The sequence below is a fragment of the Hevea brasiliensis genome, chromosome 15 (genome assembly GCF_030052815.1).
Source record: "Hevea brasiliensis isolate MT/VB/25A 57/8 chromosome 15, ASM3005281v1, whole genome shotgun sequence".
NCBI classification, from domain to species: domain Eukaryota; kingdom Viridiplantae; phylum Streptophyta; class Magnoliopsida; order Malpighiales; family Euphorbiaceae; genus Hevea; species Hevea brasiliensis.
The window spans coordinates 46,370,155-46,514,333 of NC_079507.1; the positions used below are offsets into that span (position 1 = coordinate 46,370,155).

General features: G+C 33.3%; 4 protein-coding genes and 1 long non-coding RNA gene across 5 annotated transcripts; 3 read left to right on the forward strand and 2 right to left on the reverse strand.

Moving 5' to 3' along the window:
* Positions 1-35,835: 35,835 nt before the first annotated feature.
* LOC110643579 (uncharacterized) lies at positions 35,836-38,153 on the forward strand. The gene has a single exon (XM_021796029.2). It carries the CDS (start codon positions 35,851-35,853, stop codon positions 38,044-38,046), a length of 2,196 nt encoding a protein of 731 aa, XP_021651721.2. The 5' UTR covers positions 35,836-35,850; the 3' UTR covers positions 38,047-38,153.
* Positions 38,154-41,516: 3,363 nt separating this feature from the next.
* Positions 41,517-43,574, reverse strand: LOC110643572 (AP2-like ethylene-responsive transcription factor At1g79700). Its single transcript, XM_021796017.2, has 8 exons — positions 43,162-43,574; positions 43,006-43,088; positions 42,866-42,874; positions 42,687-42,775; positions 42,510-42,583; positions 42,370-42,420; positions 42,197-42,273; positions 41,517-42,070 (listed from the first exon to the last, which is right to left on the reverse strand). Exons 1-8 carry the CDS (start codon positions 43,398-43,400, stop codon positions 41,517-41,519), a joined length of 1,176 nt encoding a protein of 391 aa, XP_021651709.2. The 5' UTR covers positions 43,401-43,574.
* LOC110643573 (uncharacterized) lies at positions 42,067-43,678 on the forward strand. The gene is made up of 3 exons (XR_002492660.2): positions 42,067-42,482; positions 43,199-43,355; positions 43,570-43,678. It is a non-coding gene; the product is annotated as an uncharacterized LOC110643573 (long non-coding RNA).
* Positions 43,679-61,341: 17,663 nt separating this feature from the next.
* LOC110672958 (FACT complex subunit SSRP1) lies at positions 61,342-71,002 on the forward strand. Its single transcript, XM_021835901.2, has 16 exons — positions 61,342-61,493; positions 62,695-62,880; positions 63,364-63,469; positions 63,655-63,791; positions 67,705-67,788; positions 67,974-68,068; positions 68,236-68,344; positions 68,760-68,846; positions 68,930-69,022; positions 69,156-69,353; positions 69,482-69,627; positions 69,707-69,851; positions 70,061-70,159; positions 70,256-70,435; positions 70,534-70,612; positions 70,765-71,002. The coding sequence occupies exons 1-16, from the start codon at positions 61,440-61,442 to the stop codon at positions 70,890-70,892; spliced, it is 1,926 nt and encodes a 641-aa protein (XP_021691593.1). The 5' UTR covers positions 61,342-61,439; the 3' UTR covers positions 70,893-71,002.
* Positions 71,003-78,568: 7,566 nt separating this feature from the next.
* Positions 78,569-81,042, reverse strand: LOC110672983 (pectate lyase-like). Its single transcript, XM_021835942.2, has 4 exons — positions 80,817-81,042; positions 79,548-80,349; positions 79,137-79,379; positions 78,569-79,036 (listed from the first exon to the last, which is right to left on the reverse strand). Exons 1-4 carry the CDS (start codon positions 81,011-81,013, stop codon positions 78,812-78,814), a joined length of 1,467 nt encoding a protein of 488 aa, XP_021691634.2. The 5' UTR covers positions 81,014-81,042; the 3' UTR covers positions 78,569-78,811.
* Between the last annotated feature and the right edge of the window lie 63,137 nt (positions 81,043-144,179).

The window sequence follows — 144,179 nt, forward strand, 5'->3', positions numbered from 1 at the left end:
GACTCTAGCTATCTTATAACTATAACCTTTTGATATTCTAACTTTAGAGTTTTAAATCCCTAAGTAGGATTTTCAAACTCATTTTCAATAATAAAATTCTGTCCTAGCATAACTATACCAAAATAGATGTCGTTTACAAATATCCTTATCTTAGTACACTATCGGGTAATACGTAGCTCTACACAATAATCCTAAGTCGGTACTGTAATCTGCAGCTTACAGTACAAACATTAAAAACATTGCTTAGTTACTACAATACATTCCAATAGATCAAACTTTCCTATATTTTATCCTTTTCGAATCACTAATATCCTAAACTTATTCTGATTACAATATCCATTGACAATTACTAGCAGTAACATCTTTGCCCTCATCTAGAGCAATTATATTACCATTATTCATCTTTAGGTCTTCTAACTTGCACTAAATAAACACGCTAATTAATCTAGAAGTTATTATATTCTAGAAAAATATCTTTAAAAGGGCTAGTCACTAACAAATCTAAATTTATTTCCATGCAAGGAAATAACAATAGAACACCTAATTCTAAAAAGCAAATATGTTGAATCGAAATCCCATAGTACATAATTATTCCTTTTAAAAACTGAGAACGTATCAGTAGCTACATCTGAAGTCTCTACTTCTTCCCCCTGGTGCTTGGAGTACATCCTGGCTGGTTCATTACTCTGTTCAGGTTGATTCATTGTGCTATGATTACTAGTAGCACTGCCTCTATCTCTAACTCTGCCCATATTAACCATTTGTGGACCTCTAGAGATAGGACCTCAGGCTGATCTCTTTGGTGCAATATGTGGCATATGTTGACGTGCTCTAGTACAATCCCTAGCGAAATGTCCATGTTCACTACAATTGTAGCAGGCTCTAGTGGCCATACGACAAATGCCCCCATGCACTTTGCCACAAGAGTTGCAGATACGAGGAGGATAGGAACTTCTGATTGTTCGACGACTGGAACTTGGTGGCCTCTGTCCTGAAGATCCGTCTCTATCATATCCATGAGCTCGGGGTCCTTCAAATTCTTTTCTCTTCTCCAAATTACTATTCAAACTCTGACCCATAGGTTTCTCACTCTTCTCTATTTCATGTTGTCCTTGTGGGGGTTGGATCTGTACTTAGACTTGGGCTGACAGATTATCGGCTATTTGTTGAAAGAAAGTGGCCAATTGCTGGGTCATTTGTGTGGTAATTTGTGCAGGTGGGGCTGGTACAATTAGGCCTTCGACACTCTGAGGAGCGGGGGCCTCACCTTGTACTTCTGCTATCACAAACTGTTCTATTGTCTCATCCTTCCCTTCAATATCTTTTCATAGAATTTTCTATTTCCTGTACAACCAACACAAGGAGATTTCTCCCCGTCAGTTCATATTTATGATGTAAATGTACTATATGTATCAAACATTCGAGTAGTTGTACTTATCGAAAAATTATTTCAAATTCACAATTCAAAATTTACGTTAACACTTGCTCTAATACCACTAAACATGTCACACTTTACCTCTTCGTAAGGCATAACATGCTTCCGTAGTATACCTAATGAATTACCGTACTTTGCCTACCGGTAACCCATTAAATATACTACAAGGGATATTAAAATAATTTCCGATCTTTTTTATAGTGGTGGGAACATTGAATATTTATTAAAAAGCCTTTAATTGAAATTTTGGTCATGGATCAAATCCTCGATTAAAATTTAGTGTTATGAAATTTTTTCAAAATTTCGGCAGAGTGCCATCTGTATTTTGAGAAAATAGTTCTTCAAAACTTGAAAGAAAAATACTTCTAATATGTTTTCTCAACCACAACTCCAATAAACTCAATTTCATCTCCCAATTCAATACAAGCAACTCAATTCAATTTTTAAGTCAAACTCATCATAAAGGAAACAATTCATTCATTACCAACTTAGAAAGAATTTTGAATATTACATTCATTAAGGTAATAAAATTAATATTACAAAACTATACAGGTAAATAAAAATCTTAAATTTACATTAAAATAATTTACATTTAATTACATACCAAAATATTTTACAAGAGCTTTTGTACAACTGCTCAAATAAAATTACATACATATAATTACATGAATACATCAAAATCTAATACACTAGGGTATACCTATGATATACCTGGAGCTAGTCCCAATGTGTCTTTAAGGAATCTTACTTAGCTGCTCTATATTCTTTTCACCTGCGACAGTATATAAAGCTATCGCTGAGCGGTGAACTCAGTAGTGCACAACTATAATTTAAAACATAATACACTATACATTGATAAAATTATAACAAAGAATTTGGACATCTTGAAATTCATCAAATCAAGGTCAATATTTTCAATGATACAAATCAAGTATTTAAATGAAACTGATTAAGAAATTCAATTTAGCAATCATAACTGAACATTTAAAATAATTACATCAATTTATGGAAATAAAGAGAAAATTTCACTAAAATCAATTATGTACAATTCTCATTTTGAAAATCACCATTGTTATTTTCCAAAAACCATTCTTAATCTCACTAACTCTATGCAAGACTAATCCATAAGGGTCATCTTCAAAGTGATTCTCACTCCCTATGGTTGGGGAGATCGAATCATCGTGCACATTTCACCCACACAACAAGTTACTTCTAAAAAGGGCCAAGTTAAACTTATATCTAACCTCTGATAAGAGGAGGATCTAAGCATGTGCACGTATCATAGTAATCAAAACAAAGCTAACTCCAATGTCTCCTCAACAAATGAGGGACGGGTAATAACTAAGTCAAGCATCTATAGTGAGATATAAAATAACCTCGTAAATTCCATTATTCTTTTTGTGAGCATAAAATTCACAATACAATTCAATTCAATGTCAATTCCAATATCTAATAATTTTTATGCCCATCACAATTCAAAACATATTTTATCCCTTTCCCATGTAACCATATTCCAATCATAATTTTCCAAAGCAAAATTCTTTTCAATCCATAATAACAATAAAGTCATAATTTAACCATTTCCCAAAACTAAACTCATTCATAATGTAACACATTTTCATAATTGTTGAAATAAGTTCAATACTTGAGAAACATAATACATAAAGAAAATAAACTCATTTAATCAAAGGAAATATGCAAAACATTATAAATGGAAAACTAGTTGTGCACAAACCTCTTTTGTTGACTTAATTTACTCTAATTTTCGTTTTTCCTTCGAAGATTCATTTACAACTTAAACACATAAATTTAAAGTGCTTTAGCATCCATTCAATCCATTTTTAATAATTAATCCCAATAATTTCTTTGCAGACTTATCCTACTCATTACGGTTTTTTTACCTTTTTTGTGTATGGTGACACTACTCATGGCACTATTCAAGTCAAAATGTTGACTTTTTCCTTCTAAATTGGTTTAGTAACTCTAATTGCACCCACATACCACATTTTGGGTGTCAAATTTGTTGGCATTGATTGCTAATTAAATTTCTAAACTATCTAAGTAAAATCCAAAAAATTCAGTTTTGGGTCACAAGTTTCTACTGTTCTATTGGTCTGTCTACAGTGAAATTTTGGCTAACTTTTCTTCATCAAAGTTGTTTCTTAATGTGTCTTCTTTAATTTTCTTTTTGAATTACTTCATTTGGAGTTTTGTAGCTCAAGTGATGGCCATTTTTCTAAGGCTGGCCGGATTGGTCCAAACCCAGATTCTGGGTACCAAATTTGGTTATGGCAATTTTAAGCAACCAAATTTGGTTGACCATTTGACTTAGTTATGGGCAGAATTTGGGTTTGTATTCTTCATAAAAGTTGTAGTACTATGTCATAGCTTTCTAATGGTTCAAAAATCAGGTTATTTGGACCTGCCTAGACTAAGTTATGGCCAAATGAACAAACACTGTTCATTTGATTATTTCTGTATAGTGACAGTGTGCCTTACTCGGATTTGACCTAATTTTACACCCCTTTGTATTCAGTTTTAGGGCAAGGTTTCTTTACCAAAATTGTTGCATTATGTCTTAATTTTCATCCCCAATTAGCCTCACACCAATTGGAGCAACCAATTTCCAGTTATACCTATTTGAATGGGTAAGGGTCAAGCTGTCCAGAATTGAACATCACACATTCACAATCCCATTTCAATTTTAACCATTCAAACACATTCTAAATTACACCAATTAACCATTTTAAACCTCACTTAGGTCAAAGTACATCAATTTACCAAATTCTCAACTTTTCTCCCCAAAACCCTAAGGGTCAAGAACTCTAATTATCTCATGCAATCAAAGTATATAAATCTCATTTACACGTTCCATCAAGCTTGCTAACACTTTTAGTTTTATCAAAATCCATCCAATCCTACCTTTCCCTATCATGGCTGAAATTCATGGGATCTCTTTACTTGTATGACTCTTTCAATTTTTCATCAAATTTCAACTTAATTCAAGTGTAAAAGCATGAATTTAAAGAGAAAATAAGTGATCTAAAACTAAACTCTTTGGAACTCCTTGATTCCTCAATTTCTTCTTCTTCTTCTTCTTCCTTCAATCTTCTTCTTAAGGTCCAATTTGAAGGTTTCTACAAGTCTTGTAAGAATTTTATGGGGGTAATTTAGGGTTGTAAAAGCTCAAAGTGAGAGACAAAGAAAAAAATGAGAAAGAGAATGGAGAGAGAAGGTGGTGGCACCACTTGAGGAAGAAGACCAAAATTGGTTTTTCTTTTTTTATTTTTATGTATTTATCCTATTTTTGACTTGGTCAAAAATATAATTAAATGGAAATTATTTTTATGGTCATGCATGATGTCATGGGAGTGATGTCATTAATCCTTATTTTCTTTTCTTTTCTTTTTCCTTTCTTTTTCCTCACTCCTTCAATTTAATTATATATTTCACAATTTTACTTTCTCACATTTTATTGGATAGTTAGGTCATGAGTTACCTCTAGGGGTGAATTGACCACTTTGCCCTTCGCCGGACTAATCTGTTTTACCATTAATTCTGTATTTCTTTCAAAACCCTGATCTAATTATTTGATCTAGTTCTCTACCTTTTCCTGTGATTTTTACATTTTCCCTAGCTTCGCAATTTTTCCTAGGTTTGCGGTGTCCCAATGTCCCATCACTTTTCGGTGTGGTCACCCATCGCTGTGATCCCCGACTCATTTAACCCATAATGCTTTGTTTCCTTTATTTCCTTTTTACCTTCATGTAATTGCTATTTATTTTTGTTCAGGGCTTTTTTAGATGGCTTCAATATAGTTCTAATCCTCTTAATTTTCTGGACTGACACCGGTCACTGGAACAGTGAGATGCACAGAACTATGCATATAGGGTGTTACAGTTTCTCTCTATTTTTGGACTCTTTTCATGAGCAAGAATCAAGGCAAGTACACTCAATCAACTTTTTCTTGGAATTTTAGAACCAATTACAAGAGAATCATACTTAAATCCATTCAAGTTTCACTCAAGATATTAATTGTTTTCTCTAAACAATAGCAAATGAATGTGCATCAGTGTTTAGGTCTCTGTTAACTGAATAAATATACAAGAATTTGATCTATAAATAATGGAGAAAAGATATGCCAATAGACCTCATAAACATTAGTTGTGAGGATGAAAGCTTTTCAAGAGAAACTTCAAATTTAATGTATTATGATGGTAGCTTTCATACCATAATGTTTTGCATATTATGAGTTATGTAATAAATGCCAAACTAGTTGTTACTTACTAGAGGCAAACACAGAATTGAATATTGAGACTAGAAACTGACATTGATTTTTGGTGCATTCTTGTTTTATAGGCTTTTAGGACATGTTTTGTACATTTTTTGCCCATGTAGATAGCTATTCTATATATTTTTAGTATGTCTTAACTTAGTTTATTCTATTTTTGTAATTTTTCATTTAATTGTTTTCTTGCCTTTTTAGGTTGAATTGAGGTACAAAAGATGTTGGAAGTAGTTAAAGAAAAAATATGTGCTCATATGGAAGTTCAGAGATCCAGAAAGCGGTAGAGAAATCTTCAATTTTAGAGAAGTAGAAGGTTACATGAGCTTCGACACAACCCATGCTTTCAAGTTGTATTAATGCAAATTTGCCAAAACACAAGCTAAACTTCTAATTACACAAGTAGTGTACTCTTTAATTTTGCTCGAACAAAAAGAGCCATGCAAAAGCATGAGGAAAAGCACTACTAATATTTTCATCCGTATAAAGACATTTCATGCAGTTACACCAGCCTTGAGCAAAGTTCACATGACTTATGTTTCTCTAAGTTTGAAGAGTGACAGAGCCAAACAAGTCACATGGGTTGCGTAAAGTGAGCCTTGCAATTGCACGAGTTGTGTAAATTAACCCTGATGCTAAAATGGAATGCATGAATTCTATTCTTCTAAATTATTCTTGTACTGTTTCTTCTGCACCAAGTTGTTTCAGTTTGGATTTTGCCATCAAGACATTCCTGATCTGGGTTCTTCAATCTTTAGCTTATTTTCATGATTATTGTTATTTTGTACAAAGTTTTCTTTGTAAAATTGAACATTAGTGAGTTGTTCTTTTAGATTTCAGAGTTGAGATGTAATACTCTGTTTTAAACTATGGTATTAATCCAATTTTGTTTAATGAAATGAATAGTTGTGTTGATTCTTTTCCTTGTGACTTATTTACATGCTTTATGTTAGGCCTCTCAAGGTTATGTTTTAAATAATTAATTGATGAACTGAAAGGTAAAGATTAGCAGTGAAAAATCAAGGTTTAAAACTAGTGATTTTGGATCTAAAGATAGACTAAAATTATGAGAGGGTCTAATTATAGAATTTAATAGGTTTTAATTAAATTAAAAGCCACGAAAGTAAAAATTAGTTTTGTTAAACTACATTGTAACAACCCAAATTTTAAATAATTATTATATATATAAATTATAATATTTTATTTTTATTTTATTATATATTATGGAAATTAAATTGAAATTTTTTGAATTTTTAATATCGGGTTTAATTTTCTTGAGACAATAAATTTTATTGATTTTTAAAAATTAATTTAAAGACCATGTGGTAAATTTAAAAATATATTTGGACTCTACAATTTTTTTTGAATTTTTTGTAATTTTTAAAGAATTTTGAGACCTCGTTTTTAGGTCCGAGAGCAGAGTAAAAATCAAATTTCAGGTATTCTGAATCGAATAGGCCTAATTGAACCGGACCAAATCAGATCAGTCGAATTGGACCGATCTCTTTTTCCCTTCCCTTTTCTCCTCCCACGCGTCACTTCCCCCTCCCATTCTTATTCTCTTTCCTCTCTCCTCTCCAATCCCCACTGCCGGCGAACCACGCCCTCCCCTCCCCCACACGCCGGCACTCCTCCGGCAAGCTTCCCCGCCACCAGCCGCCCTCCAGATGCCCAAAAAATGCGCCCAAAAGAGCTCTTTCGCTGCTCACACTATTTCAACTTCTCGGACCTATTTCGACCACTTCGGCCACTAATTGGACTTGGTCCAGCCCTAAATGTGTTCTACTCCTCGAGAGCTTTTCAAAGACACCTAGAACACAAATTTTCATTGAGCGGTTTGTCCGAATTGAGCTCAAAAAAGTTTAGCCTATCTTGATTTTTGGGCTAGATTTCTCATAAACTAGGAACCCCACGGAAAATTCCAAGACCATCAACATGCTACACTTAGCGAGATATTCTCAACGATAAAAATTTCAAATTTTTTTGACATTAAAATTTTGATGGGTCGCATGAACTTTGTAGTATTTTTTTGAGCCTCTATTGAGATTGTTTAATTAAATAAAAATTATATTCTAACTCTTAGTACTATGGGCTTCACGTAGGTATTCTCGTTTTGCAAAAAATCCACTAGTGATTGGTACCGCGTTTTTGGGCCAAACGGATGAGTTGCTAAACCCACTTCAGTAGTGGTCCATCCTATCATTTTCAGATGCCCGAGATGCTTTCCAAGAGTTAGAATTGGTGTAGGTAAAGCTAAACTCCAAATTGCTTTATTTACCTAATGGCGTGTTTAGGATAAAAATTCATAAAATATTCATGGGTAGCTAGAAAATTATAATTTCTTTTGCAATAGTTTAATAGCATCGTTAAGAACTGTGAGGCATGTTTATAGAATTTTTGAAGTTAGTTTAACGGGTTTTTGCAAATTGTTAGTTTTAAACTTTATAACTGAATTGTGTAACTACTTGAGATTTGTCTGGTTTGGTGGGCCTAGAAGGGGTTGTGTGATATTATTGAGATGTAGGCTTGAGGCCTTTGGTTATAGAAATGTTGTTTGAGCTACTTTGCAGGTTGGGTAGGTCCTAGATACAGAGAAAACTTCGTCAGATTTCCGACATAAAGTAAGGTGTCTTTTGACTCTTTAAATCCTGGCTCTGTGTTAAAGCTAATAAATTCATAATATAATTATTTAGGTAATTAGGGTCAACCTTCTTTCTTTGCCCAGCTACCATAGTAATTACAGATTGATCAATGAGTAGATATTAATTTTATTTATAATTTCAATATTATTATATAGTCAAGGCATGCCCATGCATTCACTTATAAATATATGTATATAGCTAAATATTAGGCACGATTTGTATTGCATTTTTATTTGATGAAATTATTGTGGGTGTCGACCTAAGGTAATTTGGAGCTCTGTGTGTGTGTGTCGACGTGTATATGGTGTGATGTTGGATATGGGTAGGACAGGTAGATAGGCTAGAGCTTGACTCATTGGGACCGATCCTTTTTGTGGATAAGTCGGGGTGAGTACAGCTTTGAGTTGATCTTGCTAACCCCCGCATTTAGATTATTAAGAGAAAGTCCGGCTCGAGTTGATCTCACTGACAAATATTGGATTAAGAGAGCTTTATAGGAGATCAGCTCCCATATTTATATACAATGATGTGACACACGAGTGTGTGAGTGTTCCAAATTATCTTTTATGCGAGTATTATTTGAATTTGGTTGAATATGTTTGTATATGTTGGATTTCATACTTAGGGATGCATTAGCCTTAGATAGTTATAGAAATTGTATTTAAAATCAATCTCTTACTCTATGAGTCGAACTCTAACTCCTGTTCAACTATTTTTCCCAGGTGACAGTAGGGCTCTTTGAGATTAACCTGCTTTCTTTCTCACAAATTTACCATCAAAAGCTTTATTGTGATTTTATTTTCTTGTTCTCTAGTTTAGAACTCTGCATGTGCTAGTAGTGTTCTAATTTTGATTTGGGACTGTAATAATTGATTTCTTTGAAGTTATAAATATATTATATGGTTATGTTACTATGTGTGGAATGAGTATTTGCTTGGACTAGGGAGCTGAGCTCCCATTGGATTATATATGTTTGTTTGAGGATTGTGAGGGTGAGCTGAGCTTCCCAAATATGGATATATTGTTATTACAGGTTGGGTGAGCTAAAACTCCCCGTTGGGTAGTTTAATTTATGGCCGGACTCTGTCTATTTGTTTTCTTGAAGTTGGACTACAGTGATGGGCCTTATGTTTGGACTAGGAATAGTTTGGCTTACTACGGGCTTTGGGGGCTTTATACTAACCCAAGTCTTAATACTGGTCCAGCCCAAAATTTGGGTCATGACAAAGTTGGTATCAGAGCTTAGGCTTTAGATTCATGGGAATTATTATCTTGAGTTAGTCACATGCAGAGTATAGGATCCTGTCTTATCTTTTTCTATAATTCCTTGCTTTTAGTTTCAGCGTTTCCCCTTAGTGGAATTCCTTGGAGTGTGTCCAATGTGTCAGTTCTCATGGGAGTGTAAGTGATCTAATTTGGGTTAGCAGATGTGCCGATATTTGCCATAGTGATAAGTACCCCAAGAGATAATGTGATTAGTTAGTATAAGGTCATGTGGCATAATTAGTGCAAGGCACAAGTGCATAAAAGGAGTCATGATAGTGTGGCTACCCTAAGAGTGTGTGTGAGTACTACTGTGACTGCTGTCAATGGGCTGCCTAGTTAGGTAAGTTTATGGTATTAATCGAGTGTTTTATCATGATAGCTTTCAATATGATTTTTTTATTAATTGAGGTGCAAGGGGTTAGAGATAACAATCTTTTGGGATGTACCATAATAACATATGCAATGCTCTCATTGTTTGTGCTATAATCTACAGATTACAGTACGGATATGAGATTATTGTGTAGAGTTGTGTGCATCCCCATGGCATTACATGATGAGGTTTTACAGACATTCTCTGTTTTGGTATAGTTGCGCTATAACAGAATTCTATTCTTGCAGAAGAGTTAGGAACTTCTGGCTATAGTTTAGAACCCTTGGGATAGAGTATCAGATGTTGCTTTTGGGCGATAACTAGAGTTGGTGATTTGGTTATCCTATCTTGAGCATAGAGTTATAGCATGAGTTGTCATGGGATTAGAGGTTTAGTATTGTAATTTTTTTTAGGAAAGACAGAATAGTACTATCAATGTTGGTGACCTACTAAATGGCATCTTAGATGGGATTGTAGTGTGATAGAGAGTTGTTGGCTCAGGTATCCTAAGGAGAGTACAAGCTCCATTATAGGAATCATAAGTGATCAAATCAAGATAAACATGGTCCTTTTAAAGCTTAGTGATGGGAATTGGATACTCAGTACCTTAAGTTCAACTGAATAAGTAGCAATGGAAGAAGGGAACCCTACGGATTCCCCTCTTTGAGGTTGTATAATGTAGTCTATAGTTTAGCAAATAGGAATAGAGATCATGCAATGAATGAGTGAATGTTGTTTCCTGAGTTCCCTCCCAGCTTTTTATTGCCAAAATAAGAGTATACTCTAAACAAAATAATATTAAGAATAGTAAATAGCAGAGATAAATCATAGAATACCAGTAGGTAGTGGAAGTGAAAAAATGAAATTTAGGATGGTTAGCTGTAGATGTAGTATAACCGAAATGCTAATGGAAGTGTTAGGCAGAGTGGTCAGAAGATAAGTCCAATTAGTATAGAGGGGTGATGACTGGCAGAGACTCTGAAAGATATAGTTAGTTGGTATAGCTATTAGGTCAAGAAAAAGAATAGAGCTAGGGATAGAATAGTTAAAGTTCTGTTCGGGAAAAGATGAAAGATAAACGGAAGGACAATCTGAAAGGCACAAAATAGAAAAAACAAAGTTAAGATATAGAGTAAGCTAGGTGTAGTTCTTCGTAAGGTAAACGATAAGGATGAAGAACCCAGAATGGGACCACATTAGTGAGAATAGTGATGGAGGTATGGAACCTAGCAGTGTGAGACTTATAGCATGATGTAGTTAGGGTAACGCCAGGGACCAGAATATGGAGCTTGGAGTTGTAGGATTGGATCATACTCTATTTGTTCCCTCTTCCTAAGGTGAAGTGGGTAGCAAGGGGGCAAGATTCATTTAATCTATTAACAGTATCATAAAGGTTAGGTGAAGAATACAACAATAATGAGCAAAAGCTAGAATGTCTACAATGGTGTTCTGAACTATCTTATTAGACAGGGCAAAGAAATTACTAAGTAGTAAGTGAAATAAAAGTCAATCTAATGGATCAAATAAGCATGATGAGATAAAAGAATGATAGATAATGACACATAGGCTTTAGTTTACACTTTTGAGATGGTGACAAGATAGTTAAGGGTTCATTATGAATGCCAGATGAACGTCTTCAATGTGATCAATAGAATCACTTTGCAGTAAAGCAATAATGACAGCAGGTATGATTGAAGTTAGGTCTTGAAGAATTTGTAATAAGAGGTATCTTCCAAAATACAATAGAAGGTAAGGGACAAGATAAAAATGGTATGCCAGGTTGGACAGTGGTATAACAGATGGTTGGTGTGGCTAATATCTTATAAGTAGAGCAAAAATAATTGCTAAGAGATGATGAAATTTTAAGAGGAAGACCAAAAGACATAGGTTAAATATTATTATATAGACAATCGTTTATTATTAGCTAAAGGAGGAGAATTCTTCTTCTCTTGAAGTTTAACTCATGCTTTTGGCTCTAGAAGGCCATATATGGAAGGGAGACTGTGTTGAGATAATCTAGTTAATTGAGAATTTGGTAGGCACCAGTTCATACGCAATCTCCCGAGAAGGGAATGACGGTAAGTGCATACTTAAGGTCAAGGATGAAAGGACAATCAGGGTAGTGACAGGAGTTAGATTAAGTTAGTTACTAAGGCTTACAACATTTCTAAACTATAAGCTAGATGGAGTGCTACTTGTGGATAATATTCGATGGATGTAACCTTGCTGATGGGTAAATTTCAGACTAAAGTTTGGAAAGCTGTAGGCAGTAGATGTGGCTATATCAAGGAGAGTGAATATGTGAAATATCTTGTCTGGGATTGTATACAACACACATTTCCCACTGCTATGTTAGTTCCAATGGAACTTATAGGTTAAGGAGCCCCTAACTAACAATGATGAGCAACTTACTATAAAGGGTAGTAGGGAATAATAATGTTCTAATGGTCAAGCTGGGGAAGGAGGAACAATAGAAACCTTCCATGGTGAATTACATGTGTTATAGAGCATGAGCAGTAGGTCGACACTAAAGTGTTATGTAACATGAAGAATGTGTTAGTAAGAACAAATTTCAGCACTAAAATTCTAAAAGTATTGAAGCTAACAATCAAGTTAGACTAAAAAATAAATAAAGGCTCAAATTTGATGATGGCATGAACATCTTCAAAGAAAGAGACACAAGGAGAAAAAGAAAAAGTTATGAAAAATGATAGGTTAAGAGAGTAGTGGAGCCTCGATCTAAGTGCCAATTTGTTAGAAAGTACGTTAAATAATAAGAAATTTCAGGTTGAAGTCAAACAACTCTCATTCTAGAGGAGTGAGAAATGATAAATTCATGCTAACTAAGTTGTTCTGGAATACATAGACTTTTGTCAGGTCAGAAAAGAGACCCCCTCTACTTTCAAATATTGATAGATAGAATATGGATGTTCGGCATTTGAGTAGAGCTCTGCATAATTAGTTACATAAGATAGGCAGGAGTTAGTATAAGGATCTCATGGTAAAAAGTAGGCTAGAAGCTCATAATATCATTGAGTTAGGAAATATAGGTGCTTTAAACATGGAGGAAGTCTTGCTAAAGCTTTAATGACCAACAGGATTAGCATTGTTCTCTGGTAAGGTGTGTATAGAAGTAGTTACTTCAGAAGGGCACTTCATAAGACATGGCAAACCAGGTCATATGAGTAAGGTCTTAGAGACACAGATATTAGTAATAAAAGAAAACAAAGGCTAGAATTGCAAGATATCACAATAGGGTGCGGTGAGAGTGTTGTGGGTACTAGAGATGTAAGAAAAAGGTAAACGAGTAGTTAGATGTGATGGTTTTGTTTCAAAAGGAGGATGGTAGTTGGTGCACTATAGCAGAGGTAGATAGATGTAAAACATTTTTAACCATCCATGTAGATCCTAGGTAGAGGGATGCAGAGTTTGTCGTGGGTGACTATGTGTTCTTCAAGATCTCTCCTATGAAAGAGATAATGAAATTTGGGAAGAAAGGCAAGTTGGCACCTAGTTACATAGGACCTTTTGAGATCATGGACAGAGTGAGAGCAGTTACTTATTAGTTAAAGTTGCTACCAAACCTTTCTTATGTCTATCTAGTATTTCATATTTCCATGCTTAGGAAATATGTTCCTGACCCTTCTCATGTGTTGCAACCAGACAATGGTGTTAAATGCGGACTTGACTTTTGAGGAACAACTAGTGGCCATAGTAGATTATCAGATGAGGCAGTTTCGATCAAAACAGGTCTCTATGGTTAAAGTCCTGTGGAGAAGTTAATCAGTGGAGAAGTGCACTTGGGAGTTAGAGCAAGACATGCACAATAAGTACCCTTATTTATTTAAAATGTAATCCTAATTTATTACTCTGTCTTGTGTAAAATTCGAAGATGAATTTTCTGTAAGGGAAAAAGAATGTAATAGCCCAAACTTTTAAATAATTATTTTATATGTAAATTATAATATTTTATTTTTATTTTATTATATATTATGAAAATTAAATTGAAATTTTCTGAATTTTTAAAATCGGATTTGATTTTCTTGAGATAATAAATTTTATCGATTTTTAAAAATTAATTTAAAGACCACGTGACAAATTAAAAAATATATTTGGACTCTATAATTTTTTTTTAATTTTTTGTAATTTTTTCAGAATTTTCGGGCCTCGTTTTGGGTCCCAGAGCAGAGTAAAAATCAAATTTTAGGTATCCAAAATCGAATCGGTCGAATCGAATCAAACCGAATAGGATCGGTCTCTTTTTCCCTTCCCTTTTCTCCTTCCACGCATCACTTCCCCCTCCCATTCTTCTACTCTTTTCTCTTTCCTCTCCTCTCCCAATCGTCAGCCGACCACCCCCTTCCCTCCCCCACATGTCAGCACCTCTCTGGCAAGCTTCCTTGTTGTCGGCCGCCCTCCAGATTGCTGGAAAAATGTGTCCAAAAGAGCTCCTTCGTGCGTGTGCCATTTTAACTTCCCAGCCCAATTCTGACTGATCCAGCCACCAATTGGACTGGGTTCAGTCCCAAACGTGTTCTACTCCTAGAGAGCTTTCCAAAGACATATAGAACACAAAATTTTGTCGAGCTGTTTGGCCGAATCAAGCCCAGGAAGTTTCAGCCTATCTTAATTTTTGGGCTAAATCTCTCCTAAACCGGGAACCCTACGGAAATTTTGAGACCACCAACACGCTCTACTTAGCGAGAGCTTCTCAATGATATAAATTTCAAAATTTTTGGGCACCGAAATTTCGATCGGTTCCACGAACTTTACAGTATTTTTTTGAGCATTTATTGAGCTTGTTTAATTAAATAAAAATTATATTCTAACTCTTGGTGTTGTGGGCTTCACATAGGTGTTCTTGTTTTATGAAAATTTCATTGGTGATCGATACTATATTTTCGGGCCAGACAGATGAGCTGTCGGATCTATTTCAAAAGTAGGTCAAGATTACAGTCCATTCCATCATTTTCAGACATCCCAGATGCGTTCTAAGTGTCACAATTGGTGTAGGTAAACTCGAACTTGAAATTGCTTTATTTACTTAATGGCATATTTAGGATAAAAATTCATAAAATATTCATGGGCAGCTAGAAAATTATAATTCCTTTTGCAATAGTTTACAACATCATTAAGGATTGCGGAGGCATGTTTATAGAATTTTTGAAGTGAGTTTAGCTGGTTTTTGCAAAATATTAGTTTTAAACTTTATAACTGAATCATGTAACTACTTGAGACTTTTCTAGTTTGGAGGGCCCAAAAGGGGCTGTGTGATGTTGTTGAGATGTGGCTTAAGGCCTTTGGTTATAGAAGTGTTGTTTGAGCTACTTTACAAGTTGGTTAGGTCCTAGGTACAGGAGAAACTCTGTCGGATTTTCAGCATAAAGTAGGGTAACTTTTGACTCTTTAAATATTGGTTTCGTGTTAATGCTAATAAATTCATAATATAATTGTTTAGGTGATCAGGATCAGCCTTGTTCCTTTGCCCAGTCGCCACAGTAATTACTAGCTGATCTGTGAGTAGGTATTGATTTTATTTATAATTTCAATATTATTATATATTCAAGGCATACCCATGCATTTACTTATAAATATATGTATATAGCTAAATATTAGGCATGATTTGTATTGTATTTTTATTTGATGAAATTATTGTGGGTGTCGCCTTAAGGTAATTTAGAGTTGTGTGCATGTGTCGGCGTGCGTGTAGTGTGATATTGGATATTGGTAGAAAGGGTAGATCAACTGGAGCTTGACTCGCTGGGACCCAATCCTTTTTGTGGATAAGTCGAGGTGAGTATGGCTTTAAGTTGATCTCGCTGACCCTCGCATTTGGATTATTAAGAGAAAGTCTGGCTCGAATTGATCTCGCGGGCAGGTATTGGATTAAAAGAGTTGTATAGGGGATCGGCTCCCATATTTATATACAGTGATATAACACACAGGTGTGTGAGTGCTCTAAAATATTTTTTGTGCGAGTATTGTTTGAATTTGGTTGAATATGTTTGTATATGTTGCATTTCGTACTTAGGGATGTATTAGCCTTAGATAGTTATAGAAATTGTATTTAAAATCAATATCTTACTCTATGAGTTGAATGCTCACTTCTGTTCAACTATTTTTTCCAGGTGATAGGAAAGCTCTTTGATATTAACCTACTTTCTTTCTCACACATTTACCATCAGAAGCTTTATTGTGATTTTATTTCCTTGTTCTCTAGTTTAGAACTCCATATGTACTAGTAGTGTTCTAATTTTGATTTGGGACTATAATAATTAATTTCTTTGAAGTTGTAAACATATTATATGGTTGTGTTAGTATGTATGGAATGAGTATGTGCTTGGACTAGGGAGCTGAGCTCCCATTGGATTATATATGTTTGTTTGAGGATTGTGACAATGAGCTAAGCTTCCCAGATATTGATATATTGTGATTACAGGTCGGGTGAGCTAAAACTCCCTGTTGGGTAGTCCAATATATGGTCGAACTTTTTCTGTTTATTTTCTTGAAATTGGACTACGGTGATGGGCCTTATGGTTGGGCTAGGAATAGTTAGGCTTACTATGGACTTTGAAGACTTTATGCTGACCCAAGTCCTAGTACCGGTCTCGTCCAGGATTTGGGTCTTGACATACATCTTTGGCTACCAACAAGTGTTAAGTGTAGTGATAAGACCTACTGCACTCCCAAAGGAAGAACTCAAGGTTTATCCTTGGAGAAGACATTATTAGGAAGGGGTAACCATGAACTCAAAAGGATTAGTCTTCTATAGACCATAAAACAGACATAGAGGACACCCTGGTGTACCAAAAAAAAAACAATTCTTTGACTTCTTGAAAGAGACTCTTAGAGATTTTAGAATTAATTTCCTTCAAAGACGCAATTACCCATTTGCTGAATTAATTGGATAAATACCTAGTTAATAGGAGTGTAAACCCCAAACTTTGGAATCGCCTTTATATTAATTGATACTTGTTTATTTTAGCCTGCTATATGTAGTTACATCTTTATTAATTTTACTTTTCATAGCTCTTTATTAAATTATGATTTATATGTGTAAGCCTAAATAGTTTATATAATCATAGTTTGGTAATTAACATGATCCTTGTAGGAAGTGCACTTGCGGATTTTACAATAATAAGTTTTTAGCACCATTGTGGAAGATTGGTGCTTAATATCAAATAGTTGGTTATTTAATTAGTTTAGACACCTTTTTATTTCTTATTTGGTTATTTTACTTTGTTATTTTTGTTTGTTTTTTTTAGGTACTATTTGCATTTTATAACGAATTAACAATAGCAGGATTCTCAAAATAATAATAAAAAAATCTATTAATTCTTTTTGTAGGATACAAGATACTGAGGGTTGTTTTGATATGTGCACCTCTCTATTTTTTATTTACAGTATTTTGTTATTCATTAATTGGGAGATTATTTTTTAGAGAATTTTATTTAGGGTTTGAAATTTAAAGAGTTAAAGTATCATATAAAAACTATATTTAGGATTTAAGAGTTTAAATGCGCATAGAGATATTTTTAAATTAATTAATGTTTTAAAATAATAATTTATAATTATTATAATAAATAATAGAAAAATTACTATTTAATCCAGTATTTTACTGAAACCAACTATTTGCTCCCTGTACTTTGAAAAATATACTATTTTGTTCATATAATTTGCTTCTGCTAAACTATTTAGTCCCTCCATCAAATTTTCTGTTATTCATGCTATTCAAAAGTACTATTTAGTCCCTCCATCAAATTTTCTGTTATTCATGCTATTCAAAAGTACTATTTAGTCTTTCTATTTTAAGGATACTATTTAGTCTCTCTATTTTAGGGAAACTAATTAGTTGATCCCTTTATTTAAAAAAAAAAAATACTACTATTTAGTTCTTCTATTTTAGTGAAACTAATTAGTTGGTCTATATATTTTAAAAATATAAAATTTTGAAAAATATATGCTTGGATAAAAATAAAAATTTGCTATTTCGAGACTAAATTTGAATTAATTTTTTTTTATTTTCCAATTCCTTGGATATCATTTTGTGTTTTCTCTATTAGAAAATAGTTTTCCTTGATTATATAGAAATTTAAGGAAACCGATTAATTTTTTTTGAGTAGACGGTTTATATCATTCTTATGAACAGATGAAAATAGAATAAGGGGGAGAACGGTGTGGTGTAGAAGAGAAGAAATATTGAGAGAGAAAAATAAGGGAGGATTAGATATAAAAAATAATTATGGGATTAAATAGCTAACAGAGTCAAATTACAGAGACTAACTAATATATATTTTTTTAAAATATATGGACTAACTAATTATTTTCACTAAAATAGAGAGATTAAATAGTAATTTGACCAGTGTTAACTCATAAAAAAATTACGGAGAGACTAAATAGTTTAGTTGAAGCAAAATACAATGACTAAATAGTATATTTTTTCAAATACAACCACTAAATAATTAGTTTCGTTAAAAAATAGAGACTAAATAGTAATTTATTATTAAATAGTAACTAAAAATTTTAACTATATGGAGATAAAATAAATTGAGACAATTTTTTATGCCAAAAAAACTAAATTTTTTTACTTTAATATTTAATATATTTTCATAATTGGTGATAAATTTGATTTTCGATATTAAATTTAATAAAATTATTATTTCAACACACACACACACACACATATATATATATATATATAAATAATCGTCTTAGATTACTTTTTTCTTAGAAGTGTTTCTAGCAAAAAAAAAAGTAACATTAATTTCAAAAATAAAATGTCTACTTTGGCTTTTGTTCCAAAAAGTTCCATTTTTAAAATAATGCTTGATTTTTTTTTTTTTTTTGATGCCTTGGTATATCATACCTTATGTCCATAAACATATGTAAGCTTTTAAAACACAATTTTTTCAAAAAAGAAAAAGAAAAATAATAGCACAAACTTTCTATTCTTCTTACAAAATCCCTAAGCCTCGAGCGCAAAGAGATTTGACCTAATTTAGGCTATCCTTATGCAATTGATTAATCTCCTTTGAGTGCTTTATCATCCTTTAGCATGTGCCATAATACTTTTTGTTGCGTTGTCACCTTACTTTGCCTTTCCTTGTCAATTGCGAACATAAAATTAATAATTAAAAAAGTTAGATATACATAAATTTTGTTATCATCAAAAGTTATTCTCCTTTGAGCTCTAAGGCTAGCAATTGCTTTATGTTACTATTGGTTCCTCTGTTGAAAGAGTGAATTTGAGAACAATGCAAAAAGTCATCAATGCAACTATTTATCAACCTAAATTATGTTCATCTTCCATTGTCCTTTCAAAATCCTTGATATGCAATATTGGTGAAAATAGTAACTCTTTCAAGAAAGTTGGAATAATTTTGTTCTTGCAATTTAATTTTGTATATGTCTTTATGGTTAACAACCTACAGTGTATAATTATCCATGTCCCCTAAAAGAAAATAATGAGACAATTACAATAATCACATGGACTGTAGACCATAATGGATTGACTCAAGTTCTACACCTAGATAATCTTATTGCTATGCTGTTTATATGCAAATGAGATTTAAACATTACTATTTGGGGTAGAATTACAATGAACAACTATTTCTGCATAGGAACTTTTTGTGAAGTTCATTTGGCTTCTCTACTTATATGTTACTGATAAAAACATTTTAATATTATAAAGCTATGCTTTAGGATATAAGGAGAAACTAGGCGCATTGAAACCATAACCAATAGTAATTGCACTTGGATCCATATAAAATATTTATACATTAATGTTTGGGAGATTGACACTGGTATAAGAATAAATTCATTGATTTTTGCCCTTCTAAGTATGTAAGTCATTACTCTAGATGTTCAACTATGGCAGTGAATGGGACTCAAGTGGAATTGTATGCTTCGGTGATTCCATGAATGCTTTTTATCCTTATTTACAACATGAAGATGAGAATACTTCCAAATTCTGGGATCCATAGTCTTAAAGAGAGAATTATGTATTCCTTGTTCGATTTGATGTACTGTGTAGACATATAAAAATTTAAGGTGTACATTCAAATGTATTGATTAGCAAATGATTTTTCTATGAAGAAAATTCTACTTAGTTGAAGTTATCTATTGTCTCATGAAGATTTTCATGCTTGCTCCATTCATATATATGTTTTATTTGCAAGTTATGCTTTCTAAATAGAATTGAATTAGACATTAGACCTCCCATTCAATGATAATCGTCCTTCAGTTTGGGACTAGCTATCAAGTTGGATGGGAGTTAACTCTGGGGGTTGGTTGCTAGTTTTTATGGTGTTAGAATTTGTGTTCTAGGATTTTTCCTAAAGTAATTCAGTTATAAATTCTCGAGTTTTATCATTATTTGCTTCTTGATCTATTGTAACATCCACCATTTTCGACATCAAAATTTCTATCGTCGATAGAATATTCTGGCAAAATTTGAAGATTCCACAGATAAGAGAATGGTGGTGGAAAGTGTATGTATATGTATATGTATATGTATATATATGTACGATGAGTTAAAAATGTATTTAAGAATGAAAAAGTTTTAAAGGTTTTGATCAAGAAAAGTTTTTAGGTGTTTTTTTAGGCAGAAGAAACTTTGACAGCCAAAGTATGAACTTTCAGCAATTAAAGTCCCTTTTTTTGCTCAAATTTTTTTTTTTGGACAGAATGGACTCTGGTAGCTAGAAGTATGACCTCTAACAGTCGAAAGTCTCTCGACAATGAGGGCATAAAAAAGGCTAACTGCCTGTCTTTCTATCAAAAAGAAGTTTAAACTCTTACTTCTCTCTCTTACTGTTGTGACATACAAAAAGTTGTCTGAGGAGATTTTCTTAGCCATTTCATGCTTTGAAGCTTGATTATTTTTTTGGGAAGCTTGTGAAAGTGGATTAAAGCTAGGATCGCCAACTCACCTTTTTCTCAAATTCAAGGGAAAGAGGTAAATTCTTTTTTCTCTTGATCTTTTAAAACGATCTAAGTGTGTTTATGTATGTTAGGATGGTTGTGTTTTGTTTTCATGTGGGGTTGAGAAGATGAATTTTGATAGGGCTAAGTATAAGGTTTGCATGATGAGTTATTGATGCATGTTTGCTTAGAGGTATGCTTTTCTTATTGGGTTTTGGTATTTTTGATGCTAAATGAGGTATTGTTCTTGATTTTTGTCAAGTTTATGTGTTTATAGGCCTTAAATGATTAGTTTCCTTAGTTGAAACTAAGGATTTCTTATTTATGTGATGTTTGAAGTTTGATTGAACCTCAAATTCAGTTTTATATTAGTTGCATCTATATTTTGAGCATGGATTTAAGTTGCTTTAGGCCTTAAGGATGTGTTTGCTTTTTTGGATCATGTTTTAGGAGCTTGGAAAGTTTTTGGATGTTTTTGGGAGAGAAATTCTACAGGTTTTAGACTTGAGACTGAAAATTCCTAGGTTTGGCTATCGAAAACAATTATTTTGGCAATCGAAGCATGCAATTTATCAAGAAAATCTAGAAAATTTCTAGATTTAGCTGCCACAGTGGCTATTGAACTAAAAGGGACTTTTAAGCTTCAAGGGTTTGGTAGTCAAAGTCCAAGACTTTGACAGTCCTAGTAGCTATTGGACTAAAAGGCTAGCTAAAGCCTGACACTTCGGCAGCTGAAGTCCAAGACTTTGGAGCAGATGAAGTGGGTTCTGCCAAGCCATTCTCCCTTCTTTTCTAAGGTTCCAAAATATGATTCTTTTGTTCAAAAAGGGTCTAGAATAAGATGTATGATGTATGTATAGAGTTTTAAAGCTCTGAATAACTCTGTAAGATCTAATGTTTATAGGATAGGACTTGAGAGATTCGAAAAAGTAAGGATCCGAGGCTAGCTACCATTCGTGTTAGGTAGTTGATAAGCTACAAAACGTGAGTAACTCTAGCCTTAATAAATGTAAATTCTTTAAATTGAATTCATGATCATCCCCATACATTATTTCATTGTTTATTAGGGTGTATATATCTAGAGAGCGAATATGTTGCATTTTTGCATATTTGTTGATAATGCTCGATGGACATTGGATGACTCACTGGCCTCCCCCATGTTATGTATATGTTATGTTTATAATGAGATCATGTATGATTTGTGGTGGTAAGACTAGGTGAGGCCTAATAAGCCCCTGACACACTACTTCTAAACGAAAGTCCTGAGGAGCCTCTTTATAAGCCAAGCACATTAGATATGTTACTAATTTAAGCAGAAGTCTTGAGGAGCCAATGTATGAGCCAGGAATATTGAATCTGGGAGACCACTTGTGATAAGTCCATTATATGTAAAATGTTTATGTGGTGAAAGTTCATATGAACGACGCATTACATTGTATGAAATGAGAAAAATAAGTTATGTATGTTTAGTTAGTTACTCATTGAGCTTGTATAAACTTACCCTTTTCCCTTAAACCCCAAATGCAGGAGTGCAATAATAGAGGAGCCCTTTGGAGAGTGAGTAGTAGGAGTAGCTGTAGAATACTTTTATGTATGTTATATGTTTAGATGAACATGTAAACTATAAATGGATAGTTACTATGTTGGTATTCAAGATTTATGATAAATGCTTTACTTTAAATATGAGTGATGTAATGATGGATGCCTGAAATCTAAGCTAACTTTTCATTTGAGTATGTATGTTGAATCAATTACACTTTACTAACTTTCTATGTATGTAAAGGTTCAAATTTCAAACCAAATTTATGTTAAGAATGTTTAATTATGAATGAAAAGGCTCAAGTGCAATGGATTTGGAGTATGCTTGGATTGTGAGTTTATAGGGATATATTTATATTTAATAGGTTTAGGCTTGCTACGAGTTCTGGTAGCCTTAAGCTGACCCGATCCTTAGAGCTGGTAATGGCCTTTGGTTTAGATTGTTACATCTATAGATTTTTATAATTATATTAGTCCTTAATGTTCTATTTCATTTACAAACTAGTCTTTCCATTCATTTTCAAAAAATTTTTGTTGTTTGTCAATGATGTGAAAGATGATCTAATGAGAAATAATTTTTTTTTATTATCCTTGCTTCTCATATATATATATATATATATATATATATATGGACACCTCTCTCTCTCTCTCTCTCTCTCTCTCTCTCTCTCTCTCTCTCTCTCTCTCTTTCCCCCCTCTCACTCCATTTTTATTTCCGTAAAACAAATTCAAACTCGATAAAAAAAAAAATGCAACAAAGAAATGCAAAATCAGGATACCTAATATATCAATCATTCCCACTACCCTTCTACATTGTTCCATTGATGCCATCACTCATCCTATTGCACTGGATGAAGTTGATAAAGCTATGTCATTATCCTTTTTGTTAGAATTTTATATGGGCGAGAGTGTGGATTAATACTCAATTTACATATTTTATTAAATTGGGTTTAATGGGCCTCGCTTCTTGTTAAAATGACCAAAGCCATTTTAACTTTAATGGGCTCCACCTTTTATATTCATTTTTTTTTTTGTTTGCCCACCAATGTGGGACTTTCATTTCCAACACTCTCCCTTAAGTGCAAGTCCATCGGTCTTCCTGGACTAGGCTTGTCACTTGCAACACATCATGGGCTTTTTCAGTTTAGTTGTACCTCCCTCCTAACTCTAGCATTTTTTATTCTCATTTTTTTTTGGCATTTTTCTTTAAGTTTGGCTTTTCAATCTAGGTAACTTCCTCCTTATGGGCTCTTCAAGATCTTTTTTTTAGGGCTGTTAAGCCCTATAAGCCCTGATACCATGTTAAAATTTTATATGGGTGAGAGTATAGATTAATACTCAATTTATATATTTTATCAAATTGGGTTTAATGGGTCTCACTTCTTGTTAAAATGATCTAAGCCATTTCAACTTTAATGGTCTCCATCTTTTATATTCATTTTTATATTGTCTTTTGCCCACCAATGTGGGACTTTCATTTCCAACACTTTTCTAGACCATAAGCCTCTACCAAAATTTTGGGAGGGGATCGGGTTGAAGATATCTTAACTAAATATGCATTCGAGCCATCGTAGAAGATAGATGTAGAAGAAGCCCATAAAAAAGGTGATAATGGAATGCATTTGGAGCTTTGATATTATTGGGAGCATAAAAAATGATAGTTTAGGGGGGACTAGGGAGCTAGGTTGTGAGATAAAGGGAGAAGGGAGCCTATGTGTTGCTACTTTGAGAAAGTGATGGCCTTTAAGTTTGGATTTTCAGTCCAGAAAACTTCCCCCTATGGGCTGTTCAATATATTTTTTTAAGGCTATTAGGCCTTGTGAGCCCTGATACAATGTTAGAATTTTATATGGGCGAGAGTGTGGATTAATTATATATTTTATCAAATTGGGTTTGATGGGCCTCACTTCTTGTTAAAATGACCTAAGCCATTTTAACTTTAATGGACTCCATCTTTTATATTCATTTTTTTTTCTTTTGCCCACAGATGTGGGACTTTCATTTCCAACACTTTTCTAGACCATCAGCCTCCACCAAAATTTTGTGAGGCGACTATGTTAAAGATATCTTAACCAAATATGCATTCAAGCCATGGTAGGAGATAGATGTAGAAGAAGCCCATAAAAAAGGTGATAATGGAATGCATTTGGGGCTTTGCAACTGTTGGGAGTATAAAAAATGACAGTTGGCGGGGGGGGGGGGGGTGTTGGTGGGGCGCTTGGTTGTGAGATAAAGGGATAAAGAAGCCTATGGGTTACAACTCTGAGAAAATGATGGCCTTTAAAGAGATGAAGGGGAATGTAGAAAGGGATGGAGATTGGGTCATAAGAACAAAAGCATGGGTGGGTGTGTGAGAGAAGGAGATAGGGGTTAAGAGTGGAGGGAGGGAGATAAGAAAAAACATATGGTAGAGAGGCTAAGAGAAAGGGACATTAATAAGAAAAGGGAGAGGGTAGAGAGGTGAGTTGATTTTATTAATAGTGAAGGTATTTTAGTATTTTCATCCATAATTAATGGCTAAATATGAGAAAATAAATAGTATGATCGTTTTATTTCGCAGAATCAAATGGTAAGAATAGATAAATATAATTATAATAATTCAAAAATCAATTAGTGAATAATGAAAATTTTAAAGTAACTCACTTTTTTGTCCTATCTTAGTTTTGAGCTTGTTGCTGTGCAATTTCTTTGCATTTAGGTTATTTTTTTATTCGGCAATGTTGCTTTAATGTAATGAAATTCATATTACAAAAATAGTAATTACTTGTTTGAAAATTTTTTCTTTATCTTTTAAGAAATCTCTTATTTGGTTAAAATTAAATTTGAATACTGTTACACAAGTAATTAGGGAAAGTATAAAACAATTTCATAGCATAAACCAAAAGCCAAATTCTATAGGCATATTACAATATTTCTTGGATCTAGGAGTAGGAGTTATGCATTGATCACCTCTTTAGGCATATTGTGGTAAAAATGTTTGTTTGATTAATGTAACGATTAGGCTCCCACCACTAGAGGAATTGTCCGCTTTGGCCATAAGCCTCACGGTTTTGTCCCATAGGTGGAATGGAGAACTTCCCAGGATGTCACCCATCCTAGGATTTCTCTCAGCGAAGACGCAACCTGAGTTCTTCCAACTCTCCAGGCCATTCCACCAAAAGGCGCCTCTAGTGATTAGTTCCCCTATCTTATATATCATTACTTTTTGAGCCCAAGATCATCTCCGTGCTTTGCCAATGTGGGATTTGCCTAAGGAACCTTTTTGTGGGATTTGCTTTCAAAAAGGTCCCTTAGGCAAATCCCACATTGGCAAAGCACGGAGATGGTCTTTGGCTCAAAAAGTAATGATATATAAGATAGGGGAACTAATCACTAGATGCGCCTTTTGGTGGAATGGCCTGGAGAGTTGGAAGAACTCCAGGGTTAAGCGTGCTCGCTTGAGAGAAATCCTAGGATGGGTGACCTCCTGGGAAGTTCTCCATTCCACCTATGGGACAAAACCGTGAGGCTTATGGCCAAAGCGGACAATTCCTCTAGTGGTGGGAGCCCAATCGTTACAATTAATGTTTAGTGTTTTTCCTTTTCTTTTTTTTTTTTTTTGGGAAAAATCAAAGAGGAACAACAACCAATTAAGTCAGGATAGACTTGGGAAACATCATCATTGCTTTCAACAAAGCAAATACATTAGAGGGAGATTCACGTAATCTATGCATGCCCAAAGGCATAAGACAAGCATATCACACCAGCCAATCTGCACAATGGTTCGCTTCTTAAAACACATAATTATTCAAAATTTAGTAGCTTCCAGCTAGAAGTCCCCAGATGCAACCAATTAGCATCCCATTAATACTCATATCATTCTCATCAAACAACCATGCAAATAACTTGGTTATCAAGCTTAACATGAATGATATGGAAATTCAGATCCCAAGCAAGCTCCAAACCTCTTAAGATACCCCAATTCTCTTCACAAAAACATCATAAGAATCAAGGTTAAATAGGAACCCACCTAAACAATGACCTTGGGAATCACAAAGAAAATAAGTAGCAGAAGCCAGAGAATCTCGTGAAAAATATTCCTATCAATATTTAAAGTCACCAATGAAATGGGAGATGGGTTTCACCTCATTAGCAATTCCTATCTAGCCATCCTAATATGAGAGTAATTTATTAAGTCTAAAGCATGGGAAGTATCAGCAACCCGAAGCAAAATAAAACTAGTTGGATCAATGGAAAGAGAAGTCCCCTAAAAAATATAGAGATTCCTCTATTTCCAAATCCACTAGATAGCAGTGCAAAGGTTAGAACTCAATCTTAAGATTGTAACACCCCTATATTCGGTAGTGCGTTCTACTGTTCCGATGACAGTGTCTGTCCGGACAGCTATGATGCTTAGAATTATATTTAAATGTTAGTGAGGAGACATAAAATAATGAAATACAAGAAAGGAAAATATAAGAAAAATAAAGGAAAAATAATAGCAATGAAATGTAATTAAGTTAAACGAGCCAAAAACCGTAGTGATGGGTGACCGCACCAAGAAGTTGCGGCGTGGACCGTTGACTAGCCCTGGACCGCGGAAAACCCTGAAAAATATTTTTAAGACTTAAATAAATATCTATTAAAGTATAAATTTCATTAGAATTATCAAAAAAAAAAATCAATAAATTAGTATAAAGAAAAACGAAAAATCGAGAAACAGATAAAAATCGGTGTTATCGAAAAAATCGAGAATATAACCCCAAGTGGGGCATTTTGGTCATTTGACACATAGAGTTGCCTTTTGACCTCAATGTCCATTAAAAATAAATGATATTACACTTTAGAAATGACATGAAAAATTAAATTGAGATACGTTATGTAAATAGTAAAAGATTAGTGGCAAATGAGCAAAATTAAGGAAATTAAGATTAATGAATTGTTTAACCAAGTTAGTGCTCCACTAGTGACATCTTAAGGGACCCATATTAAGCATTAGTGGACTGAAACTACCATCTTCAACCTCAAAGATAAGAACCAGCCGAATGGAAAAACACTATGAATCCTCCATAGCCATCCATGGTGAGAGCTCCATGCAAGCATGTTCTAGCCACTTTTTCCACTAGGTTCCTTCATTAACTTTGCTCCTCACCTTGTAAGGAAGAGTTTGATAGCAATTTTAAGAAGTTTAGTGAGGTTTTGATCAAGCTTCAAAAGTGGTAAGTGAGTGTTTTCAATTCTTGTTTCATTAAAAGTGTAACCAAGGTTGTGGGTAGTTGATTTATGGAAGAATTTTTGAAGTTTGATGTTTTGATGGAGATGTACATTTTGGCAGCCATGGAAATTCAGTATATGTAGCTTGTTTTTACTTGTTTATGATTGTTTAAGATGTTGTTATTGATGGCAGCATGGATATGTGCATAATGGTTTGGAATTGGGTATGTAAATGGGGTATGTTCATGTGGTTAAATGGTGTAAATAGACTTGGGAAAATTCTGTGTTGTAGTGTGCATATTGAGAATGGTTACAAGTTGTCCAAAATGACCAAAATGTGTTGTTAAATGTGTTAATGGTAAGGTACAAACCAGGATTAGCATGAAGGAAGTAGTTTGATAAGTGTTGAATATGTAATTGATAAGTGATGAGAAGTGTGTAGTAGGGCAGTGAGTGTTTTGGCTTAGAACCTTAAGTGTGTGAGTCCAATTGGTATGAGACCAATTGGAGGTGAAACTAGGCACAAAATGTACTAACTTTCATGAAGGAAGCTTACCAAAATTCTGCCTAGAAGGTGACTTAAAAAATGACCAAATCCGGATTAGTGACTTAAAAGCCTGAAAATTGACCATTTGAGCAATAGTTAGTTTTTTGACCATAACTTACTCAAAACAGGTTCAAATGATCTGAAATTTTTACCATGAATAGTTTAGACATATATCTACAATTCTTATGAAGACACCAAAGCCTAGAAATGGCCAGAACCAAGCCAAATAGCTTGCACAACTTCAGGTACCAAAACTGGCCGAACCAAAAGTGACCTAAAAATGACCAAAAGTTACCATTTTGGTGCATTCTATCCAGCATTGGTAAATTGACCATAACTTAGTCTACACAACTCAGAATGACCTGAAATTTTGCCCCACGTGCAATAAGACATAGACCTACAAGTTTGTAGTTTGAACCGAAACCCGAAAACTAAGGGAACTAAGTCATCCGGCTAGGTTAAATTAGTATACTGAAATCTGGCAAATTGCAATAAAATGCAATATACTTGAAAATGAATTTAGTAACATGTACCAACACTAAAAGGCTATAAAATGTGACATATTGGTAACATTAAAGCTAATTCACTTAGAGTGCATCAAGGGTCAACATTATAGGTTGACTAATGAAATGAATTGAAGGGAATAGTACCAAGAAAATTTAAATATTGGATTTTATTGTTAGAAACAAATTCATTGAGTACTGAAACACTTTAAATTGTGTGTTTCAGTTGAAAAGGATATTGAGAAGCGTAAGGAACACTGAGTCAGGGCCAAGAGGCATATATCAAAGGTTTGTGCACAATAATTTTGATTTCTCATTTTCTACTTAAAAATTTAATTTAACATTATAGTTTTAAATTGTGTTTGTACACAATACTTTTTATATTTACTGCTTTTACTAGAAAATTTATTTGAACAAATGAGTTATGAATAATTTTTTATTGTTTTAGCTTTGGGAATATTATTTGAAAATTATTGTGTTGCCTACTTTGCAAATGGAAAATTTGAGAAAAAATGTGATTTGTGGTTTGTATGAAATATTGTGATTTGGAATTATTTTGATTCACACTTGGCATGACAATGTTACTATGTTCCTCCTTCATTTATGGGGTGAGTGTAATTATATTCCTCCCTCTTTTACTTGTCAGTCTGAGGTGAGTGTGGATGAGTACTCATTATCTAGCTAGCTTCCTCCCTCATTAATTTCGATTATTAGAGTAAGTGTGCCTTGTCTTGATGTACACACGGCATGTTCAGAAAAATTTGTGTCATAGCCTAAATTGTGTTATTGATTGGCAAACTGTGTTATTTAGTTATTTGATTAAATTGTGTTATTGATTGGCAAAACTGTATTATTCAGTTATTTGATCAAATTGTGTTATTGATTGGCAACACTGTGTTATTCAATTGTTTGATCAAATTTGTGTTATATGAGCTTTGAAAAATTCTGAATTGTTTGGATTGTAAATTATCAATAAAAGTTTTACATACTACATTTTAAATTGTTATTGTACACCACTGAGTAAATTTTACTCAGCGATAGCTTTTCATTGCTGTCGCAGGTAGACAGACTGACAGGGCAGCAGACTAGGCTGCTTGTACTATATTTTGAGATTTCACCGGGTATATTGAGTATACCATATTTTGTATTTTGTGCTATAATGTATGTTCACTGTATGTATATATTGTTCTTGGTTTTGAGCAGTTGTAAATTAAAATTGTACATTAAAGTTGTAAACTAAATTTGTAAATTATTTTGGTTTGTAAATATTGTGATATATTTCTTTTATCTCAGCTTTTGAAAATACTGAAAAATTATTGTGGATTTGAGTTGGTAAATGTTGAGAAACTTATTGTGTTGATTGGATATTGGAGTTTGGGGATTGAACAAAATATTAGAAGTGTTTTTTACAGGTTTTTGAAGAACTGTTTTATTCAAAATACAGATGGCACTCTGCCAAAATTTTTATAGAAATTATTAATACTTCAAATGTGTTATTTGGTTTCACTTCAGTCAAAAAAATTTTTAACACCTGTCTACAGTGCTCACCACTATGAAAAGAAGTAAGAAGAGTTTTAAAATCCCTTGTAGTGTATTTAATGGGTATATTGAGTATACCATATTTTGTATTTTGTGCTATAATGTATGTTCACTGTATGTATATATTGTTCTTGGTTTTGAGCAGTTGTAAATTAAAATTGTACATTAAAGTTGTAAATTAAATTTGTAAATTATTTTGGTTTGTAAATATTGTGATATATTTCTTTTATCTCAGCTTTTGAAAATACTGAAAAATTATTGTGGATTTGAGTTGGCAAATGTTGAGAAACTTATTGTGTTGATTGGATATTGGAGTTTGGGGATTGAACAAAATATTGGAAATGTTTTTTACAGGTTTTTGAAGAACTGTTTTATTCAAAATACAGATGGCACTCTGCCAAAATTTTTATAGAAATTATTAATACTTCAAATGTGTTATTTGGTTTCACTTCAGTCAAAAAAAATTTTAACACCTGTCAACAGTGCTCACCACTATGAAAAGAAGTAAGAAAAGTTTTAAAATCCCTTGTAGTGTATTTAATGGGTATATTGAGTATACCATATTTTGTATTTTGTGCTATAATATATGTTCACTGTATGTATATATTGTTCTTGGTTTTGAACAGTTGTAAATTAAAATTGTACATTAAAGTTGTAAACTAAATTTGTAAATTATTTTGGTTTGTAAATATTGTGATATATTTCTTTTATCTCAGCTTTTGAAAATACTGAAAAATTATTGTGGATTTGAGTTGGCAAATGTTGAGAAACTTATTGTGTTGATTGGAAATTGGAGTCTGGGGATTGAACAAAATATTGGAAGTGTTTTTTACAGGTTTTTGAAGAACTGTTTTATTCAAAATACAGATGGCACTCTGCCAAAATTTTTATAGAAATTATTAATACTTCAAATGTGTTATTTAGTTTCACTTCAGTTAAAAAAATTTTTAACACCTGTCAACAGTGCTCACCACTATGAAAAGAAGTAAGAAAAGTTTTAAAATCCCTTGTAGTGTATTTAATGGGTATATTGAGTATACCATATTTTATATTTTGTGCTATAATATATGTTCACTGTATGTATATATTGTTCTTGGTTTTGAGCAGTTGTAAATTAAAATTGTACATTAAAGTTGTAAACTAAATTTGTAAATTATTTTGGTTTGTAAATATTGTGATATATTTCTTTTATCTCAGCTTTTGAAAATAATGAAAAATTATTGTGGATTTGAGTTGGCAAATGTTGAGAAACTTATTGTGTTGATTGGATATTGGAGTTTGGGGATTGAACAAAATATTGGAAGTGTTTTTTACAGGTTTTTGAAGAACTGTTTTATTCAAAATACAGATGGCACTCTGCCAAAATTTTTATAGAAATTATTAATACTTCAAATGTGTTATTTGGTTTCACTTCAGTCAAAAAAAATTTTAACACCTGTCAACAGTGCTCACCACTATGAAAAGAAGTAAGAAAAGTTTTAAAATCCCTTATAGTGTATTTAATGGGTATATTGAGTATACCATATTTTGTATTTTGTGCTATAATGTATGTTCACTGTATGTATATATTGTTCTTGGTTTTGAGCAGTTGTAAATTAAAATTGTACATTAAAGTTGTAAACTAAATTTGTAAATTATTTTGGTTTGTAAATATTGTGATATATTTCTTTTATCTCAGCTTTTGAAAATACTGAAAAATTATTGTGGATTTGAGTTGGCAAATGTTGAGAAACTTATTGTGTTGATTGGATATTGGAGTTTGGGGATTGAACAAAATATTGGAAGTATTTTTTACAGGTTTTTGAAGAACTGTTTTATTCAAAATACAAATGGCACTCTGCCAAAATTTTTATAGAAATTATTAATACTTCAAATGTGTTATTTGGTTTCACTTCAGTCAAAAAAATTTTTAACACCTGTCAACAGTGCTCACCACTATAAAAAGAAGTAAGAAAAGTTTTAAAATCCCTTGTAGTGTATTTAATGGGTATATTGAGTATACCATATTTTGTATTTTGTGCTATAATGTATGTTCACTGTATGTATATATTGTTCTTGGTTTTGAGCAGTTGTAAATTAAAATTGTACATTAAAGTTGTAAACTAAATTTGTAAATTATTTTGGTTTGTAAATATTGTGATATATTTCTTTTATCTCAGCTTTTGAAAATACTGAAAATTTATTGTGGATTTGAGTTGGCAAATGTTGAGAAACTTATTGTGTTGATTGGATATTGGAGTTTGGGGATTGAACAAAATATTGGAAGTGTTTTTTACAGGTTTTTGAAGAACTGTTTTATTCAAAATACAGATGGCACTCTGCCAAAATTTTTATAGAAATTATTAATACTTCAAATGTGTTATTTGGTTTCACTTCAGTCAAAAAAATTTTTAACACCTGTCAACAGTGCTCACCACTATGAAAAGAAGTAAGAAAAGTTTTAAAATCCCTTGTAGTGTATTTAATGGGTATATTGAGTATACCATATTTTGTATTTTGTGCTATAATATATGTTCACTGTATGTATATATTGTTCTTGGTTTTGAGTAGTTGTAAATTAAAATTGTACATTAAAGTTGTAAACTAAATTTGTAAATTATTTTGGTTTGTAAATATTGTGATATATTTCTTTTATCTCAGCTTTTGAAAATACTGAAAAATTATTGTGGATTTGAGTTGGCAAATGTTGAGAAACTTATTGTGTTGATTGGATATTGGAGTTTGGGGATTGAACAAAATATTGGAAGTGTTTTTTACAGGTTTTTGAAGAACTGTTTTATTCAAAATACAGATAGCACTCTGCCAAAATTTTTATAAAAATTATTAATACTTCAAATGTGTTATTTGGTTTCACTTCAGTCAAAAAAATTTTTAACACCTGTCAACAGTGCTCACCACTATGAAAAGAAGTAAGAAAAGTTTTAAAATCTCTTGTAGTGTATTTAATGAGTATATTGAGTATACCATATTTTGTATTTTGTGCTATAATGTATGTTCACTGTATGTATATATTGTTCTTGGTTTTGAGCAGTTATAAATTAAAATTGTACATTAAAGTTGTAAACTAAATTTGTAAATTATTTTGGTTTGTAAATATTGTGATATATTTCTTTTATCTCAGCTTTTGAAAATACTGAAAAATTATTGTGAATTTGAGTTGGCAAATGTTGAGAAACTTATTGTGTTGATTGGATATTGGAGTTTGGGGATTGAACAAATTATTGGAAGTGTTTTTTACAGGTTTTTGAAGAACTATTTTATTCAAAATACAGATGGCACTCTGCCAAAATTTTTATAGAAATTATTAATACTTCAAATGTGTTATTTGGTTTCACTTCAGTCAAAAATTTTTTTAACACCTGTCAACAGTGCTCACCACTATGAAAAGAAGTAAGAAAAGTTTTAAAATCCCTTGTAGTGTATTTAATGGGTTATCAGTAGACGAAGTTGGTAATTCATTAAGTATACTACGAGATCATGTTATGACTTACGGAGGGGTAGGGTGTGACAAAGATAACCTCCCATAGGTTGCCTGAAAGTTCCAAAGAAGCCACTAGGAACAAGATCCAATGAAAAATTAGACCAAGAAGAAGCTTGAACTAGATCGCACTAGACCTGACGAGTAAACAAATAGTTCTTCAAAGTATACTTTACATCCATATAAGAAGCACTATGCAAAATATAGCTTGGGTCATCAGTCATACCATCTTTGCATGTTAAGAAGAATTTTGCCATGGGCAACAAGCAAAAAAACATCCTATACATTCCAGCCTCTTCTAAGACCATCTAAACCTTCAAACCATACCATCATTTGGGCTTTGAAGCCCAATAGAGAACCATAGGCAGATCGAACAAAAAATAGCCCATCTTTAATCAAAGACCAATAACGAAAATCCTCCCCATTGTTTTAACTAAGAGGTAGTAGGCTTATAATCATATGCATAGCACCCTTAGGAACAATTTGATGTAACAGGTTTTAATACCAAAGGGAGAATAAAAAACAAAGATAGTAACATCCTAATAATGAAGATTAGTACTTGTAATGACCAAAGAAGAAAGTACAAGGCCAAAAGGGATTCATTTATCCATCTAAAAATGGACAGATTAATCTTTTTTAACAACTTAAAACATTATTTCTAGATCTAGAGACCAATATCTTGCTATTGCAAACGAAAAGCGCACGGTTAAACCAACAAATAATACATTAATCTCCGTTTCGCTATATGTAATATTTAAACATAAATTTCTTAATATTATCAAATGTTATGAGTTTTATAAATAAATTAATAAGGGTGATGTTAAAATTCCAGATGAATTTATATTTTTAATAATATTTAATAATTTATATTTTATAAATTTTATTTTTTTGAAAAAATTAAGTCATTTTTAATAAAAATGTATGACATAAATACATATCATTAATTTAATTTTATAATCAAATAATAAAAAATATTTTTATGAAAAATATTTTTCATATACAATTTATTTTTCTAAACAATTGGAGGCTTAAATTGAAAACTACAATTGATATGTATTCAATGGCATAATGATCAGCATAATTAGGTTTTTTTTTTTTAGAAATAATTAGTAACATCATTTTTACAAGAACAAACAAAAAGTTGGGTATTTTGAACTACCATACATATAAATTTCAAGGTTATTCCTGGACTTAGGATTATAATAAAAATGTCATTAAACTTAAAAATATCCTTAAACATAAAAATATAACATAAAATTTCTCAAACTTTAAAATTTTATACAATAAACTTCTTCTGATATTTAATAATCGGTTTTATAATTAACACACTGATGTGGATAATCTAGAGTAGTAGTAACATGGATAATTGTTGTTATTTTTTGGAAGCAAAGTCTCTCTAATCACATTTAATGTTTCATTATCCTGTGTGGCTAAGATTTTTTTCATGGTTTATTTGCAAAGAAAATCATAACTGGTTTGCCATTGTCACATACATAAGAGAGAATTATTTAAGTCACAACCACTTTAAATTATCCACATCAAAGTGTTAACTGTAAACTAGTTATTGAGAGTTGGAAGAATTTCACTATACAAAATTTTAAAATTCAAGAGTTTTATATTATATTTTTTAAGTTTAAAAATAACTCTATTACGACCATAAAAATTCAAAAGTTCTGGTACAACGATTAAGATTTAGAGAAATTTATAATTTAATTCTTGAATTTTGTCTTATCTTATATTTTATTTCTTAAATTTTGATAAATTAATTATTTAGTCCATGTGTTTTACACTATATTATATTTTAATTTTTAAATTTTGAGAAATAAATTATTTAATCTCTATAATTTTAATATATAAAATAATTTAATCTTCTAATTTTAATGTTTACAATAATTTTATACATTGATAAAATGACTAAATTATTATATATATTAAAATTATAAAGACTGAAAAATAATATAGTGTAAAATTTAAAAATTAAATAATTAATTTAAAAAAAATTAAAAAAGTGTAATACATTACAAGACTTGAGGGCTGGGTAATTAATTTATCAAATTCAGAGATTAAAATGTAACATAGGACAAAACCCATGTATCAAATTGTAAATTTCTCTAACATTTACCCGCTAGCATGCGCATATGGCATACCGACCCGACCTCTGTTGACTTGAGGCTCCTTACCCTCTTTCTTCGCTCTTCCATCCAAATCTCAGGCCTCTCTCGACAGGCCACCGCCATCTCCTACCGGATCATCTCTCGCTCCTCTACTCCCTCAAACCCTAATTTCTTTAAAATGCCCACCACCACCACCACCACCACCATACTCCTCCTCCTACTCCTCACTTCCACGACCTCAGCTCCAATCCCAGGCCTAGACACCTTCCTTTCTCAGCAATCGCGCGTAGACCCAAAATCTACCAACGACTCCTTCCAATCTGTACCTTCCTCGCTCAAAAAATCTCTCTTTCTTTCCTCTCCTCATCCTCACATCCCTTCCCTCATCTCCTCCCTTCTCTCCATCTCACTCCCTCTTTCCCTTCATATCCGTCTCGTTGGCTCCTCTTTCGCTCCTGATTCCTCCTCTCTCCTCACTTCCTTCCTCTCCACCGCACACACCTCCGACCACTTCCATGTCATCACCACCGATCCTCCACCTCACCACCACTCCCACCGCCTCGCCATCAAGCATTCTCCCCACCTCGATATTTCCCACTCCGGCCCCTCCCTTTCCTCCCGTCTCTTCGAAGCCCTTAAATCGGCAATTTCTGCCACGCCTTCTTCGCTACGTTCTCCTCTCCTCTCCATTCCTTATGATACTATTGATCAAATCATCAGGCAAGAATTCGATAAGGAAAAACCCGTTCAAGGGATTTATATTTACTTGCTTTCTTTAGGTTCCCAATCGAGAAATTATGCTTATAGTTATACACCTGGAGATTCCTCTCCTGGATTCACGAAATGTTTGGGAACTATCTGGACTGGGAAAGAGAGATATCTCTGGATTGACCTCTCCGCTGGACCTGTGGATTATGGGCCTGCTTTATCCGGAGATGGGGTTTTGCCTAGAGGAGAATTTCACCCTCTAGCGGCAATGCACGGGGGACCCAAGTCACAAAAGGCGCTGCTTGCAGACTTGGCTTCTTTGATTTGGAGTGCTTATCAGGTTCTACTTGTGCCCTCCTTGAGAATTCCTGTTCATTTTGAGAGTTCTTTGATAGTTGAGTTTATACATGTTTATGGGTCTGAGGCTGAAAAGGATTCAAGTGGATTGGATTGGAAAGCTATTGAGAGGACCTTCAGGGATGAGGTTGACGAGGGTGGGTTGTTGTTAGGAGACCAGTCTTTGGTATTTAGGAATTATGGAATTAGATATGCTGATTGTCCGATTTGCTCATTTGCCATTTCGAGGTCTATTAATTCGTACACTTCAAGGTTTTTGTTTGATAACTATACTTTGATTGTGAGTGAGTATTTGGACTCAAAAAGGTTGCATCAAATATTGTCTGATTCTGCTGAGGAGTTTAGGAGGATGGCAGGAATCCCTGAGGAGGATTTTGGCAGAGTGCTTCCAGTTTATGTGTTTGATTTGGATTATAATACATTATTGTTGCTTGATCGGTATCATCAATCAGTTGCTTTCAGAGATATGGTTATTGCAGTGAGGACGAAGACTACTCAGACTGTGAGTGATTATAGCTGCAATGGACGTCATGTGTTTACGCATACAAGAGAGATTGAGCGACCGGTTGTTGGTTCAATTCTACAGAGCATGTGGGGAGTGTCACCAACACATTTGTTATGGAGTTCAAGGCATAATAATACTTTGGTGGATTATACTTGGAGTGTTGGGCAGACACCATTCGGGCCTTTCTCAGAGACTTCATCACTTTCTTTTGTGCAGAGGGATGCTGTAAGGAGAAATGTACTTTTGACGTCACTGAATTACAGCATAACAAGTGCTATTGATGTCCTTGAGTCTATAGCAGCACATGGTGGTGACAGGAATCTCCTTAAACAGAATCAACATGTTGAGTTTATACAAAGATGGAACTTGTTCAGGTACAAGCTGGACAAAGCAGTTTCAGCAATGTCTCATTTGGACTTTGAGATGGCTTTATATTACTTGAGGTCCTCAGACCATGATCTGTATGCCATTCATTCTCTTGTTTACCATGCATCCCAGGAATTGGAGGCATCACTGCTTTGTTTCAAGGATCCACCATTTCCCTGGGGCTCAGTTTCAATGTCTGCAATAGGGTTCTTTGCACTTTTTTATGTTTATGCCAAAAGAGACAAACTTTTTAGAAATAAAAGAAAGCAGTTTTGATGCCCTTTAGAGGAATAGACATTTGTATCATTTGAACGCTATGCAACGTGTGTATGTCTGTGAGGAAAATCGCAATTTCAAAATTCTAGTGTTCAGTTTGCTTAGAATTCTTACAGCAGTTTAACCTGATAATTTTCCCTGTTACTCTGTTATTTGAATTCTATGCTGTAATTGCATGACTTTCTAGATGGATACCAGTGGTAATGCAGTTTAATGGAATTTTTGGTGTTATGGACTTTGATTTGCTTGGTTCACTCACCTTTCCCTCCTAGTATATTTGCTTCCTTTCATGAAGTTTGGTAAGTGGGCATTATCTGTAACAGTTTTTGATGTTATTCAATTCTGATTTGTACACTGATTGAAGATGTAGGAATATTAAATCTTTGAGATGGGTAAGGAATTTAAGGCTCACCAGCAAATAACCTTGCTCCCCTGAAATTTAGGTGCATCTCCCATCAAAACTCGACCATGTGGGGAATGATACTGGTATTAGCTTGCCTTTTTTGTGAAAATTTTTAACACTCACAAGCTTTGTTTTCAAGTAGACCTCATCCAATTCCAAGTTGTTCCCCAATCTTGAGAGTTCAATTACTTACTATTTTGGTGAATGCTTGTTGGGTTTTAGAGCCATAATTCATAATGCTTAGGTGGCGTTCTGTTGAGGCTTGGCTTGCTACATTAAATTATTTGAGGATTTATCGTCTTGCATTTACATGTCATTGCCTATGCTCTACCTTTTTGGTGCCTTTTCAATAAGTGTTGCCTGTTGATTTTCTCATTATTGTCTAACTTTGTATTTTATATTACTTTTACCTGTTAAATGTTGATTTTATCTCTTTATGCCTTGGGTGGTCCATCAGGTACCTGTAGAAATAGTCCCTAATAGTAGGCATCTAATACTTTTTCTTTGGTACATAGGAAAATTTTCATTTCTTTAAAGGGTAGAGGTCTGTCAGATTTTGAATTCCTGGTCTCATGCATGGTTAAGGTAAACACTCGACCATTGGGCTACACTTATAATGCTTTGAATGATACTTATATCGATAACAATTCGTCTCTTGAAGTGTATTGCCAAATTTTTGAAACCACATTAGTTTATTGTTAGCAAGCTATGGGCGCCTGTCATTGTGGAGGCGGTAGATTTGTTGAGTATTTTTTAAAAGAGATGGAAGGGAGGAGCCTTCAACTAATCATAGAACATATCTTCAAGCATTGAAAAGGGCTTGAGGCAATAGCATAGCCTTCATAAAAAAATCAGTACTCAGTGTGGCACCTTAGCTTTTTGAAGTGTATTTAGGTTTTATAGCTTTGAAAATAATGCTCTGCTATTTTTTTTCTTTTTTAAGAAATCTTGATTTGTTAGTAATTGACATTATTAAAGGGTGAGTTGAATCAAAGATCAGGTAATGCAATGGTGACTATAGAGATCTTGATGAAAATGTGAGGGCAAGCTCTGAAAGTGATCTCATCAGTTTAACAGGTGGCATGGAAGCTTTATGATAGAGGTAAGACATGGTTGAAGGCACACCCCTTGTTCTGCTGTAATTCATGTAAGAGGCTCTTTGAAGTTAGAATAGCTAAGAGGATTGTTAAATTTATCTTGTCCTTGTATTGTGGATGCTTTCCTGATGTAATTCCAATCACCCAAACCTTGTGTGGCTAAAATGGGTTGAAATGATGTGTCTCTTGAGCCAGATTTCTTGTGGAAATTTCTGGTCCATTTTCTTTTCTTCTCCTCCTTCCCTTATTTCTATGCCTAATGCATCATGAGTCCTTAGCTAAAGTGATGATTAATAATGCAGAATCAGAAGAAACTAAGGGATAAAGGGAAATAAATTCTCAAGAAAGATAAATAAAGATGACTAATGATGCAGAATCAGAAGAAACTAAGGGACAGAGAAATAAATTCTCAAGAAAGATAAATAAATTCTCTAAAAAAACTTTAATTTTTAAAATTTTTATTAATTTTCATATCATGATAATAAGTTGTAATAAAATACATTCTACTAATATTAGGATTAGAAATATCAAAATAACTTAATTTCCTAAATAAAATAAAATAGTAAATTCCAATAGAATCTTACAAATAATAAGAGAAATCCTATAAACAATGTAATTCTAACCTTATACATTTTATAATGATTATTGTTCCTATAAATTGATTTTCTTTTAATACTACATTTTTCATTTGTTAAAGAAAATTTGACCTCGAGTCTTGATTTTGGAGAAAACGCAACTCTATAAAATGAACTTTAGAGCTTTCCTTTACATCCTTGAAAATATCTGAACATAGAAAATCAATTATAATTTCAACAGAAAAACTCTTCAATTTAGTAGGAAGAGAATTTGAAAAAAATATCCTTACCTTAATTTTCCCTTTGTTTAATTTACTCTTAGTTATAGTAAAATTATCAAAATGTCTTTAACTTTATATATTTTATAACTTAAATAATTTAGTTCTTGAAATTTTGTATGACAAATAAAATAGTTTAAATCAAGATATTATTTTGTTTATAAAGTTCAAATCAATGGACTATCTTATTTATAATATAAAACCTTAAAAACTAAATCGTTTCGGTTAGAAAATATTGAATTAAGGGCATTTTGATATTTTTGTTATAATTAATGGTCAATTAGATGGAAAATTAAATAAAGAAACTAAATTATATGTTCCACCATATCTTAGAGACTAAATTATAATTTATCTTTTTTATTTTCTTTTTTAAACAGTAAGATTAAAAAAATTTCAAAGGGAGATAGAAAGAAGGGGTAAGACTTTTTTCAAGGCTTTGATACCAAATTGAAACTAAAGCATCAAGAGAAACAAATTCTCTAGAGAAACTAATTCTCAAAATTGTTGTTAGTTCTCAATAATAATCATAATAGTAAGCCATAATAATCATAATAAGCTCTAGGATTAGGAATCAAAAAACAACTTAATTTAGTAAATATAATAAAATAATCCTTCCTAATATGTCTCTATAAATATTTTTAAATAATAATAGAATTTTTAAACAATGTAAATTTAAACTTTCTAATCTTATAATGAATATAATTCTTAAGTTGGTTCCTCTTCCAATACTGCATCAAATAAACTATACGTTTTTGGATCATGGAATCACTTATAGATAAGTTTTGATACAAAATAGAGATTGGGGGCTGAACTGTGGATGTTCTTGGAAGACATTCTGCCATCAATACCTATAAGGGCAGGAAGAAAAATTTTATTGCTTCATAAGCCAAACCCTTATTCATATTTCTGTATAAGCCAAAACCTTACTCACAAATGTGAACAAAGGCAAAGAGGAAAGGACAAAAAAAAAAAAAAAAAGTCTTGCATATTAACAGAAGGAACCTGTAATCCACAAATACAGAAAGCACGGCAGATTTTTAAGCACCTGCAATTACTGTCTAATTGACAAAATGGAGGAATTTACAGATTGCTGTACCAAGTCCACTTTCTTTTCTGATCAAAAAACGAAGTGAAGTTCTCTTTCTTGCAAATCTAAGCTTTCTTTGTTGGAGTATGCAAATGGGATGTCGCCAATTCCTTCGTAAAAGATCCCACCAAACTCATCATCGCTGCCTATTTGTGGTCGGTTCTTTGTCTCTTCCCCATCATTATCTTCCTCGGAGACATTGGAATTCTTCTCCACTAGTTCCTTAAATATGGAAGATCGAAGGAGGAGACTAAGGGCAGAGGGTGATGAAGCTTTGTTGCAAGGGCTAACAGGGATATTGTTTTGGAAAACCTCTTGTTTTTGAGGGGAGTCCAGGTAATCTGAACTGAACTGAGTAGTGCTGAGGAATGAAGGTTTAGATTCTTCTCTTGCAATGTAGCTATTAGTGGATGGCAATGTCTGAGGATCTATAACTGTCTCTGTTTCATTTGCTGCAACTTGGACAGCTACTCCTGGCTTCAGCCATCTGATGTAAGTGCTCAAGTCAAAGTTGGTCACTGCATTAATCCCTCTGTACTCAATTGCAGCGATGTCGTAGGCCCGAGCAGCCTCCTCTTGTGTGCCTGTGATGAAATATCAAGTTATTGTTTCTTCTATTTCTTTTTGGCTTTGGCTTATGTGTATCAAATTTCATCCAAGCACAAATATTAATCACAAGAAATTGGAAGAATGATTTAGGCGTAACACACTGTAGGTGCCGAGGTAAAGATATTTGTTTCCAAAAACTCTTCCTATTCTTGCTTCCCATCTCCCATTGTGGTGGTGCCTGCATATATATATTATCCCATAAAAGAACAGTTAGAATTTGCTATCCATTTGCGATAGCTGAGAAGTCAGCTTATCAAGTCAAGAAGAAACTCACCTTGCAACACCCCTGTACTTGGATACCCCTCTTGAAAAGCCACTGCTCTTTCTGTAGCAAGAAAATCCAGAGAATGTTAGAGAAAGTAGACATGGATTACTATCAGCAGAAAGGTACATACAAGGTTTATGAAGCCCTACCTCCTCAAAGAGGCCAAATATTCCTCTTTTGTTACTGTTTGCATTATCTCAATCTCTTTCTCATAATCTGATATCTGCAAAATTGCATCTAGGATGTCAAATTATGTCATTTATATTATGCAATTCTCTGAATATGCAAATATAGATATGAGTTTCACATATTTATGAGTTAAGTACCGGAAAATTGGTAAAAGTTGATGTTCCCCAATACTTCAATGCAGCTAAATCATATGCTCTTGCTGCAGATTCTTCTTCATCATAAGCTCCTGATAAATTCAAGATAATTTAGTCACTGTGTCCATGAAGTAGATATATAACTAAAGAGCCTAAACAAAGTACTTGTTAAGAGTACTCACCAAGGTAAACTGTTGAGTCCCGGAATCAGTTTCCAATCACAATCCAGTTCATGATTATAAATTAAACAAAATGTGAGCGTTTGGAAATGAAATTAAAATGGACAATTGCAAGAAAAGTAAAATAATCTAAAATTATCAACCTTGCTTTCCTTTCTTCTTCTGTGTAACATTCCAAGAGAGCTTATCCCACAGGTGAGCCTCAAATCTACCTGTCCATCTATGTCTGTTCAATTTTATCTATGTTAGTGACTCATTTAGAAGAGAGGTTATGTAATATAAAAGTTTCTTTAATTGACCTGCTAACGCCGCGAAATCTTGAACTTCTTTTCACAGTGGTAGAAGCAGAAGTTTGATCAGTTTGTTGCTGTGGCAGCTGCTGACTCTGATTTTCATCAACCCCAAGTGCAACTGCAGCTGAATCTCTGCGCCTTCTTTTGACATGAGTTGCCTTGGTTTCACCTTCTGCCATGCACATGCGGCGCCTTCCAAGGTTTTCTTCATTCTTCATCATTATCATTTCCATGTTTTGCTTCATTTCTTGGAATATATTTCTTCTTTCTTTCTTTCTTTCTGTGGTCTATCTTCCTGTGGTTGCTTATAACTGCAGATGATTGTAACAATGTGTGTGTATATATATATATAATATGTGTGAATCTTTTGGCCTTTATTTATTTATTTATTTTTTGTTCTTTTTGCTGCAACAGCTATTCTCCAAGGTCAAAAACAAGGGAGACGATGATTTCAAAGCAATGTGAGCCCAAAATTATGTCCATATTCTGTTTACCAGCGCTAAGGTCTTAAAAACAATGGTTCATATATATATATATATATATATATATATATATATATATATATATATATATATTCTTTCTTTGTTTTTTCCTGTTTTCTTGATTCACTTGCTGCAGCTGGTTGGATGTTTGTGGTAAGTGGTGAATGTGTGTGTGTGTTTTTTTTGGCAACTCCTAATGTGGTAATGGTTTCTAATTTCAATAGATCATTTCAATGACCAAATTGCAGCAAGGTACTATTGGATTTGGAATTTTATTTTTCAATTTGATGAATTTAATTTCAGTCATATATTTATTGATTTAGCAAGTAATTCCCATTGCTATCAGTGATCTAGGTCAGTAGTTCATATGAGTTTGGATCGCACAACATGATCAATATTCTGTCTATAGTTCTTAAGGGGTGCCCCACAAATTGTTGCAGCCAAAACTGTTCTTTGTGAAATCTCCTTCAATAGTAGACAATGCAAACAGATAAAAGTAAATTAAGAAAAAAGACATTTGAACATTGAATCACCGAGACATTCTGAAGTAAATCAAAATTTATTTGGTTTATTCTGGTGAGAATACTCCAGAATTCCCCATATCCTTTTGTTTTATTATGTGATAAGAGGAGCATATACATGACAGCTTGGTGTAAACAGTGCATACATATTTTAGCTTCAGCAAATTCTTGGATCCATCGCTTAGCATGTTCTTGGATTCATCGCTTGATCGAGTTCTTTCCATGGATTTCTGAACTCTTTACGGTGTTTCCTATGGAATCAGCTGATAAAATATTCCCTAAAGAAGTAATAACGCTCATGCAGCTTGTAGGAATCGCCTCCGACTGATTTCTTCTTCTTTGGATTCTTGTTATGCAAGTAGATTAAGGAAGCAAAACCAGAACCCTTATCACAGATTTATTAAAGAAATTGGATACTTAGCTTTCATTTTCCTGATGAAGCCTAAAGCTTATTTGCTTGATTCTGTCAATACACGGTTAGCCCATATGATATATCTTCACACTTCCATCAAAGAAAATGCTCTCTGTTGTCTTTATTTGATATTTTGCAGAAAGAAAAAGTGGACCAAAACTGCATGGTTCATGGTTTTGTTTTCGATTGGTTGATGTTGACATAGTTCTTTTATGGCAAGGTTTTTTCAGCCCACTGGACCATCGAAATTGCCATGTTTCCTCTTCAGAAAGTTTGTTTAGTCTGTATGATCAATATTAGTTTGTTGTTTATCAAATGGTAGCAGTTCAAGCTAAATTACTCCGTATGCACCGCATAAGCGTGTAAACTATAAATAATAATAATAATAATAATAATAATAATAATATTTAGGTAGTTTACTCTCTCCACATAGGGCATGTCCGTAAGCATGCCATCTTCCATAATAATCAAACATAATCATCCCTAAAATCTATTTCATCCATTAACCCAATTATACCCAAGAAAAACCAGCGTATCATAGCCCAACAAATATTGCTACCTTTACTACCTTATACATGGCATCTTTAAGTACAGTAGATAATAGTCTCTTCCCCTTGGACTATGCCCTTTCCACCTTAGGCCGAACCCTCTTTCTTCCATGGAATTGCAGCCTTAGGAATGCATGGGCAAGAGCGCCTCATTAATTGGCAAAGTCAATTCTCAACAATTGACAAAACATTTCTCTACAATGGGCAACAACCCCCACTCTATGAGCTGAAAGCTAAATAATAGTTCCACTCACCTCATTCCTAATTTAATTAGAAATCCCATTCAGTTTAGAAATAACACTAAAATAAAGGTTTATTTTATATAAAAAAATATTTCTCCATCCTATTAAGAATATTTCTCACACTCAAATTAAAAAAAGGTCTCTCTAAATTCTATTAAGATTTTGAGTCATAATTCTAATATATTCCTATACTCAACACAATTTACTTTTTTTTTTCTTTTTCTGAGTAAGGGACTAAGAGAATGGGTACTTAAACTTGGGTCTACCACGTGAGTTTTATGCTTCAGACACTAGACTGAGCCAGGCTAAGCAACCCAATTTAATTAGAATAAATTATCTTGAAAATTTTCCTTAATTTACATGGTTTAATGTTATTTTTCTAAAAAGTCAAGTTTTTTTTTTTATTTAATTTGGAACTTATTGGGCTTGGGTTACATGACTGGAGTAGCCCTCCTCTTACTGAACCACCCCTCATGGTTAAGTTTATGTAAGATGCAGCCCTTATCTTATATGGTGAGCTTTTGTTGTATTTATTTATTTATTTTTTTCATGAAATTTTGTACTCCGTCGATTAATGGGAATGAATTATCATTTTTGTTTAAAAAAAATATAGTATTGAGTATTAATCAAATAACATTTGAGAACATAAACACAATTTTATCAACTAAAGGAGAACTCTCAAGTCATATATATAGTAATTGCTTGCTAGAATAGGCAAGCATTAAGCTATTTGTACCCATTTGCAAGCTAGGAGGTGACGACAATGAGGCGTCAGTCCAATTCCAAATGCAATAAGCATGCATAAATATACCCTTAAATGGTAGCCATTTTTAATAACCATTTACTATCCTAATTTCAAGATCAAATTTCAACAAAATCCTAAGGTCAAATTTCAAGATCAACACAGTTATTGTTATGTTATCTTAAGAGGGAATGGGAGGGTCACCCCTATCATGCAACCCAATTAAACCTGGGTGCAACCCAACTCCAGTTCTAAGTTCAGAGACTCAAAATTGAACTGAAGGGTACCTCTTAATTTCAGGCAATATTTGGTATGATGTAATTAAAGTTGTAATGTAATCGCTATTACATTGTATATTTAATTACATTATTTAGTAAAATTAAAAAAAATTTATGTAATGGAATGACAATGATGATTACTTATTTTGATTTTTTTGTATTTATCATCAATACTATCACCAACACCATTGCTACTGCCACCATTGATACTACCACCACTACTCCTACTTTGTCACCACTACAACAACCACTACCACCACCATCCTATTACCACCATCGCTATTGCTATCACCATCACTTGTTCACTGTTATCACTACTTAGTTATTGTTAGCTCTACCACTACTTGGCCACTACCATAACCACTACCTCATCTTGTCACCACTACAATCACCACTTAGCCATCACTACCACTCAACTATCAATTGTCAAAGAACCACTCAATTTAAAAGCTATGCTGCTTTGATACCATGTCAAAGAACCACTTAATCTAAAAGTTTAAGCTTGTAGATGAAGGCTTCAAGAATAATTTTATATCTCTCTATTACCCATCACTGCAACAATACCACTTATTATTAATATTATAAATAAATTAAATATTAAAATAAAAATTATTATTACATTACACTACTTATATTTTTATTTTGCAACCAAATAGTAAAATATAATGACGGTATATTACATTACAATTTTGATTGCATTGCATTATGCTCAAACGTAACCTCATTTCAAATTTTGGTTTGGTTCATACAATTCAATCCAATTTGATTAAATCTAATAGTCAAAATTTTTTTAATAGTTTTAAAAGTGAAAATTTTGATTTTGACATGAAACCAAACTGGTCAATTTTAGTCTGTTTTAATATTGTTCTGGTCAAATTCGATTTTGACCATTTTTACTTTAACCAGTCAATTGCAGTTTGATTCAGACTTAAACCTTGACTAGGCTCTTGTTTAAGCCCAGGATAAAATTCCAAGGCTAATAAATCTTTTATTTATTTTAATAAGGAGGAAAGGGCAATAATTAGGAGTAAGCATTGATCAATTCAATTTGATTTTATTTGAAAAACTAGAAAAATAAAACTTAATATTTATTAAAAAGAACTAAATAACAAGAAAAATTAAATTGAACCAAACCAAATTGATTCGTTTTGATTCAGTTATGTGTTGAAAATGCTATAAAATCAATTAAACATGAATTCCAGTATGTCATCAATTAAACATCATAATGAAATGCAAACTACCAAATGATTTAATACCTTTTAGACCAAATCACATCACAAAAACACACTAACAAAAGAAGATAAATAGCATTAACTTCAATTAAACAAAACAAAATTTCTTAGAAGCAAAGAATGCGAAAACAAAAACAACCCAATCTAAAACAATTTCATGAACCAAAACTTTGCTAGATCCTTGTGCAAGCTTTAATTTCAAAAGTCGCATAAAATTCTAGAGGATTCCATACGACGATGTTGTTCTTATTCAAACTCCATGACATGATCTCATTGGTTGACGATTTATCTACCACGTCATATGTTTTCAACAAGAATAGCATTGGTCCTTTGCCTTCTCTAGCTAAGGAAGAAGAGAGATAGATCATATGTAGATGGAAGAAAGGAGAAGAAAGAAGTTGTGTCTTTAGGGGTTAATTGAGGCAAAAGGAGGCAAAATGAGAGTTAGGTTTCAGATTTTTGTGAGAAAAAAAAAAGAGAGTTAGAGATGGTAGAGACTAGAGAGAAAAAGAAGAGATAAGAGATGAGGATTGGGGAAGCTAAGGTTTCACTAAAAGTTATGGATATATATTAATGAGAGTAGTATTGAAGTTTTCTCCAAAATTGTGAGGTCTTGAATTCGAGTCTTAGTCAAAGTCAATTACACAAAAAAAATGCTATGAATATATAGTATAATTTAAATGATTAAGATCATCTGAAAAGAATGACTTGGATTTAATTGGAGTATTTAAGTCAATAGAAGAACAACATTTATGTTGGAGGTGAGTATCAAACTTAAGACCTTCAGGATTTTTCATATGTTGTTATTCATTAAGCTACATGGAGTTTGAATAAGAACAACATCGTCGTATGGAATCCTCTAGAATTTTATGCGACTTTTGAAATTATTTCGAGGGTTTTTTTGAAAAAAAAAAAATGCTTTGAAAATTGAACTAATTAAATTGATTTTATATATTAAAAATTTGAAACTAAACCAAAATGAATTATCTAATAAACAAAATTAAATTTCTAATTTAATTCGATTCAATTGGTTATTTTTCAATTTAAATAAATTCTACTCACCACTTCCAACAACTCATTTTAGGGAAAAGGATCAGGTCTAGTTCAACCTTAAAAGTTAGATCAGGGGGGATAATTACCTAAGTCTTTATATTTAGTACTCTTACTTTATACCCCAGTTGATGTGAGACAATAAACCTTTCATGCCTAGGCACGAATATCTGAAATATAAAATTTGCGGGATTAAATATTTATGAGTGGCCCAATATTAAAACAAGGTTAGCACTAATGTCATATTATAAAACTAATTGAGAGAGAAAATAACTTTCCCATTACTGCAAAAAAGAGTAGCTAAGCTACTTATACTAGCAATCGTTACAGAGAAGTGGGAAAAGAAAAATATGATGTAACTAAACTGCTAGCTTTCAACTGAAACTAAAATACAAAACTAGCTAACTTATTACAAGAACTAGCCACTTAATAGCTAAAAATAAATTAGTTGCTACAAAGAAAATTAACCATTTTCTTTATTGTCCAAGATTTTATAATTTTATATTGAGATTTGTGCAAATTAATTAAAGTGCGTGCAATGAGTGCAAGAATCTAGATCCAAATATTTAGTCTAATAATTATTAAGCTCATTCTCATATGATATTGAATTTATAGTAGCCACACCCTAGTAACTATAAGAAATCTAAAGTTAAACAGTCAAAAAAAAGAAACAACATGAGAACAACCACCTAAAAATAAAACTATATTTTTTTTTTGAATGGGGGATTTATTATTATTTTTTGTTAACTAATAGGGTGAGAAGAAAAATAGTTATCGAAGGTGTGTGAATTTTGCCATCTAACACTTTCTCAGCCAAAGTAGATAATTCGAATTGGAGGTCTGAGAAAAGTTGAGAATATGAATTCCAACTTGAGTGTAAACTAATAATTTTTAATGACATTGCTAACAGGAGAAAGTCTTTGCAAGTCGCAACTTATGATTGTGACTTGCAAATCATGGTGATTATGTTCAAAAGCAACTAGTTTTCAGCTCAAGATAATTTATTTATTGTAGAGCTAACGATTTGTCTTTTTTCAATTGGCAAAAAAAATATGTTTTTGTCATGAATTAGGCATGTTTGATTGGTCTACAAAACTAAATAAAAATGATAACATCTAAAATTTTATTTTAAAATATATTGATAATTTTATTTAAAAGTAAAAATTGTTTTAATTGAAGGCATAGTGGAAGCATTGGGGTTGGGATTACGCAATTTTAAATTTTAATTAACCTATGCATCATACATAACATGCAACTAGTTTCTCATTTCTATGTTAACAATTAACATGCCCAACCAATGGTTATAACTCTTGTAACCTCAATTGGCCTTTTAGCCTATTTTGCCATTAGGAAAATTAAGATTAAAAAAATCCTAATTAATCTAAACTTAAGTTTATGGATTTTACTCGATAGGGCGTTGAATCACAAGTCAACCACAAATCCAAGAAGCAAACCTCCAAGCGTAGGTCCTCTATCCACACGAAATACGTGATCTTGACTCAACTCTTGAACAAAATCCTCCCTTAGTGCACTCTCCTTTCTTCAACCAAGCTAGCACAGAAGAAGGGAATGGGCTTTCTTAGGTTTTCCTTTTAGATAATGAGAAAAACAATTTCTCTAACTTTGATTAAGGAGTAAAAACTTTTAATTTCTCTTAAATCTTTATGTAGAAAAAAAGGAGAAAAAGATTAGGCTTTTGGTTGAGAAAAAAAGGAAGAAGTAAAATAGTTTTCTATCTCATTACCTTTTCACATGTGAGTTAGCCTTTTATAATTTGGGATTCTCGTGTCCCTAAAGTAGGTGAAATTCTCTAAAATTTAGAGATTCACAATCCCTAAACATATTTAGTGAAGAATGAGTGTTCTCCACTAAGGAGACAACTTTTACAAGTGTCTTCCTCTCATTAAATTAAATTGATGAGTTTTCACCATCTTATGGTGTCACATGACATCTTATGTGATATCATTACTAAGCCATTAACCCACATTTCTCTCTTGGCTTTGTAAGCTATTTAAGCCATATTTGTTCTTCTCACAATATAATTTATATCTAATATAAATTATATCATAATTAAATACCTTTAATTAATTAAGCTTATATTTAAACATTTTAAATATTAGCTTATTTTCTTTTCATAAACCCAATTATTTGAATTTAGTTTCAAGCCATACTAGGGACTTTGCAATCTAATTGTACACTAAATTCATTAATTTAATTGATCAATTAAACCATTTAATCAACTAACCAAATTAATTATGTCTTGATCACATTAGTTGTTATGTGTTTGATTTCTTAGATCCATTAGTAATTGACAATGAGAATATGATATTAACTTTTAAAATTACTGGAACTCTTTCCTAAAGTAAAATTCCCTTTTCATAGTACTCTTGATTCTTATAAATCATGGTTGACATCTAGTATAGTGTTCCATGATTGCCCAACTAGAAATGAATAAAATTCATCCCATTCCTTAAAATCTTATCATACATACCATGAACTAAAATCTCTTCGTTATAAAGTTTTGAACTTCGCTAGGGTAATGGTATATGCCAAAACCCTAATTGCTTTGGATCATATGTCCTCATTTAAATTCCAATTCTTTATTAATAAGACTTACCATCAGAAATTCTTTTATGAATAAGTTAAACGGTCCTGGAAAAAACTTTGTTTATCAATAACAATGCAGATAGCATAGGGCTTTATTCTTATTTACTTAGGGTAATCAATCTCATCTTGACTGTGCATCTATTTTCATATATATAACTAATCAGACCTAACACACACTGGTATACCCATACATTGTACATGAAAGACTACTTATACATGAGATAACTATGTCATCTCAGGTCAAGGGACTATGTGCACTATTATGATCTAGATAACAATAATTGACAAGAGTGAACTCCATGTATATACCATCTATTCACCACTGGTTTGACTTACTTATCTTATAAGTGCCCGCTGTATTTGTCACAACATCACAATGTCATTAGATAGCATGAAACTTACCATTCCACTTTTGTTAGTATCTTATACTAATATATGGATACAGAAAGAGGTGATAGTCTTGTCGGATAAATTATGTCCAACAAAATATCATCGATTGTGAACCATTCTTCATAGCACTTATACCAAATAGTTCCTTTACTCATATTCTTAACTCTTTGAGAATGAAACTTCCAACAAGAAACTAAAGGATTGTTCTATTAACTTTAAGCATATTTGAGTTAAAAGAAACATTAAAGCCATTTGTTGGGAATTAGGTTTACAACACAACATTATGGTATTGTTTTAGGGCATACCACTAACATTAATATAAATTCATTGTATATTTTTTAAAGCAATAAATTCATAATATTTTTTAGGAAAAATAAATTCATTATATTTAAATGTAAGAAATGTGATTAAAAAAAATAAAATTATAGTTTTTTATACTTACCATGGACATTTTTTGAAAATAAGCATAGTCCATGATTAGGATAAGGTTAATTCCGAATCAACCTCAACATAGAATAAGAAACTATTAGGTATTGTGATTTAAATATACTTTTTAAAAGAATTATTTAAAATATGATTAAAAAAATTTAAAACTTATTTAATAATTTTTAAATTTTTATAATTAAAATATGTTAAATTTAATTTAAAATTAATAATTACTAAATAGTATATTAAAAATTATTTTTCCAAATAATAATAATAAATACGAGAGATACTTCAGTACTTCTAAAGTACATATTTCATCTCTTACAATATATGAGACTCATTTCCTAATATATATATATATATATATATATATATATATATATATATATATATATATATATATAATTATTGTGGAATCACTTGTCACAGGCTCTAGGTAAAGGGTAGGAATGAACCATCCCATATTAGAAAGGGAAGAGAGGGAAAGGTGAAAGTAGACATAGGGATGTGACTTACTTAATTACATACCGCATTTTTTGTCCCAGTGATGGCGAGGACCAAGAGAGAAATCTATGAGATCTAAAAGGCCAAAATGAACAATACCATGCAATGGCTAAGTTATGACATAATAGTATTATGTTAGAGCCCTAGTCTAATACCACTTATAAAGCCTCGGCCCAACTATAAAGTATTGTACGCTTTGGTCTACTAGACCTTACGAATTTGTCCCTTGAGTCTGGCCATCATTGGGTCTAAAAGCGTGTTATGCCTTGAGGCGAGTCATGTCGTTATGTATACTTTCATGTTTTCCTCCCTTTTTGATATGGGACAATGCATTCTTACCCCTTCACTTAAAAGGTTGCCAGCAAGGTCATGCTCTTATACCCACATACCAGCCCTCGGATGTTACACTAGCAGTGAATTTAGTGACAGACCCATGAATTCATTGCTAAAAGATTTTTTTTAGTATCCCTCTTTATACACTTGCAAACCACACAGTCTTCCACACCTACACCTTACCCTCCATTACTGTACCTTTGTTCCCATCTCTCTCTCTATATTTGGTAGATCATAATGCAATGTAATGCAATCATATTTTCTATTGAGATTCAATAAAAAGCATGATTGTATTATCTTACATTACGGCATACCAAATGTGGCATTAGATTGTCTAAAGCCATAATAAATAGAATTCAAAGCTTATTTTCCATAAATTCAGAAACTAAATTTGAAAATACCAAAAACCCTCATCCAAAAATAAAGAAATCCTCATAAATTCAAAGTCATTACTAACACATCCAAGCCAAAACTCGTCATCACACTAAAACCATTCTTAGTTGCCTTACCTCCTGATGCCTTACTCAAGCCATCAACTCTCAAATCCTCTAAGTCTAAATTTACTAAATCCTTTAAATCTTAGTAAATAAATATTAATATCCTATGAAATAAAAACCAGTTGAGATGAATAGTGAAATCAAAATTGATTTCATCAAATTAAATTACAATTCTGTACAAAGAACTGAGAGGAAGTTTAGCCCTTGGGGAGGGGACGGGGGGAGGAGGGGGTGTGAGGGGTTTGGGTATTTGGACTGCTTTTGTTCATAGATGCTGAGGAGTTCTAAATTCTTTTTACACTTGCTTGTTGTCCTTCTCCAAAATGATTATGTATTCCATTGTTTAGGTCTTGCTTGTTGAATGCTTTATTTATGAATTTACTTTCCTGCCCTTGCATTTCTTAAAAATGTTGTTGTTTTCTTCTGGTTTCTTCTTCATTTGCTTTTGCTTTACTGCCTTTTCATTTTCCTTCATCCTCCATATGTGAGTATACTCATTTGCACAAGAAACAAAGTGTGTCAATTTATTGTTAGGCAAAAAGGGGGAATTTTTTTTTTATTGGTTCATAGGCTCTCATGAGATCATAGCTTTGTTAGATATAATGAGTAGTGAAGTCGAAAAAATGGCATTTCACCTGTAAGAGAATAGTTATTGGTTCCATATATTTAGGTATTTTTCACTTTTTATTGCTATATCTCTGTGGTTTCTTCTTCTTTTGACTCATCTCTTTCTCCTCATTATTCTTTTGCCTTTTTTTTTTTCTTTTGATTTTTGAAAAGAGAGTGTTATGAGAGAAAGTTTTATATCTTCAATGGTTCTACATCTTTATGCTTTGTGAGGTCAATATTTTTTTCCTTTCTGTTCTTTTCCTTTTTTTTTATGTCCTCTATTACTTTTTTTTCATCTTTTCATTTTTATTTTTTTATATAGTTGCTCATCTCATGTTTCTTTTGTTGTTTAAGGTATTTTTTTGCTCTTGATGGATCTTTTTACACTTTTTACCATGTTCTTTGGTGATTTGATTAAAATCTACTGTTTTTTTTTTATTGTTCTTAGGGTTCAACATTCTCCTCTTATCTAACTTTTAACTGTTATTTTTATTTGCTTCCTTTTACATTTAAAACTTATATTTGTTGTGTTTTAAAGTTATTCTTTGTTTTTTGTTTAGTGACTTTATTAAAAAATGTTGTTCTTTTTATTTAGCTTTATCTAAAGCTACTCTTTGCATTTAAAATTCCTTCTTTTTACATTCCCTTGATTTAAATCTATTGTTTTAGAGTATTGAAGGTTGTTGCTTTATTAAAGTCTATGTTTGGTTTGCTTACTGCCTCTTCAAAGCCTTATGAGTTTTTTTTTTCTTCTCTTAAAGTTTCTTTTGGTTTTTATTATCAACTTTCAAAATTTGTTTTTATTTAATGGATTATTTTCCTGACATTATTTTTTTATTTGTAGCTTTAGTTTGTGGTGCAGTTTCTTGACTATTTTTTTTTGTCATTTGCAACTCAAGTTTGTGGTGCAATTTTTGAGGTATGTATTTTGGTAACTTCAACAAGTTTTTCTCTATACTTTTCTAGAATCCTTGTTTTAGAGTCTTTGTATATGTAGAGTTTTTATAGGGAGTTATGTCTTTATATATGATGCAATCCATGAAAATTTCTTACAGACATAGACTGGCAAAATAGACAACAAATAGGTGAGAGGTTCACCAGGGTGTTCTCGGTGAAGACTCTTCTCCGTGCTCAAGTTAAAGTTGATATGAAAGAATATTAGAGCATATTAATTAGGGAGAGAGGACCTACCTCCATAGATGATCTGATCTATTTCTATAGGATATAGATGATGGTTGGTTATGGTAAGTCAACTATATAATTATTAGTTAACATAATTGTAAGGATACATTTCTATTTACAGGGCATAATTATAGGCATCATTATCTTTCACAATCCCATCAAGATAGAGATTGATATCTTTTGATTGAGATTCTTTCCTTTTTAGTGAGTCATATAGTGGTTAAACCAACCGAATGACCCTTGTGGCTGAACCATTAAAAATTATTAGGCTTATAGGCTATTCAAAAACTCGAGTTACTAGGTTAAGTATACATATTTTAGTAAGCTATATTATTAATCCCCTCTCTCCCTTAAGTATGAATCCTTAGGTTCATTTAATAAGATGTTGATGTTTTGGCCATCACCTTAGAATTTTTAGAGTATAGATTATCGCCTTGATAAATTGTAAATGATAAATTATTGCTTTGATAATTTTCAAGTGGTGGACTATTGCCTTTAGATCAGTTGCCAAGGTCTGTCGTCTTGGCAAACTATTATTTTGAATTAGCCTCTTTAAGGCTTTTTGGGTGAAAATTGCCTAAGTGCCTCTCTAGGTCTTAAGTGGGCAGAGATCTCCTTAGGTGCCTTTTTCAGGTTTTTGGTGCCTTACTCAAGTCTTAGGTGCTTTTTTCAAGTCTTAGGTGCCCTATTCAAGTCTTAAAGTGCCTTATTCAAGTCTCAGGTGCCTTTTGAGGTCTTTGGGTGCTTTTTTCAAGTCGTAGGTACCTTTTATGGGTGAAGATTGCCTAAGTGAGCCTCTTTTGGGCTTGTAATGGAGGTGAAAGCTAAGACTCTAGGCATATCCTTAGTCTTCATGGCTTTAGAGCCTTTACTTTGAGGTTTTTGACCTTCGAGTGGAGGCCTTTGTTTTGAACATGTTTAGCTTTTGATATTTGCAAAATAATTTTTGCACAATCATATTTGTGAAAATAATTCACTTATTCATATTGTAAATTCATCCTAGATTTCTCAATAAAAAATATGATATATCAAAAGTATATTGCTTCACACTTTAAATGAGACTTGAAAATACCATATCATGCTTGTGTTGAAGTATTTGTGTAAGCATAAATTTTTAAATTTTGTAATATTTAGGCATGCATATATAATATTGGATTAGAGAGATAAAATCTGAAGTTTAAATACTTCCATTACCTGCCATTTTCTTTAGAAAATAATATTGGATCATATGAATTTAGTCCAATCAAACTTGTATAAGTGCCGCAAATTAATTCTAGAAATCAAATTTCTAGAATTGATATTGAGCTAACACCTTTAAATGGTATGCTAGCTAAAATTAAATCACAGATTATTTGTTAAAAGAATTAAATTTAACTTCAATAAAATAAAAGTTGTAATTAATAATTCAGCTAAAAAGGTAGTGCTTGGAAGGTAGAAGGGGTTAACATAGAATCATGGATATATGCTCTAATGACACACTTGCAAATTTACTGAAAACAAGAGCTATTTTAAGTTAGTAATTTGATGGCAATATTGTAATGCTGCATAGGATGAGGCAATTTAAATATCAAATGAATGATGGCATAAACCAATATTTTATACAGCTCACAAGCCATTTCTATCACCAACAATGACATTTTAGTAATTAGGATTTAAACCCCACACTGACCATGTGATGGCTCTTTAGTTCTATTATCAAATGAAAAGTTATTTAACAATTATTAAGCACATGGTAGATTTGTAAACTTTAACAAATTGATGGCAGTCACATGCATGGTGTAATAATAAGTAAAACTTAGGTAATTTACTTAAGCAAGGATACAATGATAAATTAGAAATAAAGATAAAAATCTGAGGCAATTTTAATAATGAAAATCAAGATGCCCAACTCATTGCTTACACAAAACCACATTAATCATTTAACAATGGCACTATTGTAAATTCTTACTAAAATTGAGAGTAGACTTACATAGGCTGTCTTCTTTCTCAGGCCACTTTGCATGCAAATAATTTTCTGCATACAGCTCGTCCTGATCATGAGCTTTAGTTGTCGACCATAGTCTGTCTTTCATGGCTGCTATAAAAAATTCGTAATTTTAACTTTTCCCAATTGCACCACATCATTTAAAAAATGATGCTTCCAGACAAAGGCAGAATTTATACGGCCATAATTGCGTAGCATGTGACAAATGACAATAGAGCCTAAGAAATCACAAAACAAGGGACACCGAGCTTAAAGATTCAAACTTTGGGGGAAGAGATTAATGATATAGTCTAGTCTAAAATCCGATCTATATTTGGGTCAGACTTGCTTGAGCCGACCCCCAATCGATTGGTTCATTGGTGGGACTTGTGAAGTCAACTTTGATAATTTCTTGATCTAGTGGAGATCAGACACAATCTTTACACTATGGACAAGTTAGATCACTTTAAGATGGTTTTCAGGAGATCGACATTAACAGGTTGGAGATCGAACAGGCACAAGACAAGTGCCGTTGAGAACAGATAGCATGATCCTCGCTGGGGATCATGATAACAGCACAACTTCGTAACATACGTCTACAGGAAAGCTTGGGATTGGCCAACAGATCTCGAGAATTACCTCTCTTACCACCATATAAATAGGCCTCCAGTGCCTATTCTGGTACATTTTTTGAGATATTGCAAATATATTATCTCGTTGCTGTCTCGATACTCTTACTGACTTAAGTGCAAGAGTGGCCACTGGACAGCTACTAGCCTCACTTTGTTCTTGATTTTAGGCAACTTGAAGGCCCATTATCAATCATTTGGTGACCCACATATTCACAACAACATTAATATACAAGGTTTTTTTTTTTTTTTTTTTTTTTCCAGAGAGTCTTTATATAAATGCTTATGCTTTTTAAGTTGGTTAATTTCTGCCACATATATATAGAGTGCTAGGATGCTTTTTAGAGAGCTTTTGCATGAAGACTTATGCTTATGTATTATGCTGAATTTTCTGATTTTCTAATTTATTATATGCTTCTATTATTTAATCATGTGATGTATATAATAAGCAAGCTATTTGACTTAGAAAAAAGGTTAATTAATCACCTGTTGCTTAAAGTTAGGCCTACTTAAATCGATTGAATTAAGCTTAATTTCCATCGTATTAGGAGGAGGATAGTAAACATCACCAGTCATAGTTTTTATTGTTTGATTAAAAAACGTAGTAGATTTATCTAAGCTAAAAAAAAAAAGGCATGGCAGGTTGAAATAGTTATGTAGTTTTAAGAAATTACCTTTGTAGTATACTTATTGAATGTGCCCCAATTTAGTTATTCCTTAATTGAAAATTTTGTGGCTTTTTGCGATTGGAGCAACCCTGAACAGGAAAAAAATTTAGTTAGAGAGGTCAACAAAGTTATAGAAACCAAATTGTTATTGTTAATCCAAATTATAGAAAAAATTAGTGTTCAGATATCAACATTCATTTTCCTGCTCTATTTGTTTTAGATTAGATTTTTTTTTTCTTTTCCTTGCTCCAAATATATTTTTAAACTCCTTTTTTATTTGGATGTATGATTAGAGTCTTGCATCAAGCAACTCACAATAAAAGGTGAAATGACCATTAATGGACAAGGTCAATAAAAGTGATAATTATGTATTAAAGCAACAGTTAATTGTGCCTAAAAGATTTAAACCCCACAAAGAGCCTAATTATCACCTTTATTGATGCATAGGTATACGACACCATTTATTAACATATTTTACAAGTAATTTAAACATCACCAACATGCATGGAAAAATAGCATATAGGATTCTTTGAGTTGGAATCCAGCATAAGGAATTCAAGTAAATTGTATTATTTATCAAGAGATTCCCAAATCAATTTAAACATCACGAACATGCATAGTAAAATGGTATATCTAAGTTTAAAAATCCTAATTTTTTCAGCATGCCAATTAAAGTGGGCAGCTATATAAAATCGAAGAAATTCATGTTTAAGAGAGTTAAAGAAAAAAAAAAAGTTTATTATCTTTTGAAGCTTCTAGTGACGCGTCAAAGCAATGATTAGTGTCAAAGGGCGGTGACCCATCGCAAAGCAGTTGCTTGAAGAACACGACCAACCCAAGAATAGTGTTCGATGTATACAAATTCGAAGGGAAAATGTCTTCATGAAGCGTGGAGGAGAGAATTGCAATTGGTCTCGAATCCACAAAGCAACCAATCGAAGAACTTGACCAAGATGATATGTGAACAGATTCGAAGGGAAAATATAACGCTACTGTGCTTGCTATATGTGCAATCGAAGCTAAGGAAGGAGAAAATTAAGGATCAACGGTAAACAAAGGAAAGAGAGTAGCTAAAAGTGGAAAAGGACGTGGATGTGGTGGGTGGGATGAAAGGCGCACAATGGAGAGAACAAGGAGTTAGGGTTTCAAAATTGAGGGAGTTGGGGATTGTTCAGAGTGAGTGGATGGGTAGAGCAAAAAGAGTCGGGTGAAAGAATTAAAATATGTGGGCTTGGTTATTTTAGTTACCTGGGCTAAAATGTAGGCCTAACAATTGGGTCAAGTAGTGTTCAAATTTATTTTTTTATATTATAATTATATATTTACTATTTGAAAATACAATCGGCATTGCTACATTCATCGTGTTTGGACACATGGCTTTAGAACTCATTGGACTCCCTACATTAACCTCAGTTCACGGTTCAAGAGATAAGAGTTCAATTCCTTCTGTCCTAATAAGAATATACAATGTGGAAAAGATATTCTAGGTTATCCTGAGTTCTAGATTTGAGCATGCGTTCAATATTTCTTTTAGAGTGGTTCATATCTACAAAGATGAAAATGCGTCAACAAAATCACAGTTGCGTCTTACATCATCTCCATCTTAAAGCTCAATATTTATTCAAAGTCCGCTTTCACAAAAATTGAAACGAAATATTCATACGAAACTTGATTTTCAGATGCTGAAGAAAATGAACCATTGGCCAAATTGCCAAGTGCAGCTTCTTCTCAAGTAGTGTCATTGTCAGACCAAGAGGATAGTGATAGTGAAAATTTAGCTTTAAGCCAGATGGAATCAACAATGAAGAAAGTACGATTAAAGTATGCACTAGATTAAAATTTCATATGTTCTTATTGTTAAATTAGCATGTATTTAATTTTCATTTTATGCAATTTATAATTTATGGTATAAATGAGTGAGAAACATACCCTAAATCAATGATAAAAAAGAGAAGAGATGAGATTGAAAGACCAAATCTCAGTCTCGATGAAGCAAAGAAAATGGGGGAAAGGCAATAGAATCAAATAATCAATGATTAATTGACTTATTTTTAATATAATTAAGCCAAACAGAAGTTGAAGTGTTCACTGTTAATATTTTTATATTTAGCGGTCTTAGATTCATTATTATTATGTTAAATTAAATTGTGTAGGAGATTGAAAACCTAAGCTAATCAAGTGAGAAAGTCAAGGAAATTATAAAATGAAAACTTTATTGGGATTTAAATTGACATTTTTAAGATTTCATTAACATTTTAAATGATAAAATTAATTCACATTATAATTGATCCATGTTTTAGATTTTTATTCATATTGGTGATAAATTTGAGTGAGATCAAATTTCATAAATATTTAATATTGCATGATATCTTTGTTTTTAAAAATTCAATTAATTGTTATACTAAATTTCTTTCTGTTTATTTCATGAAAAATATTTTTTACATTTTTTAATGTTTAGAGCATTTTAGAAAATTAACAGTGAAAAAAAAAATTAAGTTATTTTAAAAAAGAAAATTATTTTCAAATTTTTAAATTTTAATAATCTTATTAAAATATAAAAATATTTACATATGACATATACATATAAACTATTAGTTTAACATTATAATCAAATAACATAAATATTTTCATAAAAAATATTTTTTATATATAAGTTATTTTGAAGCCTAAATATTTATTAATTTCACATTGGTTTCATTTAAGCATACAACATGTTAAATTAAATTTTATTATACATATAATTAAAATATTTATTAATTTTATAAAAAATACAATTCAAAATAAATTACCATAAATGAATTTATTAGAAGTTGGATTATTAATTGTAAAAGCTTGCATGGCAACCGAACAATATTTTACCAAAACGCACCGTAGCATGTCATCTGCCTATTTCGCGCCACAAGGTAAATGCACATCTCAGTGCTTCTATTTCCACAAGCTCTTTCTGATTTTCGCTCGATATCTCAGAAATGACCGACGGTCATCTCTTCAACAATATCTCTCTCGGAGGCCGTGGAGGCACAGTAAGCTCTCTCTCTCTCTCTCTCTCGCCGCGTTTCTGTTTCTCAGCTAGCCATAGCATAGCTTTGTGTTTTTCGATGTTCTAGACGAGTTCAATTTTGGGACCCTAGTTTCTTCAAAAACTGATATTTATTTGTTTTGTCTGTAGAATTGTGGTTTTTATTGGTTTGGTTGCTACGAATAACTTGGCGCAATTGTTGAATGATTGGAATTTTGTGTTTTGTGCATTACGATTATGTGATTTGAAACCCTAGTTTTCTTCTTTATATGCATTAGTTAGGGTTTTTGGAGCGGGTTTTTGTCTGAAAAATTGTAGTAGATGGATGAGTGATGGTGATTCATTATTGTTGTCCAATGATTTATGCTTTTTGAAACCCTAATCATTTTCCTTCTGTGGCTTATGTACGGGTTTTCCCTGGGTTTGGTTGCTAAGTGTTAGTGGGATATCATATCAATGATTTGCAGTTTTTGTTTGACTTCTCATGATTGTGCTCTGTGAAACCTAAATTGTGTTTTTAGCAAAATTTTATCCAGTTGATTGAATTTAGGAAAAAAGAAAAGAGACAGAAATTAGGAATTAGGGTTGTTGATTACTAAGAAAATGTTGAGTTAATGTGAAATAGCAATATTATGGCTATCCTTTTGTCACTTAAAACCTAATTTATGGAATGTGATGCAATTTATCAATTTGACGGTGTAATTTTTTTTTCCTGGGGATTATGTTGGAATAAGTGACATTCTGTGAAGTGTTAATTGTGATTAGTGATAAAAATATATATTCAATCACTTATTGTCAGTTTTACCTGTTAACAAGTTTAATTGCCTGATAAAATACTACAATAGGAATGAAATCCTGGAATCATTTGTTTGTCGTCTCCTTTTTTTTTTTTTTATATATATTAACCTCTTATTTCTTTTTTCTTCTACATAATCTTTATATTATCTATAATTTGTTTGGTTTGTTTGACTGAGTTTCAAGTTTGGCCTATGTGATTCTTGACATCAAATGGAACACAGATAAGTTTTCTGTTTACATCCACCTTATCTACTTGTCTTGCTTCATACTGAAACCTAATGTATTGAATTTGTTGAATATTATCAATTCAAATTTTCTAGTTTTTAGCTCCCTTTAAATTTGGCAATTAAAATATAGCCCCAAAAGTGGAAAACTGGAATCTCAGACATGTGGTTTATGGAGTGCAGAACCCTGGGCAGCTTAAGCTACATTCAGGGGGAATTCTATGGAAGAAACAGGGTGGTGGTAAAGCAGTGGAAGTTGATAAAGCTGATGTTACAAAAGTGACATGGATGAAGGTACCAAGGACAAATCAACTTGGTGTTCGAATCAAAGATGGCTTGTACTACAAATTCACTGGCTTCCGGGACCAGGTCTCCTCTTTTCCCTCTCACATTTTGTTATTCTTATTATTGAGTTGAAAGTTGTATGACATCTCCTAAAATTGTTGGTCTCCTTGTTACTAGATGCACCTTCTATTGTATGGAAACTAGAAACACATGCAATTTATATCCCTTTTTTTTTCATATCTATGCCCCATATGAAGAGCTGCTTTAGAAGTTGCCTTAACAAGCTGATGGCAATTTATTTCTTGCTTTGTGGATTCATTAACTTCTCATCACGTTTAATTTCTTCATGTATTTATCTTTTGGATTCTCTTAGACACCACCTTAGAACTAATCCTTAACAATATAAAGGTTGTGTCTTATTGTCTCATTTCTCATGGACCTGATTTTCAGCTGATACAGTTTTCAGTTATCATTTTATGCAACTTTTTGGCGTTTCCTCTGATAAATCTTGGATGGATGTTCATAACTTCCCAATGCTGATTTTCTTTTCTCATTCTGACCTTGTAGGATCTCGCAAACTTAAACAATTTTTTCCAGAGCAATTGTGGAGTGACACCAGAAGAGAAGCAACTTTCAGTTAGTGGCCGTAATTGGGGAGAGGTTGATTTAAATGGTTGGTAAATTTGTGCCACATTAGCTTTCATTTAGTTAGATTTTTTTTTTCCCGCTCTTTTAGTTTCTTTATAACCTTTCTTCTATATGAAGGTTAGTAGCTTCTCCAATTTGAACAATTTCTTCCTTTTTCATGATGTGCTTTGACATGTCATATTGTAGTGATACTTGTACGGCTATTTACAGGAAATATGCTTACCTTTCTGGTTGGTTCAAAGCAAGCATTTGAGTTATCTTTAGCAGATGTCTCACAAACGCAGCTACAGGGAAAAAATGATGTTATCTTGGAGTTCCATGTGGATGATACAACTGGAGCTAATGAGGTTTGTTTGTACTATTTATGCTGTCATTCCTTTGGAACAGTCGGCACTCTGTATAGGTTGGTTCATGTTTACCTAGTGGAGCCCCTGATGTAGAATGAATAGAACGAAGAGGAAGAGAAACAAAATTTCAATTTTATTAATTCTCAATTTAATTATCAATCACAAGAAAATGGTCTACCAAAATACCTAGAGAACTTAGGTATATATGGTAGAATTGTTTATCCTGCTGCTACTATTAGGATTTGGAATTTCAAACAAGAAAATACTAATCAAATCCCTATTAGGAATACAAAATCAACTTAACTTGCTAAATAAAATAAAATACTACTTTCTAAATAATAATAAAATCCTAAATGATATAGACTTCCTAATTAATAGAAATATAAAGTTCTTAATTTTACGATGAAAAATTAAATCATAAATTCATAATAATAATAAAAGCTTCATTTCCTTGACTACATCATTCTCCCCTGGTTGGAGTATAGAAAATTCAGGAACTCAGTTGGGAGAACAAACAACTTGATCTTCTTAGTTGGCAGCAATAAGATTGAAACAAAGAACGCAATGCTTTCCTTCACATCTCCAAGAACATCTAAACAGATAATATCAATTACAATTTGAAAAGGAAGGCTCTTTGATTCACTAGGGACAAAAGAATTACATAAATCTTTAATTTCCATTGAAGTTTCCTTGGCTTGAGTTTCTTCTTTCCCCTAGGATAGATTCTTTAATCTTTTCTTACTCGGATTCATCAGCAACTTTCTATAGAATAGATTCCTCCAAAGTTTTCAACTCAATCTTATCATCTTGAATTTCAACATGGGAAGACTCAACAATCAAAGTTTTGAATTCTTCACGCTCGGATTATGTGCATCTTCAAGTTGCTCACCTTGTTCTTCATGTTCAAGTTGTTGCTTTGCTTTTATATTGTCAAGAGCTCTTGATATCATGTCCAACTCTTGTTTTAGTAATTCGTACTCCTTCCATTCTTCAAGTTCTCTCTTCCTAACTCATAGTTGAAATATATACTCATTCTTTCATGGTTCAAGTGCTTTCTCCTTAACTTGTAAAAGTTGCTTGATGGTTTGATGTGCAAAAAATAAGTCAGGTGGACAATATACAACATCATCATATGAATCCCTCAAATAACATATTTCATCTAGTTGAAGCTTGAAGTCATAAATCTCAGCTTGCAATCTTTCAATTTCAGCCTATATAAATAACGTATAGTCACTGAGTTTAGCTTGTAACCTTTCAATTTCTGTTTATTGAACTAGTCTTACTAAAAAAAAAAAAAATTTAAAACCAGCCTTAGATATTTGTTTCTGCCTAGAATAGATGTCAAAATTTGAATTAGCATGATGAATTATCTGGGAGGTTTTTGGCAAAATTTTGTTGACATTGCTACAAGCAAGCGGTTGTCATGGCAGTATGCTGTTGGATGCTCATGGGCTTACAGTGACTGCATGAGTTTGTTTGCAATTTTGGGCGGATCTGGACCCTTGGGTTTGGGCTACTGGTGCATTGGACATGACTTGCGACAGTGGGAAGGAGAAAATTGGCAGTCGGTGAGGTGCAGGGAAGGTCCATATGCATTGTAGACTGTCAAGTTCCAGTCGTTCACGATTCAGGTTGAAATCTGACCCGATTAGATATCAGCTTCTAGGGCACCTCAGTGATGTGCAAAATCCGCAAGTATACGTTCATGTTGTAGTATAGAAAATATCGTTTCCACGAGGATCGGGATAATTACGAAATTTATTGATTATATACATTATCTAGACGGTTAATTTGTATGTAAATGAAGCAATAAGGTAGACTAACCAATATGCAAATAAACTAGATGTAAATAAAAGCAAATATGGAAAGCTAATGCAGAAAATTAATCTAAAATAAGGTAATTAAAGTGCAATTATATCTAAAATAAGGCTAGCTATAACAAACAATTACCAATATATAAAAAGGCGATTCTAGAGTTTGGGAATGCACACTCCAATTAACCTGGTATTCCTCTAATTAATTTAATGAATGGGTCTCTGAAGGAAATTAATTCTGAAATATCTATGATTCTTTCTCAAGCATTCAAAGAAGTATTTTAAACAAGTCAATTCCTATTTTCGTGCTCATGACTTAGTTAAAACCCATTAAGCTTTGTAATTAATTTATAAAATCCTTTCACAAATTTCATTTTATCTTTAAATCTGAATTTGCAAGTTCTAAGCGTTGGTTTTCCACTATTAATTTTTACCTCTCGGTCCTTCAATTAATGATTTAAAACAATTCTTTGAGACGCCTAACACAAAGCATGTAAAAATAAATCACAAGGCAAGAATCAAAGCATGATATGCATTTCATTAAACCAAAATCAGATTAATATCATGGTTAAAATAGAGTGTTACATCCCAAACTCTGAAATCTAAGTTAATTTGCTCACTCATGTTCAAGATTACAAAGAAAACTATCAAGAAATTGACAAATAACATGAAAATAAACTAAGAAATGAAAAACCCTGGTGAAGATTTAGTCCAAAGTGATGGAATCTGAGTAGAATCCCACGCTGAGCAGAGAACCATGGGTCTGTGGTTGCTGTTTCTTTTTCTCCAAAGAGAATTGAAGTTTCTTCTTAGGTTCCTCTCTCTCTTCCCCTTCTTGGATAAAAACAGAATATGATGCTTTTATATTATATTGGCAGAATAAAAGCTCTAAAAGGGTAAAACGCAGCACTGCAGGTCTGGAGTAAGTCACGCTTAAATTTGTTGAGCTGGACAAATTTTAAATTTACATGACCTTATGTAACGGCAAGCTTAACACAGTCACGCTTCATTTCATGTGTGAAGCCTGCATTTACATGAGCTTATTTAACTGCAAATTCACCAGAACTCAAAACATTTTTCCCCTCATTCTCAATTTCAGGGACTTCCAATCAGCATGTATCCTTCTGAAAAAGTCTCCAGAAACCTTCTGTGCTTGGAATTAACCTAAAGGGAAGGAAAAACACAAATCAAAGGCAAGATTATAAAAATATAGAAAATTAAGTAAAAACATAGTTAACACAGTATAAAGTAAATATTTACAAGGCCAAAATGGATGCAAAATGATTCCTAAATGCCTGTAAAATGAGAATGCATCACTCGGGCGGCTAGACTTGCACTGTTGGAGTTGCATGTGGATTGGCAGTGGCAACACGGTTGTTTGAAGTTTAGAGAGTGGTGGCTTGTCACAAGGCTTTGTTTTCTCAAGGAAATATATATTTTTTTTAAATAACAACGAGGTGGTGGTCAAGGGGGAAGAAAAAAATGGATTTGTGGGTGGAAACTAGAGGGAAAAGCTAGATAGTGGGGAACTTGAGTGGATGATTGTATTTGGAAAGAAGCTAGGAAAACTTGGATTGGGTTCTAATTGCTCTCGTACAACATATATGATACCAAATTGATGTAGAACTAATATAGCAAGGGTGAAGGAAAACAAATTCTCAAGAGATAAATTCTCAATTTAATTGTCAATAATGAAAAAGGCCTACTAAAATACCTAGAGAACTTTGATGTATATGTTATAATTGTTAATCCTACTACTACTAGGATTTGGAATCACAAACAGGCAAATACTAATCAAATTCTAATTAGAAATCCAAAACCAACTTAATTTCCTAAATAAAATAAAATTCTACTTCCTAAATAATAATAGAATCCTAAGTAATATAAATTTTTTAATTAATTGAAACCTAAAGTTTCTAATTTTAGACAGTAGTAACAAAAGTTTGATTCCCTTGATTGCATCAATCCCTTCACCAAATCTTTGTTTGACTCTTTGTAATATTGTGCAAGTGACAAGTGCCAAATTATTTAGCAAATGTAGTATTCTCATTTAATTCTGAGGTTATTGTTTCCTATGCGTATTGGTGTGATGCTTACAGAAAGATTCATTGATGGAGATAAGTTTTCACATACCTGGTAACAACACCCAATATGTTGGTGATGAAAATCGACCTCCTGCTCAGGTAAGTTATTTATTTCTTATTTTTCTTGTTATATATGCTCTGTCTTTCATTCTATCCGTTTTGTTTCTTTTTCCTTTCTTTAATGGAAGAAAATTTTTGTTAACAGAATTGTTAGTTACAATCATATACGTGTGCTTTGTCTGTCCACTACTTCACTTATTTATTGACTCTTAACTTTGTGCAAGGTCTTCCGAGAAAAGATTTTGTCAATGGCAGATGTTGACCCTGGTGGTGAAGAAGCTGTTGTTACGTTTGATGGTGTTGCAATCCTGACACCAAGGTAGAAATTGTGGAAGTTGCATGCACACACATACACTTGCCAAGATAGCTACTTAGAAGACAAGCATGAGACATCCATATGTCTTTGAATTTTGTTGCATTTCACATGCTGATTGGTTGTTGCTTTCTAAATTTTTGTATGACATAAAAGCTATTTTCCTTATGTAGGGGTCGGTATAATGTTGAACTTCATTTGTCATTCCTGCGGCTCCAAGGACAAGCCAATGATTTCAAAATTCAGTACAGCAGTGTTGTTCGCCTCTTTTTGCTTCCAAAGGTTTTATTTTTTTATCATCTATAGGTTTGATTTGGTTATGTCCAACGTACAGCATCAAATGCTCTTGTGTATAAATGTGACTAAGTAAATGGTAGGAGTGAGAAAGAAAAGGGGGAGACCTAAAATGATATGAAGGGAAGTAGTATTAAAAGATCTACAATTTGTAGACATTGATGCAAAAACCAAACAGAGTTGAATGGTGAAAAAGAATCCATATAGCCGACTTCAAATGGTTTGAGATTGAGGTTTAACTGTTGTTGTGTATAAAGTTGCTGATGACCATTTTTAATCACATCTACATGTTATGATTCATATTGTGATTCTCTTGATGCTGTTGAGTCATTAACAATCTTGTTCATGGACAACCTGTTCTCTGTGAAATATCTCATGAGCTTCTTTTTTTTTTTTCCTACAGTCTAACCAGCCACATACTTTTGTTGTTGTTATGCTTGACCCCCCTATTCGCAAGGGGCAAACTTTGTATCCCCACATTGTGTTGCAGGTATCATTTGTTGTTTTGGATTTGTTTTTGTTTTGATTGTTTTTCTTTCATGCGCTTATTATGTGTTGTTCCATTTTCTATAGTTTGACACTGACAATGTGGTCCAAAATGCATTGTCAATCAATGAAGACCTTTTGAGCACAAAGTACAAGGACAAGTTAGAACCATCTTATAAGGTAATAATCACTCCTGTTTTTCTATTTTGGTCTAGATGGGTGCAAATACATTTGTATTTAAATCTACAAAAATATTTGCAAACTTTTTCACAAAATTGAAATGCCTTTCTATGATGGATTGTTCATCAAACAGGGACTCATTCATGATGTGTTCACAGCAGTATTGCGGGGCTTGTCTGGTGCAAAAGTAACTAAACCAGGAAAATTCCGTAGCTGTCAAGATGGTTATGCAGTGAAGTCATCACTGAAAGCTGAAGATGGCCTTCTATATCCACTTGAGAAAAGCTTCTTCTTCTTACCGAAACCTCCAACTCTTATTCTTCATGAGGAGGTACTCTTTTTTATTTAAGTTGTTTCACATCAAATGTGTCTAATTTGGTGCTTTAATATGAATGTAAACGATACTTGTTTATTTTGATTCGTGCCTAATTGTTTCCCCTTTTGATTCTTCCATACAAGATTGATTATGTTGAATTTGAGAGGCACGCAGCTGGTGGCTCAAATATGCATTACTTTGATCTTCTTATAAGACTAAAAACCGAGCAAGAACATCTGTTCCGGAACATCCAGAGAAATGAGTATCACAATCTTTTTGACTTCATCAGGTCTGTGGCTTTCTCACATGTGCATAGCATGGTTGTGCTTTCATTATTCCATTGCTTTGCCTTTCATTTATTTATACAGTGGGAAGGGTCTGAAGATTATGAACCTGGGTGACATGCAAACCACAAATGGAGTGGCTGCTGTTCTCCAAAATGAAGACGATGATGCTGTTGACCCACATCTTGAGCGCATCAAGAATGAAGCTGGAGATGAGAGTGATGAAGAGGTGAAATTTTTAATTAATATTTGAAGTTACTGAATTTTAATTGGTGGGAAGCATTTCATTTACATATAATGTATGTGTATTTGTTGTTATGCACACTCTCAATCCACTTGTTTCCACAGCACTTTGTATGGTTGCATGTGCATCCGCTAGCTTGTTTGAGATTAAGGGTCGTCTTTAAATGCTGATGGCATGAATCTATTGTTGTACAGGATGAAGATTTTGTTGCTGACAAGGATGATGAAGGCTCTCCTACTGATGATTCTGGGGAGGAAGAATCTGATGCTAGTGAAAGTGGAGATGAGAAAAAGGTCGGCCATTTTATATTAATTTCGCTTTTTAACTTTATTTAAGTTGTTGGATGATAATCTGTTGTAACTTAATATCAAATGAATTGCTATTTGTAGAAGCCTATGAAAAAGGAATCTAAAAAGGAGCCCTCATCTTCTAAGGGTGCATCGAAGAAGAGATCCAAAGAGGGAAATGAGGATGCATCTAAGAAGAAAAAACAAAAGAAGAAGAAGGATCCAAATGCACCTAAGAAGGCAATGTCTGGTTTCATGTTCTTCTCACAAATGGAAAGGGAGGTGGGTTTAATACTCTTCCTTTGGAACTGAATGGCAAAATATAATTTATTGTACTTTCTTGGATATGCTGTTAATCTTGTCATGTTGATTGATAACAGAATGTGAAGAAAAGTAATCCTGGCATTGCTTTTGGGGAGGTTGGAAAAGTTCTTGGAGACAGGTGGAAACAATTGTCAGGTAACATTTTTGGCTTCACTTTATTATTGTATCTTTTTTATTTCACTTTTTTCAGAGGATTTTTTTATTTCACGTATTAATGGTTCTTATTGCCGAGATGTTTTGACGGTGTTGAAGTGTATCATAATTTACTTTTGTGTGCTCATATGCAGCGGAGGAGAAAGAACCGTATGAAGCAAAGGCTCGAGCAGATAAAAAGCGTTATAAAGATGAAGTCAGTGGCTACAGGAACCCTCAGCCAGTGAATGTAGACTCAGGAAATGAATCTGACAGTGCATAGATAGTAATACTTTGTTTCTCAAATTTTGAGACTAGAGGAATCAATCCTATGCTTTTGTTTAACTATTAGTTTGAGATTTTATGTCAATGGATGGTCACTTGTTTATTCTATTTATATGTTTCTGTTTCCAGAATAAAAGGGGATTCCCAGAGTCTTAGCTTGTGACATTGCCTACAACGCAGCTTTAGCTTCTCCTGCCAAGGGGGAGGAGCAACTCACCTTCTTAGGACAATTTTACTAGTGTGATTTCTAACGACGCTAATAGTGGCTTGAATATTGGATCCTATCCGAGCAACATCACAATTCAGCTAGAGATATCCAAAGCCATGAGGGGACCACGTAACCTGCAGCGGTTGCGAAGAAGGTTGATTGCTGGTGAATAATAAGCTATGAGGGACCCATTTGAATATCTACCAGCCTGTGCGAATTCTCGATAACGTAGAATGGAGTAGGATCACTGTGATCAAACGCTTTTTCATTCCTCTCTTTCCATATTTGCCAACTAATGATCGCTGGTGAAATCAAAAGCACCTGCTGAAAATTCCTTCGAACGAATTCATGCGCTTGTTTGTTCCGCCACGCTGGGTAGGAGGAGAAGCCAATGGGCTTAGGCTTATGAGTACAAGGGTTCAAGAACCATGATACCGTCAAATGGTTACGCTACGCCAACTCATATGGTATATAATAATAGTGAGTTCCCAAAGTAACAGTATTTTCATATTGATTTGGGTGAATTTAATTATAAGTTAGCCCTCATGTATATGCTATGACATGTTTACAAAATGAGGCCTCTTTTGTCGTTTGATATCTTGATGGGTCCATTAATAGCGGAGAATTTCCTTTCCAATCTTGCCCATGCAAGTGGTTCAAAACGATACTGTCTTTGTGTCTTTTCCATGGCTTGGCTTTATTTTTTCAGTTGTTGCCCTTCATTACGAGAATTGTTATCTCTTTTGATGTCTTGGCGGGTCCAACAATAGCGGAGAACTTCCTTTCCGTTTTTGCCATTGAATTTATTGCTGTCTTCTTATGACATTAGTGCAAAGCGACGCCGTCTTTGTGCCTCTTTTCCTGGGCCTTGCTTTTCCATGTTTTATCCTTTGTTTATTTATTCCTGCAGCTTCTGGTTTTGAGTTGTACTACTTCCCACTTGCTCATGTTTTCCACAGGAAAAAGAAGCAGTTATTACAAAATAAATAACTAAATGAAATTTCATTGTTAATGTTGTTAGCTCATGTTAATAGGCTGTGTGAATCTTAGTCTTTGCATGGTTATCTCATGTAAGCAGAATAGTGTTTGGCAATCAATCTCATTTTTACTGGTGTCAGCTAAGTTCATAGGTACATGTTTCAGGATTAATTAATAATTCAATAATCAAATTACAGTAATACAATTTTTTTCATAAGTTCTTTAATTTCTACATTAAGTGTCAACAAAGAGAACTCTAGATAAAAATCTAGATCAATTCTATCTAATATTTCCTGTAAAATCTCCCTTTTGTGCAAGTAGTGGAAATATAATAATGCACCAAGACAATACGATAAAGAAGTACAAATAATTAGGACAAAATAAGACTTATTTAGTTGCATTATCTTGAAATTTATAGTCTTTATAGATGATAAACATGAACATCTAAATGAAATTTATACGAATCATTCATATAGTGTTATAATGATGAATGATTAAATTTAATTGGCTAATAAAAATTAAAATTAATTTTAAAATGGGTATGATTCTCTTTATATTATTTATGATATTAAAAAAATAAAAATAAAAATAAAAATACTATTAATCTTTGGTTGCGGGAAAATTATTATTTAATATTTTAAATGTATCATAATTCATTAATTAATTTTTATTTAAAAATTATATTAATTAATTTATGGGTTTGAATTTATTAATCACTCTGGACCATCTATATATAAATGATAAGGTATGATGGTGAATAAAATAATTTTAATGCAATTGGGAGACTTAACAAAGAATTTTGACAGCCTAGCATGACTTAGTTTAGTGGTGATGTTGGGTATTCGCAAGTATACGGGTCATATCAAGTAATAAAGTGAAGTATCGTTTCCACAAGGATTTGCTTTTGAATACCAAACTATAAATAAAGAGATTATTTGGGCTAATGATAATGGAAGTAAAGTGTAAATGTAAATAAAATTGATAAAATTAATAAATCTAAACAAAATAAGTAAATAACAAAAAAAATAAAATTTTAAACTAGATGCAATTAAACTAAAATAACAATGGGTAATTAAAATCAAAGACTAATTAATGGTGATATTGATTCCAGAGTTGGGGTTTGTGCATAAATTAATTGAGATTTATCTTGGTTTATCCAATTTTAAGAGAAAATAGAATTTAAAGGTGATTGATTCTAAAATCTTTTGATATCTTTTTCAAGCAAATCAAAGAGTATTTTAAGAAAACTAAATCTATTTTTATATGATATTTAATTCACTTAAAACCCATTAAGTTTTGTAATCAATCAATAAATCCTCTTAAATCTCTAGTTTATTTCTAAACCTAGGTATTTTTAAGTCCTAATCCTTAATTATCTATCAATGATCCTCACATTTTGGTCCTTCAATCAAAGATTAAAAATAATATCCAATGGGTACCAACATTAGGTAAGTAAAATAAGCACACAAGGAAAATAATCAAAACTCATATTTGTATAAAATCTGAAATAAACTAGTCCAAATCCACAAAATAATCTTAAACATAGTTTCCAACTCTGAATCTAAAGATTCTACTCACACATGTTAATATTTACAAGAGAAAATGATGAAGAAGAAGAGAACATGATAATAAGCTAACGATAGAAAAACCCAGGTGGACAAATCCAAGATTTTTGAACTCTATAGCTTCCAGATATCTCCAGCAATCACACTTGCCTAGAAAATCAATGGCATCCTTCTTTCCTTTTCTTTTCTTGTGATTTTTCTCTATCTTTTTTCTTAGGGCAAAAACTAGAAAAAGATGCTTTATATGGTCTAAAAAGTTGTCCTAAAGTAGGTCTTAAAATGGATAAAGACAAATGAATAGACAGGAGATGAGGTATAAAAATTTCTAGGTTAGTATGTATTTTCACGCTTTTGAGGTGCTTGCTGACAGAGTTGCTTAACCCTAAGCAACATCTTAAGCAAGATTTCAGGCACTGTATTGCCTATTGGCACAGGGTAGGCAAGTTCTTCAGCAAATCTCGTCAGGTTTTGTGTTGCAATGAATTTTTTGCAGCACTTGAGATCCAGCTTAATATGAACCACATCTTAAGCACCGCGACATATCATAAGCAGGATCTTCAACAACTTCTCATACCAATCATGGCAAGTTTGGTGTTAAAAATTCTAAAGATGCTGAAATTTAGCTGTACTTGACTTGCGACTTGCCCTATGTCATAGGCTAAGCAATGTAACCTGCCATAAGCAATATTTCAAGTAGTATCTCAAGCAAATATCAGCAAGCTTAATTTTTAAAACTTGATTTCTTCAATTTTTCTCATTCTTCAAGATTCCAAATTTCTTCAAATTATCTCCTAATGCATAATTGACCTTCAATTCACTACAAAACCAATTAAAAATAGCAAAATTACAAAAATTAAATATTAACTAAAATTAACAATTAAGCTAAAATAAAGCTAAAAATATAAAAAATATTCAATTATAAGAGCGAAATGGATGCAAAACTACCCTAAAATACCTATATAAAATAAGTATAATAAGTGGCTAAAGGTATATTATTCATTTAGCAGGTGTTAGGTTTGAATCCCTATTCTCTTAATTCCTTGTGAAAAAAATTTTAACAAGTAATAGCAAGATGTGTTAAAATATAAAGAACCTATGCAAAAGATTTTCTGATGTCTTGAAAATTCTTGCATGTACATTAGAAGAATGGCTATATAAGATTTATCTATCAAATATGAATATTTTATAAAAATTTCAAAGAAAAACATTGAATTAAAATATAAAAATTTTCATAATATAAATTAAAGTTGACGGACGATTATGATACATCCAACTAAGTGAAATTTAGTCATAAATTAATCTATATACTGATAATAGCATGTCACATGAATTTTTAATGATACTCAAATTAAAGTTCAAGAAATTACATGACAACCGTTATTAATTTACAAATACAACCAATATAAATAACACTTTAGAAACCAAAACTTTTGTTAATTCAAAAATTCTAAAAGTCATCGATTTCGAAAAAAAGGTATGTACTCTTTGATGCTAGAACAATGCATCGCAATCTCTGCTCCCCTTCTCTTTATTCATCAAATGCTTACTGAGGCGAGAGAATTGGGTGGATTTTATTTTCTGCTGCCCTTTTTTTAAAAATTTCTTGTGGTTAATTTTTTTGCATTGAAACTTATTTATTTACCAAAATGTTATTCACACAAGAATAAGTCAAAGGAGAAAAGGACTTATAGAACTTTGCAAATGGACTTGAATTCCATGGTGAGAAAATATATTTTTAAATATATTTATATTATTTATTATGTAATATTGAAAAATTATTGTTATGCTATTTTTACCTGTATTGAAACTAAAAATGTTAAAATTCCGTAGCAACACGTGGGTTGTATTTATCCACACCCCATGTGAGGGGAATTTAGTAGTTGATGGCCTTGTAAAGCAGGAGCTAATCCTCCAGACAGTTCTCTCAATTTAAATTCTGCCAGCAAACTCAACTCAAGCTGGACTTTCACTTAAAACTAATTGCGGGGGCTAGCGAGATTAATTTAAAACCATGCCTCACCCCGACTTTCCATATTCATAAGGACCGGGTTCCAGCAAGACTAGCTCAACCCGTGAGTACCCGTCCAATCCATATCCATATATGCCATATAAAAATAACACATTCAGCTCCAAATTATCCCCATGGTGGTAATCACAAATAAATAAAAATAATTAAATATGCAGTAGCCAAAATACCCATAATATATTTAACTATTTATGTGCATAATTAAATATTTATAAAATATATGAGCATGTCATATATAAATATATATAATTATTATTGAAATTATAAAAATAATCAATATCTAACTTTACAGACTGGTCAACCCGAATGTAGCTGGTTCGGCTGAAGAGAAGAAATGCTAGTCGGCACTGATCACCTATACAGACACACTGACTTCTATTACTTTACTGATAGAATTAGCTAATTAATTTAATTAAAGAAGTAAGAATAATTCTTAAGGTCTTGCCAAAATTTCGATAGAGTCTCCCCTGTAACTAGACCTAACCCCTTTACAAGAAAACGCAACAACCGCAACACATAGGACTTTAGGCTCACAACAACAATTATAATGCCCATTGGAGGCCTACAAGAAATCTAATCTAAATCTAATCATCTAAACTCTAGCTCATATCCCTAACTCCTATACAGTCTGAAATAATTATTTCTAGTGCTTCAAAAATTATAGAAATATTCTTGGATCATTTTACTTAATTTTACTAAGTCAGGAATATAATTTTATTTAATTTTGCTGCCCGATGGATTTTTGAAATAATTTTTTTTAACTTTTAATTACATATAAATCCCTAAACTTTTCTAATTCTTTCAATTAAGTCCAACTCTAAAATAACTCTCTTAAAAAAATTTAAATAATAAAAAAATAATAAATTTAAACTTGATTAAAATATCTCAAATAACAAATGCTAAAATAATATATATTATAATATATTTAAATAGCCCAAAATAATAATAATAATAAAATCTTTTCTAAAAAAATAACAACAAAATAAAATAATGTCTCCAAAATTGTAAATTAAATACATCAAAGAGTAAATTAAATTAAAATTTCAATAATACTAAAACAATGTTAATATTTATAAAATTTATAATAATAGTAATAATAAATTCAGGGTATTAAAGGTGACAGCAATCCATGGAGAAGTAATTCTAAACTAGAATTTCCTCATTTTGATGGTAGTAGATTAGAAGGGTGGCTCCTAAGATGTGAATATTTTTTCCTTGTGGGAAAAATAGCTACTCAGAACAGAGTGAAGGTTGTAGCTCTGAAGTTAGATGGGTGAGCTGTTAAATGGCACCAGGAGTTTGTTCAAGTGACGGATAATGAACTGTATGTGAATTGGGATGAATATGTCTAGGCATTAGAGGCTAGCTTTGTGAATTATTATAAAGAGGATAAACAGGCTCAAGATGCAAATGAAAAGCGCCTTCAAGGGCATGCCAAAGGAGCAGCAGGCGGCGTTGGAATTAGAGAAACGACAACTAGGTTGCAGACACAGGAGACTTTGAGAAATACACTTAACTACTCGATGGATTATTATGCTTCCTCTCCATTATCAAGGTTTAGTTTTAGTTTATTCTTGTTTAGATGTAATTAGATACATAGCAATTAATTAGGGTTAATTTAAAGATTAGAAATGTTGATGTGGCATTTCTATTAAGCATTAACGGTAATATTAACAGTAGAGTACAATTGAATTGAAATCTAAAACTCAGAGTACAATTATTGAAAAAAAAAAGTTTATAATATAATTATAAAAGAAAAAACAAAAATTGAGATTTTTTTTATCATTTTCCCAAAATTTAATATTTTCTTTATAATTAGCTTCTACATAAACATCATTAATTTTAATTTTGAGCATTGGCAAATTTATAATTAACTTTTAAAATTATGACAAAATTAATAAAACTATAAAAATTTAATACAATTTTTTTTTACCATTATGCCTTCATTAAATTAACGAAATATTTTGTTATATAATATAAAGTATTGAATTTTTTAAAAGAAAATATCTTTTTTTTTCTCTCTTCTCTTTCTAATCTTCCCTAAAAAAATTATAATCCACCAACATTATATTAAAAGATAAGAAATTTCAAATTAATAACAATAAACATGAGTTTTTTTTTTTGACCTCAGATAATACATCAAAATATTCAAGTAACTTTTATTGTTGGTAATTTTTTATTCTAATCACAAAATTTTTTAAGAAAATATTTTTTGGTTCCTTTTTCCTATTTATTTTGCAAAAAAAAAATTTAGTAATTCAATAAAATCATGTAGATATAACTTTGGGGGTGTTTGGTACGAGGCTAACAAAAGTAATTATTACCCTTATTACTTTTAACTTTTATTAATGTTATTTGAATACTTAAAGGAGAATAGATTAACTTTTTACCTCATTAATATTTATGCATTCTTGAGAGGTTAAATGTTAATGTTGGAGGCATAAATTAATAGTTATCATTCTTAATAATTAAAATTTATAAGAGTAATATTTAACATTTAATTTTTTAACTTTCTACCAAACATACCCTTAGTTTTATGCTAACTAGTCTCACCAAATGAATCAAAATTATGTCTAATGATTTCTAATCCCCTTTATTTCTTTTCACCTTTGTGTTGCAAGAGAGATTTTTGCCTAAACCCAATGTATATACACAGTCAATCTAATAATAATAAATCTAATAATATAAATTTAAACATAATTTTAATATTTATTAAAAAAATTAATTGGATAAATAAGTGGAATCATGAATGCAATGTTGAAGTTCTATCAACTTGCAAAAAATTGATAGAAAGTGAAAAGAAACAAATGCTTTTACTCAATTTCATTACATTTAGCAAAATTTCTTCTTTTTGCCTATGCTTGAGAAATACAAAACCAGATATTATATTTAAAAAATAAATTGAAAAATAAAATAAGAAGGAAAAGAAAATGAAAGTAGGTAAACAAAATAAGACATGCCCAACAAATGAAAAATAAAAAAAAGGATGGGCAAATGAAATTTTGGATCGCCTCTCTTCTCTCATCTACAATTTTTATTTTCCCGAACATTTTAGGCTCCATTGTATGTATAAAAGCATGCACACTTCATCGCTTCATCATCAGTCTTCTCAATTTTATGATGAATAGATAGAGACTAATCTAACATTTCCTGCCAGGCCTGCAATTCAGTGCTCCTGCAAAGCGTGTCATCCTAGTAGCATATGCTCCAGGCTTGGCTTTTATCATATATTTCCTGTCTTTCTTCGTCTTCATGTGTGGTTGCCCAGATTGAACAAAGAAGGCTCCATTCATGAACATATCACCTTCTGATCTCCATATCCAATTCTTCCATTCAGCTTCTGTGGCATAGTCTCTCTTGGTCACCTACATATCCAAATTAACAAGTGCTGTCATTACATATAGATAGATGGATTAAAAATAAAATGAAGAAAGATTATAATATGGATTTAGCTTCTGTTTTTACCTCTTTAAGAGCAAGGTCGTTGGGGGCAATAAACCGATTTCCCTGGCTAATGATGGTAGGATGCATGCTACCTCCAATGGCATACATCTTCCAGTGGGTGTAGTCATTGTTAACCACATGGAAGAAACCCCATCTGCATCTTGGCATTCTCTGCACTAATCCCTGACCAAAATGGTTGAATGCTACTGTTACTTGCATAAATTGATCGCCTGAGAAGCTGTCACTTGCACCCAACAAGATTACCTGTGCAGACACGCATATATGTCATAAAAAAAACTTCATTATTTTGCACACTTGGGCTTAACTTGATGATAGGTGCACCTATCAACTTAGACAAGGTTTCAAGATTCAATGAAAGAATCATAACCCAGTGATCAAGATTCAATGATATATTGATATATGAGCGCTCACATCGTTGTGGTGAGTGAAATGGCAATTTGAAATGGTAATTGCAGTGGATCCCTGAATTGCATCAATGAGACCATCTTGACATCTAGACATAGAAACATGATCAATCCAAACATTTGTGGATCCAAAGATGGAAATGCCATCTCCATCACTCTGAGTCCTGATTCCAAAATGGTCAGAGGAGTCCCTAATCATGCCACCACTAGCAGTACAAATGTGGTGGACATGAAGTCCGTGAATGATCACATTACTAACAAATTGTAAGGTAATCCCAGCACCATAAGCAATATGAACATTAGCTCCTCGCCCATCAATGGTCTTATTGTTGCACACAAGAAGCTCTTTTGACAACTTAATGTTCATATCTTTGGCAAAGATGATCCACAATGGTTCCTTTTGGATCACTGCATGGCGCAAAGTCCCTACTTTAGGCTCCAATAAATTGTCGTCAGAATTATCGGTGACCACGTAGATTTTTCCAGCCATTCCTCCAGTGGTTCTGCGGCCGAAACCAAGTCCACATCTTGCAAGACGTTTACGGCGTGTGTCCCAATTGCGTCTGCACCTCCAGCAACGATCAATCGGATTGGTTGTGTGGCATGGACCTCTATACGGAGTCTTTCCTTGTCTTAGGTTCCTCCTGGTGCTGTTGGTCTCTGACTCCATTCCAAAATCAGAAGTGCTGTTTGTTGCTGTATCAACAGAGCCTGTAGTACTGTTGTTTTCTTTCATATCATTATCATTGTACCAAGTTTCATCTTTCCCCTTGTCATCAGACTCGAAAGTTCCATTTTTATCCTTGTCCCTGCATGCTCGCCAATCAAAATTTTATGTTCAATACAAGAATCTCAGTGGTAAGGAAATTTTTGCCCTAATCCAAGACCCAACCTTTATGATGATACTCACATAAAAATAAGTGAGACCCACATGAGATAAATTTATCCAGACCTGGTACCTCATACTCTTAAGACAAAAACATGTTGTTTCTCACCTATTTTACATGCTTCTTATATATGCTATGCATTGGATTCATGATAAGTATGTTGTGTCCTGAATTCATTGATGAGTGAGTGTAGATAATAATTTCGAGACTCACATATTATGACCAAATCTAGATATGTTTTTCTTTTAATTATTGAAAACCAATCTAGGTTTCCAGTTAGAGCCGAATATATATATATATATATATATATATATATATATATATATATATAAAAGAAAGGGAAAAACAAGAATATACTAAAGAGAATGAAGAATATTGGAATAAATTACTGGTCAACTTGAGAGTCGAACTCTTCTGTGACTAATAAAGGGTTTGGTACATAGGACCGCATCATATTTTTCTTAGCTTCCTCCTGTCTTTTCTGCCAGACATCATCATCGTTGTAGCCAACATCTGCTTCTAGTAATGGGATAATGGTGGCTAAAGAAACCACAAATATCAACACTAAATTATTAGCCACTTCCATTTTTTTTTTGCACCAGCAATCTTTCTGGGATATTTCTCTTTGCTCAAGAAAAACAAAGAAAAAGAAAGAATACAAGACTTTGTATTGCCTTCCTTTCTTTTTCTTTCTTTCTTTCTTTCTTTATTTATTTTGGTTTCACTTTATTTATGATCTGGAAAAAAGAATAAAATACAAAGGTAATAGATGAAGGTCTAGGGTTGAACCCTGGATACTATTGGTGCAAAAGGAGAAGTGGGTTCAGACCACTTTAGACCAAAATGAACTGAACCTAGGTGAATTTTTGGAGCTAGCTATATCAGAACATAGCAAGGCCCTGATGACTTTTAAGGTCTTAGTTGTGTTTAAATCCCATTTTAATAAAAACTGTTCACCTAAAATTAGAAGCGTAGAGAGTGGAGAACCATGCAATTAATGGTCTATGGCAAAGTGATTTATGGTCTAAATCAAACCCCAATTAATGCCACCACAATCTATTCTTCTTTTTTAGTCTTTACCTTTCACTATTTTCTTTTTGTTTTAACAGATATGTTGGTGGGCTAGCTCCTGAAATAGAAAATTAACCTCAGAATTTGTGGAGACCCCATCCAATAATAAGCTTGGATGGCTCATGTGCTTAAGATATTATTATTCTATTTCAACAATTCCTACCATTAGTGTAACAAGCCACCTATAAGTTTTTGTTTTATTTTTCTTGTGCATAATTTTAGTTAATTACCTAAAACTAAAAGGAATAAAGGTGGCAAATAAGTTGGATCACACTTATGTTTAGTATGATGTAATACAATATAACCAATCATGCATATAATATATTAAATGATGTAATGTGACAATAATTTTTATTTTAATATTTAGTTTGTTTATGACGGCAATAAATAATAATAATTGGTAATGATTGATACACTTGTATTATATAAATGTTTTTAAGCACATTTGTACAGCATTTTATGGCATTTAGATAGGTAATTTCATGCATAATCACCAAATTCATTAACTTTTGTAAATTTCATCACTCTGCACTGAATTCTATGTTTCCTGCATATTTTAGATGTTCAGAGGAAGTTCCAAAGCATAGGAGTAAAGAAGGAAGCTTGGAAAAAACTCAAGAAGAGAAGATTGTTGCTGATACATAGTATATGGGTTGTGTAAACATACTACAGACTGGTGTAACTTGCTGCCAGGAGAAAACTAAGGAAGTCAAAGAAGAAACATAGTACACGGGCCGTGTAACATGACCCGTGTAACTTACAGAGACCCGTGTAAGATTCTGCCTGGCAAAGCTCTAAGAGTTCCCGAAAGAACAACAGAACACGGGCCGTGTAATTGGACCCGTGTAACTAACCAAGGCCCGTGTAACCTTCTGTTCCGACACAAGATGCAACCTTCTAGCTTCAGTAAGTTACATAGCCTTGGGCTGTGTAGTGACACACGGGCCGTGTATCAGCTGACAGCCAGTTTCCTGATTAGGTTCCAGCTCTAGTTTTTATAGAGAGAAGAGACTTCTAATTCTTTTGGGACTCTAAAAACCTAACCCTAGACATTGAATATAAATAGAGGCAGTAGAAAGCATAGAAAGGGATCTAGACATATACATCTTCACATACACATCTTCATACATCTTCATCATTCTGTAGGGGTGGAAGCATGGATTTAGGGCATTTAAAGCATTGAAATTTCAAAAACTAATTCTAAGGTTTCATGCATCATACATGTGTATTATGGTCCTAACCAATTTTAATGCCCCAATTGTAACACCCCTATGTTCGGTAGTGCGTTCTACTGTTCCGATGACCAGTATTGTCCGGACAGCTAGAATGCCTAGAACTACACTTCGATATGAGTGAGAAGATATAAAATAATGAAATACAAGAAAAGAAAATACAAGAAAAATAAAGGAAAAATAATAGCAAAGAAATGTAACCAAGTTAAGCGAGCCGAGAACCCTAGCGATGGGTGACCGTACCAGGAAGTCGCGGCGTGGACCGTTGACTAGCCCTGGACCGCGGGGAACCCTAAAAAATATTTTTAAGACTTAAATAGACCCCTATTCAAGTATAAATACCATTGAAAATATCAAAGAAAAATTAATTAATTAGTACAAAGAAAAATGAGAAATCGAAAAATGGACAAAACCTGGTGTTACCGAAAAATCGGGAATGCAACCGAACAGAGGCATTGTGGTCATTTGACACCCCGAGTTGTCTTTTGACCTAAATGTCCATTAAAAATAAGTGGTATTAAATTTTTTTAAAATTCCATGGAAATAAGAAATTTTACAAGTAATGTAATTAGAGGACTTAAGGGGGATTAATTGAAATGTTAATAAGATTTGATTATTATAATATTAATTATACTTAATGGACAATTAGTGGACCACTAAGTGGGACTATAAAATGCCAAAATTCTGCCCACTTTCACCTTCATCTTCCTCATTTCTTAATTTTTGCCAAATTCATTTTCTCTCCATTGTCCTCCATGGCCGGCCACCCATGCAAAGCTCCAATCTTCACTTTCAAGCCATAATTTCTTGTAAGTCTCTCCATTAAAAGTGATCCTTACACAATGGGCAGTAGATAGACAGCAAGAAGACCAAGTTTTGGAGAGGTTTTGAAGAATTTTCAAAGTGGTAAGTATGTGTTTTTGGTTATTGCTTCATTAAAGTTTGTGAGGAGGTTATGGGTATTTGAATTGTGGAAAGAATTTTGAGGTTTGATGTTTAAAGGGAGAGCGGTATTTTTGGCAGCCATGGAAACTCCTTGAGGACAGTTTATTCTTGCTTGTAAATGGTAGATTAAAAGGTTGATTAAATGTCTATGTGTGTAGGAATTAATTTGGGTGATATATACTTAGTATATATGAATGTGTACTTGAATTTGGAAGCTTGGAAATTAATGGACTGTAATGTATGAATTGGCAGCTTGGTGTGGTGAACCATAAAGATGTTATTTCATGTTTGGTTTATGGAATATTAATGTTGAATTGTGATAGTTGTTATGGCAGCTTGGGTAGATGTATGATGGTGTGAGGTTGGACATGTAAATGAGCTAGGTTAGGTGATTGAATTGTTGTAATTTGAGCTTGAAAAATTCTGTACTAAATGGTGCATATTAAGGGTGATTGTAAGCTGCCAAAATGACCAACAATATGTTGTGAATTGTGTTTAGGTTATGGTACAAACCAGAATTGGCATGAATGTTTAGTTTGGTAAATGTTAAAAGTGTCCTTTGATGAGTAATGAATAAAATGCAATAAGACAGTTTATGTTATGGGCCTAAAACCTTAAGTGTGTGGCTCCAATTGGTATGAGACCAATTGGAGGTGAAACTAAGCACAAAATGTGCCAACTTTCATGAAGGAAGCTTACCAAAATTCTACTTGTAAGGTAACTTGAAAAGTGACCAAATCCGGATTAGTGCAATTAAGGCCTGAAAATTGACCATTTGGGCAGTAGTTATTATTTTGGCCATAACTCACTCAAAACAGGTCCAATTGACCTGAAATTTTGACCATGAATGGTTAAGACATATATCTACAAGTCTTATGAAGACACCAAAGCCCAGAAATGACCATAAGCAAGTTAAACAGCTTGCACAAGTTCAGGTCCAAAAACTGGCCGAACCTAAAATGACCTAAAGTGACCAATTTTGGTACATTCTGACCAGCAATAGTAAAATGACCATAACTTGGTCTAGTAAACTCAGAATGACCTGAAATTTTGCCCTGCGTGCAATAAGACATATATATACAAGTTTGTAGTTTTGACCAAAACCCCGAAAACCGAGCGAACTAGGTCGTCCGATTATGTCAAATTGGTATACTGAAATTCGACAAATTGCAATAAAATGCAATATACTTAGAAATGAAATTGGTAACATGTACCAAAACAAAAAGGCTATAAAATGTGATATATTGGTAACATTAAAACCTAATTCACCTAGACTGCATCGAGGGTCAACATCTTGAGTGGACTAAGGAAATAATAGAATTCAATAAGTTAATTTTTAAGCTTTATTCTTAGAGACAGTTTAAATGAGTACTGAAACACTTCAAATTGTGTGTTTCAGTTAGCAAAGACTCAGGGAAGGGGAAGGAAACACTGAGTCAGAGCTAAGAGACAGTTATCAGAGGTTTGTGCACAACTTGTTTTTAACTGATTTTGTTTTGAATATTTCATATGATTAAATGACATATTTTTCTTATGTATTATGTTTAACAAGCATTGGATTTAATTCAATGATTATTGAAATTGTTATAGTATGTATGAATTTAGCTTTGTAAAATGGTATTTCCACAAGTATTAAGCATTGTTATGGATTGAATAAATTATGTTTTGGAAAATTGTGATAGAATATGTTTTGAATTGTGATGGTAATTTTCATGGAAAAATGCAAATTTATGATTTGAATTGTAATGAGCATAAAAATTATTGGATATTGGAATTGAATTTGAATCGAATTATATTGTGATTTATGCTCACTAAAAGGATTGTGATATTGTTTTATATCTCACTATAGATGCTTGACTAGGTTATTACCCATCTCTCTCATTTGTTGAGAAGACAATGGAGTTAGTTGTGTTTTGATTACCATGGTACGTGCACAGGCTTAGATTTTCCTCTGATTTGAGGTTAGATCTAAGTTTTTTTTATCGTTATGGCCCTTGCGGAAGATTCATTATTGTGATGTGTACTGTGCACGATGATTCGACCTCCCCGACCATAGGGAGTTAGAATCACTTCGAATATGGCCCTTTCGAATTAGTCTTGCATAGTTAGTGAGATAAAGAATGATTTTTGAGATACAGCATGATTTTTGAGATACAGCATGGTTTTTGAGATACAACATGATTTTTGAGATACAGCATGATTTTTTAGATACAGCATGATTTTTGAGACACATAATGTTTTTGAACAGTAAAGAATTGTGATCTCAGTTATGATTTATGTATAATTGATTTTGTTGGAACTACCTTAAATGGTTAGTCATGATTTGATAAATTGAATTTCGTGATCAAAGTCATTTCATACAAACGATTTACATTATTGGCAATGAATATTTTGAGTTTTGGAATTTGATGAGTATTCAGATTTTCAAATTATTTGCTTTAAATTTTGTCAATGTATATTGTACTATGTTTTAAACTATAGTTGTGCACCACTGAGTTCACCACTCAGCGATAGCTTTGTATGCTGTCGCAGGTAAGAAGAGCATAGAGTAGTGAGTAAGTTTCTTTGAAGACATATTCAGATCAGCTCCAGGTATATCATAGGTATACCCATGTACATAGGTTTTGATGTATGCATGTAATAATATGTATGTAAATTATTTGAGCAGTTGTATAAAACTCTTGTAAAATATTTTGGTATGTAATTAAATGTAAATTATTGTAAATGTAAATTTGGGATTTCATTTATCTGAATAGTTTTGTAATATTAATTTTGAGTCTTATAATCAATTAAATGTTTCTTTTATGAGGAGATTGATTTGATTATTGAGATTTGAATTGTGAGTGCAAATGAAGTTATTGAAGTTGTATTTGAGGAAACATATTGGTAGCGTGTTCTTTGCAGGTTTTGAAGAACTGTTTTCTCAAAATACAACCGGCACTTTGCCGAAATTTTAAAAAAAAATTTATAACACCAGATTTTAATCGATGATTTAAATTTCATGAAAATTATTTTAAAATCCTTTGTAGTATATTTAATGGATTATCGGTAGGCGAAGTACGGTAATTCATCAGGTATACTACGGGATCATGTTACATCTTACAGGGGAGTAGGGTGTGACACCAATTACATACTAAGACATATTTTAGCATGCTATAAACCTTCACTTGCCATCATAGATTGTGAATTAATATTTAATTCAATTAAACCCTGACTAAAAAGGGTTTTTTTTTTGGATACTAACCTCTTGTTACACAATTGATGTATAGTCTTTGATGCCTCTAGGACCCCAATTGAAGTCCCTCTAGCTTGTTCACCACAAGCACACCAAGGATCAAGTATGGCAGCCCCTAATTGACTTCCCAAGCCTTTGCCAACCACTTGTAATTAGGGGTTTATGTTTTAGTGAGGTTTAATGGATGTTTATAACACTAGAAACACTTTCTAGCAAATTTAATTCAAAGAAAATGAAGGATTTCTCTTTGAATCAAGTGAGAAAGGAAGAGAGGAGATGGGAGCTTAATGTTGCCATCCACTTTGAGAGGAAGAAGAGAATTGCTTTCTCTTTCTTCTTTTTCCCTTTATATAGTAAGTCAAAGTTTACTTACCCTTGCCACATGTCACCATAAGATCCTATCTTACTTTTTGGTTGACTTAATCCTATGGAGCCAAGTGTTAAGCTCCCTTTAAATCATGTAAAGTGGTCTTCCATCATAGGAAGACAAGTGGCAAGATCATATTGTGCAATGTGTTAACATCTCACGGTGCCACATGCCACCATATGATTTAATCTTACTTTTTAAAATTTTAATTTGAGTTCTCAACTCAAAATTAATAATTTCTCCTCTTCAAATTAATTTATATCAAATATAAATTAATTGATTAATTAATCTCCATTGATTAATTTCTTACAATCAAATTCATATTTAAACAATTTAAATATAAATTTAATTTATATTATACATCTAATAACCAAGATTTAGTTTCAAGTCATGCTACGGACTTTGCAATCTTATTGCAAACCAAACCTTAATTAATTAATTAATTAATTGAACTCTTTAATTAATAAATTAAATTACATTTTACTTGGTGATTAACTTGTTTAGTTGTGTGACTTACTAGGCTCATTACTTATTGGCAATAATCAATAATATTATCCCATAATATCATTAGAACTATTTCTTATTTTAAATAATTTCTCTAAATCATTTTAGGCACATCATAGACCATGGTTGACACCTAGCATAGCATGCCATGGCCACTCAATTAGTAATAAGGAATACCTTAAATGAACCTTTAATCATATGTTACCATGCACTAGAATCTCTCCATTACAAAATCCCAATTCCGGCTAGAGTCATGGTTAATGTCAAACTCCATTTGCTATGAATATTTTGTTCTCCTTTAATTCCAATTCTTGATTAATTAGATTTTCTTATCAGAAACTCTTTTTTGACTAAATCTATTTGTCCTGGCCAGGAGCTTAAATCATCAAGAATAATTAAATGAACATAGGATCTCATCCCTATTTACTTAGGGTAACGGATTCCATCTTCATTAACACCTATCTCTATATATAACTAGTAGGAGCCAACACATGCCCATATAACCATACATAGTACAAGCATGAAAACAGTATTAAACTCAAACCACCTATATACAAGGTAACTATGCACTGATATGATATATAACAATGTATTGACAAGAGTAAACTCCATGTGCTTATCATAAGCATCACTGGTTCGGCCTACTTATCATGTATAAGTGCCTATCATGTTTATTATGCGGCATGAGACTCACCACTCTATTTTATTTATATCTCATATAAATACCTTGGGAACAAACATGATTACAATATTTCTAGATAAGTCATGTCCTTTTGTGAAGTATCCTCGATTGTGAACCAATTTATGATACTTTGTACTAGAAATACTGTCACTCATATTCTTAATAACTTAAAAATAGAATTTCTAATAAAATATCAATGGACCTTTTCCATTACACGTAAATGAATTATGTAAGCAGAAAAGTAAAATTGCCTTTTATTAATAAATATGTACAAGATACATACAAAATGATATACTCTAGGGTATACTACTAACAATCTCCCACTAGCACTAGAGCCATTCATTACAATATCTTAGACCCATCTTCTCAAGATGTCGGTCCAACTGAGCTTGTGACATAGGCTTTGTGAATGGATCAGTTAGATTTTCTGCTGATGCTATTTTCTGTATGACTACATCGCCTCGCCCAACTATCTCTTTGATAATGTGGTAGCTCATTTCTAAGTGTTTGGATTTCTGGTGAGATCGGGGTTCCTTAGCCTGTAAGACCACTCCATCGTTGTCACAGTGGAGAGGAACTGCTGACTCAATGGAAGGAACTACTTCAAGTTCTGTCACAAACTTCTTTATCCAAATAGCCTCTTTTGCAGCATCTGATGCAGCAATGTACTCGACCTCTGTAGTGGAATTAGCAGTCGTACTCTGTTTGGAACTCTTCCAACTAACTGCACCTCCATACAAATGAACACAAAATCAGAGGTAGACTTTCTATCATCAATATTTGATTGAAAATCAAAATTAGTGTAACCATCCAATTGTAGATCACCACCTCCATAAATAAAGAATAAATTCTTAGTTCTTCTCAAGTACTTAAGGATATTCTTGACAACTATCCAGTATTCTAAACCTGGATTGGATTGAAACCTACTAGTCAAACTAAAAGAATACGCGATATCCGGCCCAGTACACAATATTGCATATATCAAACTTCCAATAGCCGAGGCATATGGAATCCTGGCCATCTTGTCTCTTTCTTCAGGTGTTTTTGGAGACATTTCCTTAGAAAGATGGATACCATGTCTTACTGGTAACAATCCTCTCTTGAAATCAAGCATGTTAAACCTCTTTAACACATTTTTCAAGTACAGACTTTGGGATAAACCAATTATTCTTTTTGCTCTATCTCTATAGACCCGAATTTTAAGAATATAGGTTACTTCCCCTAAGTCTTTCATGGAGAATGTATTTGACAACCATACCTTGACAGTCCTCAACATACTTATATCATTACCTATCAACAGAATGTCATCTACATATAAGACAAGGAAAGTGACAGCACTCTCACTAACCTTCTTATATACACATGATTCATCCATGTTTTTGATAAAACCAAATGACTTAATGGCTTCATCAAAACAGATGTTCCAACTCCTCGAAGCTTATTTCAACCCATAAATGGATTGTTTCAGCTTGCACACTTTGGAACCATCTTGGGATTCAAAATCCCTTGGTTGTTCCATGAAAATGTTTTCATCAATGTTTCCATTGAGAAAACCTGTTTTGACATCCATCTGCTAAATCTCATAATCATAGTATGCAACCATTGCTAATAAAATCCTAATTGATTTAAGCATGGCAATAGGTGAGAAAGTCTCCTCATAGTCGATTCCTTGCCTTTGGCGAAACCCTTTCGCTACTAGCCTTGCCTTATAGGTCTCTACCTTTCTATCAGAACCAATCTTGTTTTTGAAAACTCATTTATTTCCTATAGGTACAATATCTTCAGGTGGGTCAACAAGATCCCAAACTTGGTTCTTATGCATGGAATCAATTTCGGATTTCATAGCTTTAATCCATTTAGAAGAGTCTATATCTGATATAGCTTCTTCATAGGTAAAAGGATCATCTCCATGATCTATTTCTTCATGCGCAAACAACTCTTGTTCATCTTCATGAAGAAAACCATATCTCTCTGGTGGATGAGATATCCTAGTTGATCTGCGAGGAATTATTATAGATGTTTCTTCAATAAGCATAGGTTGACTAGATGGATCTATATCCATTTGATTTGTTGGTTGGTCAGAATTCTCTAATTCTAACTCTATTTGCCTTCCTTTGCCACCTTCTTGAATAAATTCTTATTAAAGAAATATGGCATCTCTGCTTACCACAACCTTTTGTGATGTAGGCAAATAAAAATAATATCCAAAACTTTCTTTTAGATACCCAATAAATCGACCACTTTCTAATTTGGTTTCTAATTTATCAGTCTTCAGCTTTTTAATATAAGCGGGATAACCCCAAATCTTAACATGTTTAAGACTGGGTTTTCTTCCATGCCATATCTCATAAGGTGTGGAAGAGACTTATTTTGATAGAATCCTATTCAGAATATGCAAAGCTGATTCTAATGCAAATCCCCAAAAAGAGACTAGCATATCAGTATAGCTCATCATACTGCGTACCATATCTAATAGGGTACGATTTCTCCTTTCAGAGACACCATTTAATTGTGGTGTTCCTGGAGGAGTCAACTGAGAGATAATGCCATGCTCTTTCAAGTATTTATCAAATTCAGTACTTAAGTATTCATATCCATGATCTGATCGAAGAGTTTTAATACTTTTTCCTGTTTGCTTCAGATTTAAATTCTTTGAACTTTTCAAAGGATTCATGTTTGCATTTCATAAAATACAAATACCCAAACCTTGATTTATCATTAGTAAAGGTAATAAAATAATGAAAATCGCCTCTAGCCATTTCCTTAAATAAACCACATACATCACTATGTATCAGTTCCAAAATATTTTTAGCTCTTAACCCTCGTCCAACAAAAGGTGATCTAGTCATTTTGGCTTGAAGGCAGGATTCACAAGTTGGAGTAGGTTCAGAACCCAATGAAGATAAAATCCCCATTTTCTCCAGCTTTGCAATCCTATCTTCTGCAACATGACCTAATCTTAAGTGCGAAATATATTTTGAACTTGAGTTGATTTTCATCATGGCATTACATTCATTTAGATTGCTTGTATTAGATTTGCATTTAACATTATTATCCAAATAATAAAGTCCATCATGCATATAACTCGAGCTAACATATTCATTTCGAAAATAAATATTGCAAATATCATTTGTGAACTGAAATTCATAACTATTTCTAGTCAAACTAGATACAGAAATGATATTCTTAAAAGCATCAGGTATATACAAAATATTATTTAAATACAAAACATGTCCATACATATACAAAGATTTAGATCCTATGGCTAAAGCTTCAACAGTTGAGCCATTGCCAATCCGGAGTCTAACATCTCGTGTCTGCAAGCTGCTGCTACTTGCTAGTTCCTGTATATCAAAAGTAATGTGAGAACTAGCACCAGTATCTACAACCCAAGCTGTAGATGAACTATGAGCGTCATCAGAATCTAAATAACAAGAAACAAACATACCTTCTGAAGGTCTATCCTTCTTGTCCTTTAGAGAAGCAAGATACTCTGGGCAGTTCCTCTTCTAGTGCCCATCCTTCTGGTAGTGGAAACACTTTCCTTTGCTTTTGTCAGCTTCGGTCTTGCCCTTCTGTTTGGCTATCTTTATTGAAGGTCCAGGAACTTGATGTTTCTTTTTTTTTTATTGCCCTTCTTCTTCTTGGACTTTCCAGCAGAAGAAGAAGATGCAACCAAAGCTACCTCTTTTCCTTTATTACCTAGCATATTCTTTTGGGCAATAACCATCATGTTAAGTAACCCAGCCAGAGTGTACTCTTACTTGGTCATATGGAAATTTGTCACAAAATTCCCAAATGACTCCGGTAGGGACTGAAGGATCAAATCCCTCTGCAGTTGGAAATCCATGTGAAAATCAAGATGTTCCAGTTGCTCAATGAGCCAAATTATCTTGTAGACATGATCTCCTATATTCTGTCCCTCTGACATCCTCATGCGGAATAGCTGCCTAGATATCTCATATCTAGCATTCCTGCTGTGCTCACCATACAACTCTTACAGGTGAAGAAGGATCTCATTCGCACTTTGCCTGTTCTCATATTGCTTCTGTAACTCATTAGTCATAGAAGCTAACATGTAGCATCTGGCTCTCATATCATGCTCCTTCCACTTGTCCAAAGTCTCTGATTCCTCTAGAGTGGCCCCTGGAGGCAAGGGACCAAGAATCTTTGAATTTAGAACATATCCAATACGTTCTAGGTTCAGGACAAGCTTTAAATTTCTGAGCCAATCAGAAAGGTTAGGTCCAGTGAACTTATTATGATCAAGTATGCTCGCAAGGATATTGGATGGTGGTGGTTATTGTGTGTTCATGATTATCAGAAAATAAACTATAGAAAATAATAAGATTAATTAGTAAATGTATCAAGTAATTAATCAAAATGATTATGGTCTTTTAATGAAATTGGTCCTCCCACTAACTTGGCAAATCTTACACCTCCAAAGTAGGAAACAGAAATCCTAGTTGGATGGATTTCTAGTGGGTGATTGAATTCTTATAGTCTTATTGATCATCCTCAGGCACATCCATTATTGGAATTACAATAAACTATAAGTGAGAAACTCCTTGCCCATCACATCTTATGTGAGGTTCAATCATTTATTTGGCCCCTAATGCTCAAAATCTCAGGCACATCCATTATTGATTTATCTTGCATTAGTTAAGTTAATACATTGAGCTAGTAGACATGCAAATAATTTTAATGACCTCAGGCACATCTATTATTGGCCACCAACTATTTACATACTTACAACATCCTATGCTTAACAATTATTCTTAAGAAAATTTCTTAAATAAATGCATCATATCCAAGCTCATAAAGCTAATAATGCAAGTATTTAAAATTTCTTAAAATAATTACCTCAATGGAGGGCCATGATATAATTACCTTAATTATACCATTTTCAACTTAATCATTTGTTTGGAAGATTTTGTGGTCGGCTTAATTACTATTATGTCTCACTTTGCACATTATCCAATTGGCATGCATATATCACATACTTGCATACATTGATATACATCTCATGCATACATGGATAAACAAATAATATGGTATGATCATGGACTTTCTAAGAGATTCAATTCTGAGCCATCAAGAATTGAATCAGGGTATTCCTAGGTTTATTTCATTCATTCATTTTACAAGAGTTGCTGAAGGAGTGCATAATCAACCCTTGATCTTGATTTCCTCCCACTGGTCCCACCAATGCTCTTGACCTCCTTGTTCTTCTTACAATCCAATTACATTGTAACCCTTGGTATACCAAGGTGAATTTACAAGAATATGGACTTAAAGTCCTTAAATAAATGAAATTACATCCTAAGTTATCATAACATTTATGATACAAGCCACTAAAATAAATTAATTATTTTACATCCCAAAGAAAAATTAAAATAAATAAATAAATCTAATAACATTGGTCTTTTATTGTCCATGATCATCCATCTTGCATATTTAAAATTTAACAATTAAATAAAAATATAGATGCTTAAAATTAAATTGAATATCACATATTCAACTAGAATTCAAATTCGAATCTTATTCAAATAAATTCAAATTTAGAAACCCCTTTCAAAATTTAATTCTATGAAAACAATTTTTATAAATTAATTGTGTGATTAAAATTCATAATTAAACAACTTAATTAGGCATGGGCTTAATTTTGGGCTTTAAAATACACAACAATTGTATAATGGGCCCAAAACTAAGCACAAAATGGCCCAACACACCCAAAACCAAAGAACATGGCCTGGGGCGTGGACCGACACGGCTCGAGCCGTGTAAACGTTACGTTTGGTACGGCCTGGGGTGAAGAGGAAAATGAGGCAAGGTGTGCAATAACACGCCCGTGGGCACTGGAAAACACACCCTGGACCATGTAAATGCCCAGAACACGGCCCAGACTGTGTTTCTTGCAGCAGTTTGGTTTTCTTGGTTTTCTTTGATCCGAACCAACTTCAAATCAACCCAAACTCAACCCAGTCACACAATTAAGCCTCAAAATCAATCTAAATGGCAAATATAGTGGCGCTGATACCAATTGAAATTTCAAAAACTAATTCTAAGGTTTCATGCATCATACATGTGTATTATGGTCCTAACCAATTTTCAATGCCCCAATTGCATACTAAGACATATTTTAGCATGCTATAAACCTTGCCATCATAGATTGTGAATTAACATTTAATTCAATTAAACCCTAACTAAAAAGGGGGTTTTTTTGAATACTAACCTCTTGTTGCACAATTAATGTATCATTCTTGTCTTTAATGCCTCTAGGACCCCAATTGAAGTCCCTCTAGCTTGTCCACCACAAGCACACCAAGGATCAAGTATGGCAGCCTCTAATTGACTTCCCAACCCTTTTCCAACATTTGTAATTAGGGGTTTATGTTTTAGTGAGGTTTAATGGATGTTTATAACACTAGAAATACTTTCTAGCAAATTTAATTCAAAGAAATAAAAGATTTCTCTTTGAATCAAGTGAGAAAGGAAGAGAGGAGATGGGAGCTCAATGTTGCCATCCACTTTGAGAGGAAGAAGAGAATTGCTTTCTCTTTCTTCTTTTTCCCTTTATATAATAAGTCAAAGTTTACTTACCCTTACCACATGTCACCATAGGATCTTATCTTACTTTTTTGTTAACTTAATCATATGGAACCGAGTGTCAAGCTCTCTTTAAATCATGTAAAGTAGTCTTCCATCGTAGAAAGACAAGTGACAAGATCATATGGTGCCATGTGTCAACATCTCATGGTGCCACACGTCACCATATGATTTAATCTTACTTTTTAAAATTTTAATTTGAGTTCTCAACTCAAAATTAATAATTTCTCCTCTTCAAATTAATTTATATCAAATATAAATTAATTGATTAATTAATCTCTATTAATTAATTTTTTACAATTAAATTCATATTTAAACAATTTAAATATAAATTTAATTTATATTATACATCCAATAACCCAGATTTGGTTTCAAGTCATGCTAGGAACTTTGTAATCTTATTGCAAACCAAACCTTATTTAATTAATTGAACTCTTTAATTAATTAATTAAATCACATTTTACTTAGTGATTAACTTGTGTAGTTGTGTGACTTACTAGGCTCATTACTTATTGGCAATGATAAATGATATTATCCCATAATATCATTAGAACTATTTCTTACTTTAAATGATTTCTCTAAATTATTTCAGGCACATCATAGACCATGGTTGATACCTAGCATAGCATGCCATGGCCACCCAATTAGTAATAAGGAATATCTTAAATGAATCTTTAATCATATGTTACCATGCACTAGAATCTCTCTGTTACAAAATCCCAATTCAGGCTGGAGTCATGGTTAATATCAAACTCCATTTGCTATGAACATTTTGTTCTCCTTTAATTCCAATTCTTGATTAGTTAGATTTTCTTGTCAGAAACTCTTTTCTAAGTAAATCTATCTGTCTTGGCCAGGAACTTAAATAATCAAGAATAATTAAATGAATATAGGATCTCATCCCTATTTACTTAGGGTAACAGATTCCATCTTGATCAACACCTATCTCCATATATAACTAGTAGGAGTTAACACATGCCCATATACCCATACATAGTACAGGTATAAAAGCAGTATCAAACTCAAATCACCTATATACAAGATAACTGTTTTATCTCAGGCTTAAAGATTATATGCACTGATATGATATATGACAATGCATTGACAAGAGTAAACTCCATGTGCTTGTCATAAGCGTCACTAGTTCGGCCTACTTATCATGTATAAGTGCCTATCTTGTTTATTATGTGGCATGAGACTCACCACTCCATCTTATTTATATCTCATATAAATACCTTGGGAACAAACATAATTACAATCTTTCTCGATAAGTCATGTCCTTTTGTGAAGTATCCTCTATTGTGAATCAATTTATGATACTTTGTACTAGAAATATTGTCACTCATATTCTTAACAACTTAAGAATAGAATTTCTAACAAAATATCAACGGAGCTTTTCAATTACACATAAATGAATTATGTAAATAGAAAAGTGAATTTGCCTTTTATTAATAAAATATGTACAAGATACATACAAAATGATATGCTCTAGGGCATACTACTAACACATTCTCTCCAAGCCGTCTTGAAGAATAGTGCATTAGCATCAAAGAGGAGTTCTCAGCCGAAGTTCCACAAGTTTAAAGCTGTAGATTCTCTTCTGTTCTTTTGTTGTATTTCGTTAGGCTGGTTTTATGTTCTTTTATTTCATTTTTATTATGTTTACTAAACTCACCATAAGTGAGTAGTTTCTTTATTATGGAATTAGGAGAGTAATGCTTGTAATCATTATTATGGATAAATATTGAGTTTTATTTATTGGATTTGAATTTTGTTCTTTGATTCAATTTCTTGTGTTCCTAATGCATGCTATGTATTGGTACCCACCTAGTTATGATCTAAGATACTGATTGAAGAATTGAAAGGTGAAGATTGATATTAGAAAATCAGGATTTTGAACCTAGAAAATCTAACCTAGAGATTGGCCAATGACCATTGTGGAATTTCATAATTAATCATAGATCTTAAAGAGTTTTTATTAGGACTAATCACTAATGAGAGTAGGGTTTAGATCAAGTTGAAACACACCTTAGGTGCATTGAGAGAGGACCTAGGATACTTTAGGATTAATTTCCATTAAAGCAATGATCTTCAATCCAATGAATATATAAGATTGAATCCATAATAAGGTTATAGTGTGAAATCTTAATTCTGAAATTATTTTAAATAGATTGTTTCATTTTAAGTTCGTTATCCTTTTAGTCTTTAGCATTCAAAATAGATCATACTCACTCCCCCATTTTATTCGGTAGTCTAGACAGTCAAAATTACTGTGTAGTTTGGTACTTGCTAATTGAATTTCTCATGGAATGATACTCTACTCACTACTTTATTACTTGTTAGTAATCCATGCATTTGCAGGGTTATAAAACCAGCAAAAATGATTGCACGAATTATTGGTTGTGTCACACCTTACCCCTCCGTAAGACATAACATGATCCCGTAGTATACCTAATGAATTACCAAACTTCGTCTACTGATAACCCATTAGATATACTACAAGGAATTTTAAACCTTTTCTTATTTCTTTTTCAGTGGTAAGCACTTTTGACAGGTGTTAAATTTTTTTTTTTTTACTGAAGTGAAACCAAATAACAATCTGGAGTATCAATAATTTCTGTAAAACTTTTGACAGAGTATCATCTGTATTTTGAACAAAACAATTCTTCAAAAACCTGTAAAAAGCACTTTTAATATATTTGTTCAATCCCAAACTCCAATATGGCTCAACACAATTCAATTTTCTCAACATTTTTCAAACTCAATTCAACATCAATTTTCAGTATTTCCAAAGATGGACTACAAAATGACTGAATAGTTCAAAAGCTAAGATAAGAGAAATATATTACAACTTTAGTTTATAGCTGCTCAAGACCAAGTACAATATATACATACAATTCACATACATTACAACAAAAATTACAAAAATATGGTATACTCAATATACCCGGCAGAATCCTAAAATGTAGCACAAGCAGCCTACTCTGCTGCTCTGTTTGTCTGTCTACCTGCAACAGCAATGAAAAAGCTATTGCTGAGCCAGTGTCTCAGTGGTGCATAACATTAAGAAAATGCAATTTAAAACCATAAACCATAAATCATATAAACTGTGGATACTTAAAATCATAGTTAAATTCAAAATATAGAGAATTTCATAAACAATTAAACTTCATTTCACAATGTCTAAATGAATATCAATAAATCACACACACAGCTTAATCATGATTCCAAAGTCCAATTAGTCCCAAAAGCCAATGGCTAATGAGGAATAACATAGCTATCTAACAATTATATGAGTACTCATTCTATTCGTCCTCAACTGGCACACACCTCAACACTTCAGCCAGAGAGGGAATTCAAAGCCAATTCATCCCACTAGACAAGTTAGTGAGGAATTCAATCAAATATACATGATAGCTGTGGTTTCAAACCATTTGCAATATTTTTTAAGCAATAAGTATCCATCAAATTTCATTCAAACAATTTTCCACAATTTAAGCAATAACATACAAATTATCATAATTTATTTCAGTTGAAAATTCAAAAGAAATAACTGTTGTGCACAAACCTCTGGTAAGTAGCCTCTTGGCCTTGACTCAGTGTTTTTTTTCCCTTCCCTGAGTCTTTGCTAATTGAAACACACAATTTAAAGTGTTTCAGTACTCAGTTAAATTATCCCTAATAATAAGGTTCAATAATTAATTTATTTAATACTATTGCTTTCATTAGTCAACCTATAATGTTCACCTTTGATGCACTCTAGGGGAATAAATTTTAATGTTACCAATATGTCACATTTTAAAGTCCTTTAGTGTTGGTATATGTTACCAATTTCATTTTCAAGTGTATTGCATTTTATTGCAATTTATCGGATTTTGGTATGCTATTTTGACCTAGCCGGATGACTTAGTTCCCTCAGTTTCTAGGTTCTGGTCAGAATTACAAACTTGTAGGTCTATGTCTTATTGAACTTTTGCCACAAATTTTAGGTCATTTGGAGTTTACTAGACCAAGTTATGGTCATTTTACCAATGCTGGACAGGTTGCACTAAAATGGCAAACTTAGGTCATTTTTAGGTCATTTCCGATTCTGGCAGTTTTTATATCCGAACTTGTGCAAGCATTTTGACTTATTTATGATCATTTCTGGGTTTTGTGATCTCCACAAAAGATGTAGCCCTATGTCTAAGCTTTCCAACCATATAAATTTCAGGTCATTTGAACCTGTTTTGAGTGAGTTATGATCAAAATACTGACTACTATTTAAATGGTCAATTTTCAGGTTTGCAATGTCACCAATTCGGATTTGGTCAGTTTTCATATCACTTTCCGGATAGAATTTTGGTAGGATTTCTTCATGAAAGTTGGCACATTTTGTGCCTAGTTTTACTTCCAATTAGCCTCATACCAATTGGAGTCACATAATTCCATTTATAACCTAAAACACATACTTCCCTTAACACATTTTTGAAAGCATCAACCAATCACACATTCAACTAACCATACTTCACTTCCCCAACCTAGTTCTGTATTTGTATCATACCACAACCATTCATCACTTTACACTATAGCCAATTTAGGCAGAACATAACCAATTTACAATGCACCAATTACACTTCCAATTCACAATATTCAATTCTAAATAATATATCCACATAATACTCCTAACCATTACATATAACTTCCATAGTCAAATTACATATATATTAACTACTAAATCATATATATATGCTACCCCTTTTAGTACCATAATTTAACAAACTTTTCATGAAATTAAACACTTCCAATCTTCACCACAAGGTTGCACAAGTTACACATATACATTAAGCTTCCATTTTAACATTTCAAACTTACAATTCAAACTATGTGCATGGTAAATCACTTTTATACATTTAAGCACTTAAATCAACACCTCAAATTACCATTTGCATATAAAAACAAGCTAAACATATTGAACTTCCATGGCTGCCAAAATGGAACACCACCCTAAATCATCAAAACTCAAAATTTCTTCCATAAATTAACTTATCTCAAACTAAACATAAACTTTAACAAAGAAAGGATGAAGAATGGTTACTTACCTCTTATGGACTTCCTCAAAACTCCAATAAAACTCTTCTTTCTTGTTCCCTATCTCTTCCCTAAGGTGTATAGACAAACTTTAGTGAAGGGACTATGGTGAAACAAAGCTTGGAATGGGAGTGCATGTAGCTTGCGTGAGGTTTGGCTATGGAGCTTTCATGGAGGATGAATTCGGCTGATTAAGGGAGGTTGAAGATGAAGTGGTTTCGGCCCCAAAATATACTATATTATATGTCTATTAATCCCCTTAGTGGAGCACTAACCATAGTTAATGATATTATAATCAAATTTTCACAATTTACACATTTTACCTCAATTCTTTTACTATTCCTATTATGTACCATAATTTTAATTTTTCATGACATTTTCAAAGTTTAATATCATTTATTTTTAATGGACATTTAGGTGAAAAGGAAACTTGGGTTGTCAATTGACCAAAATGCTCCTATTCGGGTTGTATTCCCAATTTTTCGGTAACACCGATTTTTATCGGTTTCTCGATTTTTCGTTTTTCTTTGTACTAATTTATTAATTTTTTTTTGACATTTTCTAAGTCAATTATACCTCAATAAATGTTTATTTAAGTCTTAAAAATATTTTTTAGAGTTCTCCTGTCACACCCTACACCTCTATAAGATGTAACATGATCCCATAGTATACCTAATGAATTACTGTACTTCTCCTACCGATAATCCATTAAATATACTACAAGAGATTTTAAAATAATTTTCGGGAAATTTAAGTCATAGATTAAAATCTAGTGTTATAATTTTTTTTTTTAAATTTCGGCAAAGTGCCGGCTGTATTTTGAGAAAACAGTTCTTCAATCCTGCAAAAGAAAATGCTCCCAATATGTTTTCTCAAATACAACTCTAATAAACTTTATTTCAATTCACAATTCAATTCTCAATAAATAATCAATGCATTTTCAAACCAATCTCATCATGAAGAAATATTTCATTGATTATAAGACTCAAAATTTATATTACAAAACTATTCAAGTAAATGAAATCTCAAATTTATATTTACAATAATTTACATTTAATTACATACCAAAATGTTTTACAAGAGTTTTTATACAACTGCTCAAATAATTTACATACATATTATTACATGCATACATCAAAACCTATGTACATGGGTATACCTATGATATACCTGGAGCTGATCTGAAAGTGTCTTCAAAAAACTTACTCACTGCTTTGTGCTCTTCTTACCTGCGACAGCATACAAAGCTATCGCTGAGTGGTGAACTCAATGGTGCACAACTATAATTTAAAACATAGTACAATATACATTGACAAAATTTACAATAAATAATTTGGAAATCTGAATGCTCATCAAATTCCAAAACTCAAAATATTCATTGCCATTAATGTAAATCATTTGTATAAAATGACTTTGATCAGGAAATTCAATTTATCAAATCATGACTAACCATTTAAGGTAGTTCCAAAAAAATCAATTATACATAAATCATAACTGAAATCACAATTCTTTACTGTTCAAAAACATTCTGTGTCTCAAAAGCCATGTTGTATCTCAAAAACCATATTGTATCTCAAAAATCAATCTTTATCTCACTAACTATGCAAGACTAATCCGAAAGGGCCATATTCGATGTGACTCTAACTCCCTATGGTCAGGGAGGTCGAATCAGATTCTAACTCCCTATGGTCGGGGAGGTCGAATCATCGTGCACAGTACCATCACAATAATGAATCTTCCGCAAGGGCCATAACGATAAAAAAACTTAGATCTAACCTCAAATCAGCGGAAAATCTAAGCCTGTGCACGCACCATGGTAATCAAAACACAACTAACTCCATTGTCTTCTCAACAAATGAGAGAGACGGGTAATAACCTAGTCAAGCATTTATAGTGAGATATAAAACAATATCACAATCCTTTTAGTGAGCATAAATCACAATATAATTCGATTCAAATTCAATTCCAATATCCAATAATTTTTATGCTCATCACAATTTAAATCATAAATTTGCATTTTCCATGAAAATTACCATCACAATTCAAAACATGTTCTATCACAATTTTCCAGAACATAATTTATTCAATCCATAACAATGCTTAATACTTATGGAAATACCATTTCACAAAGCTAAATTCATACATATTATAACAATTTCAATAATCATTGAATTAAATCCAATACTTGCTGAACATAATACATAAAAAAATATGTCATTTAATCATATGAAATATTCAAAACAAAATCAGTTAAAAACTAGTTGTGCACAAACCTAATTTGAGTCTCCTCTAGGCCTTGACTCAATGTTTCTTATGCTTTCCAATATCCTTTTCAACTGAAACACACAATTTAAAGTGTTTCAGTACTCAGTTAAATTGTTTCTAACAATAAAATCCAATATCTAAATTTTCTTGATACTATTCTCTTCAATTCATTTCATTAGTCAACCTATAATGTTGACCTTTAATGCACTCTAGGTGAATTAATTTTAATGTTCTCAATGTCACATTTTAGAGCCCTTTTGTGTTGGTATATGTTACTAATTTCATTTTCAAGTGTATTGCATTTTATAGTAATTTACCGGATTTTGGTGTACTAATTTAATCTAGCCGGACGACCTAGTTCCCTCGGTTTTCAGTCCAAACTAAAAACTTATAGGTCTATGTCTTATTGCATGAGGGACAAAATTTCAGGTCATTCTGAGTTGTGTAGTCCAAGATATGGTCAATTTACCAATGCTGGACAGAATGCACTAAAATGGTAGGCTTAGGTTATTTTTAGGTCATTTTCACTTCGGCCAGTTTTGGTACCCAAACTTGTGCAGGCTATTTGGCTTGGTTCTGGCCATTTCTGAGCTTTAATGTCTTCATAAGAATTGTAGATCTATGTCTAAACTATTCATGGTAAAAATTTCAGGTCAATTGGACCTGTTTTGAGTGAGTTATGGTCCTCCTAATGACTACTGTTCATATGGTCAAAAATTCTGGCCTGCACTTACCTATTCCGGATTTGGTCAATTTTTATGTCACTTTGTGGACAGAATTTAGGTAAGCTTCCTTCATAAAAGTTGGCACATTTTGTGCCTAGTTTTACCTCCAATTGGTCTTATAACAATTGGAGTCGCACACTTACGGTTCTAAGCTAAAACATACACTGCCCTACTACACATTCTTCATCACTTACCAATTACACATTCTATACGTACCTAGCTAACTCTTTCATGCCAATTCTAGTTTGTACCATTCCATTAACACACTTAACAACACATTTTGGTCATTTTGGACAACTTGTAACCATTCTCAACATGCACATTATAACTCAGAATTTTCCATATCATGGGTAAAAATTTCGTCACACCTTATGATATGGATTCAAATGATATAAATGTTGGGGCGTCCTTTACTTACGACTTGCTACATCGGAGCCCGGGTGTAGTGTGAAATTTGCAAGGGTGTAGGGCATTCACCGAAAGCGAAGCGCCATACCGGTGCCCGGGTGTGGTGTTAAGTGAGCAAGGATTCCCACATCATGGACGGGTGTGGGTAAAGAAGTTAGTCCATAGGCCAGATAGTAGAACAAGTAGTGGAATAGAACACAAGATAGACATAGAAAACAATAAAAGATATCATAGAAGGAGACCAATTAGGAAGGAATAGGATAGGAGGAGGATCAGGCTTGGTACTTGGAATGTTGGATCACTTACAGGAAAATTAATGAAGCTTGTGGATACCTTGGAAAGGAGAAGGGTGAATATTGTTTGCATTTAGGAAACTAAATGGGTAGGAGAGAAAAGCAAGAAAGTGGGTAATTCAGGGTACAAACTGTGATTTATCGGAAAGGAGAGAAATAAGAACGGAGTAGGCATAATCATAGACAAAACATTGAAAGACGCTATAATAGCTATGAAAAGAGTAGGAGATAGAATTATACTAGTAAAGCTAGTACTAGAAGGAGAAACAATAAATATAGTTAGTGCTTATGCCCCACAAATAGGACTAGATAGTGAGAGTAAACAAGGGTTTTGGGAAGATATGAATGATTTAATGCAAAGCATACCAAATGAAGAGAATATTTGCATTGGTGGATATTTAAATGGTCATGTAGGAAGTGATAGACAAGGTTATGAGAATATTAATGGAGGTTTTGGTTTTGGCAATCGAAATGAGGAGGGAAAAACATCTTGGATTTTGTTATGGCATATGACCTAATACTAGCAAATACTTACTTTATAAAAAGAGAGTCACATTTAGTGACTTTCAAAAGTGGGCAACATAGAAGCCAAAATGACTTCCTCTTAACTAGGAAGACAAATAGAGCTCTATGCAAGGATTGTAAGGTCATTCCAGGAGAGGCTTTAACAAGTCAACATCGGTTAGTGGTATTGGATGTCAAGTTTAGGAACAATTCAAGTAAGGTCAGAAGAAATAGTGTAGCTCGAACAAAGTGGTGGGAGTTCAAAGGAGTAAAGCAAGTGAAGTTCAAAATTGAGCTTCTCGAGTCTGAAGCATGGAAGCTAGATATGGAGGCCAATGATATGTGGATACAGATGGCATCAAAGATTAGAGAAGTAGCTAGAAAAGTACTTGGAGAGTCTAAAGGATATGGACTAGCCTCAAAAGAGAGATAGTGGTGGAATGAAGAAGTACAAAAGGCAGTGAAGAGAACAAGGGAATGGTATAAGAAATTACCTAAATGCAATAATAATGAGGCATATGAACAGTACAAGATAGCAAAGAAAGAGGTAAAAAAGGCAGTTAGTCAAGCAAGAGCACAGGCCTTTGAAAAATTATATGAGAAACTTAGAACTAAAGAAGGGGTGTAACACCCCTATTTGTATAGCCTGGTATATTTCACTGTTCCGGTGACCGGAGTCAGTCCGGACAATTAAGGGGATTAGAACCACACTTAAGACAACTAGATAAGCTATAAACACAAATAATTAGTAATTGCTAATTAGTTAAGTATAAATAAGAAAAACAGAACATAAGAAGTTAAATGAGCCGAGAGTCACAGCGATGGATGATCTTCTTGGGAAGGACTGCGAAGTTGTTTTAAACTCAAATTTCGAACCATAAAATGTGACGCTGTGGTCCTTAGGACTATTATAAACACAGTGGAAAAGAGAAAATTACGAAAAAGAATTGTTAGGTCAGTCAAATAATTAGGTCAGGGAGCCAAAAGAAATATTGAATTATTTGCAAACTGGGATGAACTGGCGAGGGGCAATTTGGTCAATTGACCCCGAGAGCTGACTCCTGACCTAACTGTCAAATAAAATCGGAGAAAAGAAAATTTCAGAATCAAGAATTAAATTAAAGAACTAATAGAAAAATAAATAGAAAAAAAAAGAGAATGAAAAAGTTAAAAAGGTGATGACATCATGCATGACATCATGCATGATGCCATAAAAATAATAATTAATTTATTTAATTAATTGAAATTTATGGTCTTCCATAAGATAAAAAGAAAAGAAAAGAAAAGAAAAAAGATCTCATTGTCTTCTTCCTTATCCCATTACCGCCCTCACTCTCCCTCATTTCCCCATGGATATCCTCCATTAAAGCTTGCACTCAAGCTTACAATCCTTCATCAAACCTCAATAGCTTCCATAGAAACCTCATTAAAACTTGTTTTAGTTACTTGAGAGGAAGCTTGGTCACCAAAGAAAGAAGAAAGGAGGAGAAATAAGAAGAGGAAAAGACACCTAACAAGGTTACTGATTTAAGAGGCAAGATTAGTTTACTTGTTGTGTTTTTAGCTTGAATTACTTGCAAATAAACTTAAAATGAAATGAAACAAATTATTGAGGGACTAAGCTGAAATTCGGCCAGCATGAGGGGAAGGGTGATTTGAATGGTTTGAATGGGTATAGGAACTTTAATAAGTTGAATGGTTAGGATTAAAAGCTTTGAAAGTAGCTAAATGCATGAGGTTGTGAATTAGGGTTTTGAACATTAGGGTTTAGAGACAAAAAATGTGAGGAAGTGGTAAATGGTGTTTTTGACCTAATGTGAAGTGAGAAATGGTCATTTGTAACCTAATTAAGTGTGTTAGAAGTGTTTGAATCAAAGCCAAATTCGGATGGAGTATGGTCATGCTGCTGGCAGCATGACGAAATTTCCTTTGAGGGACCAAAAATGAAATTTTACAAGTCCAATTGGTATGGGACCAATTGGGGATGAAAATAGACACTAAATGACACAATTTTCATTTAGGAAGCATGCCCAAAAAGTGACTAAAACCTAGTGAACAAATTGACCAAAGTTGAAAAATCACAGTCTGCCCCTGTATAAACTGACCAAATGAACAGTGTTTGTTCATTTGGTCATAACTGGAGCTAGGAAGGTCTAAATGACCTGAAATTTTACCAGTGGTTAGATGAGATATAGACTAAAACTTTCATGAAGAACAAAAACCCAAATCTGCCAGTAACCAAGTCATTTGGCCACCCCAAGTTGGTGACCCAAAACTGCCAGCACCAAAAATTGCCCAGAATTTTAGGTTGTGTCCAATCCGGCAGCTATGGTTCAAATGCCTATAACTTGAGCTAAAAAACTCCAATTGGAGTGATTCAAAAAGAAGAATAAACTTAAGACAATAGGGAACATTTTCTATGAAGAAAGGTTTGCCAAATTCCAACAGTAAAATGACCAATGGAACAGTGCAACTTAGGACACCAAAACTGAAAATTGGTAATTTTGCCTAAAAGACCTAAGTTTTGAGAAAAAAACCAAAACCAACAAATTTAGTGACCAAAATGTGGTATGTGGGTGAAGTTGGAATTCCCATACCTATTAAGCCTTAGAAAGTCAACAATTTGACTTGAATAGTGTAGTGAATAGTAACCCCGAAATACAAAATTTCAAGAATGTCGAGTTTAGCACGTTAGAGCTAGGTAAAAGTGAAATTAAATTTATTATTGGATTTATGTTAAGTTATGGTACTGAAACACTGTAAAATTGTGTGTTTCAGTTGAAAAGAATACCGGGAAAGAACCCGAGGAACCGAGTCAAGGCCAAGAGGGGACTCGCTTGAGGTTTGTGCACAACATCACTATGCTTTAAAATTCATTGATAAAGTGAATGAAATATGCATTTTACTTTTGCTTTGAATTGTGAAAGTTTATTTGTGACATTATCTATGATGTTTGATTTAAATTGTTGAAAGTTATTGTGTATATTTGAAATGACAATGTTTAGCAAATTGTTAAGATAAGTTTTGAAACCATAGTGTCATAACCATATATTTGAACACCTCACTAGCATGACTAGTGGGGGTAATTAGTTTCGAATTTTGATTCCTTCTCTAGAGAAGTGTTGAGGTGTGCCAGTAGAAGAGGATGTGAATGGATATCCATATATTTGAGCTAGCTAGCCTTGTGATGTGATTTCTTTTTAGCCTCTGGCTATTGAGATTCTATTTGTTTCTAATGGCATGAACTAACTGTGGGTTTTATGAAATGTGATTTGATACTTCAAAATGAAATTATTTGAGATTAAAATCTCATAAATTATGTTTTTTGTTTAACTCACATGCTCAGTTCAAATTTTGAATAAATGTGATTTTATTTCTGCATAAAGATTATTTTAGTATGTTGTGCACCACTGAGTCCTAGTACTCAGCGATAGCTTTTATTGCTGTCGCAGATATAGAGACTAGAGGAGCAGCAGACTGAGCTGCTGAGGATTGAGGATTTATCAGCTTGAAGTTATCGGGTATAATTTATACCCTGCCTGTAAATATTTATTTTGATGTATGTATTGCACATAAATGTATAGACATGTAAATCGGTCTTGAGCAGTTTGTACAAAGTTTGTATAAAGTTGTAATAAAATTTAGTTTGAATTTTCATACAGTAGATTTTGGTATGATGTATATATATAGATTGTTATACTTAATGGATGGAATTGTTTTATTTTAATTTGAATGAGATTGATAGGTATTATTTTACTGATGATTGAATTTTGAGATTTGAGAAATTGTTGAGGTTGATTGTGAAATTGAAGTAGTGGTTGAGAAAATTTTTGAAAGTGCTTTTTTTTTCAGGTATTTGAAGAACTGTTTTCTCAAAATATAGATGGAACTCTGGCAAAATTTTTATAAAATTTGCGGAGAAATAAAATAGACTAAAAATATTAATTAGTTTTAATTTTAATTAAATGTTTTAAATACCTATTAGAAAATGCTCACCACTTATCAAAAATAAGAAAATTGTTTTAAAATCCCTTTTAGGGTACTTAATGAGTTATCGGTAGGTGAAATGCAGTAGTTCATTAGGTATTCTACGGGATCATGTTATGCCTTATAGAGGGGTTAGGTGTGACATGTTTTAGTGGTATCAGAGCAAAATTTTTGAAGTATGTTTTAACTTGAGAATTTGTGTCTTTCTTTGTTAAGTACAACTGCTCAATGTCCATAATTGTTACATACGGTGCATTACATCATGAATATGAACTAAAGGAGGGAAATCTCCTTGTGTTACTTGTTCAGGAGATACCCTAACTTCAGATTGAAATGGAAGAAGGAGATCGCTCAGTCGAGCAATCTATTGAAGCTGAGGCACAAGGAGAAGCCCCAGCTCTACAGAATGTTAGTGGATCTGTAGCACCAGCCCCGTAAATGCCTTAGTTTCTTACACAGTTTGCACAGCAGATGGCTATGATGTTTCAACAAATGGCTGGGGGTATGCCTGCTCAAGCTCCACCTCAGTCACCTATGGCACAACCACTGCCTCTAGCCAGACAGTATGATAAATTACTGAAGTATGGGGCTGCAAAATTTAAGGGTACAGTGGACCCTTTAGAGGTAGAGCAATGGCTTGAAAGAATGGACAGAGTATTTAAGAAGTTGCATTGCTAAGATGAACTGAAGTTTGAGTATTATGTGTCGCTACTGCAAGGGGATGCGTATGATTGGTGGAAGACCATCTCCCACAGCTTGGCTGAACCACCAGTGCTGACCTGAGATGACTTCATCAGAGAGTTTAGACATAAATACATCCCAGATGGATATGTTGATTAGAAATTGCAAGAATTTTTAAGTTTGAAACAAGAAAACTGATCAGTGGCAGAGTATAAGAGGGAGTTCTCCCACTTAAGTCACTATGCAGGGAGTCTCCTTACTATCAGCAAGGCAAGGTGCAAGAGATTTGAGATGGGTTTGAAGCCCAGCATAAGGATGCAAGTTGTGGGATTTCGACACAGCAACTTCTCAGAGCTCATATCTCAAGCACTTGAGTTGCAAAGAATAGAATCAGAAGCAACCCCAGTGAAAGAAAAATTAGAGAAAGCTAAGAAATCAGAAAAAGACAAGGGGGAAAAGTCAGTAGAATAGAGTTCTGGTGGGACTTCTGGGAAGAAGAAGAAATTTAGTGGACCCAGCAGGGGTCAAGGTAGAAGATTTGGTAGGGGCAGATTTTCCAGACAGAGACCCCTAGGTGCAGTCGTGATCGGCGAGGGTTCACATTCTGCCCACCCCTATGAGACTTGTGGCAAGATTCATGGGGGGGAATGTTATTGGGCCACTGGAGCCTATTTTAACTGTGGAGGCAAGAGCCATATAGCTAAAGACTGCACTAGTGCTCCGTCTACGAGATATGGTCTAGCTCCTACTACTACCGAGGGATCTATTCAGAGTCCTGCTCCCAGAGGTTCACAGTTAGTTAGCAAAGGAAGAGGCAGAGGTAGAGGCACTGCTTTAGGCAGTCAGGGCACAGTTGGTCAATCAGCACAAGGAAGTGCTTCAGCCAAAGTTTACACGATGAGACAGCAAGAAGAGGCTGAGACTTTCGATGTGGTAGCTAGTACATTCTCTATCTCTGATCAAGAAGTATTTGTATTGTTTGATCTGGGTTCAACCCATTCATATGTTAGTGCTAGCATGGTCTGTTCACTTACTGTTCCATGTGTGCAAATGGGTTTTGAAGTGCTAGTAACTAGTCCGTTAGGACAAGAGGTTCGGGTCAACAGAATTTATAGAGACTGTCCTTTGGTGATCCAAGGACATGTTTTCCTATCAGACTTGATTGAAATGCCCTTCAGAGAGTATGATATCATCTTGGGCATTGGTTAGCTAGGCATCACGCCATGATTGACTGTAGACTGAAGACAGTCACTTTTGGTCTCCCTTTGTACGGTGATGTGGTAATACATGGGGAGAGGCATTTACTGCCATCAAACATCATTTTGGTTGCACTAGCCAGAAGGATGATCAGAAAGGGGTGTGAAGCATACTTGGCACATGTGATAGACATCCAAGTGGGGAGTCCAACACTAAGGGACATCCCTACAGTATGTGACTTTCCGGATGTGTTTCCTGATGAATTGCCAGGATTACCTCCAGAAAGAGAGGTGCAGTTTGAGATTGATGTTATGCTTGGTGTGGACCCAATCTCTATAACACCATATAGAATGGCACCTGCAGAATTAAAAGAGTTGAAAGTGCAGTTGCAAGAGTTGCTTGACAAGGGCTTCATCCGCCCTAGTGTGTCACCTTAGGGAGCACCAGTGTTGTTTGTTAAGAAAAAAGATGGCACTCTCCATTTGTGTATTGATCATCGACAGTTGAATAAGGTGACAATAAAGAATAGATATCTATTGCCCCGCATTGATGACTTGTTTGATCAGTTGAGGGGTGCAGCTGTGTTCTCCAAAATTGACCTAAGATCAGGTTATTATCAGCTGAAAGTACAAGAGCAGAGTATTTCTAAAACTGCCTTCAGAACCCGCTATGGCCATTATGAGTTCTTAGTCATGCCATTCGAGTTAACTAATGCTCCGGCTGCATTTATGGATCTGATGAACACTATCTTTAGACCATACCTCGACTAGTTTGTTGTGGTATTCATTGATGATATATTGGTCTATTCGAGGAATGCAGAAGAGCATGATAGACATCTGCGGATTGTACTGCAGACTTTGAGGGAAAAACAACTATATGCCAAATTGTCGAAGTGTGAATTTTGGCTGAAGGAAATAACTTTCTTAGGGCATGTAGTATTAGAAGAGGGCATCAAGGTAGATCCAAGTAAGATTGAAGCTGTCCTTAATTGGAGGCCACCCAAAAATGTCACAGAGATTCGCAGTTTTCAGGGTTTAGCTGGATACTACCGTAGATTTGTAAAGGGATTTTCCATGTTGGCATCTCCATTGACTAAGCTACTCTGAAAAGATGTAAAATTTTAGTGGACGGATAAATGCCAACAGAGTTTTGATGAATTGAAGAAATGTTTGACTGAAGCTCCAGTCCTGACTTTACCTACCCCGGGTAAAGAATACACCATTTATAGTGATGCTTCTCACAATGGGTTAGGCTGTGTATTGATGCAAGATCGAAATGTCATTGCCTATGCATCACGCCAGCTAAAACCGCATGAGAGGAACTATTCGACACATGATTTGGAGCTTGCAGCTATAGTGTTTGCTCTTAAGATCTAGAGACACTATTTGTATGGGGAGAAATGTTACATCTACACAGATCATAAGAGTTTGAAGTATTTAGGCACTCAGAAGGAGTTGAATTTGAGACAGAGGAGATGGTAAGAGTTAATAAAAGACTATAATTGTCTAATAAACTATCAGCCAGGGAAACCTAATGTTGTAGCTGATGCCTTAAGTCGTAAGACTATGGCAAGTCTACGGGTTACTCCTTTGTCTTTGGTACATGAGTTAAGATCATTGCATGCCAGCTTAGAGATTAATGATGATGGGCAGATAGCAGTTGCATGGCATGTACAGCCAGTGTTGATTGATCAGATTAGAATGGCTGTTCAGAATGATCAGAAGTATCAGAAGCTGATGGAAGAAGTCTGACAGGGCAAGAAACCAGAATTCTCAATTAGAGATGATGGTCTACTGCTATACCAGGGCAGAATGTGTGTTCCTAATGATGTTGAATTGAGGCAGATCATTTTGAAGGAAGCACATGAGTCTCCTTTTGCCATGCACCCTGGTCGCACAAAAATGTATAGAGGGCTAAAGGAGCATTACTGGTGATGTATATGAAAAGAGATGTGGCAGAGTTTGTTTCCAAATGCCTAACTTGTCAGCAAGTGAAGGCAGAGCATCAAGTACCCGCTAGGTTATTACATCCACTACCAGTACCAGAATGGAAATGGGAGAGAATAACAATGGATTTTGTAATAGGACTTCCGAGGACACAGAAGAGTCATGATGCAGTATGGGCCATTATTGACAGACTAACTAAGCCTGCTCATTTTCTACCAGTTCGAATGGACTACAGTTTAGAAAGATTGGCTAGGTTATACATTGATGAGATTGTGAGACTGCATGGAGTGCTAGCATCCATCGTATCAGATAGAGATCTTAGGTTCACTTCTAGATTCTGGGGTAGTCTTCAGAGAGCCCTAGGAACTAGATTGAACTTTAGTACTGCATTCCACCCATAGACAGATGGCCAATCTGAGAGGGTAATTTAGATCTTGGAGGACATGCTACGGGCTTGTTTGATTGAGTTTGAGGGCAGCTGGGATACACACTTGCCTTTGATTGAGTTTGCTTATAACAACAGCTACCAATCAAGCATTGGTATGCCTCCATATGCAGCTTTGTATGGTAGAAAATGTAGAACCCTATTGTGTTGGAATGACGTGGGTGAAAGAAAGATGATTGGACCCGAAATTGTTCAGCAAACTGAGGAGAAGATCAGAGTGATCAGAGATCGACTTAAGACTGCATCAGACCGTCAGAAGTCCTACATTGATCTAAAGAGAAGAGATATTGAGTATGCAGTGGGTGAGAAAGTTTTCCTCAAAGTTTCTCCTTGAAAGAGAATTATGAGATTCGGCAGAAAGGGAAAACTGAGTCCTCGCTTCATTGGGCCTTATGAGGTTATGGAAAGAGTGGGTCCTTTGGCATATCGGTTGGCACTACCTCCAGAGTTAGAGAAGATACATAATGTCTTCCACGTGTCTATGCTGAGGAGGTATCGATCAGACCCATCTCATGTACTACCAATAGAGGAAATTGAAGTGACTCCAGACCTCACATATGAGGAAGAACCCATAGAGATTCTGGCTTATGAGGTGAAACAGCTACGGAACAAGCAGATACCGTTGGTAAAAGTGCTATGAAACCATCATTCAGGCCAAGAAGCTACTTCGGAATGAGAGGAGGACATAAGAAGACAGCACCCACAGCTGTTCAGAGATTAGTACCAGGTAAAATTTCAAGACGAAATTTATTTAAGGGGGGGAGAATTGTAACACCCCTATTTTATAGCCTAGTATATTTCACTGTTCTGGTGATCGGAGTCGGTCCAGACAATTAAGGGGATTAGAATCACACCTAAGACAACTAGATAAGCCATAAACACAAATAATTAGTAATTGCCAATTAGTTAAGTATAAATAAGAAAAACAGAACATAAGAAGTTAAACGAGCCGAGAGTCACAACGATGGGTGATCTTCTCGGGAAGGACTATGAAGTCATTTTAAACTCAAATTTCAAACTGTAAAATGTGACATTGCAGTTCTTAGGATTATTATAAACATAGTGGCAAAGAAAAAATCATGAAAAAGAACTGTTAGGTCAGTCAAATAATTAGGTCAGGGAGCTGAAAGAAATATTGAATTATTTGCAAACCGGGATGAACCGGTGAGGGGCAATTTAGTCAATTGACCCCGAGAGCTGACTCCTGACCTAATTGTCAAATAAAATCAGAGAAAAGAAAATTTTAGAATCGAGAATTAAATTAAAGAACTAATAAAAAAAAGAGAATGAAAAAGTTAAAAAGGTGATGACATCATGCATGATGCCATAAAAATAATAATTAATATATTTAATTAATTGGAATTTATGGTCTTCCATAAGATAAAAAGAAAAGAAAAGAAAAGAAAAAAAAAAGATCTCATTGTCTTCTTCCTTATCCCATTGCCGCCCTCACTCTCCCTCATTTCCCCATGGATATCCTCCATTAAAGCTTGCATTCAAGCTTACAATCCTTCATTAAACCTCAATAGCTTCCATAGAAACCTCATTAAAACTTGTTTTAGTTACTTGAGAGGAAGCTTGGTCACCAAAGAAAGAAGAAAGGAGGAGAAATAAGAAGAGGAAAAGACACCTAACAAGGTTACTGATTTTAGATGCAAGATTAGTTTACTTGTTGTGTTTTTAGCTTGAATTACTTGTACATAAACTTAAAATGAAATGAAACAAATTATTGAGGGACTAAGCTGAAATTCGGCCAGCATGAAGGGAAGGGTGATTTGCATGATTTGAATGGTTTGAATGGGTACAGGAACTTTAGTAAGTTGAATGGTTAGGATTAAAAGCTTTGAAAGTAGCTAAATGCATGAGGTTGTGAATTAGGGTTTTGAACATTAGGGTTTAGAGACCAAAAATGTGAGGAAGTGGTAAATGGTGTTTTTGACCTAATGTGAAGTGAGAAATGGTCATTTGTGACCTAATTAAGTGTGTTAGAAGTGTTTGAATCAAAGCCAAATTCGGATGGAGTATGGTCATGCTGCTAGCAGCATGACGAAATTTCCTTTGAGGGACCAAAAATGAAATTTTACAAGTCCAATTGGTATGGGACCAATTGGGGATGAAAATAGACACTAAATGACACAATTTTCATTTAGGAAGCATGCCCAAAAAGTGACTAAAACCTAGTGAACAAATTAACCAAAGTTGAAAAATCACAGTCTGCCCCTGTATAAACTGTCCAAATGAACAGTGTTCGTTCATTTGGTCATTACTAGAGCTAGGAAAGTCTAAATGACCTGAAATTTTATCAATGGTTAGATGAGATATATACCTAAAACTTTCATGAAGAACACAAACCCAAATTCTGCCAGCAACCAAGTCATTTGGCCACCCCAATTCGGTGACCCAAAACTGCCAGCACCAAAAATTGCAAGAATTCTGGGTTGTGTCCAATCTGTTAGCCATGGTTCAAATGGCTATAACTTGAGCTACAAAACTCCAATTGGAGTGATTCAAAAAGGCGAATAAACTTAAGACAATAGGGAACATTTTCTATGAAGAAAGGTTTGCCAAATTTCAACAGTAAAATGACCAATGGAACAGTGCAACTAAGGACACCAAAACTGAAAATTGGCAATTTTGCCTAAAAGACCTAAGTTTTGAGAAAACAACCAAAACCAACAAATTTAGTGACCAAAATGTGGTATGTGGGTGAAGTTGGAATTCCCATACCTATTAAGCCTTAGAAAGTCAATAATTTGACTTGAATAGTGTAGTGACTAGTAACCTCGAAACACAAAATTTCAAGAACGTCGAGTTTAGCATGTTAGAGCTAGGTAAAAGTGAAGTTAAATTTATTGTTGGATTTATGTTAAGTTATGGTACTGAAATACTGTAAAATTGTGTGTTTCAGTTGAAAAGAATACCGGGAAAGAACCCGAGGAACCGAGTCAAGGCCAAGAGGCGACTCGCTTGAGGTTTGTGCACAACATCACTATGCTTTAAAATTCATTGATAAAGTGAATGAAATATGCATTTTACTTTTGCTTTGAATTGTGAAAGTTTATTTGTGACATTATCTATGATGTTTGATTTAAATTGTTGAAAGTTATTATGTATATTTGAAATGACAATGTTTAGAAAATTATTAAGATAAGTTTTAAAACCACAGTGTCATGACCATATATTTGAACACTTCACTAGCACGACTAGTGGAGGTAATTAGTTTCGAATTTTGATTCCTTCTCTAGAGAAGTGTTGAGGTGTGCCAGTAGAAGAGGATGTGAATGGATATCCATATATTTGAGCTAGCTAGCCTTGTGATGTGATTTCTTTTTAGCCTCTGGCTATTGAGATTCTATTTGTTTCTAATGGCATGAACTAACTGTGGGTTTATGAAATGTGATTTGATACTTCAAAATGAAATTGTTTGGGATTAAAATCTCATAAATTATGTTTTGTGTTTAACTCGCATGCTCAGTTCAAAATTTGAATAAATGTGATTTTATTTCTGCATAAAGATTATTTTAGTATGTTGTGCACCACTGAGTCCTAGTACTCAGCGATAGCTTTTATTGCTGTCGCAGATATAGAGACTAGAGGAGCAGATCGAAATCACGAGGATTGAGAATTTATCAGCTTGAAGTTATCGGGTATAATTTATACCCTACCTGTAAATATTTATTTTGATGTATGTATTGTACATAAATTTATGGACATGTAAATCGGTCTTGAGTAGTTTGTACAAAGTTTGTATAAAGTTGTAATAAAATTTAGTTTAAATTTTCATACTGTAGATTTTGGTATGATGTATATATATAGATTGTTGTACTTAATGGATGGAATTGTTTTATTTTAATTTGAATGAGATTGATAGATATTATTTTACTGATGATTGAATTTTGAGATTTGAGAAATTGTTGAGATTGATTGTGAAATTGAAGTAGTGGTTGAGAAAATTTTTGGAAGTGCTTTTTTCCAGGTATTTGAAGAACTGTTTTCTCAAAATACAGACGGAACTCTGGCAAAATTTTTATAAAATTTGCAGAGAAATAAAATGGACCAAAAATATTAATTAGTTTTAATTTTAATTAAATATTTTAAATACCTATTAGAAAATGCTCACCACTTATCAAAAATAAGAAAATTGTTTTAAAATCCCATGTAGGGTACTTAATGAGTTATCGGTAGGTGAAGTGCGATAGTTCATTAGGTATTCTACGGGATCATGTTATGCCTTACAGAGGGGTAAGGTGTGACAAGGGGAGAAAAATATTTATAGATTAGCAAGGAGGAGAGAAAGGAAATGTCAAGATCTCAATCAAGTTAGGTGCATTAAGGATAAAGAAGGAAAAGTATTGGTAAAAGATGAGGACATTAAAGAAAGATGGAGAAATTATTTTAATGATCTCTTTAATAATAGTCAAACTGGTAATAGCATGAATATAAACTATAGAACAATAGAAAAGAATGTGAATTATACTAGAAGGATTAGATCTTTAGAAGTAAAGGAAGCACTTAAGAGAATGAAAGTGGGTAAAGCCTGTGGACCTGATGGAATAACAATTGAAGTGTGGAAGTGTTTGGGAGATATGGGAGTGGCATGGTTAACTAAATTATTTAATAAGATTCTAAACTCAAAGAAAATGCCTGATGAATGGAGGAGGAGTATTTTAGTACCTATTTTTAAAAATAAGGGAGACATACAGAGTTGCTTAAACTATAGGGGAATTAAACTCATGAGCCATATTATGAAGTTGTGGGAGAAAATTGTGGGGCATTGACTACGTCATGATACTTCTATCTCTCTCAATCAATTTGGCTTCATGCCCGATCGTTCAACAACGAAAGCGATCTTTCTCATTAGAAGCTTGATGGAGAAATATAGAGATGTGAAGAAAGATCTACACATGGTTTTTATTGATTTAGAAAAGGCTTATAATAGTATTCCAAGAAATGTCTTATGAAGTGTGTTAGAACAAAAGAGGGTATCTCTTAGGTACATACAAGTGTTGAATGATATGTATGAAGGAGTAACTACTATTGTGCGCACAGTAGGAGGGGACATAAGAGATTTTCCGATCTCAATTAGATTACACCAAGGATCAGTTATAAGCCCTTACCTTTTTACATTAGTTTTTGATGAATTGACAAAACATATACAAGAGAGTATTCCTTGGTGCATGATGTTTGTGAATGATATTGTTCTGATAGATGAGACGCGAGAAGGAGTCAATAGAAAGCTAGAGCTTTAAGTTATGTAGAACGAAGGCAGAATACATGCATTGCAAGTTCAGTGAAGGCGAAACTGGTGATAGAGAAGGAGTTAGTTTGGATGGAGTAGTACTGTTCCAAAGTAATCACAATAAATATCTCGGCTCAGTCCTTCAAGTAGATGGGGGATGTGAGGAGGATGTTAGTCATAGGATTAAAGCAGGATGGTTGAAGTAGAGACATGCCACGGGAGTTTTATGTGATCGCAAGATTCCCAATAAGTTGAAAGGAAAATTTTACTGTACAGCCATACGACTGGCTATGTTATATGGTAGTGAGTGTTGGGCACTGAAGGAGTCGTATACGTCTAAGATAAGAGTTGCAGAGATGAGAATGTTAAGGTGGATGAGTGGCCATACTAGACTAGATAAAGTCCTTAATGAGAGTATTGGAGAAAAGGTAGGAGTGGTGCCAATTGAGGATAAGTTGAGAGAAGGGAGATTGAGGTGGTTTGGTCATGTGAAGCGTAGACATACGAAGGCTCCAGTTAGAAAAGTAGAGCACATTAATTTAGAGGATAGAAAAAAGAAAAGGGGTAGACCTAAATTGACTTGGAGGAGATTAGTACAACATGACCTAGAAGCATTACACATTTTTGAGTATTTAACCCAAAATCGTTTAGAGTGGAGAAAGCGAATCCATATAACTGACCCCAAATTTTTGGGATAAAGGCATAGTTGAGTTGAGTTGAGTTTTAACCTACGTATAGTGTGCTATTTTGAGTTTATATGTATATATATATATATATATATATATATATATATATATATATATAGAGAGAGAGAGAGAGAGAGAGAGAGAGAGAGAGAGAGGTGAGCATTCGGTCGGTTTGATTTTAAACCGAAATAATTGATAATCGAAAATCTCATAAAATTTAGACCGAACCATTTATTGGAGAAAAATCAAACCAAACCAAACTAATCATTATTGGTTCGGTTAATGAAAAACCTCATTTTTTTTAATTGCCAAACCTACTTTGACTTGTAAATTGCATATTTGCATTTGTTCACACTTCATAGTATATAATTCATATAAAATCAATTGTGTAGCATCAAATAAACAATCAATTTAATAAAATACCGCTATGCCCAATAAACCATAAAATAAATAAAAGTATAAAATTCCTAAAGCAAATAATAATCCAAGTACCAAATGCCAAACCATAAAACAAAACATAATTAAAATAAAAGCTAAAATAAACACAACCATACCTAAATACAATACAGTTCAGTTATTATTAAAATTCATAAAACAACATAATGATAAAATATCAAATCTCCAACCAGATAAAAACTAAATACAGTCCATATTAAAATCCATCAAATAACAACAGAATCAAACATAATATTACAATCTATCAAATCTCCAATAATTTGATTTTGAGTAGTCCAACCAAATCCAAAAACATCCTCAAAGAAGGAGGCAGCAGGCAACAGCTTTTGGGAACCTGCACAAACAATATAATAAAAAAAAATGATAATCGATATATAATAATTAATGAAAGCATAAAACAATATAAAACTTTAAATAATCAAACTTACATTTAAGAGTTAAGGGTAGGAGTTGAACAACTTGATCCCCCTAATTGGGTTAGGCTAACACTTGGTAGTACTAAAATTTGAATTATATAATGGAAAAAAAAATCAATCCATATTGAAATGAAAATATTGAAAGATAAAAATGATCTAAATACATGTATTTATTACTTACCCTCTTCAAGCTTTTCATGTTCCTCTAAACCTTCCTCAACATTTATTGGACAATTTAAGGAACATATCCAATCTTGTGCACATGTCAAAGACTCCATAATTTTGGGAGTTAAAGAACTCCTAAAGGGAGCTAGTACTCTCCCACCAGTACTGAAAGCACTCTTTGATGCAACAGTTAAAACTGGGACTGCCAATATGTCTCTTGCCATTTTTCCAAGGATATGAAATCTCTCGGAATTGATTTTCCACCATTTTAAGAGATCAAAAGCTTCCTTATCCTCTTGAATTGCATTCATTGAGATACACTTCCAACTCTGTTTTTGAATCTAAACCTCCATTTTTTTTCCAACTTTTACTTCTTGTAGTGATGCTTCAAGTACAATTTGGGTTTCAGATTTATTGTACTACCACTACCACTTGAGAGTTGTGAGTTAGTGTTATCACTTGTTTGCTCACAATCAGTTTGGTATATTTTGTTGTACTCATTAAATAAGTCAATTAAAGATGACTTCACATTCTGGAACAACTGCTCACCCTTTTCTTCACCATGCATTTTACAAAATTGAAGCCTCATATACTCAAACTTATCATGAGGGTCAAGAATAGTAGCAAAATAAATCAATTTATTCATTTTATCCATGTTCCCTCAGTACTTGTCAAAGTTTTTCTTCATTCTGTCACCCAAAATTTTCACCTCAATATTAGTACTATCCACCCATTGATTCAAGATAAAAGCAAAGTCAATTATCTCGCAAAAAAACATGTTAGATGTGACATACCGAGAACCAGAAATATGCAAAGTAAGCTCATAAAAATGAGATAACATTTCAGCCATTTTACTACACTCAGACTAATCATAAAAATTAGGCACCCTATTCTCTCCTAATTCAAGCCTAAACATAGGTTCTCGTGACTCATACCTCTCGAATGCCCTTTCATATTTTTGAGATGTATTCAACATCAAGTAAGTTGAATTCCACCTAGTTGATGCATCCAAACACAAAGAAGACTTGCTTTTAATTTTTTCATATTCAACACACTCCTTAAACTTTTTTAACCTAGCTGAAGAACTCCTAATGTATCTCACTGTATTCCTTACTTTCAACACTGACTCACCAACATCTTTTAAGCCATCCATTACAACCAAATTTACTATGTGTGCCATACACCTCATATGAAGGTAATTAGAATTAGAAACACTAACACCCCAATTTGCAAGCTTTTTTTTTTCAAATAAGAAATGGCTATATCATTTGAACTAGCACTGTTAACTGAATGGTGAATATCTTATCTAGCCTTCATTCTAGCAAACAATTTTTAATAGCTCTACCATTTGCATCACTTTATGACTTGTAATAGGACATAAATTAATGATTTTCTTGGGTAACTTCCAATCATTATCAATGAAATGAGCAGTGATACACATATAATTAATTTGTTGTAATGATGTCCATGTATCCGTAGTAAAACTCACCCTTTGACAATTGCTCTTCAAATAAGACTTCAATTTTGACCTCTCCTCAATATACACTAAATAACAATCTTGTGAAATAGTACAACGAGAGGGAATCTTAAACTTAGGAGACATAGCTCTCATAAATTTTTGAAATCCCTCACCTTCTACAAATTTAAATGTCAACCCATCAATGATAATCATGGAAACAAGAGCCTCCCTAATTGCATTTTCATCATATTTCCAATTAGTAAGTGTGCCTACTTCACCCTCTACATTGTTTGAATTTGGTAGCAAATTCAACAGTGCTCACCTAGTCTCAATGGCATGTGGATGCATTTTGCAAACATTCATATGATTCCTAAGTGCAGTGGTTCCCTTTCTCTTGGGATCATAATAAAATTCTTCATTACAATAATTACACTTCCTTTTAGTGTCACCATCATCAGTTTTGAACTTGGTGAAGTGATCCAAACCGTAAACCTTAGCCTGATTGGCTTTCTTTTCACTTTTATTTTTGAACTTGTTACAGTTTCTTATTCACTTTGATTGGAATCAGTTGTATTTATTGGATCATTTTGTCTGCTTGAACTAGAATCCATGTTTAGCTACTATAAGAGTACACAATTAATTAACAATAAAACTCTAATCAATATTATTGTGAAGCACAAGCTACCATAGAAAGAGCAATTCCAATTCACATTAATAATATAAATTATTAGTATATGTAATTTATTAATAAATTTTCATATATATCAATGATTGATTTATAATTTCTTTTAATAAGTATTAAGAATTTAAGATGTTCATAAAGGTCAAAATTGAAGGAACGGAAGCGTGAAAAACACAAGTTTATACCATTGAATTCAAAAAATTTCACCTAGGGTCACATGCATCATGCAAGATTTATTTTTATCTACTTGATTTCAATGATAAACAATATATTAAAACTCTTTTATTATGTTTTTGGATCTGTATTTGCCATTTAAGATTTTAAAATTAATAAACAATATATTAAAACTCTTTTATTATGTTTTTGGATCTGTATTTGCCATTTAAGATTTTAAAATTAATCAGATTAATTTTAGAACCCTAGATTAAATCAAGAACGATTACACTTCTTGATGCACTGCAGCGTATTTGCGCCTTTGAGATTCGTCTTCATGACACCAAATGTTGTCCTTCTAGCTTGTCCACACCAAGAACACCTATGGCAGCCCTTGAATAGCTTCTAAAGATTTTTTTATTAATTAGAAAATCAAGTTCTGCCTTTTAAAAGATTAGAGATGTAAACAGGACACTAGAAATAATTTCTAGTATTTTTAATTCAAGAGATTGATGGCTAATCTCTTTGAATTGATGAGAGATGAAGAGAAAGAGAGGGAGAGCTTCAAAATGGCATGACAAATGAGTGTGGCTGCTGGTTGTTATATTTTTAATTCATAACAACACTTATATAGCTAGGTTAACACATTAAACCCTTGCCACATGTCACCCTTTGATTAGCTCTAGGTTTAAGTGACCCAATCACATTGTGCCAAGAGTCAAACCTATATTTAATCTTAATTTTAATCATCTTACATGATTAAAAGACATTTGGCAAGGTTATGTGTAATGCCAAGTGTCACCATCTCATGGTGCCACATGTCACCCTGTGAAATGACCAAAATGCCCCTGTGTTTTAATTTTGAGTTCTTAACCCAAAATAATTATTTCTCTTCTTCTACTTAATTTATATCAAATATAAATTAATTAATTAATCTCTATTAATTAATTTCTCATTAATTAAATTCATATTTAAACACTTTAAATATAAATTTAACTTATACTACACATCCAATAATCTAGATTTGGTTTTAAGTCATGCTAGGGACTTTGTAATCTAATTGCAAACCAAACCTATTTAATTAATCAATTAAACTCTTTAATTAATTAATTAAATCATATTTAATTAGGTGATAACTTGTGTATGTGTGTGACTTACTAGGCTCATCACTAATTGGCAATGAGATATGATATCAACTCTTAATACCATAAGAACTCTTTCTTACCATAAATGATTTCTCTAAATCATTTTATGCACCTCATAGACCATGATTAACACCTAGCATAGCATGCCATGGACACCCAATTAGTAATAAGGTTTACCTTAAATGAACCTATAATCTTATGTTACCATGCACTAGAATCTCTCTGTTACAAAATCCCAACTTAAGCTGGAGTCATGGTTTATGTCAAACTCCATTTGCTATGAATATTATATTCTCTTTTAATTCCAGTTCTTGATTAAAACAATTTTCTACTCTTTTCTGATTAAATCTATCTGTTTTGGCCAGGAACTTGAAACATCAAGAACAATTAAATGAACATAGGATTTTATCTCTATTTATTTAGAGGAACAAATTCCATCTTGATCAACACCTACCTCCATATATAACTAGTAGGAGCCAACACATGCCCATATATCCATATACAGTGCAAGTATGAAAGCAGTATCAAACTCAAACTACCTATATACAAGATAACTGTGCTATCTCAGGTATAAAGATTATATGCATTGATATGATTTATGAAAAAACATTGACAAGAGTAAACTCCATGTGCTTGTCATAAGTGTCGCTGGTTCGGCCTACTTATCATTTATAAGTGCCTATCATGTTTGTCATATGGCATGAGACTCACCATTCCATCTTATTTATATCTTATATAAATAACTTGGGAACAAACATGAATACAATCTTTCTGGATAAGTCATGTCCTTATTATGAAGTATCCTCGATTGTGAACCTATTTATGATACTTTGTGCTAGAAATAATGTCACTCATATTCTTAACAACTTAAGAGTAATATTTCTAACAAAATATTAATGGACCTTTTTTATTACACATAAATATATTATGTAAATGGAAAAGTGGAAAAGCCTTTTATTAATAAAAATATGTACAAGATACATACTAAATGATATGCTCTAGGACATACAACTAACAATCTCCCACTAGCACTAGAGCCATTCATTACAATATCTTAAACCTATCTTCTCAAGATGTCGGTCTAGCTGAGTCTGTGACATAGGCTTAGTGAATGGATCAGCTGGATTTTCAGCTGATGCTATTTTCTGCATGGCTACATCGCCTCGCCCAACTATTTCTTTGGTAATGTGGTAGCGCCTTTCTATATGTTTGGATTTTTGGTGAGACCTTCGTTCCTTAGCCTGTATGACTGCTCCATTATTGTCACAGTGTAGTAGAACTGCTGACTCAGTGGAAGGAACTACTGCAAGTTCTGTCACGAACTTCTTTATCCAAACAGCTTCCTTTGCAGCATCTGATGTAGCAATATATTCAGCCTCTGTAGTGGAATCTGCAGTCGTGCTCTATTTGGAACTCTTCCAACTGACTGCACCTCCATTACAAATGAACACATATCCAGATGTAGACTTTCTACCATCGATATCTGATTGGAAATTAGAATCAGTATAACCATCCAATTGCAAGTCTCCACCTCCATATATCAAGAATAAATCCTTAGTTCTTCTCTAGTACTTAAGGATATTCTTGACAGCTATCTAGTGTTCCAAACCTGGATTGGATTGATACCTGCTAGTCAAACTAACAGCATATGCGATATCTGGCTTAGTACACAATATTGCATACATTAAACTTCCAATAGCCGAAGCATATGGAATCCTGACCATCTTATCTCTTTCTTCAGGTGTCTTTGGAGACATCTCTTTAGAAAGATGGATACCATGTCTCACTGGTAACAATCCTCTCTTGGAATCAAGTATGTTAAACCTCTTTAACACCTTTCCCAAGTATAGACTTTGGGATAAACCAATTATTCTTTTCGCTCTATCTCTATAGATGCGAATCCCAAGAATATAGGTTGCCTCCCCTAAGTCTTTCATGGAGAATGTATTTGACAACCATATCTTTATAGTTGTCAACATACTTGTGTCATTACCCATCAACAGTATGTCATCCACATATAAGACAAGGAAAGTGATAGCACTGTCACTAACCTTCTTATATACACATGGCTTATCCTCATTTTTGATAAAACCAAAGGATTTAATGGCTTCATCAAGACGGATGTTCCAACTCCTCGAAGCTTGCTTCAACCCATAAATGGATCGCTTTAGCTTGCATACCTTGGAACCATTTTGGGATTCAAAACCCCTAGGTTGTTCCATAAAAATGTTTTCTTCAATGTATCCATTGAGAAAAGCTGTTTTGACATCCATCTGCCAAATCTCATAATCATAGTATGCAGCTATTGCTAATAGAATCCTAATTGATTTAAGCATGGCAACAGGCGAGAAAGTCTCCTCATAGTCGATTCCTTGCCTTTGGCGAAACCCTTTGGCTACTAGCCTTACCTTATAGGTCTCTACCTTTCCATCAGAACCAATTTTCTTCTTGAAAACCCATTTGTTCCCTATAGGTACAATACCTTCAAGTGGGTCAACAGGATCCCAAACTTGATTCTTATACATGGAATCAATCTCGGATTTCATAGCATCAATCCATTTTGAAGAGTCGATATCTGATATAGCTTCTTCATAGGTGAGTGGATCATCTCCATGATCTACTTCTTCATGAGTAGACAACTCTTGTTCTTCTTCATGAAGGAAACCATATCTCACTGGTGGGTGAGATACCCTGGTTATTCTATGAGGAACAGCTGTAGATGTTTCATCAATGGGTATAGGCTAACTAGATAGATCTATATCCATCTGATCTGTTGACTGGTTAGAATTCTCCAATTCCAACTCTATTTGCCTTCCTTTGCCTCTTTCTTGAACAAACTATTGTTCAAGAAATGTGGCATCTCTACTTATCACAACCTTTTGTGAAGTAGGCAAATAAAATAATATCCAAAACTATCTTTTGGATATCCAACAAATCGGCCTTTTTCTGATATGGTTTCCAATTTATCAGTGTTTAGCTTTTTGATATAAGCTGGACAACCCCAAATCTTAACATGCTTAAGACTTAGTTTTCTTCCATGCCATATCTCATAAGGTGTGGAAGAAACTGATTTTGATGGAATCCTATTCAGAATATACAAAGCTGATTCTAATGCAAATCCCCAAAAGGAGATTGGCATATCAGTATAGCTCATCATACTACGTACCATATCCAATAGGGTACAATTTCTTCTTTCAAATACACCATTCAGCTGTGGCGTTCCTGGAGGAGTCAGCTGGGAAACAATGCCGTGCTCTCTCAAGTATTCATCAAATTCAGTACTCAAATATTCACCTCCACGATCTGATCGAAGAGCTTTAATACTCTTTTCTATTTGATTTTCTACTTCAGATTTAAATTCTTTGAACTTTTCAAAGGATTCATGTTTGTATTTCATCAAATACAAATACCTAAACCTTGATTTATCATCAGTAAAGGTAATAAAATAATGAAAACCGCCTCTAACCATTTCCTTAAACGGACCACATACATCACTATGTATTAGCTCCAAAATATTTTCAGCTCTTAGCCCTTGTCCAACAAAGGGTGATCTAGTCATTTTTCCCTGAAGGCAAGATTCACAAGTAGGAGTAGGCTCAGAGCCCAATGAAGATAAAATCCCCATTTTCTCCAATTTTGCAATCCTATCTTCTTCAACATGACATAACCTTAAGTGCCAAATATATTTTGAACTTGAGTTGGTTTTTCACCATGGCATTGCATGCTTTTAGATCACTTGCATTCAATTTGTGTTTGTCATTATTATCCAAATAATAAAGACCATCATTCATATAACCCGAACCAACATATTTATTTTCAAAATAAATATTGCAAACATCATCTGTGAACTGAAATTCATAGTGATTTCTAGTCAAACTAGATATAGAAATGATGTTCTTAAAAGCATCAGGTACATATAAAATATTATCCAAACACAAAACATGTCCAAACATGTAAAAAGATTTAGATCTTATGGCTAAAGCTTCAATAGTTGAGCCATTGCCAATCCAGACTCTAACATCTTGAGAACGCAAGCTTCTGCTACTTGCTAGTTCCTGCATATCATTAGAAATGTGAGAACTGACACCAGTATCTAAAACCCAAGCAGTAGATGAACTATGAGTATCATTAGAATCTAAATAACAAGATATGGACATACCTTCCGAAGGTGTATCCTTCTTGTCCTTAAGAGAAGCAAGATATTCTGGGCAGTTCCTTTTCCAGTGCCCATCTTTCTGGCAGTGGAAACACTTTCCTTTGCCTCCTTCAGCTTTAGTCTTCCCTTTCTTTTTAGCTATTTTCTTAGAAGGACCAGGAATCTGAGGTTTCTTTTTTTTATTGCCCTTCTTCTTGTTGGACTTTCTAGTAGAAGAAGATGCAATCAAAGCTACCTCTTTTCCTTTATTGCCCGGCATATTCTTTTGGGCAATAACCAACATGTTGAGTAAACTAGCTAAGGTGCATTTCTGTTGAGTCATATGGAAATTTGTCACAAAATTCCCAAAAGACTTAGGAAGGGACTGAAGGATCAAATCCGTCTATAGTTGGAAATCCATGTTGATGTCAAGATGTTCCAACTGCTCAATCAGCCGAATCATCTTGTGGACATGATCCCCAACATTCTGTCCCTCAGACATCCTTATGCGGAACAGCTGCCTAGATACCTCATACCTAGCATTCCTACTGTGCTCGCCATACAACTCTTGTAGGTGAAGGAGGATCTCACTCGCACTCTGCATGTTCTCATGCTGCTTCTGTAACTCATTACTCATGAAAGCAAGCATGTAACACTTAGCTCTCATATCATGCTCGTTCCACTTGTCCAAAGTTTCATGTTCCTCTTGAGTGGCCTCTGGAGGTAAGGGACCAGGAACATTTGAGTTTAGAACAGATCCTATATGTTCAAGGTTCAGAACAAGTTTCAAATTTCTTAGCCAATCAGAGAGATTAGGTCCTGTCAACCTATTGCGATCAAGTATGCTTGCAAGGATATTGGATGGTGGTGGTTGTTCTGTGCTCATTTTTATCAAAAAATTAACTGTAGAAAATAACCAGATTAATTAGTAAATGTATCATGTAATTAACCAAAATGATTATGGTCTTTTAATCAAATTGGTCCTCCCACTAACTTAGCGAATCCTACACTTCCAAAGTAGAAAACGGAAATCCTAGTTGGATGGATTTCTAGTGGGTGATTGAATTCTTATAATTCTATTGATCAACCTCAGGTACATCAATTATTGGAATTACAATAACTATAAGTGAGCAACTCCTTGCCCATCACATCTCATGTGAGGTTCAATCCTTTACCCAGCCCCTAATGCTCAAAATCTCAAGTACATCCATTATTGACTTATCTTGCATTAGTTAAGTTGATCCCATTGAGCCAATAATTATGCAAATAATTTTAATGTCCTCAGGTACATCCAATATTGGCTACCAAACCATTTACATATTTACAACATCTCATGCTTAAAAATTATTCTTAAGAAAATCTCTTAAATTAATTGCATCTTATGCAACTATTTAAAATTTCTTAAAATAATTGCCCCAATGGAGGACCCATGTTATAATTACTATAATTATAGCATTTCCAACTTAATAATTTGTTTGGAAGATTTTATAGTCATCCTAATTACTATTAAGGTCTCACTTTGCACATTATCCATTTAGCATGCATATATCATATAATTGCATACATTCCCATACATCTCATGCATTCATGGATAAGCAGTAAATATGGTATGATCATGGACTTTCTAAAGGATTCAATTCTGAGCCACCAAGAATTAAATCAGGGCATTCCTAGGTGCATTTCATTTATTCATTTTACAAGAGTTGCTGAAGGAGTACATAATCAACACTTGATCTTGAATTCCTCCCACTGGTCCCACCAATGCTCTTAACCTCCTTGAACTTTTTGCAATCCATTATTACATAGTAATCCTTGACATACCAAGGCGAATTTACAAGAAATTAAATAAATGAAATTACAACCCAAAAATTATTACAAACTTAATAATACATGCCCAAAATAAATTAAAATAAATTAATTAATTTACAATCCCAAAGAACATAAAAGAAATAAATCTAATCACATTGCTCTTTTATAGTCCATGATCATCCATCATGCATATCACTATTTAACAATTAAATAAAACATATATACTTAAATTAAATTGAATATCTCATATTCAACTTAAAAATTCAGATTTGAATATGATTCAAATAAATTTAAAAATTCAGATTTGAATCTCATTCAAATAAATTTAAAAATTCAGATTTGAATCACATTCAAACAACCTTAAAAATTCATATTTGAATCACATTCAAACATTTCTTAAAAAAAAAAAACAGATTTGAATCACATTCAAATATTTTTTTTAAAAATCAGATATGAATATTATTCAATAAACTTTAAAAATTCAGATTTGAATATGATTCAAACAACTTTAAAAATTCAGATTTGAATCACATTTAAACAACTTTTAAAATTCAGATTTGAATCACATTTAAATAATTTTTAAAATTCTGATTTGAATCATAATTTAATTGTGTGATTAAAATTCTAATTAAACAATTTAATTAGACATAGGATGAGCTTTTAGATCATACAACAATTGTAAATTAAAAGGCAAACCTTGCACCACCTTGAAGAACCTTTGTTACCGTCACCAATGGTGGCTTCACCATGTGTGCCGCCACACATCCATTGCAACCAGCAATGGATCAATCATCTCATGATCAAATCACACAATTAAATCATATAATCAACAATCTAAATGGCAAATATAGTGGCTCTGATACCAATTGAAGGAACGGAAGCGTGAAAAACACAAGTTTTTACTATTGAATTCAAAAAATTTCACCTAGGGTCACATGCATCATGCAAGATTTATTTTTATCTATTTGATTTCAATAATAAACAACTTATTAAAACTCTTTTAATATGTTTTTAAATCTGTATTTGTCATTTAAGATTTTAAAATTAATCAGATTAATTTTAGAACCCTAGACTAAATCAAGAACGATTACACTAACCTCTTGATGCACTGCAGCGTATTTGCGCCTTTGAGATTCGTCTTCAGAACACCAAATGTTGTCCCTCTAGCTTGTCCACACCAAGAACACCTATGGAAGCTCTTGAATAGCTTCTAAAGCTTTTCTATTAATTAGAAAATCAAGTTCTGCCTTTTAAAAGATTAGAGATGTAAACAGGACACTAGAAACAATTTTTAGTATTTTTAATTCAAGAGATTGATGGCTAATATCTTTGAATTGATGAGAGATGAAGAGGAAGAGAGAGAAAGAGCTTCAAAATGGTGTGACAAAGGAGCGTGGCTGCTAGTTGTTATATTTTTAATTCACAACAACACTTATATAACTAGGTTAACACATTAAACCCTTGCCACATGTCACCCTTTGATTAGCTCTAGGTTTAAGTGACCCAATCACATTGTGCCAAGTGTCAAACCTATATTTAATCTTAATTTTATTCATCTTACATGATTAAAAGACATTTGGCAAGCTTATGTGTAATGCCAAGCTTCACCATCTCATGGTGCCACATGTCACCCTGTGAAATGATCAAAATGCCTCTGTGTCTTAATTTTGAGTTCTTAACCCAAAATAATTATGTCTCTTTTTCTAATTAATTTATATCAAATATAAATTAATTAATTAATCTCTATTAATTAATTTCTCATTAATTAGATTTATATTTAAACACTTTAAATATAAATTTAACTTATACTATACATCCAATAATCTAGATTTGGTTTCAAGTCATGCTAGGGACTTTGCAATCTAATTGCAAACCAAACCTATTTAATTAATCAATTAAACTCTTTAATTAATTAATTAAATCATATTTAATTAGGTGATAACTTGTGTATGTGTGTAACTTACCAGGCTCATCACTAATTGGAAATGAGATATGATATCAACTCTTAATACCATCAGAACTCTTTCTTACCATAAATGATTTCTCTAAATCATTTTATGCATCTCATAGACCATGGTTAACACCTAGCATAGCATGCCATGGACAGCCAATTAGTAATAAGGTTTACCTTAAATGAACCTATAATCATATGTTACCATGCACTAGAATCTCTCTGTTACAAAATCCCAACTCAAGCTGGAGTCATAGTTTATGTCAAACTCCATTTGCTATGAATATTATGTTCTCTTTTAATTCCAGTTCTTGATTAAAAAGATTTTCTCATCAGAAACACTTTTTCGATTAAATCTATCTGTCCTGGCCAGGAACTTGAAACATCAAGAATAATTAAATGAACATAGGATTTTATCTCTATTTACTTAGAGGAACAGATTCCATCTTGATCAACACCTACCTCCATATATAACTAGTAGGAGCCAACACATGCCCATATACCCATACACAGTACAAGTATGAAAGCGGTATCAAACTTAAACTACCTATATATAAGATAACTGTGCTATCTCAGGTCTAAAGATTATACGCACTGATATGATTTATGACAAAACATTGACAAGAGTAAACTCCATGTGCTTGTCATAAGTGTCACTGGTTCGGCCTACTTATCATTTATAAGTACCTATCATGTTTGTCATATGGCATGAGACTCACCATTCCATCTTATTTATATCTCATATAAATAACTTGGGAACAAACATGAATACAATCTTTTTAGATAAGTCATGTCCTTATTATGAAGTATCCTCGATTGTGAACCTATTTATGATACTTTGTGCTAAAAATAATGTCACTCATATTCTTAACAACTTAAGAATAATATTTCTAACAAAATATCAATGGACCTTTTCTATTACACATAAATATATTATGTAAACGAAAAAGTGGAAAAGCCTTTTATTAATAAAAATATGTACAAGATACATACTAAATGATATGCTCTAGGACATACTACTAACAAAAATTTGATTCATGGCCAGCTTGTACCCAAAATAAGCAACTTTTTATAACCATTGCTTCTGTCAAAAGTGTTAAATGCAAAAAAGTGACCAACTTGAGGAATAATCGGTTAATTATAGCAACATTCAGCTATAATAAGCAAAAGACAGTTAGACCACTTTCTAAAACTTTTCAACCATAATAACTAATACATTACACCATTCAAATGAAAGCAAGTGAAAGATTTGAATCCATAGACCTAAAATAAGCAATGACCATTGAGCCAATTTTGCATATCTGCTAACCTAAAATAACCAATTTTTACCAGATGACTACTTTTAGTTGAGCAAAAAGGAATGAATGCATGCAAAAACTTGGAGAGGCAAAAATGATACAAAGAATAGACCTTAAAAAGCAAAAAAGACTCATCTTCAAAACTAGGAGAAAATCCCTCCATGGCATGTGGATGCAGAGACAATTATTTGCCATGTAATGTAAAGTGATGCTAGTTATAGCCTTAATTGAAGGTTTTTGGATTAATTTAAAAAATTTAAGAACTTAATTAATTTAAGAACTTAATTAAGACTAAAAAGGTGAAATACTTTAAGAAAATATAGGTATTTATTTTTATAAGAAAATAATATTCTAAATTTAGTCCAATTATTTTCAAGAAAGCTTGCAGTGGTGTCCACTTATGTGAAGAGAAGACTAAGCAATGTAATGCAACTCCCATTCCTACAAGCAAGCTTCCTTCAATCTTAGAGATGATAAGTGCTATTTACTTGTGGATATAGCTTTCTGTTTTAATTTTTAATTTTTTAGAGAGCCTAAAAAAAGATGAGAGCCTAAAACTTAAGAAAACTACATAATATGAGTATAAGAAACATTATAGCTATCAAGCAACAACTAGTAAATGAGGCTCGAATGATGAGCAATACCTAATGTTGGGGGGGGTGGGGGGTGGGTTGGGGGTTCGGGTGGGGTGGTGTTGGTTAGTAGCCCAAGTTACAAGCCAATCAACACTCATATTATCTTCTTTATAAACATGTATAATATGAGCTGCTCAATCTTTGGACATCAAAATCCTTATTATAGATGTAATAAACACCTACTTAGAAGTATAGCCCAACCCTAAATCAAAGTCACTGCCTTGACATTATCACTTTCCACCAATAATTTTCTCAAACTCTTAACCAAATAATAATTTCAATAATCTATTATCATACTACCAAAATTTTTTAAAAAATTTATACAACCTTTTAAATTTATATTTAAAATTCCATCTTTATCTCTAAATTAATTCCTAAATTTTACTGAAAATTTTCAAGGAGTTCTATTTTTTTTTTCTAAGTTTCTCAAGTTTACAATAAAAGTTATGTGAACTTAAAAAAAAAAAAAGATTGAGAAACTAAGAATCTCAAATTAAAAAAGAGAAATCTCTCCAGAAAGCTTACATGTATGATATATCAAGGTCTTCAATGGATGAACAAAGACTGCAACAACAGAGTCCAGAGAGCAATAATGGCACACCATGGTACACGCACATGCACAGCCCCATCCCACGAGTTATTCGATGTCTATGAAGATTGAAGAAGATGCATACACACACAAGCAAGGAAGAAGAGAGACAAAGAGGAAGCAAGCTAGGGATTTTAGTTTTTGGAGGAGATAAGTCGAGTGGTGACAGTTGGCAGATGGGAAGAAAGGATAGGGATTTTAGTTTTAGTTTTAGGTTAGGGAATCAATCATGGGCTGGGTTGTGTGAAAGGGTTGGGCTTAAATCTATGTACTCCCATAAAATTATAAAGGCCTGTGTTAATTTTAGTTTTATCTGTTTATTTGGCTATAACTGATAACCGAACCAAATCAAATTGATAACCAAAACTCTTTGAAAGTGCTAACCGAACCAGACCGATAAAATCGATTAACTAAACTGAACCACTAATTTCGGCTTGGTTCAATTTTGTTAATCAGTTTAACCCAAAAACTGCTCTCCTTATATATATATATATATATATATATAATCTAAAAAAATCCCAAATTAGGAATTTTTTAACAATTGTATCCAAACTTTTTTTAAAAACAAAAATATCATAAACTTTAAACTTGGTTATAATTATATCTATTGTCTATTTTGCATTAATTTTAACGGACATTGTCACATCAGCATAGAAAAATATCTAAAAAAATCACAAACTTTGTCTTTTTTCACAATTGTACCTCAAACTATTTTTTTTTCAATAAATATACTTTGAACTTTGAGCTTCACTATAATTGAACCCCATTGTTAGTTATCTCATTAAATATTAACAAATATTTCAAGTCAGCGCTTTTAATCCCCAATTTATATTAATTAATCTTAATTTACGATGAAAGAAAATTTATTTCTAGCAAAACAACACCACTTCCACCAATAACACAAAGGTTTATCTTCTACTTCCCACTCTTCAGCCATTAGCTCTCCTCAACCTCCATGCCTCACAAAATTATTTGACACCAATCTTCTATACCCTCTCACTCCACCATTACCAAGGCGCTTATTCCTCCCCTATCGCATCAAAGCATACAACATCTCTCTCAACGATTCTTTATCGCCTTGACAAGCTATCACCTCTGCCTAACCTCACTCTGCACTTATGGAGACTTAACCTTACTCCCCATCAATATACCTTCTCAACAACTTAACCAAATCCACTTTGATAGTCTCAAAACATGACCCATTAATTCATCAATTAGGGTTCATTTTATTGTAAATTAGGTTTAATTAGTTTTAATTTGGAAATGTTGACCTAAAACCTTGTTAGCATTTAATGGGGCAGTTAACAGTGGGATTTACAACCACCGTAAGTGCACGGATCGCTAACAAGTAATAAAGTGATGAGTAGTGTATCGTTTCCATTAGGATTTATAGGCATAAGCACTAAACTACACAACAATCTTAACTATTTAAACTACTGAAAGTTATAAAAGGGTAAATTAGAAACTGAGACAAATAACTATTGAGGATTGAAGAAACTAAATCTGGAAACTTAAAGAGAATTCTAATTATGTGAACAATTCTGGAATTTTAGATTTCACACCTTAACCTTGTTATAGTTTTAATCTTGCCTTATCAATGGATTGAGTGTTTATTTCTTTGATGGAAATTAATCCTAAGATATCCTAGATCCTCTCTCAAGGTATCTAAGGTGTATTTCAATTAGAGCAAAATCCTACTTTCATTGGTGACTAGTCCTAATCAAAATTCTTTGAGATTTATGATTAATTTTGAAACTCCACAAAGGTTATCAGCCTATCTCTAGGTTAGATTTCCTAGGTTTAAAATCTTGATTTTCTAATATTAATCTTCACTTCTTAGTTCATCAATTAGTATCTTAGATCATAACTAGGTGGGTACTAAAATATAGCATACATTAAGAACATAAGAGATTGAATCAAAGAACAAAACTCAATTCGATTAAATAAAACTCAATATATATATCCATAACAAAAGACAAGAATGCTACTTTCTAAATTCCAAAATTTAAGGAGTTACTCACTTATGGTGAGTTTAACAAATATAATGTAATAAAATTAAAAATACATCAAACCACTCTGAAGACTAAAAACAAAAGAACTGAGGAAGAATTCTACAGCTGTGAACTTATGGAACTTTAGTTGAGACGTCTGTCCTTAGCACTGATGTGATCCTTCTTGAAGATAGCTAGGGTTGCTCAGGAAGGCTTCTCTCAAAACTCTTCCCTTTGTGTGTGTATGTGTATGTAGCTGTGTGTCTTTCTCCTCTTTTCTCTCTCTCTCTCTCTCTCTCTCTCTCTCTCTCTCTCTTCTCTTCTTTTTATATTTTCTGCTGGCCTCTATTTATATTAGGTGTCCTAAGGTTAAGTTTTAGAGTCCCAAGGGCATTAAAAGTCCAATTGGTGTGCCAAATTAAGAGTTGGAGTCGGATTTAGAAAGTTGCTAAAATGTCGTACACGGCCCGTATGTCACTACTCGGCCTGGGGCGTGTAAGTTGCTAGAGCTGATGGCCTCTTTTTGAATAAGAAGCAGTAAGTTACACGGGCCTTGGATGCTTACACAAGTCAACTTATACGACTAGTGTGCTTGTGCAAGCTCCATTTACTTCTTCAAGCCTTAGTGATAGAAGGTTACAAAAGTCTCTGAAGGTTACACAGCCCGTGTACTGTGACTTTTCTGCAACTCCTTCAAGTCTTGCCAGGCAGGAAGTTACACAAGTCTATGGTTGTGTTTACATGACCCATGTAAAGTGTATCAGCAACTTGCCTTGCTTTTTAAGTTCTTCTAAGCTTCCTTCTTTGCTCTTATGCCTTGAATTTCCTTCAGAACACTTAAAAATATGCAAAAAACATTGATTTTAGTGTGGATCAGAGAATTTTACAAAAAACTAATGAAATGATCAAATATGCATACAATTACCTATCTAGATGCCATGAAATATTAGACAATTGTGCCTAAAAACATCTATATAATATAAGTGTATCAAATACCCCCAAACTCAAACTTTTGCTTGTCTTCAAGCAAATCAAAACCTTTTTGAAACACTTTTTAGGGAAAACTTAGAAACATAACCAAAATTTCAATATGCATACAATTGAACTACTCCCATCCTTCATACCAATTTCCCTCTTTCAAGGCATAAAGACCTCAACAGCTGCCTGTTTAGAGCTTCACCCCCTTCATAGTGCTTCAACTAATTATTCCTTTATGCAAGGCCATTAATAAGTCACAAATAACCTGTTTCATTAGGATAGACTTAAAAAACACTTACTGCCCCAAGTTGCCTCTATTGTGGATGATTGAGGTGAGTTTGATTTAAACCCAACTCCATAGGCATATCTCAATTTTCTATCTCTACTAATATAGCATATACTTTCAAAAGATCAAAAGGTCTTTAAAAGGGTTACAATGGGGCTAAGGGATAATGATTTGGTTACTAATGAAGGATTTTAAGGAGTGCAAATACGAGGATAGCATCTATGCACAAAGTAGTAAGTATACCAAGTTTATACTACTAGTTTGTATGGAGAGGAGTTTTTAGTTTTTTTTTTTATAGTGCCAAGCATGCTTCCATAGTACTCATCTTGGCACTTCTTATTCTTTTTCTTCTTTCTCTCTCTCTCTCTCTCTCTCTCTCTCTCTCTCTCTCTCTCTCTCTCTCTCTCTCTCTCTCTCTTTTATGTCCCTTTTGTCCTCTCCCCCAAACTTATTACTTTTATTGGGTTGGAAAGAAAAATTTTTCTTTGATTTCAATTACACACTTGCACTCTTCTTGAGTTCTACATCCTCTCCTCATATTTTCTTTTGCACTTGATATACCTATCCTTTATGCATTAAGCTTCCTCAAAAAGTTGAGGTAAGTGTTTAGGCTAGGGGCTAGGTCAATAATTATGGGTAAACAAGAAAAATCATATAGGTAAAAATATATGCTCAAGTTGGGTACAAGGGATATGTTGTGACTGAGGGTGGGTAAGGCTTAATTAGGCTATATCAAATAATGCCTTAATCATCTCTTCATCAAGCATATGCTAGAATTTCGCCTTGATAGGTCCAAGAGACATGTTCTAGAGCTAGTGAGGCATTTTTAGGTTTGCTTATATTTCAAAAATTTTCTCCTCATTTTGCAAGTTCAATGTGACAGATTAATGGCTATGAAGGGGTTTAACTAGTTTAACTCCATTTAGGTGATTTAGCTTTTCACAGACAACATATTAAAGGCTTTATGCCTATCTAGATACATTCATTCCTCAATCCCATGGAGTCCACTTATTAGCTCATCAAAGGTTTGGTTATAATTCTAAGTTAAAAGCCATTTGAAAAAAAAAATCTAGAGTTTTCAAAATTTGCAAAAATTTTTTGGACTTTTGATACACAAGTATAATATGGATATAATTAAGTAGTATCATGAAATGCAATGTGTGAATGCATAAATGCATAAATGCACCCCCAAACTCAGAATTGGCATTGTCCTGAATGGCAAGCAGAATAAGCAAAAGGTTCAGAAAAGAGCATGTTATTTATTAGGATAGAGATCATATACATGCAGAATAAAAATATTAACAATCATGGTCCTAGATGCCAAAATTAAAGCCTAAGCCAGTATAGTATACCAAAAATAGCCTAATCTATGGTCCTATGACTAAAAACTCTCAGAGGGTGAGGAAGGGGCATCTGCATCATGGCGCTCTAAGATCACATTCAACTTGTTATGGGCCTCTTAGAGACTATCTTCCACTGTGCGAAACTAGTTCTCAATAGTGGTCTCCAATGCCCGCATCTGAGCGTCAAATGTGGCCTCCATCCTTTGTAGTAAATCAAGCACGGGTTCTGTAGGGGGTGCTTTGTAGGGAGGAACTCTGGTTAGGGATCCTTGCATTCCTCCTATTGCAATTGCTGTTATGCTACATGCTGTGCTACACTAGAGGATTCACCTCCTTCTTTCCCTCTCAGTGCTACTTGGGGGATAACATTATCTGCAGCATCAATTAAAAGGCATTGATCTCCCACTTGCCTGCATATCCCCATGGGGATATAGGTGGTCTAGTTGATCCGAGAGGCACTAATGATGGGGCATAAGCGGACATGGGCAGGCACAAACCCAAAGTGAAAAGCAATTACTGTGATCAGGCTACCCACTGTGATGTTCCCCGTGGCTTGCTGCAATATCCTTCGAAAGTGGTTATAAAGGAAATAACCTGTGCTACAACGCTGGCCAGTCACCATGCACCATAGGAAAAATAATTCACTGACATTTACAATGCCCAAACTGTCACCACATCCCATTATGGTGTAGGTAGTTAATCGGTGCATGTAGCACATAGTGCATTGGCTAGAATTTTAAATTTTTGAGTTTGGCACGATGGATCTCCAAAACTCAATACTGTTGTAGACCAGCCTGCTCTGCAGGATCTCTTGATGTCTAGTACTATCAAAGCAAAAAATGGCATTAAACTCATCTATTTTCAGGACACAATCAACTCCCAAGAGGCGAAATGTGATCCTCCCCCTATCGCCTCTATCAGTGGTTCAAAGGGTGGCTTGGAAACTCCCTAAGAACTCCAAAGTAGTATCCCTAGAGGTGAGGTAGTGTAGTTAGGTAAAACGGGTCCGCCCAATGCTGTCAAGAAGGATGTCTACCTCCACTTTCAACCCTAATTTCTCTAGTAGGATAATGTCCATGTATTTAGTGGATAAAATCTTATGGTGATCGAGCTTGGCACATAAGTCTCGGTGCTCGGAATTACTAAAAGGCCAGGTGATAGAGAATTCAGGTTCTGGTGGTTGTTGGGGTTGCTGTTGTTATGGGGGTTCTGGTTCTGGTTCTGGTTTTTGAAGGAACGAAAGCGTGAAAAATACAAGTTTATACCATTGAATTCAAAAATTTTCACCTAGGGTCACATGCATCATGCAAGATTTATTTTTATCTATTTGATTTCAATGATAAACAACATATTAAAACTCTTTTAATATGTTTTTGGATCTGTATTTGCCATTTAAGATTTTAAAATTAATCAGATTAATTTTAGAACCCTAGATTAAATCAAGAACGATTACACTAACCTCTTGATGCACTGCAGCGTGTCTGCGCCTTTGATATTCGTCTTCAGGACACCAGATGTTGTCCCTTTAGCTTGTCCACACCAAGAACACTTATGGCAGCCTTTGAACAGCTTCTAAAGCTTTTTCTATTAATTAGAAATTCAAGTTCTGCCTTTCAACAGATTAGAGATTTAAACAGGACACTAGAAACAATTTCTAGTGTTCTTAATTCAAGAGATTGATAGCTAATCTATTTGAATTAATGAGAGATGAAGAAGAATAGATGAAAAGCCTCAAAGTGGAGTGACAAAGGAGAGGAGTGGCTGCTGGTTATTTTTTCTTTTCATAACCACACTTAAATAGCTAGGTTAACACATTAAACCCTTGCCACATGTCACCCTTTGATTAGCTCTAGGTTTAAGTGACCCAATCACATTGTGCCAAGTGTCAAACCTATATTTAATCTTGATTTTAATCATCTTACATGATTAAAAAACATTTGGCAAGATTATGTGTAATCCCATGTCTCACCATCCCATGGTGCCACGTGTCACACTGTGAAATGACCAAAATGCCCCTATGTCTTAATTTTGAGTTCTTAACCCAAAATAATTATTTTTCTTCTTTTAATTAATTTATATCAAATATAAATTAATTAATTAATCTTTGTTAATTAATTTCTCATTAATTAAATTCGTATTTAAACACTTTAAATATAAATTTAATTTATACTACACATCCAATAATCTAGATTTGGTTTCAAGTCATGCTAGGGACTTTGCAATTTAATTGCAAACCAAACCTATTTAATTACTTAATTAAACTCATTAATTAATTAATTAAATCATATTTAAATAGGTGATAACTTGTGTATGTGGGTGACTTACTAGGCTCATCACTAATTGGCAATGAGACATGATATCAACTCTTAATATCATCAGAACTCTTTCTTACCATAAATGATTTCTCTAAATCATTTTATGCACCTCATAGACCATGGTTAACACCTAGCATAGCATGCCATGGCCACCCAATTAGTAATAAGGTTTACCTTAAATGAACCTATAATCATATGTTACCATGAACTAGAATCTCTCTGTTACAAAATCCCAACTCAAGCTGGAGTCATGGTTTATGTCAAACTCCATTTGCTATGAATATTATGTTCTCTTTTAATTCCAGTTCTTGATTAAAAGATTTTCTCATCAGAAACACTTTTCTCAATAAATCTATCTATCCTAGCCAGGAACTTGAAACATCAAGAACAATTAAATGAATATAGGATTTTATCTCTATTTACTTAGAGGAACAGATTCCATCTTGATCAACACCTACCTCCATATATAACTAGTAGGAGTCAACACATGCCCATATACCCATACATAGTACAAGTATTAAAGCAGTATCAAACTCAAACTACCTATATACAAGATAACTGTGTTATCTCAGGTCTAAAGATTATATGCACTGATATGATTTATGACAAAACATTAACAAGAGTAAACTCCATGTGCTTGTCATAAGTGTCACTGGTTCAGCCTACTTATCATTTATAAGTGCCTATCATGTTTGTTATATGGCATGAGACTCACCATTCCATCTTATTTATATCTCATATAAATAACTTAGGAACAAATATGAATACAATCTTTCTAGATAAGTCATGTCCTTGTTATGAAGTATCCTCGATTATGAACCTATTTATGATACTTTGTGCTAGAAATATTGTCACTCATATTCTTAACAACTTAAGAATAATATTTCTAACAAAATATCAATGGACCTTTTCTATTACACATAAATATATTATGTAAACGGAAAAGTGGAAATGCCATTTATTAATAAAAATATGTACAAGATACATACTAAATGATATGGTCTAGGGCATACTACTAACAATCTCCCACTAGCACTAGAGCCATTCATTAAAATATCTTAGACCTATCTTCTCAAGATGTCGGTCTAACTGAGTCTGTGACATAGGCTTAGTGAATGGATCAGCTGGATTTTCAGCTGATGCTATTTTCTGCATGGCTACATCACCTCGCCCAACTATTTCTCTGATAATGTGGTAGCGCCTTTCTATGTTTTTGGATTTCTGGTGAGTCCTTGGTTCCTTAGCCTGTATGACTGCTCCATTGTTGTCACAGTAGAACTGCTGACTCAATGGAAGGAACTACTGTAAGTTCTGTCACGAACTTCTTTATCTAAACAGCTTCCTTTGCAGCATCTGATGCAGCAATATACTCAGCCTCTATAGTGGAATCTGCAGTCGTGCTCTGTTTGGAACTCTTCCAACTGACTGCACCTCCATTACAAATGAACACATATCCAGAGGTAGACTTTCTATCATCGATATCTGATTGGAAATCAGAATCAGTATAACCATCCAATTGCAAGTCTCCACCTCCATAAATCAAGAATAAATCCTTAGTTCTTCTCAAGTACTTAAGGATATTCTTGACAGCTATCCAGTGTTCCAAACCCGGATTGGATTGATACCTGCTAGTCAAACTAACAGCATATGCGATATCCGGCCTAGTACACAACATTGCATACATTAAACTTCCAATAGCCGAAGCATATGGAATCCTGGCCATCTTATCTCTTTCTTTAGGTGTCTTTGGAGACATCTCTTTAGAAAGGTGGATACCATGTCTCACTGGTAACAATCCTCTTTTGGAATCAAGCATGTTAAACCTCTTTAACTCCTTTTCCAAGTATAGACTTTGAGATAAACCAATTATTCTTTTTGTTCTATCTCTATAGATGCGAATCCCAAGAATATTGATTGCCTCCCCTAAGTCTTTCATGGAGAATGTATTTGACAACCATACCTTTATAGTCGTCAACATACCTGTGTCATTACCCATCAACAGTATGTCATCCACATATAAGACAAGGAAAGTGATAGCACTGTCACTAACCTTCTTATATACACCTGGCTCATCCTCATTTTTAATAAAACCAAATGATTTAATGGCTTCATCAAAACGGATGTTCCAACTCCTCGAAGCTTGTTTCAACCCATAAATGGATCGCTTTTGCTTGCATTTCTTGGAACCATCTTGGGATTCAAAACCCCTAGGTTGTTCCATGAAAATGTTTTCTTCAATGTATCCATTGAGAAAAGTTATTTTGACATCCATCTGCCAAATCTCATAATCATAGTATGCAGCTATTGCTAATAAAATCCTAATTGATTTAAGCATGGCAACAGGAGAGAAAGTCTCCTCATAGTCGATTCCTTGCCTTTGGCGAAACCCTTTCGCTACTAGCCTTGCCTTATAGGTCTCTACCTTTTCATCAGAACCAATTTTCTTCTTGAAAACCCATTTGTTCCCTATAGGTAAAATACCTTCAGGTGGGTCAACAAGATCCCAAACTTGATTCTTATACATGGAATCAATCTCGGATTTCAAAGCATCAATCCATTTTGAAGAGTCTATATCTGATATAGCTTCTTCATAAGTAAGTGGATCATCTCCATGACTACTTCTTCATGAGTAGATAACCTTAAGTGCGAAATATATTTTGAACTTGAGTTGGTTTTCACCATGGCATTGCATTCTTTTAGATCACTTGCATTCAATTTGTGTTTGTCATTATTATCCAAATAATAAAGACCATCATTCATATAACCCGAACCAACATATTTATTTCCAAAATAAATATTGCAAACATCATCTGTGAACTGAAATTCATAGCCATTTCTAGTCAAACTAGATATAGAAATGATGTTCTTAAAAGCATCAGTTACATATAAAATATTATCCAAACACAAAACATGTCCAAACATGTAAAAAGATTTAGATCCCATGGCTAAAGCTTCAACAGTTGAGCCATTGCCAATCCGGACTCTAATATCTTGAGAACGTAGTCGCTACTCTTGTTTGCTAGTTCCTGCATATCATTAGAAATGTGAGAACTGGCACCAGTATCTAAAACCCAAGCTGTAGATGAACTATGAGTATCATCAGAATCTAAATAACAAGATATGGACATACCTTTTCTTGTCCTTCAGAGAAGCAAGATACTCTGGGCGGTTCCTTTTCTAGTGCCCATCCTTTTGGCATTGGAAACACTTTCCTTTGCCTCCATCAGCTTTAGTCTTCCTTTTCTGTTTAGCTATTTTCTTGGAAGGACCAGGAATTTGAGGTTTCTTTTTCTTATTGCCCTTCTTCTTGTTGGACTTTCCAGCAGAAGAAGATGCAATCAAAGCTACCTCTTTTCCTTTATTGCCCGGCATATTCTTTTGGGCAATAACCAGCATGTTGAGTAAACCAGCTAAGGTGCATTCCTGTTTAGTCATATGGAAATTTGTCACAAAATTCCCAAAAGACTCAGGAAGGGACTGAAGGATCAAATCCGTTTATAGTTGGAAATCCATGTTGAAGTCAAGATGTTCCAACTGCTCAATCAGCCCAATCATCTTGTGGACATGATCCCTAACATTCTGTCCCTCAGACATCCTCATACAGAATAGCTGTCTAGATATCTCATACCTAGCATTCCTGCTGTGCTCACCATACAACTCTTATAGGTGAAGGAGGATCTCACTCGCACTCTGCATGTTTTCATGCTGCTTTTGTAACACATTACTCATGGAAGCAAGCATGTAACACTTAGCTCTCATATCATTCTCCTTCCACTTGTCCAAAGTTTCATGTTCCTCTTGTGTGGCCTCTGGAGGTAAGGGACCAGGAACATTTGAATCTAGAACATATCCTAT

Bases quoted from the DNA above. Each gene is read 5' to 3' on its own strand.
- LOC110643579 (XM_021796029.2), top strand. From the start codon at position 35,851: ATGCGCATATGGCATACCGACCCGACCTCTGTTGACTTGAGGCTCCTT.
- LOC110643572 (XM_021796017.2), bottom strand. From the start codon at position 43,400: ATGAAGCAAAACATGGAAATGATAATGATGAAGAATGAAGAAAACCTT. The intron at 43,089-43,161 runs GTCAATTAAAGA...AAAATTGAACAG, and splicing joins AGATTTCGCGGCGTTAGCAG to ACATAGATGGACAGGTAGAT. The intron at 42,071-42,196 runs GTGTGTTACGCC...ATTTCATCACAG, and splicing joins TCTTTACCTCGGCACCTACA to GCACACAAGAGGAGGCTGCT.
- LOC110672958 (XM_021835901.2), top strand. From the start codon at position 61,440: ATGACCGACGGTCATCTCTTCAACAATATCTCTCTCGGAGGCCGTGGA. The intron at 62,881-63,363 runs GTCTCCTCTTTT...CTGACCTTGTAG, and splicing joins TCACTGGCTTCCGGGACCAG to GATCTCGCAAACTTAAACAA. The intron at 69,852-70,060 runs GTGAAATTTTTA...ATTGTTGTACAG, and splicing joins GAGATGAGAGTGATGAAGAG to GATGAAGATTTTGTTGCTGA.
- LOC110672983 (XM_021835942.2), bottom strand. From the start codon at position 81,013: ATGGAAGTGGCTAATAATTTAGTGTTGATATTTGTGGTTTCTTTAGCC. The intron at 80,350-80,816 runs GTAATTTATTCC...GCGAGCATGCAG, and splicing joins TTCGACTCTCAAGTTGACCA to GGACAAGGATAAAAATGGAA. The intron at 79,380-79,547 runs GTGAGCGCTCAT...GTGTCTGCACAG, and splicing joins ATTTCACTCACCACAACGAT to GTAATCTTGTTGGGTGCAAG.